The sequence below is a fragment of the Schistocerca serialis genome, chromosome 5 (assembly GCF_023864345.2).
Source record: "Schistocerca serialis cubense isolate TAMUIC-IGC-003099 chromosome 5, iqSchSeri2.2, whole genome shotgun sequence".
Lineage (NCBI taxonomy): Eukaryota > Metazoa > Arthropoda > Insecta > Orthoptera > Acrididae > Schistocerca > Schistocerca serialis.
The window spans coordinates 416,957,847-417,102,025 of NC_064642.1; the positions used below are offsets into that span (position 1 = coordinate 416,957,847).

The following is a 144,179-nucleotide window of genomic DNA, read 5'->3' on the forward strand; positions in this document are numbered from 1 at the left end:
ACTAAACATGACCTCGATACTCGCCAGTGGTGACAACTTTTGGACTGTGCACGGACTTTTCAAACGCCCTACTTATGTTCTGCTACATGGAGATTATTTGTTCCCAAACAACGGTTGAGTTTTTAAGGATAACAATGCACCTTGTCACCGGGCTGCAGTTGTTTGCGAAATGAACATCTCCTCTATAAAAATCAACATGGGTTCCGCAAACAGAGATCCTGTGAAACTCAGCTCGCTCTGTTCCTCCATGAAATCCACAGCTCGGTGTACAACTGCGCTCAGGCTGATGCCTTGTTCCTCGATTTCAGTAAGGCATTTGACACTGTCCAGCATTGCCGTTTCATGAAAAAAAATGCGATCTTACGTAGAATCGGAGCAGAGCTGCGATTAGATTCAAAACTTTCTTGCAGATAGAACTCAACACGTCGCTCTTAACGGAACTAAATCGACAGATGTAAAGGTCGTATCCGGAGTAGCACAGGGAAGGGTAATAAGACTGTTGCTTTTTACAGTATATACACTCCTGGAAATGGAAAAAAGAACACATTGACACCGGTGTGTCAGACCCACCATACTTGCTCCGGACACTGCGAGAGGGCTGTACAAGCAATGATCACACGCACGGCACAGCGGACACACCAGGAACCGCGGTGTTGGCCGTCGAATGGCGCTAGCTGCGCAGCATTTGTGCACCGCCGCCGTCAGTGTCAGCCAGTTTGCCGTGGCATACGGAGCACCATCGCAGTCTTTAACACTGGTAGCATGCCGCGACAGCGTGGACGTGAACCGTATGTGCAGTTGACGGACTTTGAGCGAGGGCGTATAGTGGGCATGCGGGAGGCCGGGTGGACGTACCGCCGAATTGCTCAACACGTGGGGCGTGAGGTCTCCACAGTAAATCGATGTTGTCGCCAGTGGTCGGCGGAAGGTGCACGTGCCCGTCGACCTGGGACCGGACCGCAGCGACGCACGGATGCACGCCAAGACCGTAGGATCCTACGCAGTGCCGTAGGGAACCGCACCGCCACTTCCCAGCAAATTAGGGACACTGTTGCTCCTGGAGTATCGGCGAGGACCATTCGCAACCGTCTCCATGAAGCTGGGCTACGGTCCCGCACACCGTTAGGCCGTCTTCCGCTCACACCCCAACGTCGTGCAGCCCGCCTCCAGTGGTGTCGCGACAGGCGTGAATGGAGGGACGAATGGAGACGTGTCGTCTTCAGCGATGAGAGTCGCTTCTGCCTTGGTGCCAATGATGGTCGAATGCGTGTTTGACGCCGTGCAGGTGAGCGCCACAATCAGGACTGCATACGACCGAGGCACACAGGGCCAACACCCGGCATCATGGTGTGGGGAGCGATCTCCTACACTGGCCGTACACCACTGGTGATCGTCGAGGGGACACTGAATAGTGCACGGTACATCCAAACCGTCATCGATCCCATCATTCTACCATTCCTAGACCGGCAAGGGAACTTGCTGTTCCAACAGGTCAATGCACGTCCGCATGTATCCCGTGCCACCCAACGTGCTCTAGAAGGTGTAAATCAACTACCCTGGCCAGCAAGATCTCCGGATCTGTCCCCCATTGAGCATGTTTGGGACTGGATGAAGCGTCGTCTCACGCGGTCTGCACGTCCAGCACGAACGCTGGTCCAACTGAGGCGCCAGGTGGAAATGGCATGGCAAGCCGTTCCACAGGACTACATCCAGCATCTCTACGATCGTCTCCATGGGAGAATAGCAGCCTGCATTGCTGCGAAAGGTGGATATACACTGTACTAGTGCCGACATTGTGCATGCTCTGTTGCCTTTGTCTATGTGCCTGTGGTTCTGTCAGTGTGATCATGTGATGTATCTGACCCCAGGAATGTGTCAATAAAGTTTCCCCTTCCTGGGACAATGAATTCACGGTGTTCATATTTCAATTTCCAGGAGTGTATAAATAATCTAGTAGAAAGGGTAGGATTCTCTTTACGGCTAACTGCAGATGATTCAATTGTTTACACCAAAGCAGCAATGCCAGAAGATACTCAAGAGTTTGTAGAACGACCTGCAGAGAACTGATTAATGGTGCAGACATTGGCAGTTGACCTTGAACTTAAATGAATGTAACATGTCGCGTATACATAGGAAAATAAATCCACTACTGTACAGCTACACTATTGATGACAAGCAGCTGGAGACAGTGCCTGCCATAAAATGTCTATGCGTAACTATCCAGACCAACCTTAAAAAATGGTTCAAATAGCTCTGAGCACTATTGGACTTAACATCAGAAATCATCAGTCCCATAGACTTAGAAATACTTAAACCTAAGTAACCTAAGGACATCACACACATACATTCCCGAGGCAGGATTAGAACCTGCGACAGTAGTAGCAGTGCGGTTCTAGATTGAAACGCCTAGAACCACTCGGCCACAACGGCCGGCGCCAGAGCGACCTTAAGTGGAATGACCACATAAAGCAGATAGTGGGAAAAGCAGACACCAGACTCAGATTCACTGGAGGAATCTTAAGGAAATGTAACTCATCCACGAAAGAAGTGGTTCATAAGGCGCTTGTTCGCCCGATTCCTGAGTATTGTTCATCTGTCTGGTAGGACTGATAGAGGAGATAGAGAAGATGCAACGAAGAGTGGCGGCTTTCGTCACTGAATCGTTTAGCTGGTGAGAGAGCGTTACGAAGATGTTAAACAAACTCCACTGGTAGACGTTACAAGAGAGGTGTTGTGCATCACGCAGAGATTTACAACTGAAATGTAGGGACTCGTTTAACTACTTTAAAAAAATACAGAATATTAAGTTACCATGAAACTCTGTAACTGAAGAGTTAACAGTATCTTCAAAATAGCTCTGGTATAGAGTGTTGTACACCAGTTAAAATGTGTACATAGCTCTTAATTCTTACAAACGCTGTACAAAACACAATCTTATGTCTCACAACAACAGAACAGCAGAAATAGCCGGAAGTTGCTTTTCAAATTGTGTGTGAATTTCTAAGGGACCAAACTGCTAAGGTCACCGATCCCTAGACTTACACACTACTTAAACTAACTTAAGCTAAGAACTCGAACCTCCAGCGGGAGGAGCCGCGCAGTCCGTGACATGGCGCCTCTAAAGGCCGGTTCCCACTCGTGGTTGCCATAGAAACGCCGTCTGCGGCGCGGCGGGCTCTGCGCTGCGGTTTGACCATGTCGAAACGCTTCCACTGCCGCGTGCCGTGCTGCAGGTCCGTGCCACCAATCACAGAAACGCTGAGCGTGACGTCAGGGACGGAACCCCGGGCCACACGAATTTTCGCCGAACCCCTGGCGCGGACGCGGCGGCAGCTATGAAGTACTTATCATCCGTTTCCAAGGAAACTATTCGGTAGAAAAATTTGATTCTCGATAAATGAGCGAATTTCTTTTCTTTATTCGTCGTGTTTACTTGCTGTATCGCACGAAATTTTAATGAGTGTGCAGAGGTAAAAACGCATTGCGTGGACTTTGTGTACAGTTCTTTTTAGGTAATTCATTATTGCGTATGAAATTTAATTAACATATCGAAATTGTTTTTCAAGCGGAGACCAGAACGATAGCTATCACAGTTCTCGAGATATTGAATGATATGTCGGCGGACGGGCTGTGCGGTGACCGCGCGCGTGTCGCTCCCGACGCGACCGATACTTCATCCTGCTCATCGTAAACCATTTGGTTGTATCAACTGCAAATTTCGTAAATGGTTCAAGATATCTAAATGTATGTTTTTTGCAAACGATAACTTGTCAAAACTCCTTTTTTCGTCGCATGATAAATATCCAAAATCTTATTTATCTACCGAGATATGAAAGAAACTACAGTTTTTCAGAAGGGATAGATGAATTTTTTTAAACGGCATGTGGAATGAGAAGTTAAACCAAAACTAATTTGCTGGTATGTCATAAGATGTAATTTGCTAAGTTTCTACAGCCATTGATTGTTTCCTTTGGTAAGTAAGAAACGTTTTTTTCTTTATCCAGTGTACTTTATTGGTTCAAGACGCGTTTCGCCTTTTACTTTAAGGCATCATCGGTGGAATCTAGAATGATTCACTTTGTTTTGATATGTGATACTTACAGATTATAAAACAGTTCACGGCCTTTTTTACGTGAATAACTGGTTACTTACAGTAAATCGAGTTTTTGGCGGACATTTGCGTTTCCCCTCACCTGGTCACATGCTGGAGGTTGAACTAAAACTTAGATTATGGAACATAAGCACATTTTCGTGTTAGCTCTTTTTTCTTCTGTCACTAGCTGTAGACATTTTACCGAAAACTCTGATTTGAAGTCGTAACTACAGTTTGCTCACCTCATGTCCCTTCCTGTTTGGTTTGTTTATGTACATGCTGCTAACCTAAAGAATTACATGCTGAAAACTAATGTTTGTTTATTTCTGTTATCCTTATATCTGTATGTGTTTGTGGCTATCCAGTGATAATTATAGAAAGTTGAAAATGAATGCAATAGTTGTCAGTGGTTGAAAGATTTGGCGTTCAGCTGATTTCAGTTTTGGTTTAAATGTTTTGTGGAGGAGTGCATGGAAGAGTAAATTCACTGCTTGCATTAGTAGATAAAATAGTAGAATAGCATTTCAAAAGATGATTATTATCAGAATACTATCACCCAATCCCTTTGTCCTCACTCTTTGATGCCTCATAATATTACCTGTCAACTGACCCCTCTTGTAGTCAAAGTTGTGCCATAATTTCCTCCTCCTCCTCCTCTATTTAATTCCATACTACTTCTTTAGTTACACGATCCTCATATCTAATCTTCAGCATTGTTATTGATCACCACGTTTTGATAGCATACATACCTCTGTAAAATAGTACCCAATCATTAGAATTTATATTCGATGTGAACAAATTTTCTTTTTCAGAACGCTTTGCTTGCTATTCACAGCCTTCATTTTATATCCTCTCTACTTCTGCCTTCTCAATTACTGCTTCCTTTTCAAGTCACTGAAGTCTTTGAAATGCAGTTTGGTTTCCGTTCAAGTTGTAGATAATCTTGTGGCCCTGTGTGTTATCGATGACATCTTCAGACCTTCAAAGAATGTTTTAATTAAGACTGTCAAAACCTTTCTCTAAACATGCAAATGCTATAAACACAGTTTTGCAGTTGTTCAGTGTGTCTACTTAGCTAAGTGGTAGGATCAGTATTGCCTTGTGTGTTCAGACATCTCACAGGAAACTTAACATTGTGCTTATGTTAGTTTGTTCAACCCCTCCTCCTCTGCTCTCTACATATTCCTTCCACTTTCTAGCCTTCTCTTATTTGTTTAGTTCCGGCTTGCCAAATGAGTTCTTGACAGTTGTTTCTCCTTTGAGTAAAGATTTCTTTGTTCTTTCCCATTTTCAATCCCCTATGTTTTCCAAGTGAAAAATCGAGTTGCAATTTTGGACTTTCTGTCAACGTTATGTTTAGACATTTCTATTTCCCATGGCCTACTTTATTTGCTGCGTTTTTATACTTTTCCCTCTTGTCAAATTTAATATATCACGTTTCATCTAACGATTTCTACTGTACCTTCTTCCCGTTCACATACTCTGCTGCATTCACCACTTCTCTCAAATATATCTATTCGTATTCTAGCGGATTCCTTCCTCTGTTTCAGTCAGTCATTCCGTTACGCTAACTTTAAGATTATCGAAAAACTGTGGGTCTTGACTTATTAAAGTTCCATTTCCTTAATTTGCTACCGTTTACTGTCTCTTTAGTTGTAAACTGCAGCTCGCAACCAATAAATTATTGTAGGTTTGCGTCTGCACTGGGAAATGTCTTATAATTTAAAATCTGGTTTCGAAAACTTTGTTCCAAGTATGTATTATTCTTTCATGATTCTTAAGCAAGTTGCTGGCGGTGATTACATTATGCTTTGTGCGAAATTCTATCAGGTGGCTTCCACTTTCATCCCTTCCCCCAAGCCTTTGTGTTCTTACTGTTTTCCTGTACCTGCTACTGTATCACATTTTAAATTTTGGTCTCGCTTAACTGTCTGAATAATCTCTTTTGTCATACATTGTTTCAATGTGTTAGGAGATAGTGATCAACCAGGAACGAGTGTCATGAAATCTGTTTATGGTGAAATGAGAAAACATGAATAATGAAATATGTGAAAGAGTACATTGTACAGAAAATGAAAAATTGGTATGTCTTCATCCAACTTCGTCTTTCCTTCATGTAGGTGTAAGATATAGTTAATCAAACGCACCGGGCGTTTCAGTGGGTCCCGCCCCGTACCTCAGTGGTTGTCCGTCATTGGCTACCGCTAGCGTCTGCCGCTTCCAGATGGGAACGCCAATTCCGCGAGCCGCCGTGTCAAAGCGGAAAATGCTTGCCGCTGCCTTTACCGCACGACGCGCTGCCGTGCTCTAGTGGGAACTCGCCTTAACCGTGCGGCCACTCCGCTTTGGTTGCTTTGACTGGCTTCTAGTATCCTAAAATCGGTCACCAGCTTGAAACATCGGCCTGAAACATCTTTTGTTCATGGGTACACTATCCTCCAGGTATTACCGGCACTTATGTGAGGGAATACAAGGTATGTCTAAGGTTATTCAGGTTCTAGTATTCTGTCAGTTCTCGAATTACTTTACTCTTTTCCTTCGTTATTTTGAAAGATAATTATTACAAATAAAAAGCACTTTCATTTTCTCGCTTCCTGTTTAAGCATTACTGATGAAAGAAATTTGGAAATTTGTGGGAAGGTCTTATGGGACCAAGATGCCGCGTTCATCGGTCCCTAAGCCTACACACTACTTAATCTATCTTAAACTAACCTACACTATGGACACACCCACGCCCGAGGGAGGACTCGAACCTCTGACGGGGGGAGTCGCACGGACCATGAAAGGCGCCCTAGACCACGTGGCATTACAGGTGATTAGGAAATGATACGGCAGTGTTGGAACGTCGTATTAACGCCATCGTCGATTTGTTAATAGACCTACTTTATGTTTTGCTTCGAAAGAAATTGGTGAAACACGAATAAGTTGCCTTCACTACCTACCACAAATATGACTTCATTTTGACGTCAAGAGGAGTATCGACAATAGTGGCTAATGGGCAAAATCCTAGCAATCAAGGAAGTAACGAGCCACTAGGATCGGGCGAGGCAGCAGGGCCAAGTACTGGTAGAAGTAACAACACCTTACTTCTAATGCATTTATTAAAACTAGCTAAAATACAATATAAAATCTGCCAAGATAATTAATATAGGGAGAATAAAACCTTACGAAACTAGTTCATCAACAGTTTAACATTGTACCACGCAACATAGTACTGCGTGTTCCTTAAGGGCTGCAATCGCAAAGAAAGCCTGAAGGGCCAATTTAGCAAGAATACATATAACGTGTTCAGTCTGAAGGGCTAGTAAATTTGCGAACCAAAATTCACTTCACTTCAAAATTTAAGATATAAAAGGGCAATACCACAGACAAAGAAAATATTCAAATATAAACGTATGAACAGAAGGTTTGAGCCTGAAGTGCCACCAAATAGTTAGACTTTAGTTAAAGAGCAGGTTTTCCAACAGTTTAGGCAAGGCAGTGAGAAACAATAAAGAGGCCTGAAGGGCCGTGCAACTTCCAAGTAAGGGGCCTTAAGGGCCAAATTAACAAGATAAGAAAATCTTAAAAATATCAACTGGAAAATAACAAGTGCTTATTAACAACTCGACCTTAAGGACCAGGTAATACATGAAATTAGTCAAACAAATTCTGCAATAAGTAAGTAATAGTCAGGAATTTATCAGTAAGCCGGCCTTAAGGGCCCCAGTACACTAACAAGGGAGGTTAAGTATTAAAACTGGATTTCAAAGCCTTAAGGGTTGTAGAGCTTCCAAAAGGACGGCCTGAAGGGCCAATTCATCAAGGTACCTAATAAACAGCTCAGCCTGAAGGGCTGGCCGATGGTTAAGGTTAGGCAAGTTCTCAAAAATAGAAGTCAAATCAACAAATTTATCAGTAATCGAGCCTTAAGGGCCACAGTACATTTAGAATCCACATTAAGCATTAAGAACGATCATACAGCGAAGCAATTTCCTAAAACTTAGCAACCTTAAATAAACCAATTGATACTATCCAGCTTAAAACCTAGGGACAACAATACATGCATATACTTCTAAAAGGTAAAATTGCATAAAATCTAAATTTAAAATGCAAACAATCACACACCAACATGGCCAACAAATTTACAAAGTTTAACCACAGTTGCTGAGTATGAAATACAAGCAGCTGCAAGGCTACCAATCAGTCATCGTGCCCCAAAATAATGATTTACAATCTTCAGATAGTACGAAACAGGAAAAATACATGGCGAGCCCCAAAGAGGAATTAAATGATGCCCTTCAATTACAAATCATTAAACCGCAGCGTAAAGCTGCCACATTTCACAAACTGGCGTAAAAGCCACCAGCTCAATCGACACTGTTCATATAGGCAAACATACAAATAAAATTCTCTAACCCTCTAAAATTCTCAGTCTAAAAGGGGGCTGATAACATACGGTCTTAAAACAATCTTTAAGATAAACACATGCACCAACAACTTTCTCTCACATACATAGAACACGTAGGCTTTGAACTGCCTACCAACTTGGTCACAAGAATCAATAGATGGCCACCAATACATCAGAACCTAATTAGACAGTCTCCTAGTGTGACATGACAGAGCAACAGTTCACATTCACAGCCTTTGATTCAACATGTTCTACTATCCTCGTTGTACAGCATCGACCATGCCCGGAGTGCCTACTGCAAATTTTAACCAAGCAATTCACGCTCACGTCAACGCCTAACCGAGGAACCGGCCCAGCAGTACAAGAACAACCTAAACACTCGAAGTCAAACTCCGGAAACGCAGTGCAGAACTAACATTCAACCTTTTCCTTCATAGGTTCAGAACCGGCGAGCTAAACCGGTGGACGGAAAACACACAATGTCTGCGGCAGCAACATAAAGGAAGTCGCAAACACCACCCTAATACAAGGCAATAGCAAGTCAAAAGCACAATGGCAATAGCGAAATATGCTCAACTTCAGTCCCGGAGGAAAACCTGCCGCCCTCAGAGCTCAAAACATTCCCGGAGCAACCGTCCTCGACGACTCGCACTATTCTTCGGAACAGCAACATCACAGCTCCTTATTTCAATTCTCTTCCGACAAGAACAAGCATAACCGGAGCTAACGGCTTCTCCAAGTCGGACACGCTATGTCATAGAACCTCACGGTGGAATGAGCCGGCCGACACCACACAAACCACCGCAAGTCAGACAAACAAGCACTTCCGGAGTCGATGGCGCCTTGCCACGCTTCACGACTCAGTCACTCCACTCCACCGACCTAGAGGGCGGGGCATGGGACGAGGAGAACAGACGGCGCCGCCACGCGGAAAAGCGCCGGCGCTAAGCCAAGGCGTAACTAGGGCGCGTGTTTAAGCGAAACGGACAGAAGCACGTCTCAAATAGCAAGATCAGCTATCGGTTTTGTGACAAGGAAGAATGCGAATGTTATTGCTCATCAGTACACTCGCAGGGATTAAAGCTGTGCCGGCCGCAGTAGCCGTGCGGTTAAAGGCGCTGCAGTCTGGAACCGCAAGACCGCTACGGTCGCAGGTTCGAATCCTGCCTCGGGCATGGATGTTTGTGATGTCCTTAGGTTAGTTAGGTTTAACTAGTTCTAAGTTCTAGGGGACTAATGACCTCAGCAGTTGAGTCCCATAGTGCTCAGAGCCATTTGAACCATTAAAGCTGCCCTCTTAGGTTCCTACCTAACCACATACTCGGAAAACACTAAATATTTACTTCATCTTTCGTTCTCAAACCAGATCGAATGTAAATAGCATGTATTGCAAATAATATAAATGGCATGATTGCAGAACATACTAGTATTACATTCATAAGGAAGTCCCAGAATTTGTTCACAACGTTCATGCGAGAAAAAAAAAAAAAAAAAAATTTCCCACGTGACGGGATGCGAACCCACAACTGTCGATTTCTGAAACCACCACGTTATCCATTATGTTAGCAGTTGCCTTTTTTAGCCAATTTGTCATCACACAAAACAGAGTATTAAGTGTACCAAAGCAGTTTAAATTTCGTAATTATATACAAAAAATGGTCGAGTGTGGTTTGCAAATATTTCCCACTGAGCGAAAGGCTAAGCTGCCAACACTATTTTCTATCCTAGAATTGCTGAAATTACCTAAAACTACAAACATAGGTAAGCTAATGCCACCGCCACATTTACCCTAAAATTTTTAATAAGAGTCCCCAAAAGAAAAGCTCCAACATTATTTCAGACGTTGGCCCCTATCAAGAAAGACTCCAGTAACTTCTAAAAACACACACACACAAAACAGGCAAGGAGAATACAAGGAATATGCCTATTGTTTTTTATTTTTCAATAGTATTCATTTACTTTTTTTTTTAAATTACGAATGAATCCATCTCCATCTTACCCGCACGTCCTCGCAAAGACTGGTCATCGCCTTCGACATCTGCAGGAAAGAAAATCCCGCGTGGTGGCGACACAGCGGTAGACCTTCGATGCACGTCTTCCCGGAAGTGTGTACGAATAGCCGTTGAGGGGACCAAATTTTCTGTCAGCTGCTGCTTACCTGGATGATCCAGCTGCGAGAGCGGTTGTGGATAGCGCTCAGGAGAAATTTCGAGAAGTACTGCTGGTACTTTGCGTTCCTGCCAACTGTGCATTGTCGGTGGTTAAGGTACTGCCAGAAATCGAGTGCTGATTTGTCACCACCACCACACAGGTATCGGACTGCGTGTCCGCTAACCCAAATCACCGAGTAGGTCTTTGCACGCGAAAAATAGTACATGTCCGGGGTAATCTTGTGGGACTCGTTACGTGTTTGCGTTATCACATCCTCGCTTGCAATCTTATGCCGCTGAAACGTTACTAAGTGTCATTTAATGATGATGGTGACATGTTTGCTATAAATTTTCAAGTGGCACACTGCAAATTACGAAACTTCCGTGTTTCATGCTTAATTTGTAAATTACTGATGATAATAACTCCCCCCTGAGAGAGCACTCTTATATAAAGGTGTTAACCGTTGATAAACCATTTGTAAATTTCATTACAGCGATAATTATGATAAATCATTCCAAGAATGACGTGTTTTTGTAAATCTCCGGTACGCGTGAGTGAAGCCTTATGAGTCGCCCGCATAGACCATGTATAACAGAGACCGCGCATGTCCGTATCTCTGCCGTGTTAACGCTTGAAACCAACATCTGAATTACGTCACTTGTGGCAGAAAGCTGAGTTCCTGTCTTTACGCGCTGTGTAACGTGGAGCCGACAGTTACAGTTTTTCCCATTTACAGCTGAAATCAAGTATTGATTTTGACAATTCAACGAACTGTAGTACTACTATTACACTTGTAGTACCGCAGTTAACGTAGTTTCTCCGAAAGTCCTGATAAATAAAGCAATGGTTATCGTTTTTACATGTGGTCAAGTTGAAACGTATCGACAGTTCTTTCTAACAAGCGACAGAATAGTAGTTGTTAGTATTTTTTTTTTTTTTTTTTTTTTTTTTTTTTTTTTTTTTTTTTTGGCGCTGTGACTTCTTGTACGTCACCACTTCCACAGGAGTGGAAGACAAAATAATAATTCCGCACGCAGCATTAGCTTTCTAACGATTCCAGAAGAATGTGTGTGAAATATTATATGCTTTTGTAAGAAAGGAAATTCGTTTACGTTAATAATGTCAGGTATTTACACAAAATAAGCCCATGTATTTTCTGACTTTTTCTCAGTTTAGTACAGATACCGAAACGAAATAAAGATAGGAAGCAAAATATATTACAAAACGTTGATTATACTTGCGTAGTGAGCTGGATGTTAACAATATGTCGACTTAAAATCTCAGTCATTCATCAAGTTTTGCATCTAAGAACCAACATCCAACCAAACTTTCAAATCATCAAAATACCTCTGTAGTATTTCGAAACAGTTCACTTTCAGAATTGAGATTTTCATCCGTTTGTGAAGCGTGCAGGAGCAAAACAAGACTTCTCTGGGTATATATTCACTAGAGAACTGTGATTCTGTTGCTTGTAAACAGAACTGTCAGTTCGTTTCATCTGGCCACACGTAAAGACGATAACCATCGCATTAATGTTAGGAATTCCGGAGAAAACAGATTAACTGCACAATTACATGTGTAATTGCAATAAGGCAAATTATTTTCTTGTTAAAATCAAAGCTTCATTTTAGTTATAAATGAAAAAAACTCTATCTACTCCATACAGGGCGTAATAACAGAAACTCGGCGTCCTGTCCCGAATTACGTGATTTAGATGTTGGTTTCAGTCTATTGACGTCACGCACAGTCAGTGTTGTCTGTGGTCTATGGTGGCCCGTATCGAACGCTAATGGTTCAGATAGCTCTGAGCACTATGAGACTTAACACCGGAGGTCATCAGTCCCCTAGGACTTCGAACTACTTAAACCTAACTAACCTAAGGACATCACAGACATCCATGCCCGAGGCAGGATTCGAACCTGCAACCGTAGCGGTCGCTCGGTTCCAGACTGAAGCGCCTAGAACCGCTTGGCCACAGCGGCCGGCCGATCGCTAATGAAAGTCAATAGCCAATCATAATGTCACCGATATTTTATGTGACGTCACAATGACGTCACGTTTGTGGGAACACTTGTGAAACTGAACGTTACCCCATCCGTGGTATAGTGTACCCAAAGATAATTTACAACTTCGGAAAACGGAATTTACGTGTTAATCGCCTCTCTTAGGAACGTGCACATAGAAACCTCATATATCTTTCTCTCTCTCTCTCTCTCTCTCTCTATATATATATATATATATAATGCTCATAAATTAAAGATAATTGCAGACACGACGTGGCACTGCACAAAACCGGCGCTAATAGCATAGGCACATAGGGAAAACACACGACACAGATCTATATGTCCACAGTATTGGTGATAAGTTGAGAAAATCGTCCCGAAACACATGTGCTACAAAACGCCACTGTTTCCTGCGCATGTACCCCGACATCAATATGGGATATGATCACCATGCACACGTACAGAGGCCGCACAATGGGTGTATGAAATCCTGCTTTAAGACATTTGCACCATCCTGTCCATGAGAAGGCTACGATGAAGAAATCGTGCAGGCATCTGAAAGCTAAAGTTCCCACTTAAAAGTACTTTACCTGCAGACTGACAGCACTTAATCTAATTACCTCTGATTGCTGAAACAAAGACATAATTAATATAATTTTCTTGTTGCAGATTTCTACAGATGTGTATGTACTGCAGGCGGCAATGTGAACTGCATGGTCAAGGCTAGTTGATACGAATACTAGACGTTCCATGTGCTATTGCCTTTATATATGGAGTGAGGGAAAATAATCTAACGGTACACCTTAGCATGTTCTCTCATCTCTTTTTATCTTCTTCTTATGGAATCTACATGATATAAACACCGGAGGCAGCAGAACTACTGCACAAGTTTTGTGCAACACCAGGTCCCCAAATTTACCCAGTAGAGTTTTCCAAGTACAGTTAACCTCCTCAGGTATCTCAGTAGCACTTTTGTATGTACTTTACTAGCCTGCTGTGATTGTAGGAGCATGTCTACTGACTTTCTTGGCTTACACCGCCATGTCTACTTAATAAGGATTCCTAACACTGGAGCAGTACTCTAGATCTGGTCGCACTAACGTTTTGTATGTAATTTCTTTTACCAATGCACCACACTTCCCTAGAAACCTCACAGGGAATTGAAGTGTACTGTTCACTTTCCCTGATGCTGATTCCGTACAGCCACTCGTTTGTAATAACACATCTTGCGAGTTAATAATGTTTTCAGTAAATCTCACACAGGGACGGTGTCACACACAATTGAAATACTGAGAGTTGAGTAAATATATTTTTTCCTAATCACCCAGCACAGCTACAGTTCCTCCAGTGACGTGCTCTCGCAGTTCCTTTGCTTTTCATCAATAAATCATTAACATGCAGTTCAGCACCATGAGGGTTGTCGAGAGTTGCAGGTATGCTGAAAAAATCTCAGACGGAGACATCTGTTACATAATGCAAAACCAAGTGAGGTCACATGGTGGTTAGCACACTGGACTCGCATTCGGGAGGATGACAGTTCAAGTCAGCGTTCGGCCATCCTGATTTAGGTTTTATGTGATTTCCCTAAATCGCTTCAGGCTTCGGGCAAATGCTGTGATGGTTCCTCTGAAAGGCCATAGCTGACTTCATTCCCCATCCTTCCCTAATCTGATAGGACCAACTAACCATAATGCAAACCTACAACCACCTGAGGGACACAAGTCTTGTGCTACCACTTCGAAACACACATGTCAAGGGCAATGTTTTAGTGGTGTGCGTCTACCTGCTTTGTGATGACACCTGCTGTCGGCGCAGAGACCACAAGGAATACGGGCCCCATGACGAACTTGTGACATCACACTATGTTTGCAGAAGATCAGCTCAGTGCAGGCCTCATGGGAAATCAACACACCAAAGAAAAGGTACCGCATAAATGTTTTAACTTTGTCACGTGCTATCGAGAGCTCGTGTCCATTTAAACACACAGTTAAGAAATTACTGAATTCGTCTGAAATGTTAAATTGGTGCGTAAATTCTCAGCGTTTTTTCGCAAGTTTAATGAGCACGGCAGATACACATAACAGAGACCTAAGTCATCAGTAGCATGTCCTTTTTCACTATTTGCAGCCGTCTGTCAACACTGGAGTGACCTCTCAATTCATCAACTGTAGAAATAACATGGCATTGTAGTGAAGAACTCACTGAAACCAGAAGCAAAACAGTCGAAAGTTATAAAAAACGCATTAGTTGGCAGAAGAGTCCAAATGAAAACAGGGAGAGCGTTATCGATGGTCTCACACATGTTTCCAATATAATACCTGTGAGAAATCACTAGCGTGAAATGAGGCTTCAGATTTACTGAATCAACTCACTAGAGATGAATCAGTATTCCTGTTGACAGTTTGGAAGGACATAATACAGAGATTTAATAGCATAAATGTGAAATTGCAAAGTGTAAGTATTGATACTGAAGAGCTCGAAGAACAGTTTTCAACTAAATGTTTCCCACGTTATTAGACAGCTGTAGGAAACTTGATTGCAGCCACACACAACATGGACACATTCCGTTTCCTGTGGAACTACTCAAGCGAACAAGATTCTCCAGCAGCAGAGCTTGTGCAAAACTACGAACCTTTCTACAGTGTAGACATCAATGAGGAGGGTCTCAGAGAAGAAATTTTGCTGTTAAAAAGGATTCATGAAGCCATTTTTGTGTCTGAGCCACTTCTATGCTTTCTCGATGCTCTTCATAAGTGCAGTTTCAGTGACGTACTGCAAAGTACAGTGACGGCCTCACGGATTGTTCTGCACTTTGCCTGTTAGCGTCGCCCAAGCAGAGTGGCCACTGAGCGTTCTTGCAAGAGTTAATAACTGTTACAGAACGACAGTGGGGCAAGAGCAGCATGTTGGATCAGCTACGATCACAACAGGATCAGAATTTGTGCACTCATTTCATTATATCTGGATTATAGAAGGTTAAGCTTCCAAAAAGGGTGGAAAGAAAGAATAGTTTAGTAAAGTATGGAATTTATGCAAACTGTGAGAGTTACAGTTTCTTAAAAAAAAAAGCCATTGACCGATCTTTTGCATTAACACTTTCTGACGTTGTCCAAATCAAGGAAGTTTGAAATAAATTTGGAGGAGGGGCCTAGCAACATTCACCCACAGCCCAGAAAGTGTAGTGCCGGCCCTGCCCGTTGGCACCTGCTGCGATATGGAATAGCTGCTTATTTTAAAAAATACAGACGAGTTATTCCGACTTAAAACCTGTTTAAAGTCAGAGAAACTGTGGAGACAGAAATAAGGGACTTGAGTAACGTAAGAGTAATTGATTGATATACATACAGTCTTCATTACACTTATTTACTCGATGTATGAATCAAAGTAAATGTAATTTTATTACCTGTACTTCCACGACTTGCGTTGCCGTCTCAGCTGTGCCATCGTGACTGATGAGTGTCGAGATTCATGTGCATCATTGTGAAATTGCTTTCATGTGCTGAAATTTGGGCCTCAGTGTTGTCTCGAATACAACTAAAATTACTTTGGTTGTTGCAGTCTTTTATGTAAAGTACAGACAAAAATAGGATAGGGGCAGGATTTCCTCTACATATTGTATGTGTCATCGTTGCTTTCTGACTAATTTACAGCATGTAGTGACTGGTTTTCATCAATATCAAAATGGATCTTTTGTGTCTTCATAAACGAAGTGTTCTACAAATGCAGTGCATACCGACAGGAGGGGAATGTGGAAGAGAGAGTGGGTAAGTCTACTGCATTATTCAGTAAAGTCAGTGTAAAGGTCCACGTTGTCTGGTAGGTGGTGGCGCGTTTTGCAAGAGCAGCGTTGCGGCTGTGTGGGAACTGTGAGGTGTGAGGTTGTGCTCTGATTGTCTTTAGTTAAATGTGGACTGACTGTATACTTCCAGATGATAGGCACATTATGTAGTGTGAATATTGCTAGTAATATCCCATTGTTATTAAACACAGGAGGTACGGTAGAGTACCATGTTTGTTGAGTGTGCACAAGTAAATTGCGTCTGATATAAGAAGCGAAAATTCTGGTGATAGAACTGATATAGCAGTGCTCTTGGTATGTTGCAAATTAGAATAGTCTGATGTAGCACCTTGTCGGCTGGTGCGAAATACTTCTCAGCGATTAGATATTATAGATCAGTTGTGTTTGTTCACAATGAGCTGTTGACTTTTGTAAAGTTTAGTCTAGAAGCGTACTTGAGACGTTTTTCTTGCACTACTCGAGGAGGGGGAAAATTAGTGAGTGACAGTAGGATTGAATTTTTGAATTGTTTATTGAAGAAGGATACAAATTATTACTGGAGAAGTTGTTTCAGTTTTTTTGCAGAGAATTTGTTGGACTGGCTGCCTCATGACAGCATCTCCATCAGTCGACTGTCTTCGTTCTCCGTGGCGAGGTCCAGCGCTGTGGCCCCACTGTCACCAGTTGTGGCCCCCTGTCGGCCCCCGCCTCTAGCAGGGCAGCCGCCACCTCTGCGCTGCCATAGCGTGCCGCCAAGTGCAGCGGCGTCCACCCATTGCCACCCCTGGCGTTGGGGTCGGCGTTCGCCCCCAGCAGCAGCCGCGCCACAGCGGCTCTGCCCCTCTCCGCAGCCACGCGCAGAGGTGGCCACTGCTGCCAGCTGCTCCTGGCGTCCACAGCCGCCCCCGCATCCACCAGGAGCCTTGCCGCCTCGACATCTCCCCTGGATGCTGCGACGTGCAGGGCGGTCCACCCCTTAGCCCCACCCCTCGCCCCCACGTCGGCCTCCATGGCGAGCAGCGCCCTCATCTCCCCCACTGCTCTCCGCTCAGTCGCCAGGATCAGCCTCCTGCCTCTCTGCTCTGCAGGGAGCCGACTGCGCAAAACACACAAATTGCCGCACTCTGCTACAAACACACATCACACATAACGAGTAAAACTGCCACACGAGACAACACAACTGCAGTGAATACAATTCTGTGTTGAAACAAACCTACCGTACTCCCTTCCTGCAATACACAACAGCGCGCAACTCTGCGTGTGTTAAGCTACAGTAAATCTGTTCTATCCCCACCATAAAAAAATCTTCATTCATCGTCAATTACAAATACCATTATACAACCTCTGAAAGAACTATGTTGTCACATTTTGTCACATTCATTCCCGGAAGTCAGCTCCTTTGATCTCAGTATGCTGTAGCTAACCAGTTGCTCACCTCTACTACAGAATAGGTTTGTTGCACCTAATACTACTACTCTGTCTGCAGCTTAACTATCATATATCACACTCAAGGAGAATCCCATCTCCTTGTTTTCGAAGAGACACTCTCCTCATGTCCCACCAAAAAAAATTCAATCCAATTATCGGTCCATTTCTTGACAAAGGCTCACCAAATACTGAAAGTTTCTGACAGACACACACACACACACACACACACACACTCACACACACACAGAGGGAGAGAGAGAGAGAGAATTGTTCAGATATAAAAAAACACCAAACTGGCAACTCCACTCCCATAAATGTGAGTGTGTATGCATGTGTGTGTGTGTGTGTGTGTGTGTGTGTGTGTGTGTGTGTGTGTGTGTAGGATTTGGTGGGTCTGATAGCAAATGCACATGTATGTAACACGTACTATCATACTCAGAACTACCCGAATGACCAGAATTGTGTTTCACTTGATTTGTATGCAATCCACATAACACAGATACTCTGCTCCCTTTTCGGTACAGTCGTTTCTTTATACCACATGGTTACTGCAAGAGAACACAAGAGACAACTGCTCTGTGTGAATACCAGTCTAGATGCAAATTAATACTACAATAATAATACCAGAACATTAGAGATTACACAACCATTACACTTGTAAACACTAATTTATTGCGATAAACGACATATCGAAGAGCAATTTTCACCTTCAAATTGTAAGAAGAAAATTTTGTTTCTGCAGTTCGCTCTCCAAATACAATCCATCAGCTATTATTCCTGTTAACAATAACATGAAATATCATAACTATGTTTTCTGTCACAAGTGAGAAAGAGTGCTCATGCACAAACTTGAAATGATAACGACAAAGTTATCTGTCGACTGGAGATTCGGACCCAGGACTTAATCAGACAGTTAAGTAAGCACAATCAAACATTAGAAATCGTCATTTTTAACCAGCAGCGAGATGATAAACTGAAATGACGAGACGAAAATGTTTTGTTTTACCAGGATTCGAACCCTGCACCCCACTACATTCACTTCTTGTCACGTGTAGACGTTACATGTTGCCTTACTTCAACAGCAGGGAAATATTTACACGTCTGAATTCTAAATAACATGACGAAAATTTCTGTGCTGACTAGGAATTGAGCATTACATATATCGTTGTTGACTACATACAAAGACACGTTGACTATCGAATTCTTTTTCACGAGGAGCTAGGAGCGGGATGAGCCTGACATGATGTGACGAAAATTTCTGTGTCTGACTTGGGAGTCTAAACCAGTACCCATCATTATTGTTGACAAAGCCCAGAGAATCATTAACAATAATTTGTCACATGTAATTTAGTGCGCACACGTTGCAACTTGTAATGACAGGCCAGGATTCGAACCCAGACATGTGTCTTGTGAAGGTTGGTTGGTTGGTTGGTTGGTTTGGGGATGGAGACCAGACAGCGTGGTCATCGGTCTCATCGGATTAGGGAAGGATGGGGAAGGAAGTCGCCCGTGCCCTTTCAGAGGAACCATCCCGGCATTTGCCTGGAGCGATTTAGGGAAATCACAGAAAACCTAAATCAGGATGGCCGGACGCGGGATTGAACCGTCGTTCTCCCGAATGCGAGTCCAGTGTCTAACCACTGCGCCACTCCGCTCTCTTGTGAAGGTCTTGTGGACTTTGCAAACATGAGGAAACAATGAAACGAAGAAAATGTATCATCTCAAAGGGATCAGACATGACGAAAAAGCAGATCTGAGTGCAGCACCAATATTTTCCATATCTCAAGCTCAAATGTAGTAAGAGTCAAGTGCCCTGTGACCTTGCACGACGACTGGCTCATTGATAAAAAAAAAAAAATTCCGCGTAAGAAAAGGTAACTGCTGACAGAGTTTCGACCTGGCATGACTTCCTCCTCTGTCAGGGCCCAATCTATACCAACTCTCCTCCAGGCTACCAGAGATGGGAGACATGCTGCTTCTGCTTGATAAAAACGATTGCCTGACGTGAGAAACGAACACAGAACTTCGGCGTAAGTAACTAGAATCATTTGAACTTCTTTAAATAATAACTTTTACCACGAATTTAAATTCATGGAAGTGACGGCATTCGAACCCACTACGTGCAGACTAAAACTGGCCACCATAATCACATTTTTCCATTTTATTTTTTAACCACTACATCACCTATTTATTTATTTATTTATCTTACAACTCGAAACATGTATTTAACATGCATGGGCAATGTTATAATAATTACATTTAGATTATTGATACACAATATAAATAGGTTACATGCTATTAAGTAAAAGATCACTTAAGTATATTTAACATAGCATTCCTGAAGCCAAATCATGTCAGCACCATACTGTATGGGCACTTCAATATAAGCCATTTTTTTAACTCGTTTTTAAAAATTCTACCAGAAAGCTGTTTCAGGTTGTTTGGCAGACAATTATAAAATATTGCTCCCTTAATGAGTGGGGTATTTGTTAGATTCAATCGTCTGCTCACCATATGAAAGTCTGATTTGTGTCTTGTAATCATGGATTTCCATATTCCTGTTTGTCACTTTTTTGTCTTTTTTCACTAATAATATTGATTGAAACATATATACTGCATAGATAGTCATAATATTAAACTTAATAAACAGGCTTTTACATGAAGTTCTGGGTCTTACTTTTGCCATAGTTCTTATTACCCTTTTCCGCAATACAAACACCCTTTTTATATTGTATTAGCTACACCCACCCCACAATACAATTCCATAAGATATATGGGGATACACCAACGCAAAATACGCTGTTTTTATTGCTTCGATATCTAAATATTGAACTAATCTCCTTAGTAAATACAGACTAGATGTTATTTTACCACAGACATGATCTATTTGCTGATTCCAGGAAAGTCTGTCATCTATATATATCCCCAGAAATTTACATTCTGAACAGGTATTTTCCTGAATGTCCTCATTTACAACAGTATTTTTTTTGAGCCACTTGTCTTAAAATAAATTAAATTAGTTTTGTTAATATTGACCCTTAGGTTTTCTTTTTCAAAATGTGTTTGGGCTTTTTCAACTAAGTCGAAACAAGCCCCCGGGAGTAGACAACATTCCATTACAACTACTGACGGCCTTGGGAGAGCCCGTCCTGACAAAACTGTACCATCTGGTGAGCAAGAAGTATGAGACAAGCGAAATACCCTCAGACTTCAAGAAGAATGTAATAATTCCAATCCCAAAGAAAGCAGGTGTTGACAGATGTGAAAATTACCTAACTATCATTGTAATAAGTCACAGCTGCAAAATACTAACGCGAATCCTTTACAGATGAATGGAAGAACTGGTAGAAGCCGACCTCGGGGAAGATCAGTTTGGAGTCCGTAGAAATGTTGGAACACGTGAGGCAATACTGACCCTACGACTTATCTTAGAAGAAAGATTAAGGAAAGGCAAACCTACGTTTCTAGCATTTGCAGACTTAGAGAAAGCATTTGACAATATTGACTGGAATACTCTCTTTCAAATTCTGAAAACAGCAAAGGACTTGGAAGAGCAGTTGAACGGAATGGACAGTGTCTTGAAAGGAGGATATAAGATGAACATCAACAATAGCAAAACGAGGCTACAGGAATGTAGTCGAATTAAGTCCGGTGATGCTGAGGGAATTAGATTAGGAAATGAGAGGCTTAAAGTAGAAAAGGAGTTTTGCTATTTGGGGAGCAAAATAACTGATGATGGTCGAAGTAGAGAGGATATAAAATGTAGACTGGCGATGGCAAGGAAAGCGTTTCTGAAGAAGAGAAATTTGTTAACATCGAGTATAGATTTAAGTGTCGGGAAGTCGTTTCTGAAAGTATTTGTATGGAATGTAGCCACCTATGGAAGTGAAACGTGGACGATAAATAGTTTAGACAAGAAGGGAATAGAAGCCTTCGAAATGTGGTGCTACAGAAGAATGCTGAAGATTAGATGGGTAGATCACATAACTAATGAGGAGGTATTGAATAGAATTGGGGAGAAGAGGAGTTTGTGACACAACTTGACTAGAAGAAGGGATCGGTTGGTAGGACATGTTCAGAGGCATCAAGGGATCACCAATTTAGTATTGGGGGGCAGCGTGGAGGGTAAAAATCGTAGAAGGAGACCAAGAGATGAATACACTAAGCAGATTCAGAAGGATGTAGGCTGCAGTAGGTCCTGGGAGATGGAGAAGCTTGTACAGGATAGAGCAGCATGGAGAGCTGCATCAAACCAGTCTCAGGACTGAATACCACCACAACAACAACAACAACATCCTTTTCTCTACACGATATCTTCCGTGCCAGAGCTTTATTTTTTCATTTTTTAGGGTGTCAGTATCAGGTAGGTGGCGATAAAGAGGGCAGCGATCAAGAATCCAGAGGCCCGTCCGCCATGCTGTCTCAGCTGTCCGCTTTCTTTGTGATGTACGGACTTTCTTGTTCAGGGAGGCGCTGATCAGCACCAGGCAGGCAGGCAGGCAGGCGGGGGCAAGGAGGCCTGGCCACCACTCCTCCCCCATACCTGTCACCGAGGCGATCCGTTATTTTCGAGCGACGGCTTGAAGTTCGTGTTCACGACGCTTTGCTTTCCGATTTATTTCGCAGTATCTTCTCAGTCGTCCAATGCATCAGTTCCCGAGACTTGTTTGGGAAGTTGGTCTTCTGCTATCTCCGAGTACTCCACTCGCTGGAAGCTGCGTGCTGCGATTCCCGATACTCGGAGTGACGACGAATGTAGCGCAGAACAGAAGAAATCGGGGCGGTCCCTTCTTCTGGTTAAAAGTAGTTCTGGCATACGGAAAAAAAGTAAAATTAAATGTAGCAAAAAGTAAAATGTCTTCTGTCGTGAGGATAATCTTTTCCTCCGAGATTCCAACACAAAATAGGGTGCTTCCGACCTACGTATTTTAGAGGCGATTTCTATTTTCTTAAAAATAAGTAAATAAATCAGTAAAAAATTACCGTTTGAGACAAAAGAGCTTAAGGACGATTCATTATGTTGTTGCTGTGTTTACGTGTTTTTCTATTCACTTTGCATACTGTTTCACGTAACAATATTAACTAAAAAAATTTCGCGAAGTTTCTCTCGCAGTTTTTCGCCTCAGCGGCGCACAGCAGGGGGCCGGCGTGCGTGCGGCGCCCCACCCAACGTCCACCCGTTTTGTTTCCTTCCGTTACGAGGTAACACGTTGTTTGTCCTTTTAGCCAGTTTACAGCATTTCTTCACTGTAAATGGACATGGCACGTCGCTAGGATTCAAAAAACTGGAAGGCAATGTATTGTGAGTAGTGTTCGTTTTAATGTGGCTAACAGCTGTCTGATAACTCGCCAGATGTCCTTCATTTCGGGGCATACAGACCTGTGTTCTTCGGTGTCTGCCATGTCACAATTCTCCCGAATTGGCCAGTCACCCAGATGCATTGCATGAAGTTTCTCTGTGGTTTCTACTTTCCTGTACCAAGTAGTTTTCACATTTGTTGGTAGGTGAAGGGTGCCGTTGTTTTTCCAAATGACCTTCCAATTGTAGTGCGAGTACTTTTGTACAATCACCTTTGTGCTTCTGCTTCCCATTAATCCCACGTACATGTTCTTAAGTTTTACCACATTCGACGGGCAAACCTCTGGTTTGAGTATAACTCAGTTCGAATCGAAATTGTTCAAAATGATAAAAGCCATTGGGGACATGCCATACATCTACGGGTGGATGCAAGATAGTGGGAGTAATTTCGCCTGCTAAATGGGACATGAGGGTCGTGGGTGTAGACAAGAGCTTTCAAATGCTCCCATAAATGAAAGTCAAGAGGGTTGAGGTCAGGAGAGCGTGGAGGCCATGGAATTGGTCCGCCTCTACCAATCCATCGGTCACCGAATCTGTTGTCGAGAAGCGTACGAACACTTCGACTGAAATGAGCAGGAGCTCCATCGTGCATGAACCACATGTTGTGTCGTACTTGTAAAGACACATGTTCTAGCAGCACAGGTCGAGTATCCCGTATGAAATCATGATAACGTGCTCCATTGAGCGTAGGTGGAAGAACATGGGGCCCAATCAAGACCTCACCAACAATGCCTGCCCAAACGTTCACAGAAAATTTGTTGATGACGTGATTGCACAATTGCGTGCGGATTCTCGTCAGCCCACACATGTTGATCGTGAAAATTTACAATTTGATCACATTGGGATGAAGCCTCATCCATAAAGAGAACATTTGCACTGAAATGAGGATTGACACATTGTTGGATGAACCATTCGCAGAAGTGTACCCGAGGAAGTACAGTACATACTGACGAAACTAAAATGAGCTCTAACATGGAAATCAAGCGTTTTCGGACACATGTCCACATAGCATCTTTTCTTTATTTGTGTGTGAGGAATGTTTCCTGAAAGTTTGGCCGCACCTTTTTGTAACTCCCTGTACTACTGGATGAGGAAAACTGTCCACGACTCCTGAAAGAAAAATTTCAATTTCCATCCACAGAAAGAAGAATGAGTTAAAAAGGGAAAAATTACGGAACATTTAAGCTAGGCGTTCATCCAGCGGAAATAGTAACTTTATTTCCTCAGAAAGACGAAGCCACATTTTCAGAAACTCACTTTGGATCATAAAAAAAGGAAGTAAGTGTAGGATTAGTGATGTTTACGCTGACCACACACCACTCCACGCAGCCATCACACTGGTTCAGCGACGGCCGAGTTCCTCCAGCTTGGACACCAGTGGGCGCCACACACACCGTCTCAAAGGAAGGCCTCGGCTCTTGTTGGCGACGTCACGTCAGCTAGGCACGGCGAACGCCAGGTCTGTTGCAGGCAGAAGCGCCTGGGCGTGCGTATCATTATAAATCTCTTATTTTTGGAGAAACCGTTTGGTATTGTTTTGGATTCTACAGTTTTATTTAGATGAAAGATTTTCTTACTATCGTAAAGCTACAAATGAAGATCATAGTTCTGTATTACTGAATCCTGTCGAAACAAACGTAGATCAATATGAGAAGATGCTTTGCCCCATTGCAAGCTTCGGAAATTTTACATTCAAGTAACTATATTTACTTGATCCATTTTGTTATAGAGACTTACCCCAAAACCCTTACAATGAACTCGTTTCTTTTATTTATTTATTTTCGTTTGACATCGTCACTGGAAATGTGAACTAATTTACATTTGTAAATGTCCAACTGTTGCCAGTCAATAGATTACAGTCGTTTTCAACGAAAGGAATTTAAACAGGAAACAAAATAGCTTCATACACCGAAAATACTGCTGAGCTTAAACTTTTTAAACATGCACATTAAAAGATAAATATTCCCCTCTTGCAACTGAAAGGAGAAACTTTATAAGATAAAAAAATTTTATTTGATGAAACAAGTATCTCTCTTTTGCCTCTTCTTCTGTCCCCCACCCCATCCCCAAACGTGCACAATCGCAAGATATTTCATTAACATTCAGTGCTCCTCACCCCATGGTCAACCAAGATACCTAAAGAAGAGCACCAATATGTTCACAGTTTCTTGTAAAAGCAACCCAGTACAAACGTAATTTCCTCAGATTTACAAATAAGGTAAAGAAGCACGAATTCTGTTGCTGCTGGACCATGAAGTTGTTTTTGTATGTCAGTCCTTAAAACAGGTGGAAATTTAAGTTCAGGAGTACACTATTTGTTTAGAAGTGTAATGAATTGCATAATTAATTGATTGCAGAAATCTCTCAGAACAATGTGTGTTGGTCAACTACCGCCAATAGTTTCACATTTTCCTGCGTCAGAGAGGGAGACACCACCATTATGAGTATGCCTGCAACAGACCTGGCGTTGGCCGTGCCTAGCTGACGTGACGTCACGAACAAGCGCCGAGGCCTTCCTTTGAGTCGGTGTTGGCGCCACACACACGCTGACGGACGTCGCGACTACTGGCCACGCTCCCAACACAGCCCAAAGTGGTTCATCCGTGGCTGTTTAAACACTGACGCTCGCGGAGAACTGGTGGGCGGGGGAGGGGAAGGGGAGGTATGACCAGACTGGAAGACTGCCGTCGAAGCCTCCCAGAGGCAGCGTATCATCAGTGAACACGAAGCTATGAGGCCGTCAATGAGCAGATTTGTCCAGTTAAATGAACAACTGTCAAATTGGCAGGGAATGGCAAATAGTTTATGTTGGTAATTTTGCCAACTGTAAATGAGCATGTGTGAATTTTACCCACTCAACTGTACGTCTTTGTGCTTGTAGTTTAGAACATCGACCTCATAACCACCTCCTACAGCTGCAGAGCAAACAGAATCTGAGGAGGAATGCTAATTCACTAATTTGCTGAGCCGTAACGGCCTAATGATAATAGACGAATCTGTCAACAGGAAAAGAACCAGAGGAACAAAGCAGCTGGAGTATCTCATTAAAATTATTGCAAACAGTCATTGGACTGCTAACTGCACACTGTATATACAAACACACACAACACGGAATTTTACTCCTTGTTTTCCACATGCGTAATTCACCCGTGAGCAAAAAATGAGAAACATAGCAAATTGTTTCTATCTCAGTGTCAGATCACTCGTTCTTCGAGACGGTCCTATGGAACTCGCAAACTTGCGACTGATGAAAGTTTTATGATTCAGTATCTCACAGATTCCAGTGATGTGTTGTGCCGCCTCTGCGACACTACTACTGTAACGCAGAACCCAGTTCACTGACTGGACGTCAGAACGTGTGGATTTATGTACTGGAGCTCAATTAGGACGGGACTTTGGCGTTTAATGCCCATTTCGCACATATTTCCAGTTCCAGATTGCTTGCTTTGGGGTATAAAGGGACCAGAATTACAGGGTCATCAGTCCCTTTTCCCTGACGCAAGCAAAGCTCATGGAACAAAAGCAGCCAACACCACACCTAAACGAAACCGAATGGAACGAACAAAAAACGGGGAAACATACACCACAAGGAAAAGTGGAAGAAGGTATTAAAACAATAGAGCATGTGGTCTGGGCTCGTTGACAACAATAATAAAAAATCATGAGCGAGCCAGTCTACAACAGATTAAAATGTCCACCCCAAAAAGACAAGGCGAGATGAACACATGCAGGGAAAAAACGACCACCAAGACAAACAAATGCAAAGAAAGTGCGACAGAGTTGAAAATAAAGTGAAAGTGTGTACTGGAATAGACAGTAGACCTGCTTCAGAGGTGCTTTTGAGATTGTGAAGAGGCTGATGGAGCCAATAAAGAATACAGGTTACAACGTCACAACTCACTACTTCTACACTTCTGGGAAATAGGCGGACACACTTCAGGAAGATTACAAGTTTATCTGTCCGCGGCTCGCGGTCTTGCGTTCTCGCTTCCCGCGCACGGGGTCCCGGGTTCGATTGCCGGCGGGGTCAGGGATTTTCTCTGCCTCGTGATGACTGGGTGTTGTGTGTCTTTCATCATCATTTCATCCTCATTCACTCGCAAGTCGCCGTAGCGGCGTTAAAGAACTTGTGGAGCGGCGGCCGAACCGCCCCGCGAGGGGTCTCCCGGCCACCAATGCCATACGCTCATTCATTCACAAGCTTCTCTCAGTTAGGACTTCCAAATCCTACAGAAAACACACACCGCAAGAACTTAAGACGACAGCGGGCAGAGAGGTGTATTCCTTCAAGTTTGCATTCGCAGATTCATCGACTAAGAAGCCTCCAGCAACAGTTGTCTCTAGCGTCACACAGGAGAAACTGAAGAAAAATTTGCTGCGAGGAATAGAAGCTGACGCAGCAAAGAAAAAAACCCACATAAACCTGTACTTGCACTAACACACTCTACAAACAGGGAGCGGAGGAGGTGGTTCTCCACTCTGCTTCATATGGCTGCAGTCAACTCTCACACAAAGTTCAAGAAGGATATGCCTCAGCCGACTGAAGGGAAATCGAAGGCCAGCGGACTACATCTGCATGAATTAGGATTGTAGCTTTTGAAACCATATGTAGAATAGCGATCCAAGGACTTGAAAGGAGTCCATTTGTTGATCATTTACGCTATAGGAGATGATACGCTTTAAGAACATAAGTAACCAGGCGGCCGGAGCTGAGACTGCAAAAACCGATTTAACGGTTCCGAGCTGTGGTTGCCATCTGTGCGAGAGAAATTAAGAATGAGCTCTTTCGTGTGGACGCGAAAAGTGTCGTCTGGAAATGACAGTATTCTCTCTGATTTGCAAGTGTTTTTCCTTCTGTTTATGAAACTTTCCGTCGCTGGCAAAAAAATATTACTCACTTATTCGATCAAATATGTATAGAACATTTGGACAGCCGATATCTTCAAGCAAGGGGTTTATGCTTCTAGTTTACACAAACTTTTATTGTCCAAGTTTTGACCACTGTTTGTAATATATGACAAGAAAGAAATGTATTAACTTACCCATTTTTTGAGAACCCTATATATTCCAAGCATTACGTTTTTAGTTATATTGTCACTGAGCACTTTCAAAGCGCGAAAAAATTTGACAGGGCGCAGAGGATGCTTCACTGAGCAATTTGTGGCAGGGAACCTCGGGTCAGAGAAGACAGCTTAAGGAGATAACAGGAATAAAATCACATTACAGAGTACTTTTTTGTTTACATTAGTTACAGTTAACAACAAATACCATCACCGACACAATGAACGTTCCGTTTGTGCTGTATCTTACAAAATGTGCTGAAACTGACTTCCATCAACCTCACTGCACGCATGACATGGACGAACAAGATTTTGACGCACCCTGCCAAATATCCCCGGTGTGTTTCGAATCATAACACAGGCAGCTACAATTCTGGCAACTAATTCCATCTCCGTTTGCACTGGAACCTCATACACTAGTCACCTCAGATATCCTGTAATCTACCCCCTCCTTCCTAGTTGCAACTATTGTCCACAATGTGCAAAATCTTTTCTGAAGGTTTGAGGAGAGCAAGTTTGCAATATGCGTTTTAGTTTACTTATCTTTTCTTGTAGGGTTCGCTCCAGTTCTTCCTGTTACTAGAGGGTCTGACTCTTAAAACTGAAAAACAGACTTCCCGCAAACTTACGCGAAAAATTACCGGAGAACAGCCTTTAATACTTTCTTTCCGTACTGAACTGAGCAATTCTGAAGATTGTAGTTGCGGAATTTTTGCTTTTACGTTACGTTATTTTGTAACATTTTAGTATATCGCAGTCTTTTAAATTTTTTACGTTAACAAAGCCGAAATTAAATTGTTTGCCCAAAACACAAAAGTACGTCCGAACATCTCAGACGCATGCTTACTAATACTTCACTCTGCGGTAATAATGCTTTGTTTTTAATCGGAAGGTGGCCCCAAATCGTGAATTTTTCTTGCACCAGCCCTGCGAGCAGTACGAAGCGGCACTCACAGCACAGCACTCTGAGAAAGTGGCTGACTAATGCCCGCATCTCGTGGTCGTGCGGTAGCGTTCTCGCTTCCCACGCCCGGGTTCCCGGGTTCCCGGGTTCGATTCCCGGCGGGGTCAGGGATTTTCTCTGCCTCGTGATGGCTGGGTGTTGTGTGCTGTCCTTAGGTTAGTTAGGTTTAAGTAGTTCTAAGTTCTAGGGGACTGATGACCATAGATGTTAAGTCCCATAGTGCTCAGAGCCATTTGGCTGACTAATGGTGCCACCAGCAGCTGTGTGCAAACCTTTCCCACGTAGCTAATAAAACACTCACGTACCGATTATCTGTTTGTAGAGCACTCCGGCGGCCTGTTTCCTGAGCCAATGCTGAAACTGCTCGCGCGCACTCAGACGAACAGTGAAGCGCAACGCACGCAGTCGGTGCCCACCCGACCGAAGCACGACGCCCAAACAGAAATGCAGCCAAAATTTTAGCTGCGGGGACGGAAAAATCCCCCCCCCCCCCCCACTACGGGGTGACTCTGAAAGAATCGAATCGCCGCTCCCTGTTTTATTGTTGGCGGTCTGCGTATCCACAGACCGTGAGGCCGGTAATGCACCATCATATTTCTTTGACAAAGAAGTATGATCAATTATTCGTCAAATTTCCTCGACAAAGATCTAAGACGTGGCGCTACGAAGCGCTGTTACACTGCCGTCATATTTTTCACGAGATTCAGGATGGCAGATGACAGCTTGTTGTTATGCGCTGCAGTTGCTAGTACCACAGTTGCATTGTGTGTGTATTTGGAATAAAAGTGGCGGAAAGAAAGGAGACGTACTTGGATTAAGCCCTACATATTGCGTCGTGATAGTGAAAGCACTCAGCAAAATTTGTTACTGGAACTGCAAGTGGAGGAAGTCAAGGCATAATATATAAATTACTTACGAATGGATGAGAGTGTATTTCAGTATTTGCTCAGTAAAGTGCCTTCTCATATTACAAAACAGAGTACTCCCTTGAGAAATGCTGTATGTGCAGAAGACAGGCAAACTGCGACATTGCAATTTCTTGATACAGGAGAGAGCTACTATAGTTTACAGCACAGTACTCGAATATCACGTTGCAAATTAACCAAAATAATTCCAGAAACGTGTGAAGTGATTTACAAAGCACTAGAGGGGGAATATGTCAAGATAAATGACTGTTTAGTGCACTATATGGGCAAGAACAACTATTTTTAATTTTGTATAATTTAAGTAATGGAATTAGTGTTCCATTAACTACAAAATTATATTAACTTTGTAGTTGTACGAAACAGATGAAGCGCGTTTTAACTTGTGCAATCCAGAGTTCAAAAATAGACAAAGTAGGATGGAATGTTAAGAAATATTTTTTTTTTATTTTAGAGTGCGGCCACATCCTCTCTTCGGTCTTGCTGAAAAGCTGCCTGGATGTTTCCAGATGTAGACATGGATGGCTGTACCTGTGATTGTGGACATGAAGTCGCCTGTAGCATGTTCCACCTGCCCATCAACACACAATTAATAGCGTGCTCTGTGATACTTGCCCACCCAGCACCCTAGTCGCAGCAAAATTATTAAAAGAGTCAAAGGTACAAACCAACTTTGAAGCCATGTTTACAAACACAATATGGATACGACAAAGGGCTGTAGCGGCGCCAGCGCTCGAAGCGGTTACATTTCACATTGCAGTGAACAGAAGACGAACGACGTTTATGATCAAATCTATGGCGAGGCCACAGATTTTATCATATTTATTTGACGACAGGCGAGATTTGACAGAGTTCCCTATTACACCATCAAATTTCTTTGACATAAATATTTCACATATCAACCTCGACAAAGAAACATGATAGTGTAATACAGGCCTAACCGACATGCCGGCTGGGTCTAAAAGCAGTCCACGCGGTGTCAACATGGCGAATGTACTGCCCATTGCGCAACGATAGACACCTTATTTAGGGAACATTTGGAGACAACCGGATTGTCGTTCGGAAAATACAAGACATCTTTACATTTTCCAAGCGTAACGCCACCTTATTTTTGTCTGAGCGGAAAATTAAATAGTCTACAGAGAGAAACAGGCGATTCACGAAGACAACACACACAGTGCAACAACACACGTCCACGCTAAATTGAAGTCCAGGCGGAGTTCAACACGCGGTGATGAATGTCAGAAATCGCTTTCTGGCGTGCATCAGTCAATACTCTGGGTCAACACACTGAGTGCTCGAGCAAGTTCCACGCATGTCAGTGCCATATCGTCTTTGAAGACTCTTTACAGAGCGACGGAAAATGTATACAATTCCACTAAAATGTAGTCACTGCCATATTCATGCAGCTACAAACGAAAGAGTCACTTTGAAACATTAACATAGAACCTAATAAATTTTTCACATAATAAATTCTGTAACCATAATGTAATTCGGTAATTTCCGTTTTACGTACCTTTTATTTTATTAATGTTGTGATTTAATTTAAATGCCAAAGAACTGATTCAAACGAAGTAATTGTGATGTAGTGAAAACTGTGTGGTGGGGAGGAGGTGACGCGGGGAGTCAACCCCGAGATCTGCGAGACACGGCCGGGTGTACTGTGTGGTCGTAAGTGGGGACAGTACACCATCATCTGGGGGCACTGACATTCCCGGATAGTACTGTGGGCCCAAACTTGTTACGGCCAGCGACATTAAGGAGCAGCCTGTTGCCACACGATGTCGACGAACAATGCTTTACATCGCACGAGCAGCAACTCATTAAAGTAAGATCCCACCAGTTTAATCTTTACCTTGTACAAGGCTCGCCAGCGTAGGAGTTTTTTTTTAACTGAATAAGAGAGTTCAGTGCAGCAACTGTTACTGCCTAATGAACTTTACCTCAATCATTTCCCTAACAGCGTCCCATCCTTTCACCATTACAGACTCCGAGATCACCACCAGTGAAAATGTAGTAAAATATTGGACCTGGTAGCTTACTTAATTTCGATAACAATGATAAACAAGAGCAATTTACAAAACAGGGTGCTATTCAAAACTGTCATTTAACATCAGTTAACTTTCTTGCTTGGCAGGGCAACTAGGTAAAGAATAATGACAAAGTTTAAGAGCAAAAACATAATTTAAACGGATGTTCATAAAATATTACCACAGAATCATACACTTTTTTTATTTGCACTCCAAATTCTACTCATATTTGCAAATTAAGTCAACAGTATTTTATTACTATTATTTTACACATCTAGTTCCCTAGGTTTAAACTGATGAGCGAATCTCCAAGGACATGCAGCGTGTCAGTACATGAAATTGCAGCATAGGAGTAATAACAGATAAAATAAAATGGTTATGAACCCCGAAAAAGACACGCCATAAGTTTATGTAAACGCATTCAACAATATAATGCATGAGTCAGCTGAAATTTTCAAGGAACTCTTCGACAGAATAGGAGTGACCCATGAGAAAACTCTTCAGTTTCAATTTGAAAGCGCGTGGGTTACTGCTAAGACGTTTGAATTCTCGTGGTAGGTCATTGAAGATAGGCGCACCAGTATACTGTGCACCTTACTGCAAATATTTCTCCTGGTTTTATGACTGACCTTGTCTCTCATGGCCTTAACCGTGTTTCGACATCTGAGCTAGGATCAGTGCTTCTGGTTCCGTTCGCGCCTGACTGCAGTCCGACGATTGGTTCGTAACTGCAGTCCAGAAACAACAGTCTGAGCGACCGCCGCTTAGATCGCGTAGACTGTGTGGCCTTAAAAAAAATTATTGTTATTTCGTCGAATTTTTACGTGTTCACGAACTGTAACACCATCTCAGCTTTCCACGCCGATTAAGGCCATGTAAGCATGGTCTTTTCAGAATGTAATTTTGACCAAAAAGCTATTCTGGAAGTTGGAGCACAGAGTTTTTCTTGATCACGCCTTTTGCGTTCTTGTGGATATATTTCCATAGCAGTTTTCATCCCCTAACAAATATTTCTTTACATCTCTCAGGGGAGCAAACTACCAATTTTCATGAATTTAGCTTTGAAACTTTTCTAATGTAACGAAATATTTTCTTAAGAATTTTCATGCTCTGTTGGACTGCCTTCAGGGCTGGATTTTCAGAAGCAATGAAACACGTATTTTTTTATTTCCTGACAGAAACGGGATTCCAGTTTTCGCAGTTCTATCTTCAAAATTGCCTTAATAGCGCATTTTTCGAAACATGCTTCATCCCCGTTTCACTCCCTTAGGGTGTAAGACCCGCACACCTCCTGGAGATTTCGAGTTCCTCCCCTGATCGGCCTGGGCTGCGTGATGATGGGTCAGACGTCAGGGCATTGCCTTTCATGTTGTTGTTGTGGTCTTCAGTCCTGAGACTGGTTTGATGCAGCTCTCCATGCTGCTCTATCCTGTGCAAGATTCTTCATCTCCCAGTACCTACTGCAGCCTACATCCTTCTGAATCTGCTTAGTGTATTCATCTCTTGGTCTCCTTCTACGATTTTTACCCTCCACGCTGCCCTCCAATACTAAATTGGTGATCCCTTAATGCCTCTGAACATGTCCCACCAACCGATCCCTTTTTCTAGTCAAGTTGTGTCACAAACTCCTCTTTTCCCCAATTCTATTCAATACCTCCTCATTAGTTATGTGATCTACCCATCTAATCTTCAGCATTCTTCTGTAGCACCACATTTCGAAAGCTTCTATTCTCTTCTTGTCTAAACTATTTATCGTCCACGTTTCACTTCCATAGGTGGCTACACTCCATACAAATACTTTCAGAAACGACTTCCTGACACTTAAATCTATACTCGATGCTAACAAATTTCTTTTCTTCAGAAACGCTTTCCTTGCCATTGCCAGTCTACGTTTTATATCCTGGTACTGGGAGATGAAGAAGCTTACACAGGGTAGAGTAGCATGGAGAGCTGGATCAAACCAGTCTGACTGAAGACCACAACAACAACAACAACACAGTTGTGCGACCGCTGTAAAAAACCGTGCGCGAAACGTGTGGCATCTGGAGCAGAGAACTTGTTTTTCAAGCATTTGTCACGAGAACACCCAGGAAGTGACGGACTGATGATCTCCAAAACGTCGTCGCACTGCTGTGGTGTTGCGGTAATGTCAGACGGAGTGAGTCACGTCGGCCCAGAAGGTGCGGCAGAGCGGCCGGCAGTGCTGAGCTTCCCGGTCGGCTGGCTCACCGTGTGAGGCAGGGCCTCGCTGTAGATTCGACCAAAGAAATCGCTTGTCGTCTGTTCACTGCAATGTGACATGTTACCACATGGAGCGCTAGCATCGCTGCAGCGTTCTGTCGTCTGCAGTGTTTTTATAAATATTGCCGGTAAATACAATTGGTGTGTGCCAACAACTAAAAAATTAATATAGATTTATGAAGCTGATGAGACGCTTTACAACGTGAGGCACCCTGAATATAAAAATAGATTAAGAAGATTGGACACCTGACCTGCCCTGCCCTGACCTAACCTAACCTAACATAACCCTCTCCTGAGCAAGGAATCGGAGTGTTACAGTGAGCCTGTCTTCTAAAGATGTAGCAGTTCTTAAGTGAATATTGTGCTTTGTGATATGAGGATACACTTCACTGAGCACATAAAGAAATGTATGCTCATCCATTCTTAAGTAATTGATGTACGACTTGACGTCTTCTACAGCTCACGTAACAAGTTTTGTTGAATGCTTTTATCGTGTCGTCGTAAAACCGACGGCTTCACCCAGATTAGATTAGTTTTTCGTTCCATAGATCCGTGCTGAGGAGATCCTCGTGGATGTGGAACATGTCATTTTTAAAAATCTGAAATAACAATACTAATAGTATGAATAAATACACTACATCATATGTTTCTATTAAAAATTTCGTCAATGGAGTAGGAGTTGGCCACTAGTAAGCCTTTCAGGCTCCTTGTAAACTGATCTTTATTTGTAACTAAACTTTTTATGTTTGCTGGCAAATTATTGAAGATGAGTGTTCCTGAGTAGTGGATCCCTTTTTGAAGTAAAGTAAGTGCTTTTAAGTCCTTGTGCAGATCATTTTTGTTCCTGGTATTGTATGCATGAACTGAGTTGTTTGTTGGAAAAAGAGATATATTATTTAGGACAAATTTCATTAAGGAGTAAATATACTGAGAGGCAGTAGTTAGTATACCCAGTTCTTTGAAGAGGTTTCTGCAGGACGTCCGTGAATTTACTCCAAAAATAATACGTATCACACGCTTTTGAACTCTGAAAACTTTTGTTTGACTTGAAGATTTACCCCAAAATATTATACTATATGACATTATGGAATTAAAACAGGCAAAGTATGCAAGCTTTTTCATATTTACGTTGCCTATGTCTGCTAACACTCGAATTGCAAATACAGATTTGTTAAGGCGTTTCTGCAGTTCTGTGGTGTGCTCCTCCCAACTGAATTTATTATCAAGTTGTAATCCCAGGAGTTTAAGAGTGTCAACCTCGTATGTATGGTTCCTTTTTTCCCCCACTTCTTTTCCGCATGTGCACACATTGCAATTGCGTCTCCCAGTGGATCAGGTCGTTGGCGTACGCGCTTTATAAACAGGCCAGCAGGTATCAAGGTCAGAAAACGAGAGCGTAGTATTTCGATTACGTGGGGCAAATTTTGTGGCAACAATATTGTCAGTCTGCTTGGTACAAAAGCAGAGAATTAAATTACATAAAACTTGCAGGTTTTGCGCAATATGAACAGTGCAAATGTCATGCCAGGTTTTACAGTTCTATCAGAATTATCACTGAAACTGGGCCAAAATTTTTGAGGTGTCACCACTACTTTTCGTCACCCTTCACCTACTCGTCTCCCTATCTGGGCTGCAAATTAGTACAACTTCCTTTGATTGATCAGAAAACCTGCACAGGAAATTTGTACAATATCTGGCATGGTCGAGCGGGGACAGGCAGACCACTCACCATTTGGTCATTCTGTGTGTGTGTGTACTTGCGTTGTCAGGAGGCCACATGACAAAGCCGTTCATTCAGTCGTAACTTTTGAGGTACAGAGTTTTTTTTTTCCTTTTAGCGATCGTCTGCCACGTATTGGTGACCACAGCAACGTCCAAGACGTCTGTCCATCGGTAAATGCCGCCTGCTCTTGTGTCCAAAGTCGATCCACTTTGCGGTAATTGTAAACAGTTCCGTCCTGTCAATATATTGTTTAGAATTGTGTTCGTCACGCAGGATGAACCGATAAAATATGTGTTTAGTGAATAGGTTTGTAGTTTCCGTTCTGTGGGCTTCAAAAATGGCTCTGAGCACTATGGGACTCAACTGCTGAGGTCATTAGTCCCCTAGAACTTAGAACTAGTTAAACCTAACTAACCTAAGGACATCACACACATCCATGCCCGAGGCAGGATTCGAACCTGCGACCGTAGCGGTCTCGCGGCTCCAGACTGCAGCGCCAGAACCGCGCGGCCACTTCGGCCGGCCTCTGTGGGCTTCGTTGTGAATATTAGTGAAACAATGGTGTGCTCCGGGGTCTTTTGTCGAGTTATCACCGAGTCAGCCGTGTTCTTCAGTTGCTGGAAATGTAAAGAACAACTCGACGGAACAGCCGCAGGCTCACCACTAATCAGTGGCGCCGAAGAATCCCGCGAGATCGTACGAGCGAAACGTGTTGTGAGCCAGTTCATCCCAGTTTGTCAGCCTCGTACTGTGTGACGAGCAGACCTCCGATTCTTTAAAGAATGCAACTTCCCTGTATAAAACAGCTTGAAACTTCTCATTACACTGCAACTGAGTTAATGTGTTAAATATTCGGCGTTTGGCATGCAGGTTTAGAAAAGATTTGAAATCATGTTCAAAGTTTACTGGAGGTCGCCAAGTATGAAATGCTGGGTGAGACAGCCAGGGGAATTTGCGCTCCATTTGAAGCGAAGACGAGTTTTTCGCGCATCTCGCTGTTTACGACATCGTACCTCGTCAGCAGTGACGTATCTGGATACTGTCTGCAAACTGTGTTGCCAACAGAGTCGGCAGTAAACGAGTAACAAATTCAAGCGTTAGGTCCGCTGCTGACGTTTCACTGATCGAACGGCGGAAATTGAGTTACCAATCAAGTTTTGTCCCTTCACAATTTCACGTGGATTGTGTGTGTGTTTGTGTGTATGCGTGCGTACGCGAGCGCCCGCGCGCGTACGCAGAGGTGTCAGTGACAAAAGAAACTTTGTGAATGTTTGACACGGAGAACCCAGCAGAGGCGGACGCCGACAGGGTGTGGGCGCGTCGGCACTATAGTCGCTCAGAGGACACCAGGCTGTACTGAAAGCGTTTACGTTTCGACAGTTGTAGTTTTACACAAGCACTGGGGGAGTACCTGAGACAAGTCTGTAAACATTTCTTGAAAACCTTTTTCAACGTCGCGAATAGCTCTTGCTATATGCGAAATGGACAAATATTTCCAATGTTTACATATTGGGATCGATAGGAATGTTCTTATTAAAGACAGACAATAAATAGAGCTAATCTTGCTGTCAAGTGTAGAATGTATTGTGCGTTTCATGAAAGGCTGGGTATCGTACCCTTCAGAACCTACATGGCATCTACCACTTTAAATCCAAAAGCTGTATTTAACAATTCATTTTACCAAACTGGACTCTTGGTTTCTTACAGGGTCAACGAACTGTAGCTAAAATTTGTTGGCTACAAATGTTTGATGTAGTTTATGAAATTTTCCGTTCGTTCTTGGGGGAATATAGACATGTTAACACACAGTAATTATGTTCCAGCATGATATTTATTTAATAGTTCGTTATGAATCTGCTTTCGGCTTCTTTGACGATCGTCAGATAACTGACGATGGCTTAAGAAGCCGAAAGCAAGTTCATAAAAGACTATTAAATAAATATTATTTAAATAAATATTATGGTGGAACATTAATACTGTGTACGAAAATATCACGTGTTTGGTCCTTCCTGAAGAGAACATAAAACAAAGTTAATTCCCATCTTCCACGTTATTTACTTAGTCCCCACTAAAGTTCTCACAAGAGCCACTACCACCCACCCACACACACACACCCACCCACACACACACACACACACACACACACACACATACATACGCTGAAGCGCCAAAGAAACAGGTATAGGCATGCGTATTCAAATACAGAGATACATAACACGCGGAATACGCCTGTATAAGACAACAAGTGTCTGGCGCAGTTGTTACTGCTGCTATAATGGGAGGTTATCAAGATTTAAGTGAGTCTGAACGTGGAGGTATAGTCGGCGCACGAGAGATGGGACACAGGATCTCTGAGGTGGCGATGAAGTGGGGATTTTCCATTACGACATTTTCAGGAGTGTGCCGTGAATATCAGGAATTCGGGAAAACATCAAATCTCCAAAATCACTGCGGCCGGAAAAATATCCTGCAAGAACGGGACCAATGGCGAATGAAGAGAATCGTTCAACGTGACAGAAGTGCAACCCTTCCGCAAATTTCTGCAGATTTCAATGCTGGGCCACCAACGAGTGTCAGTGTGCGAACGATTCAACGAAACATCATCGATACGAGATTTCGGAGCCCATGGCCCATTCCTGTATCCTTGATGACTGCACGACACAGAGCTTTACGCCTCGCCTGGGGCCGTCACACCATCATTGGACTGTTGATGACTGGAAACATGTTGCCTGGTCGGACGAGTCTCGCTTCAGATTGTATCGAGCGGACGGAAATGTATGGGTGTGGAGACAACCTCATGAATTCATGAACCCTGCATGTCACCAGGGGACTGTTTAAGCTGGTGGTGGCTCTGTAATGGTGTGGGATGTCTTTCAGTTGGAGTGATATGGGACCCCTGATACGTCTACATACGAATCTGACGGATGAAACGTATGTAAGCATCCTGTCTGATCACCTGCATCCATTCATGTCCATTTGCGTTCCGACGGACGTGGCAATTCCAGCAGCAGAATGCGACACTTCACGCATCCAGAATTGCCACAGAGTGGCTCCAGGAACACTCTTCTGAGTTTAAACACTTCTTCTGTCCGCCGAACTCCCCGGACATGAACATTATTGAGCATATCTGGGATGCCTTGCGACGTGCTGTACAGAAGAGATCTCCACTCGCTCGTACTCTTACGGATCTATGGACAGCCCTGATGTCAGTTCCCTCCAGCATTACTTCAGACATTATTCGAGTCCATGCCACGGCGTGTTGTGGCGCTTCTGTGTGCTCGCGGGGGCCCTACACTATATTAGGCAGATGTACAAGTTGGTTTGGCTCTTCATTGTATTTATTTCAGGCAAGCATACAGCCTCTGAATGTCGTCTCGAGGAATTTCTTGCCATGTCTGAAACGTGCCGTTTTTAGCTGACGCAGGCCTCTGGCTGGAGGCTGCTGTGGATGTATACGCCTACCCAGCAAATTCCACATACGGTCTGTGGGGGACGAATCAGTGATTTTCCCAGCCCTCTCATCGGATCTCGGAAACTTAACTCACAGTAACTAGGTAGCAACAAGGCTATTAATTACAGGCGGGTTAACCCTGTCTCGTAGATCAAAGCGAGGTTGGCGACCTTTACGTCAGAGTGACTTAACATGTGTAGCAGTGAAGGCTGCTTCCACGAGTGGAGTTGGCGTTGGGGGTGGGGGGGGTGCGGGAGGTCTGCAGAGACGGGCGTGTAGAGATGTGTGGGGGGGGGGGGGGGGGGAGGGGAGGGGAGAGCCGCCTCGGCAGTGCTGTCGTCTTTTCTGTCAGCGTCTCTCTGCGATCAGAGGTGTGTGCGAGTAAGGCGCACTTACTTGTTAGCTCGTACCTTGTGATGTACCAAGATGGCGAGTCATGCTGCAATCTCCAGTTCTGTATCTTAAGTGGCCAACTCTTCCTTCTCAATATTCACTGCTAAGATTATGGGTGGTCCGTAAGTGAGTGGTGATCGCTGTAATTTGACAGTTTCTGAAAATCACATCTGTATAGTACCACTTATAGCAAGGTGTTTAATTGGGCTGCATATTGAATTCACACAGGTAACAGTTTCATTTCCATTGGTTGCTCACTCATTTTTTATTTCAACAAATGGCTGGTCTTTTATTAATAACGTATCACAGTAAACAGTACATAGTATGCTATTATACTTGTGGAAAGGCGTGTGTACTTTTAGTTTGACATCTGGCACATGTATTTCCTGTCAGGATACTGTCTGTATAAATTTTTTTTTAAATAATTTTGTTCCTTGTTTAAGACCACAACACTGCATAACACTGCATACACGTTACTTTTTAATGTCCTCTATTATACTTTAATGTACCTCTAGCTCAACAAGTCATCATCACAAAAGCACGTTAGTCCTATGTAAAACTCTCCTTTAACATCTTTGTGTTCACTTCAGATTACGCTGAACAACTAAAACTATTGCACTCTTTTATGCTACCACGTACAAGTAAGTAAATCATGCTAAATAAAGAATGAATTATAAATCTGAGGCACTGTTTTGTGAAATCGGTCGCGGTTAATTTTGTCTCGTCTGCTACATTCTGTCTTTATAACTAATTACATAGTTTAGAACAGTCTACAGTGAAAGACAATCCTTTGAGAAGAATGCTTACAGACGTTACAACGAGGATTCTGCAACGACAGCCTGTTCTTTCTTCCTCCTCGCTAGATTTCTCTCAGCTGCTGAGCACAGATCTTGCTCCGGAATGGAGATGTCTGGGTTGAAACACGCCAGTATCCTCTTCTTGAGTATGGGGAGCGTCGTTCCGTTACAAATGAAAAAGACATACAGCAGTGGCCCCTGCACCATTGTAGCTATATGTACGCAGTACACAAGCTGTGCCACGCCCTGCACCTGGTGAAACCCAATTCTAATAATAATCCCAATCCCACTTAAGATTACAGTTTTAACTGACATAAAAACAAGTTCTTTCTTTGAGGCAAATTTACCCTTCCTATAAATTTTGAGTTGCTGCATTGAGTTCCGAGTTCGTAGGTACATGGTTCCCACCAGTCCGAGACAAACCAAGTTAAAAGATATCGATAGTGAAATCGCCCCAAGGAATATTATCCGACTATAGATCAGATAATACCTGGCCGCTCTTTCCAAAGCGATACACGTTGCGCATACTATACTCCAGGGTATTAGTGCATACAACACCTGGCGACGGAATATCTGGCTCGCTTCAGCAGGTGCTAGCTCGTTAGGAAGCCTCAGATGACGAACACACGCGTACATGTGGTAGCAGAATAAGTTCAGCCAGATACAGCTGAGAAACGTAAGGGCGCTATCGATCAGTACCATTACAGATAAGTCGGGGACGCCTGCCATCCGATAAACGACCTCAGAACACAGGATCTGGACTATACCCGTGATCTGAAAGGACAAGAATATCTTTCCAGGCAGATTGCGTAAATGGGGAAGGTGCATGTACAGTCCGGCAGTCAAAAAGCGGAAAAGAATATTTAACACTACAAACGATATTTCTAACGATTTCAACCTGTCGATTTTAAAATTCTTGTATTTCAAGGTGACACTGTATAAACTCTCTTTGTAACTCAGTGTCCTTTTTGTTGGCTTTACATAACCTCTGAGAGGATCTGTCCACGTTACTTCGAAGCCACTCGGGTACCGCCCAGCTCCGTAATATCTGACGGCACACAGCTCGGGAGATTTATGGAAGGAAAACTCGCGGCACTTCAGCAACAGGACAGCTCTGGAGACAGAGCAGATGGCGTCTGTGGTGTTCGATTCCAGACACGACTGGTCGTCGGGACTGTCGAAGTAGCAGCGAGCGTCGTGCACGGACTGCACGATACTGAATGGGACGTCCTGACAAACGCCGAACGAGTTGACAGCCATCCAGGCCAGCAGGCAGAGGTTGACGTTGGCCCTCTGCGTGTACGCCAGGTAGCTGGTGACGGGTACGTGGGCCGACCTCTGCACCACGTCGGCCCACAGCCGCTCGCGGCACTGTAGGCGCTGCTGGACGGCCTCCGGTGGCAGGTCTTCCAGCGGACACGTGGGGTGCTCCAGGACGTCAGCCAGCAGCTGCAGGCAGTCAGTGTCCACGTTGAGCACGGCGCTGCTTTTGTCCTCCAGCTGCCACTTCTCGTCTGGAAAAGAACGACAGCAAGCAGTTGGTGCTCGTACACTGTAGCTAGCTAAACCTTAAGTCTTCTTTGGACGATACGACACGATACGGCTGGGTGTTGTTTAGTTAAATCATCGATGATCAGTGGTTATGGTAGGCTACAACCAACAAATAACCAGGTATATATACTAAGATGGTATCTGTTCTTTCGGAAATGTCCAAAAGAGCAGATACCATCGGTGACCATGCAGCTCGTTAGAATGAAATTACAATTAAATGAACACCCTTAACTGCTTACAGGCGTTGACATACGTTAACGGGGACAGATGAAAATGTGTGCCCTGACCGGGACTCGATCCCGGGATTTCCTGTAGTGCGGGACAATACGTTGAGAATGTGGGTTTCGCGGGAGGCGTGCCAGAGATAAATTCCTGCAGTCGCGCTATCCTCTGGGTCCTCGGTGGCTCAGATGGATGCCGGCACGGTAGCTCAGCGTGTTCGGTCGGAACTTTAGCTGTCCTCCGTAGTAAAAAAACTGAGTGAATAGGTCATCAATGAACTTTAACGGGTGTCATGAAACGTCCGCCCCGAACAAATGCAACGAACAATATCGAACAAAATTAGATTAAAAAAAAAAAAAAGATGGATAGAGCGTCTGCCATGTAAGCAGCAGATCCCGGGTTCGAGTCCCGGTCGGGGCACACATTATCATCTGTCCCCGTTGACGTGTGTCAACGCCTGTAAGCAGCTAAGGGTGTTCATTTCATTGTAATTTCATTCTAACGAGCTGCAAGGTCGCCGACGGTATCTGTTCTTTCGGACATGTCCGAAAGAACAGATACCATTTTAGTATATACATATAGTTAAGGCTCACCGGCCACTTGACCATCTTCTTCTTCTGTGCGAATGCACAAACAGTGCCCGAACTCTTACAGGAATCGGCAACGCGCCGCGAGTAATGAGTATAATGGGCGGGGGCACTACGAATGTAGTGCGGGACAATACGTTGAGAATGTGGGTTTCGCAGGAGGCGTGCCAGAGATAAATCCCTGCAGTCGCGCTATCCTCTGGGTCCTCGGTGGCTGAGATTGATAGAGCGTCTGCCATGTAAGCAGGAGATCCCGGACTCGAGTCCCGGTCGGGGCACACATTATCATCTGTCCCCGTTGACGTGTGTCAACGCCTGTAAGCAGCTAAGGATGTTCATTTCATTGTAAAATTACCAGGTGTATTTGTCAGGAATGATGTGAGGCGGAAAGTGAACATAAATTTTAGTGTTCACAAAGAATGATACCAGAGATCCATTGAATGAATACTATTCAAGCTCGTATCATCTAAACGGCGTCAAAGAAGACCCCCATGTCCCCTTCGAATTTGTATAACTGACGAAATAAGTAGGTTTTATAGATGTCTCTGTTTTGAGGCTGATAAAAGGCGCTGGCATCGGTACTGTACTCTCTTGTTTCAACGTCACACTCTGTCAGTTGTGATTCAATGCCGACACAGTCGTACTGAGAAAGGAACGTTTAGTGGTGTATGTATGGGTGTATGAAAGTCCACAGATAGGGCAAACAGTGACAGAGACAACGAGAGCATTTAACATGGCCCACCTCATAAAGCAAACCTGCTTGGCTGTGAAGACTTGTTGTTCTTTTCTTTTCAGGCTGTGTCACAGACATGCTGCCTACCCGACATATGTGAGTAGAAACGTGTGCCAACGTGCCTCAGCCAACTGAGCTGAAATCCGTTGGCAAATATTGAGCTGAACATCAGGCAGCGCGCTTAGCAGTGTGCGACCACACTAAAAAGTTTGAAAATGAAAGGATATAGGCCGATGTTTGTGAATGAATTACCTGTCTATGACATGGAACAACAAGGTGCATCCTGCCTTACATTGTTGTCACAGTGTCTGCTATGTTTCCCACAGGTGCTTTACCCATTATCATTGTAAATAAATTTCCTCCACCAAGTTTTTGTGTCAGTATGTGAAGACTAAACTCACCAATTATTGCAGGGGTTAGGATAAGGTTTTCGCTAACACATAGACTGTTTCATGGGAAAAGCTTGCGTGGATAATTTACAAGTCGTCCACTTAGAGACTCTTAGAGCTACCCCCTAACAATCCGAGGCGAGTACCTAGTTTTCCAATAACTGTGCGCTGTACTGCAGTTAAGAGTTGTACTGTTTTATGGTCTAAGGAAAATCCTCATTATTTGCAAGAGCTAGAAAGAACTCGTCTTACATTATATGGTCTAGGATACCATCATGATAGCATTTCAGACCACAGATCCTTGAAGGACATATGGATGGAAACTTTTAACGTATTGCAAACGTGGTTAATATCTCAAATCGAAGGCAAGGCAATCATGGATCGTGTGTGGTTCAAGCAGGACGGAACTCCGGCACACTTTGCTATTCATGTGTGCGGGTTGCACAATGAGCATCGTCACCGTGGCGTGGGAGTGGTTCTGCAACATGTCCGGCCTCATCAAAAAGGGCACGTGTTCTGAACTTTACCACACCGATAACTCATTATGAGGAATAATTGTTTCCCATGTAGGTCAACATAACTTGTTGTCGAAACATTTTAAAACGTACCTACACAGACACTTCACAAGACGTCAAAGGGGATGTGGAGACACACAGATCTCTGTGTAAGGCGCGATGGTCCACATATTGATATGCTGAATATGTAGTTTTTATGTCTAAGTAGTCCAAATACAACTTAGTGTCCGGCCGGAGTGGCCGAGCGGCTCTAGGCGCTACAGTCTGGAACCGCGAGACCGCTACAGTCGCAGATTCGAATCCTGCCTCGGGCATGGATGTGTGTGATGTTCTTAGGTTAGTTAGGTTTAAGTGGTTCTAAGTTCTAGGGGACTGATGACCTCAGAAGTTAAGTCCCATAGTACTCAGAGCCATTTGAACCAAGTTAGTGTTTTGAGCTAGCGCTATGGACTTTTAGCTACACTGTATGAAGGATGACTCATTCTGATTTCCCGCCTTTTCAGTATACTTCAGTATAATATATTCAGCTTAGAGATATCGCGTAACCAGTTTGTTCGTTAGCGCGAGAATGTCAAGAAATAATTCAACAAACTCTAGTAGCGAAAACATGAAGGAATTCTCCAGTCCCAATGAACGGTTTATTCTTAATATTCTACGAGTATAACATCCAAACCACTTTTAGTATGTAGTTGGCTTGTGAGAGTTCCAGACACAGAGCTGCCAAGAAATCGAAAAGCTTAGAGTGGAGTGTACACCTTGCACGGCAATCACGTAAATCGAGAAGGGTTTCTGAACCTAATTCTTCAAATCAGAATGCAGTCCGAAGTCATCAGCGCACAGACCTGCAGTGGACGAACCCCAGTATCACACTCACCTATGATGTCTCTGACAGATGGGCTGTATTTAGTTCTCAGCCAGTTGATCCGATAGAAGGAGTACACCGCGTCAGCGAGACCGAACATCTCTGATGCCTTTGGCTGCTGCTGCTCGCACTGCGCGCTGAAGTCGTCGCGAAAGGAGAGGTACCACTCCTGGTAGTCCAGCAGGTGGTCATTCAGCACCGGCCGCCTGTAACACACAGACAGAGAGGTTAAAACCAGCGTTCCAAATCATGTACCACAGCGCGTGGAAGAATGTAAAAATATGCATTATGAATTTTCGCTCAGCAGCGGAGCGCGCGCTGACTTCAAACTCTCTGGAAGATCACCGCTTGTAGGACCGGGACTCGAACATGGGACAACCGCGTTTTTGAAAATAAAGTTTTTTACTGGCGCAGAATATATACAGGGTGAGTCACCTAACATTACCGCTGGATATATTTCGTAAACCACATCAAAAACTGACGAATCGATTCCACAGACCGAACGTGAGGAGAGGGGCTAGTGTAATTGGTTAATACAAACCATAAAAAAATGCACGGAAGTATGTTTTTTAACACAAACCTACGTTTTTTTAAATGGAACCCCGTTAGTTTTGTTAGCACATCTGAACATATAAACAAATACGTAATCAGTGCCGTTTGTTGCATTGTAAAATGCTAATTATATCCGGAGATATTGTAACCTAAAGTTGACGCTTGAGTACCACTCCTCCGCTGTTCGATCGTGTGTATCGGAGAGCACCGAATTACGTAGGGATCCAAAGGGAACGGTGATGGACCTTAGGTACAGAAGAGACTGGAACAGCACATTACGTCCACATGCTAACACCTTTTTATTGGTCTTTTTCACTGACGCACATGTACATTACCATGAGGGGTGAGGTACACGTACACACGTGGTTCCCGTTTTCAATTACGGAGTGGAATAGAGTGTGTCCCGAAATGTCAGGCCAATAGATGTTCAATGTGGTGGCCATCATTTGCTGCACACAATTGCAATCTCTGGCGTAATGAATGTCGTACACGCCGCAGTACATCTGGTGCAATATCGCCGTAGGCTGCCACAATACGTTGTTTCATATCCTCTGGGGTTGTAGGCACATCACGGTACACATTATCCTTTAACGTACCCCACAGAAAGAAGTCCAGAGGTGTAAGATCAGGAGAACGGGCTGGCCAATTTGTGCGTCCTCCACGTCCTATGAAACGCCCGTCGAACATCCTGTCAAGGATCAGCCTAGTGTTAATTGCGGAATGTGCAGGTGCACCATCATGCTGATACCACATACGTCGACGCGTTTCCAGTGGGACATTTTCGAGCAACGTTGGCAGATCATTCTGTAGAAACGCAATGTATGTTGCAGCTGTTTGGGCCCCTGCAATGAAGTGAGGGCCAATGAGCTGGTCGCCATACATTTACAGTCCACGTCGCTGTCGCTCTACCTGTCTGAGCCAGCGAGGATTGTCCACGGACCAGTAATGCATGTTCCGTAGATTCACTGCCCCGTGGTTTGTGAAACCCGCTTCATCGGTAAACGGGTAGAACTGCAACGCATTCTCTGTTAATGCCCGTTGACAGAGTTGCACTCGCGAAGATAGATTGAACGCTGGTAATGGAAGTGTGGTTGTACCCATAAAAATGCGATAATATATTGCTGGATTAGTAAAGGTAAAAAAAAAAAAAAATGGCTCTGAGCACTATGGGACTCAACTGCTGAGGTCATTAGTCCCCTAGAACTTAGAACTAGTTAAACCTAACTAACCTAAGGACATCACAAACATCCATGCCCGAGGCAGGATTCGAACCTGCGACCGTAGCGGTCTCGCGGTTCCAGACTGCAGCGCCTTTAACCGCACGGCCACTTCGGCCGGCTTAGTAAAGGTACCAAATTGTAAATAATTTGGGCGAGACAAGTGTTAAAGGTGGATCAAAAATTATCACCAAATGCGTTTGTACACCCCTTGGCATAGCAGCAGTAGAGGCGCAACAGTTGAGGAGAATCTTAGAGAATATTTGGCTTAAGTTTCCTGGTAATTTTATAACTGCAGAGGTAGATTTAAACTTACCTGTTTTATGCGAAAGATAGTTTGAACAGTTAAACAGAGCACTGACTCGTGAATATAACATCTTAGTTCTGTTGGTGACAAACAGACAGGAACGTTTCGACTTGTGTAGCGTAGAAGAGGGAAACAGGACGGTTATAGCATCAAGGAATACAGCTATAAGAGTGGCCGAGCGGTTCTAGGCGCTTCAGTCTGGAACCGCGCGACCGCTACGGTCGCAGGTTCGAATCCTGCCTCGGGCATGGATGTGTGTGATGTCCTTAGGTTAGTTAGGTTTAAGTAGTTCTAAGTTCTAGGGGACTGATGACCTCAGAAGTCAAGTCCCATAGTGCTCAGAGCCATTTGAACCAATACGGCTACAAATAGGAATAGAAAAAGAGGCAGGAATATCGTTGTAATTAGCAAGAGCGACAAGAAACAAGTTTAAGATTACTTGAGCAGTCAACACGAAAACTTCATCTCCAGCCCAAAAAATATTATCAACAGATAAAAGTTCAAGAACATTCCACCTTACGCTTTAGACAGATATGTGCCGAGCAAAGTTCTGAGGAAAGGAAAAGACTCGCCGTAGCTTGACAGACGTGTTAGGAAACTGCTCCGAAACAAAGAGAGCTCGACTGTAAATAAAAACGTAGCCAAGGTCTCACAAACCAAAAAGTAAAGAAAAAAAAACATGGAATGAAGCCAAAATTAGCGTTTGGAGAGTCATTCGTGAAGCGTCCAACGTGACTTGAGAGACAATGCTAAGATGTCCTGATCTTATGTTAAATCGGTAAACGGTTCGAAGTCACCTTTCGAAGCACTCTGTGACCATAACGGACGTGAAACGGTTGACGACAGAGCAAAAGCCGAAATACCAACTGCCTTTTTCCGAACCTGTTGCACAGAGGCAGGTTGCTGTGTAATACCTCTTTAAAATCACAGCACCAATGGCAAAATGACACATATCGGAGAAAGAGACCATAGGACAGAAAAACAAATGGTTCAAATGGCTCTGAGCACTATGGGACTTAACATCTGAGGTCATCAGTCCCCTAGAACTTAGAACTACGTAACCCTAACTAACCTAAGGACACCATACACATCCATGCCCGAGGCAGGATTCGAACCTGCGACCATAGCGGTCGCGCGTTTCCAGACTGAAGCGCCTAGAACCGCTCGGCCACAACTGCCGGCTGACAGAAGAACAACTGACATCATTCGACAGAGGGAACGCTGAGTATGGGAAAGGGCTGGCTCCTCATCCTGCAGCAGTGTGTCGAAAGTGTCTCGAGGAGCCAAGCGTTGCTGATGACTGGCAACCAGCACAGGTCACTCCCGTGCTGAAGAAGGGTCGTCAAACAGATGCACAGAGCCACAGGTCGCCATCGGTCGCTTGTAGAATTTTGGAACTTGTTTTATGCTCACAAATTATAATATTTCTGGAGGCCGAAAATCTCCTCTAGCAGGAACCAATATTGGGTTATCTTCTGAAACCCAGCTCGCTTTGTTCGTCCACGAGACTCAGAAAGCAGTAAATAGAGGCGCCTGGGTAGGCTCACGGTTCCTTTACTTCCGGAAGGCATTCGATATACACTGAAGAGCCAAAAAAACTGGTACTCCTGCCTAATATCGTGGATGTCCCCCGCGAGCACGCAAAAGTACGGCGTGGCTTGGACTAGACTAATGTCTGAATTAGTGCTGGAGGGAACTGACACCAATAATCATGCAGGACTTCCCATAAATCCGTAAGAGATGTCTTCTGAACAGCACGTTGCGAGGCATCGCAGATGTTTTCAATAATCTTCATGCCTTGAGAGTTTGGTGGTCAGTGTAAATGTTTTTAACCCAGACGAGAGTCCTGGAGCCACTCTGTAGCAATTCTGGTCGTGTGGGTGTCGCATTGTCCTGCGGGAAGAGTCCAAGTCCCTAGGAATGCTCAATGAACACGAATGGATACAGGCGATCAGACAAGATTGTTGCTTATATGTCACCTGTCAGAGTCGCCTCTAGTATCAGAGGTCCCATATCACTCCAACTGCATACTGCCCCAAACCATTACAGTGTCTCCACCAGCTTGAACGGTCCCCTACTGACAAGCAGGTTCCATGGACTTTCGAGGTTGTCTCCATACTCGTATACGTCCTTCAGCTGGATACTATTTGAAACGAGACTCGTCCGACCAGGCAACATGTTTCCAGTCATCAACAGTCCAATGTCGGTCTTGCCGGGCCCTGGCGAGGCGAAAGCCTCTGTGTCGTACAAGCATCAAGGGCACACGAGTGAGACTTCGGCTCCGAAAGCCCTCATCGACGACGTTTCCTTGAATGGTCTGCACGGTGATGCTTTCTGATGCCCCAGCATTGAAATGTGCAGCAATTTGAGCAAAAGTTGATCTTTCTGTCACGTTCGAAGATTCTCTTGGGTCTTCGTTGGTCCCGTTCTTCCAGGACTCTTTTTCCGCCGCAACGATGTCGGAGGTTTGATGTTTTATCGGATTCCAGATATTCACAGCATACTCGTGAAATGGTCGTACGGGAAAATCCCCACTTCTTCGCTACCTCGGAGATGCTGTCTCCGATCACTCGTTGGCCGACTATAAAACCACGCTCAAACTCACTCACATCTTGATAACCTGCCAGTGTAGTAGCAGTAACTGATCTAACAACTGCGCCACATACTTGTCTTATATAGGCGATGCCAATCGCTGCGCCGTATCGTGCCTGTTTGCATGTCTCTGTGTTTGAATACTCATGCCTACACCAGTTTGTTTGGCGCTTCAGTGTAAGGAAACGCACTGACGTTAGTCACTCACATTCACTGAGACGCCTGGCTGCCTTACTGGTGGTACCACTGTTCACTGAAACGGTCTGCTCCGCTCATCTGGTGCGGAATATGCGGCCCATTTTAAGACAAGAGACAAATGCAATTACTGAAGGCTATACGGAGTGCCAGGACTTCGTAAATGAGTTGATGCCGTAACCGTCTCCTTCACCATGATCAACAAGCCCCATTTTTACTTTATCGTGAATTAAATGATGTCAGTAATTTTTATAACAGTAAAGAATGAGACCCATGGAGATAAGTAAAGTAAATATTCCCGAATTATAAAGAGTTGGAGAATAGGTCAAATGTACAAGGCCTTTACAGTACCTAAGTATGTAACTTCCAGGCGTCTCCTTGTCTTCTTCCAGCGTATAGTTCGCTATCTGCTTTCTGATGTACTGAACATCACGTTCCCAACCCCTTAATTTCGTGTGCAGCATGTCTCTCACATGTTTCATGTCCTCAATCCATCGATCGAGCTGCTCATGACTGACGTTTTTACTCTGAAACACACAGAAAGTAGTTAAAATTACTTGTGTAATATAGACAGCGGCAGCCAATCTTAACTTACATTTGTAGGCACAGTTACTACATAACATTTAAAGTATTACACGTGGGGGACCACACATTCAGTTTTGTACAGCCAGCACAGCATTAAAGCAAATTAAGTATATAACGATGTGTTATAAGGGACAATCAAAACGTTTCTGTTCAAAGGCTGTACGGTCCAGAAACGATATGCCAATCAGGCAAAATCGATCTGAGTATCGAGGCAATCATTTCCCCGACACACGAGGCTGAAGTTAACCGTTTGGTAGATCAGCGCATTCTGTCGTGTGAAGAAGTCCGCAACTGCCTGCTGCACATCCTCAACCTACAGGAATCGCCGACCATTCGAGGCCTTTCTTAATGGACCGACCGAAGGCGAGACAGTCACACAGGGAAACATCAGGACTGTAGGGTGGGTGCTCGTGTGTCTCCCACACGAGTCATCCACAATGGATGAGGCTGGCCTCCCAGACTGACCAGCGACTCATGCCGAATTGCAGGCAGTGCGGAACTTGGCGCACCATTCCACAGCGGTGGTTTTCGACAGACGTGCTGCCCCATATTTCTCTGATAGATGTCTACTGGTGTTTGTCAGCCAAGAAAAGACTAACAAGCAGCACACTGGTCCTATTTGGTTGCATTTGGTAATAATGCTGGCGCAGTTCATTTGTCAGACTCACATCACAAAGACGCGAATGCCACACTAATCCCTTGTCTACATGTCAGTGCTTATATACTAGCACAGCAGTCGCGCTACGTTGCACAAACGTTGTAGCTACGCCACCAAAGGGAAACATTTCATCGCCCCTTATATAATTCACAAACAGTTGTCAGCCTATCACGTCAAATAAGAGACCTGTAGATATTTCGAGGTAGTTACAGCACAAATGTTTGAATGTGTAAATGCGTGCTGTTGCAGCATTGCATATGAATTAAATCCCCTAGGGCTGCGGGCAGAGTCAAGCTCCGACATTTGTAGCTGCCTAACGTGGCTGGGAGACCAAGCAAATTTCGTGCAAACTTTTCAATGGGTTTCGAAATGACGGTCCTGAGACCGTTGACTCCTGCGTCAAATTCTTGCTTGTTACCAATGCTGCGGAAAAGGTGTGTACATGTAGGGACCGTTTGCACTCTGTATCAGAAATATTATCTTATATTAGAACAAATAAGCCCTCAGTAACAAATATTAAGTCAAAATTGACCAGGTTTAGACGCTACTATGAGCGTCGTCTTCAGAATTAAACTAACTGTTCTAAAACATAATAGGTATGTAAGACGTTAATAAACTAAAGTGTGTACTGATTGGAAAGAGATGCAGCACTTACAAGTCATATTTAAAAAAAATCTAAGTCAGAAAGGCGACGTCATGAATAGTTGTAAATAAGTAAGTTTTTTTAAAATATTATCTTAATTGGTCGTGCGCATATCAAACATCATCATTTGCCTATTGTCTCGCTGCTCCCTTTCGCTGCAAATATTCGTTTCCTGTTCGTCGTTTGACGTGATCGTCTTTTTCTGAACATGTCTCGAATCTAGCAAATTTGAAGGCACGTAGCAAATTTTACGGATCTCACGAGTTTCAGATGGGGAAAAATGAGTCCATCAGAGATGGTGTAGCTGATGTTGACACAGAAGCAAAGTCGGCGAATATATGTCGAAATATCTTCGTCGCTTGTAAAGAGAATACTGTGTAATGGCGGTTTATAAACACATGGAGCAGAGAATGTTGAGCACAGACAAAGGTATGGTCAGGAGTCCCCCAGAGAGGTTTTCTAGGAGCGCCCTTGTTCTCTCTGTACATACGATGTGGTTCAAAAGTGACTGTACACACTTTGTAGGTGTAATGTATGCATCAAAAATAAGAGTAAAATATTAAATAAAGTTTCGACTGAAAATGTTTTATTTCCGAGTTAGGCAGCAGAGTAGGGATCACGACAATCAACACAAAATAAATTGTTGTCAGAAAGCAACGACACGAGGGGCCCAAAATTCAGCGCAACTAAGTACTGCATACTTACCCCAGAACGTGTGCAAACTGATGTGCATGTGACAGTGACGCGCTCGACGTCTCACCACTCTGGGACTTTTTCAGGCTACTTTCAGCTCATCCTGCATGGCTGCACAGCCGTTTTCCGTTCGCTGCTGTAGTTGTGCTACATTATCAGCTGCAACATCATACAGGAGCTCCTTGAGATGGCTCGAAAGGTAGACGTGCAGAGCGTTAACATCTGGTGATATGGCGGGCCAAGCAACCGACCCTGCACGACCTGTTCATGTGTTGGCACAACCAACACTGAGATTCTCTCTGAAATGTGCAGCTGCAGCGTAAGTTGGTTCGAGTAGTGAGTGGGCTGACATAAAGCAGATCACCCAATGCATGTTCCAAAAACTGTTGATACACTCTGACAGTCAGACCTTCTGGAATAACATGCAGTACGAGCGACTGATCATCCACTATGCCACACCAAATTTCGCTGCAAAACGATATTCATATCCTGATACTGTAGTTACACAAGCATTCTCATACAATTGAATGAGCTTTTTATGACGGTTCACGATAACCACACAGGTAAAGAAGCTCTCATCCATAAACAGTACCCTACGACCAAACAATGGATCAAGTGCATGGTGCTCGAGCAACCACTAACAGAAATCCTGGCGTCTAGGATTGTCTACAGATGTCAGCTCCTGTACCTACTGTAGGCGACATGGGTGGAATTGCCATCTCTGGAGCAGATGCAATGCCGTTGATTGAGGAATCCCTACAGTGGTACGTATACGGCGATTACTTGTGGTCGAACCCTCATCCACCATTTCCAGGACCTCCACAATACCCACTCCACCGTGTTAAGGCCAGCCTGTCTGCAGTGCACCATGAATGCCATATTCCCTGAAACGGCTGTCCACAGCTGTGAAAGTCTGATGGTTTGGTACTCTTCCGTTTGGAAACATTCCATATACCGTCATCCTGCTGATCATTCATTGTCTTCTGCTGCGCCATAAAGGAACTGCAGATCTGCGCATTCACCATTTAAGTACGAAATTGTACTGTGCACAAAGACTGCAGTTTATGAACTACCGACAGAATGAATGCACGTAGTACATCTGGTTACCACAAGCCACAAAACCATTTGAAATGATTAAGATGGATCTTCTTGGTCCATTTAATGAATTAAAGATGGAAAAGATTTCGTTTTAATGATTACTGCCACCTCTCATGATATTTGAAAATGATTAACATCTTCAATCAGAGAGCAACTATGGCGCCGAAACTGTAGTTGACAACCAGTTCCCCGAGTTTGGAGTAACTGAGACATTGTTCAACAATCAAAGGAGACCTTCCTGTCGGACTCAGTGGAACAAATATATCGTCTGCTACGCTTTAAGAAATTGCAAACTAGTCCACTGCATCCAGTAGGAATTGGTAGACTGGAGTGAGTACATCGTGCTATTGGTGGAGTGCTGAGCTGCTGTATTCACTATCACTACAGTGACTGGGATACATGTTTGTCATTCTTTGTGTGAGCGCACAATTCAAAGGTTCAAGTAGTACTGAGATATCCGATTATCAGGTAGTCTATGGAAGGAAGATGCCATTACCAATTGATATGGTTAGACTGATAAGCTTCAAGACAGAGAGGCAGTCTGCAATTTTGCAAAGATGCTGAAGAGGTGCAGAGGCATGTGCAGAAAACTAACACCAAAGCTCTGGAATGGCAAGAGGCACTTCACTGCGGTACATGATATGGGGGCAGGCAATGCGGTCTAGCCCTTATACACTGAAGAGTAAAACAAGGACGTTTGTAATGAGTTACAAATAAATTTATCATGTAGTAGAGACATCGCCAATCACCATCAAAGTTCATTTACCAGTGAGAACAGCAATTGTTCATTTCAGATTCTTTGATCATTTCAAGACATGCCAGGTGCATTACCACAAGAATCAATCATGGAGAAAAAGAAAAGGCTGAGAAGTAAGACGAAAGCTGAGTGCAAAGATGTTGCATGATTGGTACAAGAAATACATCATGGATTGAGACCGAAAGAATAGGGAATAGTTGTGTTTTCCGCATTATGTTGTGTTCAGATAATGGCATAAGGTAGCATTAAGATAAGGAAGGTTTGTTTGTCAGTGACCAACTTGGTTTTATGCAAAACGTACAAAATTAGTTCGTTTGTCACTGTTTTTGTTATTATATATAAGACTTATGTATAGTGTATGGTTAAGAAGTTTATCAGGTGACTGCATTTCTTTCGAATGGGGGTCAGCGAACAATGATGGCTCCTGTTCCCAGGTTTCTGTGTGCCAAGCTGCACCTGTTTACCCATGACAGAAGGGGGGAGGGCTGTGGTATCACTACTTACAGTGGAGTGCTCTTCACTAAACAAGAAGATGTGGTTCTCACCAGGCGTCAGTGGAATCTGATGCTAGATTTCAGTTCATGGAAAATGTGAAACCAAGTAAGGAGAGTGGGAGAGGTGTTTGCAGGGTTGCAAAAACAAATAGAGAGTAAGGACATAGCGAATGAAGAATAGGGAGAGTATGACAGACTGCAATAATTGTACATCATTTATGGGGGCAGATGCAAGAAGCAGCAGATGTGGTGCCATTCACCTTGCAGTGATACAAGAAGAGTTGGTTGGATGCTGGAGGACAGATAATAAAACTGTGTTGCAGATAAGCATGGCATCAGAGAACTAAATAGTACCATGGAAGGAGTGAGGAAGATGACAAAAGACAAGAAGACAGTGGTAGACTGAGGTGGTAAAGCGGCATACGATGCACTTGGTGGGCCTGGAGAAAGAAGTTTCGGATAATACTTCCTCCCTACAGAGGAAATGGAGTATGTGTAGTCGTCAGCTGATATCTTGCACCAAGATCTGGGAATGATGCAGTCTTATGTGAGTGCATTAGACGAAAGAGTAACAGTTGCAAGGTTGCTGGAGACATCCGCTGATAGCATTTGGGTTGCCTGAGTCGAAATGGCAAGTTCGCAGGAAGCCATTCTCCATGCAGGACATGGACAACTAAGTCCAGCATTAATAGCACCAGAACAATATATCATTCAGTTACAGAAAGGGCAAACAGCTACCACCTGAGTTGTAATCTTATAATCTTCGCAGAAACGAATGAACAGAATTTTTCTGTGTACTACCAAATAGCAACTATGGAAGTTAGTACAGACTAGACATAAGTAAATGCACTGATTAGGATCCCAGTTCCAAGTGAATGCACATCGTTTAAATATTTCACCATCCATGCTTACCCATCTTTGAGCCACAACCTTACATTCAGAAAGCAGGACTACAATGGATTTACTACATGTATGGCACCCTAACGCTGGTGGCTAATTGCTACAAGGGTGGACCCACCAGGGCAAAGAGATTGGAACTGTGTGACTGTGGGTTGCTAATTAATGGCATAGTTTGAAACATAACTGGACAGACATTTCTTCCGTCAGGCACTGTTTCAGGGGTTACCAAGTTGAACGTGACATGACTAGAACTCCACTGGCCAATGAAATCCGTAGGAGTGCTTCCAGAGCACGATCTGAAATATTTCAACAACACCCAGAAGCCAGAGCTAATCCTCTCCCTCAACCAACTCATAGCTAACCAAGAAGGACATATTCAGAGGAACAGTGTGTCAACACATTTAGCAGTAACAGTAAAGCAGCGTGATATGGTAGTGACCTTGAGTGTCACCATAGCAGGTCCTGACCCTGTTCTGTGCAGCCTTCTTCTACCTGAGGCAGAAAGTCGTCCACCCAAGTGAGCACCCAGTAGTTCAGATCTCAGGAGCCTGGTTCACTAATCATGCACAAAGCACAGAGGTTGGAAGTGTGAAATGGAAAAGTTATGTACAAATACATACAAGTAGTGTTAAGAACTGTGTATATAGTACTTAAGATGTAAACATTATTGAGCTCGACAAGTGACTCTTCATAAACTCTTAAGAAATTTAAGTCATACAAGGAGTGATGCAGAGGTGGAATGACTAACTGAAATTAAGGAAGGTTGTCGGGCAGAGGCACTGCAGTCGTGGTTCATGTGTGTTAATGAAATTTAGTACTTTATCTATGTTCAGCAACTGTAGGTATATTTTAAAAAATCAATGACCATTTGTACAAAAGAAATTTTGTTTCTACATGGGCTTCAGGCATCTAGTCCCCTTCAGAAGATTACAATTATCTCATAATTAGCGAGCATCAAAAATAGACAGGGTTATGCAATATAGTATCGTAGTCATGTATAAACATTGTATAAGGGCACCAAACAATAAGAAGTCTTGCATGTCTCCACGAGTTTTTTTATGTCCTTATATCTTATTTGTCCATAACTACAATACTATTTTGTATAACCTCCTTATTTTTGACACTTCGTAATTATGAGATAACTCTACTGAAGAAGAGCACTAGGTGCCTGAAACTGGTAAAGAAATAAAATTTCTTTTGTGCAGCTAGTTCCTAATTTTTTCACCATAAAAGTTAATGAAACGTGTTACCCTTCACATTCGTTTACTTGACCCGCCAGTAACTCACCACTCATGACAAACAGCCGCTCAATCTGAACGCTGTGAAACCATGTGTAAGGACAACTTTGTTGGACTCGTTATGTGAATTTCAAAGCAAGATTGTATCTACGGAATTGTCTATCAACACTACAAAGTTTTGGTCGTACGTGAAATTGCTTAACGCAGCAAAGTCATCTATACATCCGATCATGATGACATTTACATGGAAGATGCTGGGACAAAGGATCAAATACTTAAGTCTGTCTTCAGAAATTGCTTCACCGAAACGGTACACATTTCCTATCGCCGCAAACAAGTTAAGACGACAAGCAAATAAGCAAGCACCGGACTGAAAATCAGCTCAAGATGTCCACCAGAGGAAGGACTGCTGGACATAAAGGGGTGTGTGTTAAACTCTTTATCGAATGCCTGAAACAAAAGGACCAGTTTCTAACAACAGATTATACTATCTAGAAAAAGTTAATAGCATTTATGGCAAAAAAGATTTCTCTGCCCATTAACTTATCAATTCATTGCGCCAATTCATTTTGTTCACAAACGACCCAAGCTGACCCATTCACAACACTTCAGGGACTGAGAAACTTCCACAGACAACACAAAAAGTTGCATTAATACACGGATCATACTGCATTATTTTGCTTTACATGTATAGTAGCGTCAGAAGTCAGAGGGGCATAATGCCTAGAGCAGATTCTGCCACCTTAAAGACCACAGAGCCTGCACTCAGACTCACATGACTCACAAGTGCAAATAAGCAATATTGATGAAACTTGGCGGGTATGTAGAGGGATCAAAATAATGCAATACGTATTTTTTGAAGTGGGTAAAACACTTCTTGAAAGGTAGAATAAATAAATGTCGTGTGACTAGGGCCTCCCGTCGGGTAGACCGTTCGCTGGGTGCAAGTCTTTCGTTTTGACGCCACTTCGGTGACTTGCTCGTCGATGGGGATGAAATGATGACGATTAGGACAACACAACACGCATTCCCTGAGCGGAGAAAATCTCCGACCCAGCCGGGAATCGATCCCGGGCCCTTAGGATTGACATTCTGTCGCGTTGACCACTTTTTTTCCCCGATGGGGATGAAATGATGACGATTAGGACAACACCAACACAACACGCAGTCCCTGAGCGGAGAAAATCTCCGACCCAGCCGGGAATTGATCCCGGGCCCTTAGGATTGACATTCTGTCGCGTTGACCATTTTTTTAATTTTTTTTAAAGGGCCTCCCATCTCCCCTTCTAGCCCTTCCATTCGCTTTCCTTCATGCGCCTTCTTCGGCGAGCTTCAATGCCCCACTTTTTTTTGTTTTTTTGTTTTTTGTTTTTTTGTTTCTAGTGGGTTATGAAACTGAATTGCATCTTGAAGACAATGTTAGAAAATTGTAAATTGTAATCCGAATTGATTACGGTGAAAATAACTCTCTCTATAATACTGTTGACTGCATTAACGGAACGCAAAATATTCTTCCATTAGAATTTAAACAGAAGTGAGAGAGAAGCAAAAGTAAAAAGTAAGATAGGAAATTAAACTTCTTCAGTGATGCACGTCTTTTGCATGAGAATAGTTTTTCCCTACTATTCTTGTGCTGTGGCATGACTCCTGTTACTTCTTGAGAAAACCACTCAGCTACCAGGGGTGCAGTCTTGAAAGGTAATTTAGCATATTAAGTTTAGAGTGCATATCTCCGAAACCATGATATATAAAAACTGTATTCCATGTAAAAGTTGAAACGTAATTAACGTTCTTCAAAACTGTATCTCCAACTTTTGTAGTCACCTGAAATTTTCCAAAATACTCAAGCACTCCTATTCAGTTTAGAAAAATGGAAACTCTTGTTACAGGAAAAATTAAATAAGCCTTCAGCCCAACATCCATCCATGTGTAATAAGGCTGGTTTCAGAAATATCATTGTTGGAAAGTAAGTCTGACACAATGTACTGTCAGGGTATTTTCAACATTCCTAATTGAAACATCTAAATGTTCATTACTATTCAAGTTACACGCTCTATTTATTTAGTTTTATATTTTAATTTTTTATTTTACGTTTTTTTTTTAGATTATCGTTTCATATTCGTGAATTTCATTAAGTGAAAATAAAAAATATCTCATTCTTATGATAAAAATGATTAAAATAATGATTATCTGTAAATAAATGCTTAAAACAATGTTTTTCTACACCACGCACATAAAATGGACGAAATTTCTTCACATAATAAACACGATGGACAGCACAACAGAAAAAATTCACCTCAATTCGCAAATTGTACCAGACGATCCTTTAAATATCTTGATTTTTTTATGTGCAAAATTACTTTATGGTGTATGTTTTGCCCCTTTGTGTAGCGTAGTGTTTTGTAGTGCTGTGTAGTGTAGTGTTGTTTAGTAGTGTAGTCCAGAATAGTGTAACAGACCAGTAGCATGTGCCTTCGAGATTCCGGATGAACAGATATCAGTGTGCCACATGGGCAAATGGTAATACGTAGATTTACTTTTGCTATTATTTTTCTTTATACAGACATTCTATGTAGAATTTTTTCCCTCGTAAACAACATACTGCTTTGTTACTAATAACAAATTTGAAATTGCGTTAAAATATTATGTGCTACTTTCATGCCAATTCGTGTGGAAGATTTTGCCTGTTCTTTTATGTAGATAAGACTAGAAGAAAGTAGCTAATAAAATTAAAAGTAAAATCGTGAAATATCTTATTCTCTTAAATAAATATGTAGTCAAGATGCCAGGGCTTGTATGTAGGATCTGAAACGAAGATTCCCAAATCTGCTGAGGAAATTGTAAGAAAAATACGAAAAAAAGATACGGGCAAATTTCTTGTAGTTTTCTCAATACTCGTACATATAACACAGCTCAAAGGAGGACAAACAAAGACACTTACCAGGTATTTGAATGCGAGGGGAATGAGCAGTCGCGAGACGTGCGTCACTCCAAATGACAGCAGCTGTGCATTGTCTCTCCAGTAGTTGGAGAGCTCTTCCAGGACGACCGCTTGGAATTCTGGGTAAGAAAACAGAACAGATACTAGTGAACAATCACATGCGCCAGATGTCTGTAGAAGCACAACATTCAACCTCGACGTTCACCAGCACACAGACTGTATGAAAGTAGAATAAACGTTTAGAAACTACACTGAAGCGCCAAAGAGACTGCTATAGGCATATGTATTCGAATACAGAGATCTGTAAACAGGCAGAATTCGGCGCTGCTGTCGGCAACGCCTATAAAAGACAGCAAGTTCTCGCGCAGTCGTTAGATCAGTTACGGCTGCTACAATGGTAGGTTATCAAGATTTAAGCGAGTTTGGACGTCACGCTATGGTCGACGCACGAGCGATGGGACACAGCATGTCCGAGGTACACATCAAATCTCCGACTTCAATGAGACCGGAAAAAGATTCTGTAAGAACGGGATCAGCGACGACTGAAGACAATCGTTCAACGTGACAGAAGTGCAATTCTTCCGCAAATTGCTGAAGATATCAATGATGTGACATTAACAAGTGTCAGCATGCGAACCATTCAACGAAACATCATCCACATGGGCTTTCGGAGCTGAAGGCCCACTCGTATACCCTTGACGACTGCACGACATAAAACTTTATGCCTCGGCTGGGCCAGTCAACACCGACATTGGATGGCTGATGACTGACAACATGTTGCCTGTTTGGACGAGTTTTGTTTCAAATTGCATCGAGCGGATTGAGGTGTACGGGTATGGAGCCAACCTCATGAATCCATGGACCCTGCATGTCAGCGGGGGACTATTCGAGCTCTGCAGTGGTGTGGGCCGTGTGCAGTTGGAGTGGTTGGCTCTGACAGGTGACACGTACGTAAATGTCCTGTCTGATCAATGCATCCATTCATGTCCATCGAGCATTCCAATGGACTTGGGCAATTTCAGCAGGACAATGCGACACCCCACACGTCGCGACTAGCTACAGAATGGCTATAGGAACACTCTTCTGAGTTTAAACACTTACGCTAGCCACCAAACTACCCATACATGAACATTACTGAGCATATCTCGGATGCCTTGCAGCGTGCTGTTCAGAAGAGATCTCCATCCCCTCGTACTCTTACTGCTTTATGGACAGCTCTGCAGGATTCATGGTGAAAATTCCCTCCAGCACTATTTCAGACATGTCACGTTGTGTGGCAGTTCTGTGTGCTCGTGGTGGCCCTAAACGATACTAGTCAGGTCTACCAGATTCTTTGGTTCTTCAGCATAGATCAATATACAATGGCTACAGTTAGAGGATGGACACCTTTATCGAACGTTATCAAATTCACGCTTCATTATTTGTATGCCTGTTCGATATGCTGACCGAACCTTATGTGAACATACTTCTGGGAAAAAAAAATTAAAAAAAGTTCATTCTTAGAGATGCAGAGTGGTGTGAATGTATAATGGCTACTGTGTGTGTGTGTAACGCTACTGCAAATGTTCAGGGGCAGATCGCAAGAGAGCATACCCAGTAGAGGTGCACGTGGAGTTTATTGTTGTGTTTCTGACTTTGTGGAAGGCCGAATAATCGGCATGAGGGACCTGAGAACATCACAGCGACGGACCGCACACACAGCCATCTGCAGCGGAATGACTGAAGAACGTGTGGTGGCGAGATGGATTCTGTCGAAGAGTGTGGCTAGGAGACCACTGACCGTCGGGAACAGGTAAGTTGAAGCTGGGCTGACATCTGGAGTGTGTCGTTCACCACTGGTACCACGCCACAGACAATGGAGACCGGCTTGGTTCATGGCCAGACTGAACTGGCACACTGAGTGGCGTTATGTGGCGATTCGAATCGGTTCTGTTTGTAGCTGACTGGTCGGCGCTGTTTTGTTTGTAGACGACATGCTGGCCACCCTCAGAGAGCAGTGATTCTCTATACGCACATCTCTCCAACTCAGGGAGTCATGGTTTGGCGAGCTGTCAGATATGCCAGCAGGACTGAGTTTGGGTATATTGAAGGAAGGCTGAATGCTCTCCAGGATATGGCAAAAATCTTAATCCCTTTTGTAATGCACTGAGGTGACAAAAATCATAGGACAGCGATACACACACATACAGATGGCGTTAGCATCGCGCCAGTCGGTGTGGCCGAGCGGTTCTAGGCGCTTCAGTCTGGAACCGCGCGACCGCTACGGTCGCAGGTTCAAATCGTGCCTTGGGCATGGATGTGTGTGATGTCCATAAGTTAGTTAGGTTTAAGTAGTTCCGCGTTCTAAGGGACTGATGATCCCAATGTTAAGTCCCGTAGTTTGAACCATCTGAGCTTGTACCGGATACACAGGGTATAAAAGAGCAGTCCATTGGCAGAGCTGTCAGGTGATTCACGTGGAAAGGTGTTCGATGCGACTATGGCCGCAGCATGGGAAACTCTGAACGTGGAATAGTAGTTGGAGCTAGAAGCATGGGACATTCACTTGAACAGTCCACGGGTGTACTGCCGGTCCATAGTGTCCAACAGACACAATATTACGGCGATCAGATATGTCGCCATCGTCAGGTGCGCTGACGAACTGAGCTCCTGAGGGTTTTTTTTTTTTTTTTTCCGGGGATGTGCGGGCTGTTTGAGGGCTTGCATTGCTCTTTTCAGCCATTTGCTGTACATTACACGTACATTCATTTATTTATTAGTTCAATATTTCTTGCAAAAGTGCATTTGATCATATTGAGTATACAAAAATATAATATATATAAAGATGCAGAAATATAAAATAATACAATAATACAAAATAAACAAAATATAAAGTAGGTACAAGGATATTAAATAGGTACAAAAGTATTACATAAAATGAGGTTAGAGGTTGAGGTTTAAGTATTAAAGATTTTAAGTCATGTTGTGATATAGTGTTTGTTTATAAATTATATAGTATTTTCCGTTATGATTATTCTCTTTATTTTCTTTGAATACTTTAGTGTGTATGGAGGTTGTAGCATACGATAGTAGTACCGTAGTTTTGGTGTGTATGCTACTTTTAATGTTTAATTTGTTATTTCTACACTACTTTTTAGATGTAGCTTAGGTCTACAGTTCTTTTGTATGATTTGTGTGTGTGCGTGTGCGCTCAGGCGCGTGCGCGTTTGTGTGTATATTCTGGGGTCAGTTTCTGTGTCTTTGGGTCAGGTGTGGGGGAAGTTGGATGCCTTGTGTTAGTGGTTCCATGGTGGGGGCGAGATCTGGGTATTCTTGGCTGGTGTTTTGTGCTACTGTACGCGCTGGTTGGGTATACTTAAATTTTGATCGTCTGTTCACTTGTGGTCTTGTTGTCAAAGTGTCTTCCATGTCTGGGCGTTTCGTTAATATGTGTCTACCGTAGTTCGCTCTGAGTTTGGTCAGTCTGTTTTGTAGCGGCTCCACGCCTGTGATGTCATATACGTCGTCACTGGGCGTGAGCCTTGGCAGTCTACAGATGCTGCGTAAAAGTCGTCTTTCGGTCGAGTAAAGTTGTTCGGCTACCGGTTTGTGCAAGCCTTCCAAGGGGACTGCTGCATATTCTATCACTGGTCTGATGTACGTCTTGTAGGTGTGGATCGCCGTGTGGTCGTCACATCCATGGAATCGTCCTTGTACTTGTCTGATTAGGCATTGTCTTTTCCTCGTCTTGTTTGGCAGGTAAGTGAGATGTGTCTTCCAGTTTAAGTACTTGTCTAGGTACACTCCTAGGTACCTGGCAGTGTCGTTAAGTCTTAGTGGTGTGTCCCACAGCGTCAGTTGTATGTCATTTGTGTTTTGTTGTCGTTTTTTCGTCAGGTGTCCGTGTCTAAATAAAACCATTTGGGTTTTGGTTGGGTTTGGTCGGATTCTCCATGTCGTCATCCAGTTTTCTAATCTTTGTAGGTAGGTCTGTGTTTTTTGTTGTATGGTTGTCGTCTTCAAGTCTGTGCACCAGTAGGCGGTATCGTCAGCATACAGTCCTACCGTTTCTTTGGGGGTTGTTGTCGTTGGTACGTCAGCCGTGTAAAGCGCGTACAGCAGCGGGGATAGGATACCTCCTTGTGGCACTCCTGCTTGGGGTGTGAATTCTTGGGAGTAGGCTCCGACGACATGTACCTTGCACTTCCTGTTTGTGATGTACGTCCGTATTAGTCGTATAACCTTGGTCGGGAGGCCCAATTTGCTCAGTTTGTAGAGCAGTCCTGTATGCCAGAGCTTGTCGAAGGCACGCTCTATGTCTAAGAAGACTACAAGCGTGCAGTGTCCTCTGTTGAAGCCTTGTGTCATTCCGTTGGTCAGTCTGATTAACGGGTCGTTAGTGGAGTGATTTTGTCGGAAGCCTGATTGTGTCAAAGGGAGGATGTCGTTGCGTTCTACAGACGTTTTTATGCGGTCAGTTAGTATCCTTTCGTAAGTTTTCCCTATGACGTCGAGTAGAGATATTGGTCTGTAAGATCTTGGGTCAGTCCTTGGTTTGTCAGGTTTTGGTATCATTATTGTTTTACTAGTCTTCCAAGTGGCGGGTAGCGTTTCATTTGTGAGACAATAGTTGTAGATGAGGTAGAGGATGGGGGTCAGGAGGTGGGCTGGGGCTTTCTGAAGGTGTATACGTCTTATGTCATTTTGTCCTGGAGCTGTGTTACGTCCTGAGTATATGGCATTAATTATTTCTGCGTTAGTGATCTCTGCTGTCAGCGTGTTTTCGTCTTCTGTTGCTGTCGTTGGGGTGTTTAGGATTATAGTCAGCTGTTGCTCGGCGTGTTGTCTGAAGTTGTCGTCAAATTTTGCGTCTTGTGGGAAGGAGTAAACTTGCTGCAGTACTTGTCGAAATGCATCGGCTTGTTCTGCTTTGTCTGTTGGTTCGTTATCCACTAGTAATGTAGTTTGTTGTCTGTCGTTGCCCCGTGAGCGTTTTAAAGCGTTGCCAGAATTTCCCCTCTTCCCTGTAGGTAAGTCTTCTGCATGTGTCGTCCCATTGTCTTTGTCGGTGTTCAGATATGATTCTTTTAATTCTGGCATTCAATCTATTCCATTGTCTTTTTAGGTCTGGGTTGTTGTCGCGTCTGATTTGTCTATAAAGTTGTTTTTTGTGTCGAATTAGGTTCAGGGCTTCCTGGGGTATGGCTTGTTTCCAATTTTCGATTACTATGGTGGGTATGGCTTCGTGTATTGTTTGATGTATGGCAGTCTCTATTCTATCTGTGGCTTGTTGGAGGTCGTCGTCGTCTGTTATCGTCAGTGGTATTGATAGTTGTTCCGTGAGTACTTCTTTATATTTGTACCAGTCCGCATTTGCGTATTTGCGGATTGTTCGTCTTGTGGGTATATGGTCTGGGGGCAGGGTGGCGCTGGTTGAAAAAAGGATTGGCAGGTGGTCGCTCGTTATCGAGGTGCCCACGACAGCATCTGACATTGTGTCGCTAATGTTGTGTCCATATAGTACGTGATCTGGTGTCGAGTGGCCTCGGTGTCCTATGAAAGTCGGTTGGTTAACTGGTAGCCGTTCCATCGGTTCTGTCGTCAGGAAGTCGAATAGACTTCGTCCGTTTCCGTTATCGGCTGTGTCCCCTAGCATATGGTGTCGTGCATTAAAGTCTCCTAGTATTATGTATCTATTGTAAGTCATCATGTGTCGTAGGAAGTGCAGTGGCAGGGGCGTTCCAAATGGGTTGTACAGGCATGCTATCGTAAGAGTGCGTCTGTTCTTGTCTCTTATCTGTACTATGACTGCTTCTACGTTATTGAGTGGTGCCGGGAGAGGAATCTCTTTTGCTGCAATCGTGTTCTGCACGAGTATAGCTACTCCTCCTCTTCCGTCCTGCCTGTCTTTTCGGAATGTATTGAACCTGGGGATGTTAAAGGCGTGTGTGTTCCTTAGCCATGTTTCGGTGATGCCTGCAATATGGACACCTTCCTGTTGTATGGTGTGCGTTAGTAGTGGGCGTTTCGGTTTGACGCCTTGGGCGTTTACCGATAGGAGACGTAGTGTGTTGGCCGTCGCGGAGGTGCCTGGGAGGGAGGGGGTTGGAGTTAGGGTGTGGGTACCTGTTTAATTCGTGTCCTGTTGTGTGTGTTGCGGTGTGTGCTGGGGTGTGTTGTGGTGTGTGTCTGAAGCGTGTTTCTGGATGCCAGTGGTCACTTATTGTGATATGTATTTTGTTTCCTGTTTGCGTCACCTCAAAGTCTTTTTCTAGAATCTGTTTAGTGGCTTGTTTCAGTGACTTTTTGATGGCTTCCCTGCAATCCTGGAACAAGTCCAGCAGAGTTGCAGCAAGGACTCGCACCAGGGCGGGCAGCCATCTTAAATCCCCTCCCCCTGGAAGACGTTCTCTCCGCCGTCCGCGCCCGCGCATCTTCGGTCGCTGAGACGCTGGCGTCGGCGTCTGTGGCGGCGTCGGCGTAATTGCCTCGTCTGCTGCGGACGCCCGTTCGTTTTCTTTGCTGAGCGTCTTTTTAATTAGACTCAATGCTGATTCCCATGCCTGTCTGCGGTTATAGCCTCAATCTCGGTTGATGAGTCCGTCCCTGGTACGAATTTCGATAGCCACTCTAGGCTTTTGCTTTTGGTACAGACCGTCTGGAATGTAGTCGAATTAAATCAGGTGATGCTGAGGGAATTAGATTAGGAAATGAGACAGCTAAAGTAGTACATGAGTTTTGCTATTTGGGAAGCAAAATAAATGATGATGGTCGAAGCAGAGAGGACACAAAATGGAGACTGGCAATGGCAAGGAAGCCGTTTCTGAAGAAGAGAAATTTGTCACGATCGAATATAGAATTAAGTGTTAGGAACTCTTCTGAAAGCAGTTGTATGAAGGGTAGTAATGTGAGGCAGTGAAACATGGACGATAAATAGTTTAGACAAGAAGAGAATAGAAGCCTTCGAAATGTGGTGCTACAGAAGAATGCTGAAGATTAGATGGGTAGATCACGTAACTAATGAAGTATTGAACTGAGGAGAAGAGGAATCTGTGGCGCAAGTTGATTAGACGAAGGGATCGGTTGGTAGGACACGTTCTAAGGCATTAAAGGTCATCAATTTAGTACCGGAGGGGAGCGTGGAGGGTAGAAATCGTAGAAGGATACCAAGAGATGAATACGCTAAGCAGATTAAGAACGATATAGGCGGTAGTAGTTCTTGGAGATGAAGAGGCTTGCTCAGGATAAGGTAGCATCAAACCAGTCTCCGGCTGGAGATCACAACAACAGAGACCAGTTCAAAAGTTCTGCTCTAATAGAGTCTTCTCCACTAGCTTTATAATAAGATTTTAATATACTCTTCAATTTCTTGATAGCTGGGAGAAATCTTCTTCTAGATTTTCATGAGTGTTCAAGAATTCGAACTTACGGAGTGGTTATGGACATTTAACAAGCTGATGAAAATATTTTGCAATGATTTCGAAATTTTCATTCGAGTCTGTGTGCTAGAACTCTAGGCCACGGCGGCATTACAACAGCTACTCAAAAAACCCCTCATACCCTACGCTCGCACAATCCGCCAAACGCAGTTTCAAAGAAAAAAAAAAAATACTGTCCTGACGCTGTGACCAACGTTGCGCTTGCAGTTCTGGAAGGGACGACGTCACATCAGACCACGTGAAATCGGAAACAGCCAATGAGTCCCTTTCACAGTTGATCATAGTGTGGCTGATCATCATTTACATCCCTCGACACCTATTTCTAGTAATCGCAGAGAGGGCACTGTAAAAACTGTTTTCGTCTGTTTCATTTGCATACCAGCTCTCATTCTAAGGGAAATGGGTAATTTTATTGTGATTAGAGGCCTGTATTCGAAGAGAAATGGTGCAATTTTAGTGTGATTTCAGCTCGCATTCAAGGAGAAACGGCATAATTTTAGGGTGATATTTATAGTGTGCTGTGGCACATTAGCACACGGTAACTGGTCATCACTGGTTATAACTACGTACTTCTCATGTGCTTGCATGTTATAATGTTGACATATTAGCAAGGGACATCTCTGACCTGGAACGCTCCGAACCACATGGAATATAACTTAGAACAACACTCGATCATAAAAAGAAACTAGTGGTCTGTGTCTTTCCGAGTGACATTTAAATAGTGGTAAACAATGTAACAAGATATCAGTACCATAGGAGGGACATTTTACGTAATTCAGTGACGTCAGAATATCATCACATTTTCAATGAATAGTGCCAAAAATCCTCTGCTTGAAGTGATTATAATAGCGCAAAACACATATCCTACAGTCCTAATAGCGCTTTATTAGTCCTCATAGTACAGATGTGGGATTTTGATGAAGTAGTTAAAACAAATCGGAATAGAACAATGTGCACATCTCACTAAAGCCACGTTTTTACATTCGAAATCACTTTCGCTTTCAAGCAATCCAGTATCAAAAACCACACTAATTACATTTTCAGATGATCACATGAGTATGTAAATGTCATAGACTGCCTTTCGTCAAGAATTTTGCAACACAGGCGGATACTTTTGTGCAGAAAGGTAATTATAAATTACATAGCGAAGTCAGATGGTGAAATAACCATCACATATCTTCACTTGTGGTTTGGCTTATTGTAGTCTGAAAAAATCAGCAGTCCTTCTGATATAGGACTTATATTGCCGAAAGAAGTAAACATTAAAGGGGGTTGACAATATTTATTTGTTTTCGATGGCAATCTCTTCAGCATAACAGATTTGTTTGGAAAACTTGCATCTAGAAATGTACGACCTGTATGGGCAGACCAGTGGATTCTTTTCACTTGTTACGTGTTCGCCAAGGAATAACATCAGAAAACGTTACATGTGTTCTTCAGTCGTTTTTCCACTTTTTCTTGCCGCCACATGCGTGTTTCGTGGGCAGTTTTTTTTCAGGTATCCTTGAAATATTTGGGCCGAAAGGGCCTTGTGCCTCTTGAAGACAGATGTACAACTTGTTTGATAGTCTGCCTGTCATTGATAACACCACATCAATTGTGTAGTTTTGGGTAGAGCCATTTACAGACTGCAACACACTAAGGTGAGACAGTGTTGATGATGAAGACGTTTCATACTGGAACTGACTCTGCTCACTGTTCCAAACATTTCCTTTCTCCACACCCTGGTGTCTCACAATGAATTCCTCCACAAAGTGTTGTACCTTATGATGTGTACTATTACCGTCTTCTGTGACAAAAGTAATATACCTCAATGAAATGCCATATTCAGTTTTAAGATTGTTGAAGAAAGAAATCGAAACCTTGTTTTAATTTTTTTTAATAAGAGGTGGAGCCCCTCCACTTACACTCGGGCATGATGGCCGGCACAAAAGATCTACTGCGATCTCTGTATAAGGGTTAGTTTCGCTAAAGTGAGGTCTCGCAGGCTGTGAGTACCGGGATGTTCGCATACGCCTGGTTAAGGTTAACTACTAATGCGCGCTCATTTGGAGTTAGTTTCGGTCGATAGTTGAACGAAGGGTAGCGGTTTGAAGGGCAGAGGAAAGAAAGTGCCAAGGCAAGAGCCAAGGGGAAGAGACCTCTGCGATAGTTTGGTAAGGTTGTAAGAGCAATAGCGTTTTTCTTGCTGCCTGCGACAGGACATGCAAGGGTGGGCTCTGTTAGTAGTGGGTATCATCCAGGTCGATACCTTTGACGTCGTGCGGTGCCGTTACTCGGCGGCTGCCGATGGGTGCCAGTTTTGATTTCTTGGTCAGCGTCAGCATACCTGTAACAGAGAGGTTCATCATCGTTTTGTGTCCGATAGGTCATACATCAGATTCACAGTGAAGGCGGTTTGTTTGTATGTCAGTGTGCGAGCTCGTCGGTTTCCCTGCTGTAGCCTGTCGGTCGGCCTTAGTAGCAGCCTAGCACATCCAGCCAACGTTGCTGATATGCAGGGGCTTGCCGATGTTGTCGCTTGTGGGTGTATGTTAGCTTGCCATAGGTGGTTATGCCCCAGCTAGTAGAGTCTTTGGCCGCTTATGCTTCCACCTATGGTTGTGATCATAGTTTCCCAAAGTAAGGGAGAAAGGACTGTTCGAGGGTCTCGAGTTCCTGTACAGTTGTGTGGCGTTTTTTTTTTTTTTTAATACTTAATGGAGGGTTTGAAGGTGGTATTCTTTGTGAAGATCCACAGTGCGTGTGTAGAGCGCTGAGCGTTGCTAGTGATGCGTAGCACTTTGTTCTGTATGATCTGCGGTCGGCGCAGGCGTGTAGGAGCTGCGTATCCCCAGACGGGAGCTGCGTACGTCATCAGAGGTCTAATCAGTCTCATGTACATGGACCTCGGCACCCTCCTATTCAGTGTACTTTCCCTGTTGAGCATTGGGTAGAGTTGTCTGAGCCACACGCGCGCTCAGTTGGCAACGTGTTCTATGTGGGCCCCGCATGTAAGTTTCCGGTCCAGCCAGACACCGACATATCTGACTTTCTCTCGGAAACGTATGGAGCCAGTATGTAGTGTTACCTGTTGACAGCGTTGATGTTTGCGCAGTAGCTTCGGTCTGCGTGTGAACAGAACTGCTTCGCACTTGTCGACAGTCACTTTAATACGTCATCGTTCCATCCAAGTCTCGGCAGTTCTGAGTACCGTCTGTATTCGTGAATTTATGTTTGACGGTTTCCAATCTTGGCTGTGTCATCCGCGTAGACGCCTAACGTCGTGTTTTGTGTTACTGGAAAGTCATTAATGTACAGGTTCAACAAGATCGGCTCCAGAATGCTTTCCTAGGGTACGCCAGTTTGGATACTGTGTTGTGTCGATTGTTTTCCCTGCACGTCGGTGTTAAAACATCTATTCGTGAGATATGAGTGTATGAGACGTATGATTCCGTCCGGGAAACCAGCATCGCTTAGTTTGCGCATAAAGCCGTTGCTCCGTTCTTAGGGTGTCATTGGCGATGCAGTGCCTAGTGATGCGTTCAAGTATTACCTTCTCAACAATCTTGCTGAGCGAGCACAGCAGACTGACGGGTCGGTGATTCTGTGGGAGGGAGTGGTCTTTCCCTGGCTTCCTGAACATCAGGAGCTTGGCCGCCTTCCAAAAGTCATTGAAACTGTTCAAGCTAACCGTTTCGTAAGCTTCCAGGGCCCACATTTGCGGACTCCAATAGTGGACTGAAGATCCATACTACCTCTTTCCCTCAGACTGCGACATTACAAGCTCATTCATAGTTTGTAATTGCGACAGTCTGTTTGCTTCGAAACGGTGTCCTACTCACGTTTTGATAGACACTTAATTTACATTTAATCTCCAATTTTACTTACTTTTAATGCATCTATAACGCCTCACTAGTTTGCTATAGGAAATGAAGCCAAATGTTCTCTACGAGGTTGTCGCCAATATCTTGTAATACACTTTCCCTCGACTGTTCGGGTGGAATCAGTTCGTACTCACTTTGACTGGACTGTTCCTGATCCTCTGGAGCTGAACATCGCCTACTGTTTGGGGGGACTGATGACCTTCGCTGTTTAGTCCCCCTTAAACATCCCAACAACCACCACCACCTACTGTTTCGAGAGCCACCTTCAGATTCAGGCTCTTCCTGCGCTTCAAAATCAGTATATCTATCACGCATAGCCTTCTGTATTTCTGCGTCATCCCTATTATATGTCTAAATTATTCAGCTATATAATATAGAGGAGAACCAAAGAAACTGGTACACCTATCTAATATCGTGTAGGGCTCCGCGAGAAGGCAGAAATGCCGCAACACGACGTGGCATGGACTCGACTAACGTCTGAAGTAGTGCTGGAAGGAATTGACATCATGAATCCTGCAAGGCTATCCATGCTATCCATAAGAGTACGAGGGATGGAGATCTCTTCTGAACAGCATGTTGCAAGGCATCACAGATATGCTCAATAATGTTCATATCTGAGGAGTTTTGTGGCCAGCGGAAGTGTTTAGACTCAGAAGAGTGTTGCTACAGCCACTCAGTAGCAATTCTCAACATGTGGGGAGTCGAATTGTCCTGCTGGAGCTGCCCGACTCCGTCGAAATGCTGAATGGACATGAATGGATGCAGGTGATCAGACAGGATGCTTACGTACGTGTCACCTGTCAGAGTCGTATCAAGACTTATCAGGGGTCCCATATCACTCCAACTGCACACGCCCCACAGCGTAACAGAGCCTCCAAAAACTCCCTGATGACATGCAGCGTCCATGGATTCATGAGGTTGTCTCCAAACCCGTAGACGTCCATCCGCTCGATACAATTTGAAACGGGACTCGTCCTACCAAGCAACATATTTCCAGTTATTAGCAGTCCAAAGTCGGTGTTAATGAGCCCAGGCGAGAGTCGAGCAGTCAGGGTATACGAGTAGGCTTTCGGCTGCAAAAGCTAATATCGATTATGTTTCGTAGAATCGTTCGCACGCTGACATTTGTTAATAGCCCAGCACTGAAATCTGCACCAGCTTGCGGAAGGGTTTCACTTACTTAGCAGTAACTGATCTAACGACTGCGCGAGGCACTTCATGTCTTATACAGGCGTTGCCGAACGCAGCGCCGCATTCTGCCCGTTTATATATCTTTGTATTTGAACACGCATGCCTCTACCACTTTCTTTGGCGCATCAGTGTATATTGGCATTTCAAAGGTTCTCAGACATGTCACGTAAACATTTATGATATGCTTGTTTCGGGACCACGCAGTGTTCTTTATCGTGGGCCACAGTGTCTCTCGGCTTACTGCTTACAGCTCGTAGCCTCTACACCGTGTGTGTGCCAGGAGGTCCCGATAACCTTGTAGACTGGCCACTCAGGCAGCAGATGGACTCAAAGCTCCAGAAATTTCGGTGTTACCATACATCACCTTTCTGCGTTTTCACTGTTATCAGAACGACAATGGGAGAAAGTCATAGAATGCCATGTGTCGGAGCTTGGCACAGAAGTTTTGTGTACGTCCAGCGTAGACTGCATAACATCGCGTGGTAATTGTGAATTCCAGACTTGTTCCACGCCTGAGTGCCGAGTGTGCTGAGGACATTCACGTCTTCCAAGTCAACGGCCGTGTTCACAGGGGCGTGTGGACGCGTTCCTGGCTTGACTTCCATTTAGACGTCCTATCGCATTTCGACTGGGCCGGTAAGTTATCCGATTTTAGTCTCGTAGATAACGTCCGGTCTAAAGGGTCTATACAAGGGCGACGTAGTTGAGGGCAATATTATGGAAATGTAAAAGGAGGTAAGTGAAGATGAAATGGGCGATATGATACTGAGTGAAGAGTTTGAAAGAGCACTGAAACACGTAAGATGAAACAAGGCCCTGGAAGTACACAACATTCCATTATAACTACTGATAGCCTTGGGAGAGCCAGCCCTGACAAAACTGTACCATCTGGTGAGCAAGATGTATGAGACAGGCGAAATACCCTCAGATTTAAAGAAGAATATAATAATTCCAATCCCAAAGACAGCAGGTGTTGACAGCTGTGAAAATTACCGAACAATCAGTTTAATAAGTCACGGCTGCAAAATACTAACACGAATTCTTTACAGACGAATGGAAAAACTGGTAGAAGCCGACCTCGGGGAAGATCAGTTTCGATTCCGTAGAATGAGGCAATACTGACCCTACGACTTATCTTAGAAGATAGCTTACGAAAAGGCAAACCTATGTTTCTAGCGTTTATAGACTTAGAGAAGGCTTTTGGCAGTGTTGACTGGAATAAACTCTTTCAAATTCAAATACAGGGAGCGAAAAGCTATTTACAATTTGTACAGAAACCAGATGACAGTTATAAGAGTCGAGGGGCATGAAAGGGAAGCAGTGGTTGGGAAGGGAGTGATATAGGGTTGTAGCCAATCCCCGATGTTATTCAATCTGTATATTGAGCAAGCAGTAAAGGAAACAAAAGAAAAATTTGGAGTAGGAATGAAATTCGTGGAGACGAAATAAAAAATTTTGAGGCGTGCCGATGACATTGTAATTCTGTCAGAGATATTATGAAACGTCCCCTTAGAAAAATTATACATGACTGTGCTTAAACTGACACAATATTTGTAGCGCAACGCAATCTGACTTTCAAAAATCCCTACAAAAGAATGGCCCTGACTAACATTAACCTATACGTTTCACAAATCACTTACCTCGCAAAAATCTTCGTTACTCGAACTACTGCAATACAGCGAGCACCACTATTGCCAGCTAAATAAAAGATTCAAACTACTGAAGGCACTAGCTGCTGAGAGGCATAATTAGCAAATGAAAGATTTTGATAGAGAACAAACAATGTATTTACCTTAATAGTGTTCAAAAGTCATAATATATACAGCAGTTCATGACATCCAGTCTTACAAATTTACTGTCTCTGACGGACACACGTCCAGATCATCCGTTCTCAAAATTCCGCCATTTCTCTCCCCACATCCACCATTACTGGCGGCTCACCTCCAACTGCGCAACGCTACGCGCTGTTAACATCCAGCTGCCCAACACTACAATAGCCAACAACAACGCAAACCAGCCACAGACTGCACACAGCACAGCCAGTGATTTTCATACACAGCGCTACGTGGCGTTACCAATAAAAAAAACCTGAACAGCCTACTTACAACATCAAAGGACCTGAACATCAACAAAAGGGAAACGAGGATAATGGAATGTAGTCGAATTAAAAAGGGTGATGCTGAGGGTATTAGATTAGGAAATGAGACACTTAAAGTAGTAAATGAGTTTTGCTATTTGGGGAGCAAAATAACTGATGATGGTCGAAGTAGAGAGGATATAAAATGTAGACTGGCAATGGCAAGGAAAGCGTTTCTGAAGAAGAGAAATTTGTTAACATCGATTATAGATTGAAGTATCAGGAAGTCTTTTCTGAAGGTATTTGTATGGAGTGTAGCCATGAATGTACGTGAAACATGGACGATAAATAGTTTAGACAAGAGAATGGAAGCTTTCGAAGTGTGGTGCTACAGAAGAAGATTGGACGGCTAGATTACGTGACTAATGAGGAGGTACTGAATAGAATTGCGGCGAAGAGGAATTTGTGGCACAAATTGTTTAGAAGAAGGGATCGCTTGGTAGGACATGTTCTGAGGCATCGGGGGATCACGAATGTAGTATTGGAGGGCAGTGTGGAGGGTAAAAATCGTAGAGGTCGACCAAGAGATGAATACAGTAAGCAGATTCAGAAGGCTGTAGGTTGCAGTAGGTACTTGGAGATGAAGAAGCTTGCACAGGATAGAGTAGGATGGAGAGCTGCATCAGGCCAATCTCTGGAATGAAGACCAGAACAACAGCTATCGTCCAGGCCGGTATGTGAAACGTGCGAGTCGATATCGCCGCAATCTGGCAGGTCCGTGGGACCTGGCGAGTGGCTTCGGCTGGACGTGCCCTGTCTGGAGAGACTTCTGGACTCCGACTCCAGACTCAGACCACTGTCGGGCCCAGCAGACGTGTACTGTACTGCGGCTTCAGCGCCAGGACTGGTTTTTTTTTTTTTTTTTTTTTTCCTGGTGTGTTTATCTGAGATCAATTGAAATCCGTCCCCAGCGTTTTGATAATTCTGAGTGATAGCTTGGGTGCTATCTGATTCTCTTTTTTCTTCCCAAGTGGGTATTATTTAATTCTTGTTGTTATCTACGTACACTGATCACGACGGATTTGTCAGTTCCTGCATTGCCTTCTCATCTACTTGTTCACTGCCCTGAACGAAATTTTTCTTGGTAGCATACCTTAACGAGAATATTAAAGCTTCAGTCAACAATAACACACATACAAATAAGATACTCACCAGGTTGCTTGGAAGACAGCTCGGGCAAGTTGACTGGATGTCGGAGATAACACATATCCCTGGCAGTCGTCGCCCCTGTGATGCGCTGAACGGCCTCCAGTGACTCCCAGATGATAGGATCCCACAGAGTGTACGTTTCCAGCGTCGTCAGGTTCCATTGTGTGTCGTTCGATCTAACAAAATGAAACGGGAGTCACACGATGTGACAAATGATATCCCGGAACTGGACTGTATTTTCTAGGGCAGCACTGTGGAAGCTAAAGTCAACTAGCCTGACTGGAGTAAACTCTTTCAAATTCAAATACAGGGAGCGAAGAGCTATTTACAATTTGTACATAAACCAGATGGCAGTTATAAGAGTCGAGGGGCACGAAAGGGAAGCAGTGGTTGGGAAGGGAGTGAGACATCGAGTAAAACTGAAGTGATATCAGGTGTTCCCCAGGGAAGCGTCCTGGGACCTCTGCTGTTCCTGATCTATATAAATGACCTGGGTGACAATGTGAGCAGTTCTCTTAGGTTGTTCGCAGATGATGCTGTAATATACCGTCTAGTAAGGTCATCCGAAGACCAGTATCAGTTGCAAAGCGATTTAGAAAAGATTGCTGTATGGTGTGGCAGGTGGCAGTTGACGCTAAGTAACGAAAAGTGTGGGGTGATCCAAATGAGTTCTAAAAGAAATCCGTTGGAATTCGATTACTCGATAAATAGTACAATTCTCAAGGCTGTCAATTCAACTAAGTACCTCGGTGTAAAAATTACGGACAACTTCAGTTGGAAAAACCACATAGATAATATTGTGGGGAAGGCGAGCCAAAGGTTGCGTTTCATTGGCAGGGCACTTGGAAGATGCAACAAGTCCACTAAAGAGACAGCTTACACTACACTCGTTCGTCCCCTGTTAGAATATTGCTGCGCGGTGTGGGATCCTTACCAGGTGGAATTGACGGAGGACATCGAAAGGGTGCAAAAAAGGGCAGCTCGTTTTGTATTATCACGTAATAGGGGAGAAAGTGTGGCAGATATGATACGCGAGTTGGGATGGAAGTCATTAAAGGAAAGACGTTTTTCGTCGCGGCGAGATCTGTTTACGAAATTTCAGTCACCAACTTTCTCTTCCGAATGCGAAAATATTTTGTTGAGCCCAACCTACATAGGTAGGAATGATCATCAAAATAAAATAAGAGAAATCAGAGCTCGAACAGAAAGGTTTAGGTGTTCGTTTTTCCCGCGCGCTGTTCGGGAGTGGGATGGTAGGGAGATAGTATGATTGTGGTTCGATGAACCGTCTGCCAAGCACTTACATGTGAATTGCAGAGTAATCATGTAGATGTAGCCCTTTCCTCAGTTTTTACGTTTTCCTTTGATAGACGTGTGTAAGTCTTCCATTTGAATCAAGATATCAGACTGCCTCATTCCGCAATAAATTTGAGTGTCATGCGAGTCTGCCGACGCATTCGGTTGAAACACAACAAAGCCTGCGCACACATTCGTCCACAACTGTCAGAACAAGGATACGATCTCGCACAGGAGGGCCACTAATACCGCATGACTTCACAGGACACACAGACGCAGGCGCACAGTGTAGTGACGGGTTAACTTTGAGATTTGCCAACCAGAGCGCGTCACACGCTGTCTCTTCACGCAAGTCCTTCGGACCACCTATAAGGGGAACAACGCACTGAACCACAGAATGCCGCGGTTCCGCGCGTAGCGTGCCAGCCCTTAACTCTCCCAGTCGCTTCGCTCAGAATATGCGGACGGGCGCAATGTGTTTATTCAGGCTGCTGGAAACAATAAATGTAAGTGTCTGCAGAGGGTGCTGTGGCTATTTGGCTCTTTGTACGCCATTTGAAGAAGGAAAGGCGCCGCAGAAGCAGAGAACACATACACTCGGTGCAGCCTTTCCTGGATAAGAGAAATGCGAATGGAGACCGTACAAGGAGTTAAGGGTATAAGAGGATAAATTTTTTAACTACACCAGAATTCCAGGATCTTGCTTCGACGAATTACTTTCGGAACTTTCTTTAGTAACTGGAGCGACAGCAAAAATGCGATCATATATAACCCTGAACGAAAGCTAGTTGTAACGATCAGGTACGCTTGTTCGTATCCTATTTAAATAATTTAATATTCAGCCTTCAATTGGTTGTCCTTCGCGTTCAACACCGCAAATCACGAGGCGCACAGGACGACTCCCGCCAAATTAGTCAAAAGGAACATCAGAATGTTGTTGTGGTCTTCAGTCCAGAGACTGGTTGATGCAGCTCTCCATGCTACTCTATCCTGTGCAAGCTTCTTCATCTCCCAGTACTTACTGCAACCTACATCCTTCTGAATCTGCTTAGTGTATTTATCTCTTGGTCTCCCTCTACGATTTTTACCCTCCATGCTGCCCTCTAATGTTAAATTTGTGAACCCTTGATGCCTCAGAACACGCCCTACCAACCGGTCCCTTGTTCTTGTCAAGTTGTGCCACAAACTCCTTTTCTCCCCTATTCTATTCAATACCTCCTCATTAGTTACGTGATCTACCTATCTAATCTTCAGCATTCTTCTGTAGCATCACATTTTGAAAGCTTCTGTTCTCTTCTTATCCAAACTACTTATCGTCGATGTTTCACTTCCATACATGGCTACACTCCATACAAATACTTTCACAAACGACTTCCTGACACATAAATCTATACTCGATGTTAACAAATTTCTCTTCTTCAGAAACGCTTTCCTTGCCATTGCCAGTCTACATTTTGTATCGTCTCTACTTCGACCATCAACAGTTATTTTGCTCCCCAAATAGCAAAACTCCTTTACTACTTTAAGTGTCCCATTTCCTAATCTAATTCCCTCAGCATCACCCGACTTAATTCGATTACATTCCATGATCCTCGTTTTGCTTTTGTTGATGTTCATCTCATATCCTCCTTTCAAGACACTGTCCATTCCGTTCAACTGCTCTTCCAAGTCCTTTGCTGAATAGAATAGGGAAAGGTATAGTAAAGCCAGGCGGGTGGATGGGTTGGAAGTAGGGGACAGAGTATTTTTGAAAAACTTCCACAGGCAAGGTCAGGGCAGCGGAGGGATTGCAGAGAAGTTGTTGCAGAGATTTGTGGGACCATACCTGGTTTTGAAGAAGCTGTCACCGGTGAACTTCCTACTGACGAATGTAAAACCAGGGCACATCTCAGCCAGATTAAGGCACCCGGGGTAGGTGACACACACAAGGGATCCAGTCACGAGAATGAAAATTGCTCCCCTCCAGTTCCGAATTAAAGAGGGGGGGGGGGGGGGGGGGTGGCAACGTGGCAGGATACTTTCTCTGTCCAGGTGACGCGTTTTGCGGCGTGCTGCTTGTCCAGCGCCCTCTGCTTAGCACGGCCGCCGCTCGCTTGGCTCAGCAAACTCGGTCGGCGGCAGTGAGAGAGGGAAGCACCCCGAGTAGTCAGTAGGCGCTCGGTGTACTGAGGGGACGGCGAGCGGAACTGGGCTGCGGAGGCAGTCGCCGCTCAACACAGGCTCTGAGGTGTGGTGTTGATCTGTTATTCTGCGCAACGGATTAATCTGAGATGTGTGGCTCCTACAAGATGCAATTTCCACCCCCACACTACTACAGAAGTCAGACAGAAGCTCCTAACGTTCTAAAGAGAAATGCCTGAAAAACTTTCAGCAATAAATATCTTATGGAGTCGTCCGCTGTAAGGAAATGACACAAAAATTCACAAAATTTCTTACGTAACTAGTGGGATACTTGGGTACTGGAGTAGTGCTAGTAAGTGTAAGAAAAACATGAAACTAACGAAAGTTATTATTTATTTTGCAAAAATCCTGAGAAATCACAATGGCACTTTTCGTTATGAATTGAACAAGTTATATCCTGGTTCTTTTCGGAATGTGAGGGTACCTCTCAAAGGTAGGATTCGCTAATGAAATTTCTATACAAAGTCTAAAATGGTTGTTGACTTGGCAGAATGGCAGAGAGGCGCGCCTACTCAACTCGAATAATTATCCTTTAGAATATTGCTAGGTACGGTCGAGGCTGTCGCGTGTGAAATGCAGTGAAGTGTACTGTTGTGGAGGAAATACGGGGCTCGCAATAGCTGTAGCGCACAATACCGTAAGCTGCGATGCCTGCTGTCTGCGCCGCTCGCTGCTGACAAATAACATAACTCTCGTTCTATCTGGATTGACCTTCGCCAATCAAACTCTCCCTATACCTTGATGAAGTCAAGGATTCCTATTCGCCCCTAGTCTAACTATTGGCGTGGTACACCCGTCAGATAACCAGTCCACTGCGATGCCACTCAAAATTCGCTCGCAGGTGTTTAACACTCTGTCCGTTCACACCGCACAATAAGTGTGTCGGCCAAAACAGAGAACAACGCTTAATCGCAAGGACTCAATATAGACTAGCACTTCGATTCGCTCTCGACAGAGCTGCTCTCCCAGAGAAGTACTGAGGAGAGACTTGTCCCTCGCTCCAAGAGCGACGACAGAACGCCGCCTCTCCACTCCAGATGTGAAGGAGTATATCTGTCGGTCTCTTCCATTATTCCTTCAGCTCAAGGCGTCAGAAATATCGTCTGCCAATCAGCATTACCCTTCTAAAACAGGAGAATGACGTTTCGTTTAAGGTGACCAATCCGGAAACCTATAGCATTGACGATTGGCGTTTGCTGTCTCCCTGTGAAAATCTCTGAAACTGCATGCTATGTGTAAAGAATGCGTAGGCTGGCCACTCGCACACAATGTAGCGGAATTTGCTTTTAAGCCAAACACGGGATTGTTCCCCCCTTTCACTCGGGCCCACGCTGTCCGCTACACGGGCGGTCACTGGCCGACATAGGCTGGGTTGTCCTCTGAAGGGATCGGCGTCCCGTTGTGAGGTTTCTTTCCCAAACTAAAAGCTTCTGTGACCGTCATGTCTAGAATGTATGTGTGTACGCCAGCCTCGAGTATTTCAACTACGGTGCGTTTACATGTTAATTGCATATCGTTTACATGAATTCATACAACATTGACTTTATCTTATCGAGTTTGGGTTCAAATGAAGTGTCTTGATGTGCAGAATATAATTGTGAGGGCGGAATATGTAAGCAATGAAGGTCAGGAGACCACGACGTCGTACAAGGCTCTATTTAACACATTACCAAATACCATCGGGTTTCATATAACTAAATACAAGGACCAGTAATACACACATTTTCATTGTAGCTTAATACTAATGGCCTACATTATTACGAATGTTAGACAGTTCATAATGGTCAACTCATGTGAATGATGTGATGTGTGTGATGAAGTTTCCGGAGATGTCACGTCTGGCACATTTTCATATGTATTTGTACAGCTTGTGCATGGCTGGATGCTACTAATGAAATTGCTGTTCCATGAATGGATCCGGGGTGACAGGTTGAGTTGACAAGAAGCATCTGTGATGGCTTTCATAATAATTTTGGTTACTGCCTCCAGACTGTCAGGTGCTTTTCTTAAATGGTTGACCAAAAACAAAGTAACCGTCTGGATCATCATCATTTTTTGCCGGAATTTCTTTCAATACCCATACAAGCTATAGTTCACTGTTCTCAGTTCCTTTGTCATTACCCTTTGTCTTCTTCAGCCTCAAGGGCTTTAATATCCGAGTCTCAATTTGGTTCTTCAGTACGCTCAATTCTTGGGCTTACTGCGTTATTTCATCTGAATTCAGACTATCATACAAGAAACAGAAGCTGCTCGAAGTAGATATAACTGAATTTTCGTGTAGCACCTGAGTAGCTTTTCGAACTGCAGACTTTTCGATACTCTTTCAAAAGTCCATATGTCAGATATTTCCATTTCTTTTGCAACATCAGACCTACAAAGATACGTATGTAGTGTTTTAACTATCTGGCTTCTGGACGCTCTTTCGCTGGTATTCACCGTGGCTCTCGGCTGGGAACAGCTGCAGTCAGCGAAACTGTGCAAAGAGTTTGCAGAGCAATGTGGCCGAGCGGTTCTGGGTGCTACAGTCTGGAACCGCGCGACCGCTACGGTCGCAGGTTCGAATCCTGCCTCGGGCATGGATGTGTGTGATGTCTTTAGGTTAGTTACGTTTTAGTAGTTCTAAGTTCTAGTGGTCTGATGACCACAGCAGTTAAGTCCCATAGTGCTCAGAGCCATTTGAACCATTGTTTGCAGAGCGATGCCTTCCGCAAGCGACGGCAGAGGCTTCAAACTTTCGTCATCTTGTTGGAGCTACAGATGCAAAACATACCTGTGTATAAAATCACGCATCAGAGTATCACTTTATTACACTTACAGAAATATTTTCATTACTTTTGATGGCACTGCGTGACAGCAACTATAAATTACATATACAGCCGTTGAGGCATATGGAAAATGTAGCGATTTGTCGATTTTGAAAGATTCGTTCTTGTACACACACTTGACACATGGGAATTTAGCAGTATTTAATGTAGAGGAAATAAAATGTATTCAAGGCAAAATTCCATATTTCAATATTGGTGCTGAAGCATTCAGCCTACCTGATCGTGTTTAGCTGCTACACCACGAAGATGACGTGATACAGACGCGAAATTTAACCGACAGAAAGAAGATGCTGTGATATGCACATGATTAGCTTTTCAGAGCATTCACACAAGGTTGGCGCCGGTGGCGACACCTACAACGTGCTGATATGAGGAAAGTTTCCAACCGATTTCTCTTACACAAACAGCAGTTGACCGGCGTTGCCTGGTAAAACGTTGTTGTGATGCCTCGTGTAAGGATTGTAGCCAATCGCGATTGCGGTTTATCGTATCGCGATATTGCTGCTAGCGTTGGTCGAGATCCGATGACTGTTAGCAGAATATGGAATCGGTGGGTTCAGGAGGGTAATACGGAACGCCGTATTGGATCCCAACGGCCTCGTATCACTAGCAGTCGAGATGACAGGCATCTTATCCGCATGGCTGTAACGGATCGTGCAGCCACGTCTCGATCCCTGAGTCAACAGATGGGGACATTTGCAAGACAACAACCATCTCCACGAACAGTTCGACGACGTTTGCAGCAGCACGGACTATCAGCTCGGAGACCATGGCTGTGGTTTCCCTCGACGCTGCATCACAGACAGGAGCGCCTGCAATGGTGTACTCAACGACGAATCTGGGTGCACGAATGGCGAAACGTCATTTTTTCTAATGAATCCAGGTTCTGTTTACAGAATGACGATGGTCACATCCGTGTTTCGCGACATCGCGGTGAACGCACATTGGAAGCATGACGGTATGGGGTGTCATTGGTTACAAGTCTCGGTCATCCCTTGTTCGCGTTGACGGCACTTTGAACAGTGGACGTTAAATTTCAGATGTGTTACGACCCGTGGCTCTACCCTTCATTCGATCCCTGCGAAACCCTACATTTCAGCAGGATAATGCACGACCGCATGTTCAGGCCATGTTCGGGCCTTTCTGGATACAGAAAACTTCGACTGCTGCCCTGGCCAGCACATTCTCCATATCTCTCACCAATTGAAAACGTCTGTTCAATGGTGGCCGAGCAACTGGCTGGTCACAATACGCCAGTCACTACTCTTGATGAACTGTGCTATCGTGTTGATGCTGCATGGGCAGCTGTACCTCTTCACACAATCGGATCTCTGTTTGACTCAATGCCCAGGCGTATCATGGCCGTTATTACGGCGAGAGGTAGTTGTTCTGGGTACTGATTTCTCAGGATCTATGCACCCAAATTGCGTGAAAATGTAATCACATGTCAGTACTAGTAAAATATATTTGTCCAATGAATACCCGTTTATGATCTGCATTTCTTCTTCGAGTAGCAATTTTAATGGCCGGTAGTGTATGAACAATTTCCAATAATTCCACGACAGTGTGAACGTCTAGGGTATAAGGAAAAGTACAGGCATTCAAGAGAGGACAAAAGCTGGTGCTTGCACTTGTAAGGTGTCAGGCAAATCCAACACCTTCCATGAAAACCCTGACATGATAAGCAAATCCAGTAGTATGTCACATAGCTCCGATTAAATCGTTACATTAAATTAACCAAAGTAATACGAGTAACGAGTGAGCAAATGGAATACCACAGACTAACACAAGAATGCCTAAATGCATGTCATACCTTCCCACCATGAGACAGACGCAGTTCCGAGGGGAGAAACGAGAACAGAAGCCGAGAGCAGAATCGTGTTAAGCTGGAAGGCCCTACGATAAGGGACGGACACCCACGTCGCCAGCTAACCGCTAGGACCACACCCCAGCCGCAAGTTTTAGCGTGAGACTTTTTCGTGTCTCTGTTACGTCAGGACCACCCCCCAGCCCAGGTTAAAAGCTAGAGCCCTCCAGAAGAACAGTATAGATCTTACGATAACACAAAAAGGGCCACCCCAGCTGCAAGTTTTAGCGTGAGACTTTTTCGCGACTCTGTTACGTCAGGACCAACCCCCAGCCCACGTTAAAAGATAGAGCACTCCAGAAGAACAGTATAGATCTTACGATAACGCTAAAAGGACCACACCAGCTGCAAGTTTTAGTGCGAGACTTTTTCGCGTCTCTGTTACGTTGCAAACTTTAAAAACATTGCCCCACCACGAAAAGTATAACGTTTCTCATTGGATAGACAGAATTTTTGTAGGCGGAGCTTAAGGTTAACATTGAGACCCTGATTGGTCAGATGGAAACACAGCCAGATAGTTTTTTTAAACCAACTTCGGTAAATTGTAGTAAGGAGAAGTTAGGAGAGAGTTGCTTCCGAGACGGCGAGGTGAGAGGAGCTGTACTGCCCGCCGCCCCCTGACGAACACCGACAAGGTAATGAACGCACGCGATGCCGCATAACAGTGCATAAAGCTTCACTCAGAACTGCAGAAGTCTCATCTGTTACACGCCCTTTTTGCGTAATACTAGTGTCGATCGTCAATTAAAGCTCATGGTGTTTACATTTGCCACTTGAAGTAAAAGTCTGAAACGCGATGATTTTTCTGTTATATAGTTATTGAGAAGCCACATCAGCCACTGTAATTTACGACAAGTTAGATAAGTAATTAAAGATAATTGAGGGTCACTGTAGACCATTTTGATAGTTTTCTCTGTTGTGAAACTTAATTTAAACCTAGATTATAGATGTGATATGGCATAGGTCATCCTTCGATCCATTGTAGAACTTGGAAACCCATTCAGGGAATATTCGTCCACATTTTTGTTGAACGCAGTTGGTTTTTACCATCCTGTATTAAAACATTTCCTTTTATCAATAGTGCAATTTATAAACAATGTTTTGTGAGTAGAATAAAATTTCCAATGGTAAACTTAACTGCTTTTTCGACGTTATTTTACCAGCTAACTAAAAATAGGAAAGCCTTGAACCCCTTCCACTAAATTTAGTTAGTATTAAGATTCTTTTACAGGGAGTGCAGTGGAGCTGACGATGAAATCATTAAGTATTTGGTTATATCATCGCTAGTCTCACTGAACTCTTCTGCATTCTAAATGTCATGTGTGGTCTGGCGTCTCCTTACCAGCAACAGGTCCCAGGTTCAAACTAGTCCATTCCCTAAAAAACACGCTCAGAGCGTCGTTGCGCGAAAGTGGTAGGGAGACACGATATAGAACAAACAGACACCACGCAGAATGTTAGACACTTTTCAGGGATGCTAGGTGCGATTTACAAGATGTGCGTGATGCTGACCTACTACATTACGCACATCAAATTGCGTGCGACATATATTACAGTGATCCCAATGGAAGCAGTGGGCGTTTGTCTACATTGAAAAAGTGCCACAGAACTGGAACCAGGAGACAGCGAAATTTCAGGCAAAGCGTCAATTTCATGATGCAGAAGGAACAGTAGAATCGTCATTTACAATTCAGATGAACAAACTTATCCGATCGTTCAATATGTTTTCAGCTCCGACCAATCTGGATTTGAATAGAAAATGCGTATGAAACAAACCTTGGAAATTGGAGGTAGCAAGGGAGCTGTATGAAGATCAACTAACGTCAATGTCTTAACGCGTCCGTATACCATTATGCAGACTGTTAATCTGGATGGTAAATTGTCTGGAAAGCTATTTATTGTGCTCTAAGATGCTGGAGGTCCTCTGCTCCCCCTTTCATGTGTGTATGATCTTATAAGGGCAGAAGGGAATATTTACGTCACAACAAACAAGTGTGGTAAAATGGGCATAAGCGAACTACAACCACGGTATGAGCACTGCTTCTGGTTAATATCTGGTGAAAATAACTTGATTCCCGGTCTCCAGACAAAAATCATACACCTTTAGAGCAAACTGCCCCTCCTGAGAAGTGTGTGACGTTGCTATTCATACAACCTGGAACCGCTGGACAATTCATCCTCTGGATGTTTATTTTTTCGGTGATTATAAAACATATTATCTCACTACCTGCAGCTATGTGTTAAAGGATAGCCAGTTTCATGACAAGCTACAAGACAGCATGCATTTGTGTGCATGCGATTCACATTCCATATTACTCTGTACACATTCTTTAAGGGTGGGTACCTAGCTGAAGTCCTGCACGCCTTCGATCTCGATGGGACGAACCTTTGTGATCACTGCGGCGCGCCATTTTTCATTCGGTGTTCATGGTCCAAATTAATGGTTTCTTTTGAACATTTCTCGAATGTCAACAATGTCCATGTTTTGAAGTGTAATACATACATCCCACACATAGCTGATATCTGCACCTCCCAGGGACTCATTTTCGATGACCCTCCTGATGCACATGGCGAGTCATTAGCAGCTAATATTTTTGCTGTCATAATTGTTAACACAACACTTTCAAATGAGCCTTACGAAAGATTGAACTTGTGACCTCGCTCTCAAGGGGTTCCTTGTCAGAGAGAACTGCATGGATTGGAGGTTTGTAGTCAGGTATGTTGCAAAAGGCTGTTGCTCGCAGCGGTAGGTAGAGCTGCACATGTTCATTAGGCCAGACAACACAGAAACTGGACAGCAGTTCATTGAGGGGCGCCAACAAGTGTCGATTTTGCTTCTTTGTAAATCTTCCGACGGTGCAGTGAGGCATTTGGCATGCATTGTGTACGTGGTGTAGTTCAGGCCAGAGATGGTTCTGAGTTGTTATGAGGGTGTTTTTGGTACAACGTCTTGGTTCCACTCATTCGGGCTTCCATGCATCTGAACCAGGACGCTCATTTCAAGATGATCAATGAGTGTTTCCCTATCATCTCCCTTTTTGTGACAAGTATGCTGTTTACATTTCCATCTCACAAGATAACAAAAGCCGTGTTCACATGGTTCTACAGATAAACTGAGGTGGTGTATCACTTCTGGATTGGTCCGCTAAACCTATATAAACTATGTGGGAGTCATTTGCGAGTATGTGAGACTTGGCAGTCAATATTCTCGCAGGCTGGTAGCTCTACAGGATCTATTCATCAATGAATGACTTAAAAAAAATGGTTCAAATGGCTCTAAGCACTAGGGGACTTAACTTCTGAGGCCATCAGTCCCTTAGACTTAGACCTACTTAAACCTAACTAACCTAAGGACATCACACACATCCATGCCCGAGGCAGGATTCGAACCTGCGACCATAGCAGCAGCGCGGTTGCGGACTGAAGTGCCTAGAACCGCTCGGCCACAATGGCCAGCTTCATGACTTCAGCTATGCAGGCCATACCTCAAGAAAGTAATAGACTATCGGCTCGTATAGCTGAGGCCATTATACAGGGTGTTACAAAAAGGTACGGCCAAACTTTCAGAAAACACTCCTCACACACAAATAAAGAAAATATGTTATGTGGACATGTGTCCGGATACGCTTAATTTCCATGTTAGAGCTCATTTTAGTTTCGTCAGCTTGTACTGTACTTCCTCGATTCACCGCCAGTTGGCCCAATTGAAGGAAGCTAATGTTGACTTCGGTGCTTGTGTTGACATGCGACTCATTGTCTACAGTACTAGCATCAAGCACATCAGTACGTAGCGTCAACAGGTTAGTGTTCATCTCGAACGTGGTTTTGCAGTCAGTGCAATGTTTAGAAATGCGGACTTGGCAGATGCCCATTTGATGTATGGATTAGCACGGGGCAATAGCCATGGCGCGGTACGTTTGTATCGAGACAGATTTCCAGAACGAAGGTGTCCTGACAGGAAGACGTTCGAAGCAATTGATCGGCGTCTTAGGGAGCACGGAACATTCCAGCCTATGACTCGCAACTGGGGAAGACCTAGAACGACGAGGACACCTGCAATGGACGAGGCAATTCTTCGTGCAGTTGACGATAACCCTAATGTCAGAGAAGTTGCTGCTGTACAAGGTAACGTTGACAACGTCACTGTATGGAGAGTGCTACGGGAGAACCAGTTGTTTCCGTACCATGTACAGCGTGTGCAGGCACTATCAGCAGCTGATTGGCCTCCACGGGTACACTTCTGCGAATGGTTCATTCAACAATGTGTCAATCCTCATTTCAGTGCAAATGTTCTCTTTACAGATGAGGCTTCATTCCAACGTGATCAAATTGTAAATTTTCACAATCAACATGTGTGGGCTGACGAGAATCCTCACGCAATTGTGCAATCACGTCATCAACACAGATTTTCTGTGAACGTTTTGGCAGGCATTGTTGGTGATGTCTTGATTGGGCCCCATGTTCTTCCACCTACGCTCAATGGAGCACGTTATCATGATTTCATACGGGATACTCTACCTGTGCTTCTAGAACATGTGCCTTTACAAGTACGACATAACATGTGGTTCATGCACAATGGAGCTCCTGCACATTTCAGTCGAAGTGTTCGTACGCTTCTCAACAACAGATTCGGTGACCGATGGATTGGTAGAGGCGGACCAATTCCATGGCCTCCACGCTCTCCTGACCTCAACCTTCTTGACTTTCATTTATGGGGGCATTTGAAAGCTCTTGTCTACGTAACCCCGGTACCAAATGTAGAGACTCTTCGTGCTCGTATTGTGGACGGCTGTGATACAATATGCCATTGTCCAGGGCTGCATCAGCGCATCAGGGATTCAATGCGACGGAGAGTGGATGCATGTATCCTCGCTAACAGAGGACATTTTGGCTCTGAGCACTATGGCACTTAACTTCTTTGGTCATCAGTCCCCTAGAACTTAGAACTACTTAAACCTAACTAACCTTAGGACATCACACACATCCATGCCCGAGGCAGGATTCGAACCTGCGACCGTAGCGGTCTCGCGGTTCCTGACTGTAGCGCCTAGAACCGCTCGGCCACCCCGGCCGGCGAGGACATTTTGAACATTTCCTATTACAAAGTGTTTGAAGTCACACTGGTACTTTCTGTTGCTGTGTGTTTCCATTCCATGATTAATGTGTTTTGAAGAGAAGTAATAAAATGAGCTCTAACATGGAAAGTAAGTGTTTCCGGACACATGTCCACATAACATATTTTCTTTCTTTGTGTGTGAGGAATGTTTTCTGAAAGTCTGGCCGTACGTTTTTGTAACGCCCTGTATAATGGACTCTCCTGGTTATCTAGTTGAGGTCATTATTAAGATCAGAATAGGTTCTGAAGGTGCTAGCATACTGTCTCCTAGGGGCTGACCAATGTGGTGTTCAGTGTGGTTACTGATGGACATTAGTCTCACACAAAACGAAAAGTAGAAGATAATATACGGAACAAATTTAAGAATAGGAGGAGAGGATTAGACGTACGATTAGTGGTCGCGGCCTTCGGTGGCGTACATACCCCTGTACAGAGTAGGAGTTGATGCAGTTGGCAGCGATGTGGCAACTCAGCTCCCTGGAGAGTTGCACGGCAGCGTCCACCGTCAGGCCACGGATCTTCTCTGTGACGAAGCCGCACTTCAGCTCGTCTGCATGCCGGAAAGGTTTCATGTCCCAGGTGGTCGGTACCAGGCGTCCGACAGCTGGCAACGTGGGGGACGACTGGTCGAGGTTGTCGCACGTTTCGTACAGCTGGTAATCATCTGCAAAACGCGTTTCAGTCACCCTGTGGTCTGCAAACTGACTGCTCGGAGACGCTGTCATCAGCTTTCAATCTGCATCAGCACTGCTCACCATTGAAATTGCAAGACCGTGAAAGCAGTAACCAAGCAATGACACATGACACGGTGTGTGCTACACTCTTACACAGAGAAATGATTAACATTTGAGGTGGTTGTTAACACCATTGTTGCGGCTTTCATTGAAGCCGACAGTGGTGTAGTTGATGACAACATCGGACACACGAGTTGCATCGCATCATCTTTTCAGACGAGTCCCAGTTCTGATCATAGCGTCACTGTGGACGCGTCAAGGTATGGAGGCTCCAAGAAGAGCAAAGGTTGCATTCATCGTGCCCAGGCGACAGTTGCCGTCATCGTGTCGACTGTCATTTGGTACGCAGTGTACAGTCGGTAACGTGGACCCCGGCCATTACATTCCTCAGTTCTTAAGACTGGTGTGTCTGTTGTGTTTTCAGGATCTCTGTGGCGCTATCTTTCAACAGAATAACTCGAGGTTGCACGTTGTCCATCGTGCCATGATCTACACCAAGATGCAGGGCCGTTACCCTGAGCAGAAGTTCCTCCAAATCTCTCACTCAGTAAGCATCTGGTCAGTGGTTGCCTCCACTCAGCACCCACAGAACCCCGGCACAGGGGTGACGCAGCAGCAGGCGGCATTCCCGTGTCCTGTCATCCTAGTGCAATGTGACCCGATGCCCAGCCAGATAAGAAATGTTCTTGGTGATACAGGTGGCAGCACTATGTACTAAATTTTGCATCCTGTATACCCCAACCAACTGTGAATGTAAGAGTCGCGTTCTGCCTACCATATTGTATACATGCTACAAATTTCGATAGCTCCTGTCTTTTCTGGTGTTACAATTACTGTAACGGTCAGGAGTGTACTTCTAAATCCACAATATAGCAATCACTGTGAACTGCTTGGGAGGGGTACTTTCCATTGTACTATACACTAGGGTGTCTTCCCAACATTTTAGCACATTGTGCACAGATGTAAGGAAAGAATGTCTCCTAAAGCCGTCGGCACACGGACCGTGCTGTCGAACGTCAACGTTGAGCGTGCCAAGTTCAACGTGCTGCTGAACGCTCAGGAACGATGCGACTTGTGCACACGGTACGTGGGCCCCAACGTGGTATACGCGATCGCAACGCACTGCAGCGGCAGTTGAGTGATGACTGCAGCGGCAGTTGAGTGATGTTCCTAGTTCGTAAGTCACACTGTTTACTCAAAGGGCGCGCGTAAAATTCCCACATTAGCTCTATTAAAACGCAAATTTCCTCCATCGTCCACGAAAAGGAAAGTACCATGTCCAATCAATAAGGACACAGGCTTATAAAAGTTCCATTACAAACAGTGCAGTACAAAGTTGGAATACTTCTCCGCATAAGATAAACATTATTTCATCATTCCCACATTTTAGTAAAACCCCAAGGTCAGTCTTACTTGATCAGTGTTCCTACCCAGTAGCAGAATCTTTGCAACATGTGAATTACGAAGCGTAAAAGAAAAATGAGCAAAATATCTTTATACAAGTAGCGCAAGCTGTCCTGTAGATTAAGCCAATCGAACAAAGTCGTCCCTCAAAAAAGGCGAACTTATATTTACATAACATCAAATATTATAGTATATACTTATATTAAACTAATAATAAAGTATCAGAATCCAATAAAAGCGCGAATGTTAGGAAAAAAATTGGAAGTGGCAAGACGCAAACCACCGCCCCATCAAATTTTCCTAATCTGGGCAGTGACGCTAGTCAATACGCTACACCAGTAACAGACAGCGAACGTCTAATCACAGTATGTTAGCTCTTACAGAAAACCTTACTGGTAGATATGTTACTAATTGAAATTTAATTATAACAAATTGTACCAAGAACAATGCGTTTTGGGTGGATCTTCAGTGTGTCGCTGGCTTCAAATAGCCTACTCTCATAATACGCAAGTTACAATAATTCTTTTGCCACGAATATGATGTTTCTCATTATTTTATTGCAACGAATGACACAGTTAACAACGGGTTTTCGAGTGATTCTCAATTTGTTGGTGCTCAGAAACGGCATATATACATATAAGCTTGAAATGAAAGCCAATATGGCGCCTCACAACTCTGTACTGAAGGGGGACAGCGTGCGTGTGACGTAGGTGGCGTTGTGCCACCTCATTGGTCAACGCTCAGACACACGCTCAGAATATCTGACAGGCCAGATATTGCTCTGCACGTTCGGAAAGACTTCCGAACGTGCTATTTCACGCTATGACGTCAGAAACTCGGCACGCTCAACACTCAACGTTCGGATGCACGGTCCGTGTGCCGACGGCTTAAGGTTACTCTGTGCATGCAGCAGTTGGTCGAACCTTGTCTCCAAGGTGTCCCAGGAACCGATATGTAAGTAGCTGCAGTACAAGCGTTGATTCCTCGCTTAATACCCGTTCTTGATACTTTGTAGGCTCTCAGAGGATAGCTAACGTATGCTTCCTGCTAGGTTTTAAAACTTCCCTGTGACCTTCTATGAGACTGAGGAAAGCCTGTGACCATTCTTGTCACCCTCTTTGTATGTGTATTTGTACATTCGATATTCCCTCTTAGTCCTACTTAATATGGACAGCATGCATTTGGCCAATATTGTGGAAGGGGTCACACAGGCATGTCTTATTTCCCCAGTATTCTACCACGTGCTCCTCCTCTCATTCAGCCTATGTGATCGTTCGATTTACAAATAGTTACACCAGATATTTCTACGATCTGACTAATCCAATTTGTGAAATGCACGATTTTTTGTTTCTTAACATTTGAAGTAAGATGACATTCTTTGGACTATATAGAGATTGCATCAGTATCTGTCCGGATATTTGTGCAGCTTTTTCGACTTAACACTCCATTACAGATGAAACAATCACTGGAGGTCATTATTAAAATTTTCTACTGTATATCTGACATACGTCACTAACAGTAAGGGTCCCAACTTACTTCCCTGTGGTTACCTGTACGTCTATGAGACGACAACCTTTCCATGCCATGTCATCTCTACCAGAATCAAGCCACGAATTTCATTTGATAATCCATTTAGTAAGCATTGGCCTGATAATTAGTCAAATTCTATTACAAAACCATTTAAAAAACTCTACCTGATTGCCTTCAACGTGGCCTTTGGTATAACACGTGTCAAAAGTGTAAGTCTGTGTTTTGCAGAATCTAAGATGGGTGGCGTGTAAGAGTGTTCAAGGTACTTCGAGTTTCCAACACAATATGCAACAAATATGAGACAGACAAAAAATGGTTCAAATGGCTCTGAGCACGATAGGACTTAACATCTGAGGTCATCAGTCCCCTAGACTTACAACTAGTTAAACCTAATTAACCTAAGGACATCACACACATCCATGCCCGAGGCAGGATTCGAACCTGCGACCGTAGCATCAGCTCGCCTCTGGACTGGAGCGCCTACAACCGCTCGGCCACAGCGGGCGGCGGAGACAGACAGATAATTGGAACATTAAACACTGTTGTTACTAAATGGGATCGCACAGACCGTGGGCAGTTCGGCGAGCAATCCATAGAACCATAAGTAACTCAGCATCATTAAGTTGTGGAATTCATCATTGCGCAAACACGTCCTACCATAGCAACGTGGAATGTACTCGGCTAGTCACAGAGAGGTTTTTCAAGTAAAAAATGCACTTCTAAAATGATTTCATTGGTGAGATCGAGTACGTGAGCTTACCAATCAGATGCATGAACACGCCTAAGTAAAAACATTGCAGTCTGCTAGGGGAGAGACACTGTTACGTTCGTGTGGGAGACGTCACTGCGACACTTCACGAGAGACGCTTGCTTCGATGTGAGGCAGTTTTGAGCTGCTGCTCGCAGGTGGCCCGAGACCCGCTTCTCAGTGCAGTGACAGTCAGTGAGTCTCTACTGCTGAGGCCGCGGCTCCAGTAGACATCCAACAGCGGCCAGCGACTCCTCACGTGCCTCCACACCGACTGTCATCTTCTGGAATGACACATACTTTATCTCCCTCATCATTGCCTGCCAATGTTTTTCTCAGAGTTATAACCTCATTAAAGGGGGCAGGAGGTCACAGGGGTCGAACTGGAGAGCAAGAGAGGCACCACAGGACATTTTAATTTCCACTGTCTATACTTTTGCAAATAAAATCATAAAAGGAAGGATTCAGGATTCACACTCATAGCAGTGGAAGTTCAACAACATAACAAAATAATTTTTTTACATGTAAAAATTTCATCATTTTTTCACTTACTATTGGCTGCAGTTGTTGGTATAAGTCAACTTTTCTTCATAATTAAGAGAGGTTCTCCGACGAATTTTGCACAGCTTTGCCGCAGAGGTAGCACCGGTTCCCGTTGGATCACCGAAGTAAAGGGCTGTCGGGCTGGGCTAGCACTTGGATGGGTGACCACTCGGTCTGCCGAGCGCTGTTGGCAAGAGGGACGCACTCAGCCCTTGTAAGGCAAACTGAGGAGCTACTTGACTGAGAAGTAGCGGCTCCGGTCTCAGAAACTGACATACGGCCGTGAGAGCGGTGTGCTGACCACATGCCCCTCCATACCCGCATACGGTGATGACTATGGGCTGAGGATGACACGGCGGCCGGTCGCTGCCGACGGGCTTTCATGGCCTGTTCGGGCGGAGTAGTATATAAACCATACTTACAGGTGTATGAAACTCTAGATTTTATTTAATTTATGGGAAAATGAATGAGCTGTTACATTTTAAACTCCATGTTTAGAAAAAACTCAAACTTTATAATGAATTAACTCAATTTTACGACAGTTTTTAATAAATTTGGAAAATTGTAGAGTTTCATACACCTGTAAGTATGGTTTGCATGCTGTGCAAAATTCATCGAAGAATCTCTCTTACTTATGAAGAAAAGTGTACCTATAGCAACAAATACAGCCATTAGTAAGTGAAGAAATGATGAAATTTCACATGTAAAAAATATTTTGTTATGTTTTTGAACATCCACTACTATGGGTGTGAATCCTGAATCCTTCCTGGTCATGCTGACAAAGTTTTATCAATTTATTTGTAAAAGTATAGGCAGTGGAAATGAAAATGTCCTGTGGTACCTCTTCTGCTCCAAGTCGCCCCGTTTGGCGTCGTACCTTCGTTAATATAACGAACACACATCGTTTTCTTTCCTCAATATATGTAATTTCGGATGACTTCGTGCCTTCTCGTATATTCTTGTAGGCTGTGTCCCTGACATTTGTTTGCCTAAACTTTAACTGAATTGGAATAGTGTCACAGTTGGGGCCAGTGGCTGAGAAACTTTGTCTGTCCTTTTTTTATCACCAAAATGAAATGTTGTTACTAATATTTGTGGTTTTGTTATGACTGTAAGGCGCCCCTCCTCCAGGTACGTGACTGGCTGCAGGGTCACGGTGTCTCCTCGTGAAGCGATCCTCTCCCACAACACCGACCTGTTGCAAGAACCTCACTGTACGGCATTTCAAAATGAGTACAACGATTACGAAAGGCTACAGCTATTTAACTCATAACAATTCAGCGATAAGAGCTGAAGAGAACACGAAAGAAAGTTAAAAACAAGTTTACGTACGTAACAGGTGTTCTATGGGACTCCTCTCGGTCAAACGGACAACATCTAAACCAGAGGTCGGCAATGAGACAGCCCCATTCCGCAGCCAGCTGCATGAGCCGAGCAGCCGAGACCAGCTAATATAATAATACTATCTAATACGAGGCGTGTTTTTTTTTAAGTAAGTGCCGTTTTGAAATTAGAAAAAGACGTGCTAAGATATCTCGATAATTTTATTTTTACATGAAAGCCTGTACCTTAATCTACGCACCATCTGATTCTTCCTTGTTTACGTTGTGTACTGAGTGTTTAAGATGCCTCCGAAAGTCGTGAGTCCCGCCGACTGTGAAATACGGGCTGTTATAAGATTTCTCAGTGCTAAAGGCCTAAAAGCGATCGATATTCATCGTGAGATCTGTGCAGTTTACGGAGAAAACATTATGAGTGATGGAATGGTAAGAAAGTGGGTGAGAGCATTTAAAGATGGCCGCACAAATGTGCATGATGAACAACGGAGTGGACGTCCTTCGGTCGCTAATGAAAGTTTGGTGCAGGAAGTGCACAATAAGGTGTGAGAAAACAGACGCTTTTCGATTTCCTCCTTGCGGGATGACTTTCCTAATGTTTCTCGTAGTGTTTTGTATGGCATTGTGACCGAGTCCTCGAATTACCGAAAATTGTGCGCACGTTGGGTACCGAAAATGTTGACGGATGTGCGCAAAACCAAACGTTTAGACAGTGCATTGACTTTCCTTGAGCGGTACCACAACGACGGTGATGATTTCTTAAGCCAAATTGTTACGGGCGATGAAGCATGGGTGACCTACGTCACACCAGAATCAAAGCAACAGTCCGTGGAAGTTGAGCAAGGGCATCGTTTTGCTGCAAGACAATGCCCGTCCGCATGTGGCGAATCAGACCAAAGATCTCATCACATCTTTTCGATGGGAAACTCTAGATCATCCTCCGTACAGCCCCGGTCTTGCGCCCAGTGACTATATCTGTTCCTGCACTTAGGCGGTCAGCGTCTTCAAGACGATGACGAAGTCAAAACAGTGGTGATGCAGTGGTTAACAAGTCAGGCGGCAGACTTCCATGAGGAGGGTATTCAAAAACTGGTACAACGTTATGACAAGTGCCTCAATATTGACGGCTATTATGTAGAAAAGTAGATTAAGGTACAGGCTTCCATGTAAAAATAAAATTATTGAGATATCTTACCAAGTCTTTTTTAATTTCAAAACGGTACTTACTTACAGAAACACGTGCTGTAAAGACTACATGGCATTATGCGCAGTAAAGGCGTAAGAGTAGCCACAGAAACGAACCTTGCTGAATATAATACGTTATGGTACAATGCATTGTGGAGTTGAAATGGCTAGTCAAAGCATTGCGGTAAAGTGGCCTTCTACTCCGAAGCGCCAAAGCAACTGGTATTGGCAAGCGTATTCAAATACAGATATACAAAGAGGCAAAATACGGCGCTGCGGTCGGCAACGCTTGTGTAAGACAAGTGCCTGGCGCAGTTGTTAGGTCGGTTACTGCTGCTACAATGGCAGGTTATCAAGATTTAGGTGAGTTTGAACGTGGCGCATGACCGATAGGACCAGTATCTCCGAGGTGGCGATGAAGTGGGGATTTTCCCGAACAACTATTTTACGAGTGTGTCGTGAATATCGGGAATCCGGTAAAACATCAAGTCTCCCACATCGCCGCGGTCGGAGAAAGATCCTGCAAGAACGGGACCAACGACGACTGAAGAGAATCGTTGAATGTGACAGAAGTGCGACCCTTCCACAAACTGCTACAGATATAAATGCTGGGCCATCAACAAGTGTCAACGTACGAACCATTCGACAAAACACCATCGATATGGACTTTCGCAGCCGAAGGCCCACCCGTATTCCGTTAATGACTGCACGACACAAAGGTTTACGCCCTCCTGGGCCCGTCAACACCGACATAGGACTGTTGATGACTGGAAACATGTCGCCTGGTCGGACGAGTGTCGTTTCAAATAGTATCGAGCGGATGGACGTGTACGAGTATGAATCCACTAACCCTGTATGTCAGTTCAGGACTGTTCAAGATGGTGGAGGCTCTGCAATGGTGTGGGGCGTGTGCAGTTGGAGTGATATGGGAGCCCTGATACGTCTTGATACGACTGACAGGTGAAACGTACGTAAGCATCCTGTCTGATCACCTGCATCTATTCATGTCCGCTGTGCATTCTGACGGACTCGGGCAATTCCAGTAGAACAATGCGATACCCCAAACGTCTGGAATTGCTGCAGTGGTTCCAGGAACACTCTTCCAAGTTTAAACACATCCGCTGGCCACCAAACTCGCCAGACAAGAGCATCATTTTGCATACCTGAGCTGCCTTGCAACGTGCTGTTCAGAAGAGATCTCCACCCCCTCGTATTCTTACGCATTTATTGACACCCCTGCAGGATTCGTGGTTCCATTTCCCTCCAGCACGACTTCAGACATTAGTCGAGTCGATGCTACGTCGTGCTGCGGCACTTCTGCGTGCTCGCGGGGGCCCTACACGATATTAGGCAGGTGCAGCAGTTTCTTTGGCTCTTCAGTGTATTTCACAGTTCAATAGTTGGGAGTGTGATTAGTTGTTCACCGAAAGCGCAGGAGGAGCACAATGTTTAGTATGTGATAAAATATTAGGCATAAAAAGTACAATTTAGAATGTCGCTACATAAAACACCATTTCGACCTGTACGGAAGAGTAGAGGGTGAAATACAGTTCTCAGTAATCTACGCGAGAAAGGGACTAAAGTAGAGGTATGTATTATACTGTTGTACCTACGTACGGTATAAGTGAATAACGGCACCTAATAAACCAAAGTTTCGTTTTAAGTGAAAAATCCGCTAATTTCTTCCACAGGAATGTATACAGGGTGTTACAAAAAGGTACGGCCAAACCTTTCAGGAAACATTCCTCACACACAAATAAAGAAAAGATGTTATGTGGACATGTGTCCGGAAACGCTTAATTTCCATGTCAGAGCTCATTTTAGTTTCGTCAGTATGTACTGTACTTCCTCGATTCACCGCCAGTTGGCCCAATGAAGGAAGGTAATGTTGACTTCGGTGCCTGTGTTGACATGCGACTCATTGCTCTACATCAAGCACATCAGTACGTAGCATCAACAGGTTTGTGTTTATCACGAACGTGGCTTTGCAGTCACTGCAATGTTAACAAATGCGGAGTTGGCAGATGCCCATTTGATGTATGGATTAGCCCGGGGCAATACCCGTGGCGCGGTACGTTTGTATCGAGACAGATAGTGCTACGGGAGAACCAGTTGTTTCCGTATCATGTACAGCGTGTGCAGGCACTATCAGCAGCTGAGTGGCCTCCACGGGTACACTTCTGCGAATGGTTCGTCCAACAATGTGTCAATCCTCGTTTCAGTGCTAATGTTCTCTTTACAGATGAGGCTTCATTCCAACGTGATCAAATTGCAAATTTTCACGATCAACATGTGTGGGCTGACGAGAATCCGCACGCAATTTTGCAATCAGGTCATGAACACAGATTTTATGTGAACGTTTCGGGATCCATTGTTGGTGATGTCTTGATTGTGCCCCATGTTCTTCCACCTACGCTCAAAGGAGCACGTTATCATGATTTCATACGGGATACTCTACCTGTGCTGCTAGAACATGTGCCTTTACAAGTACGACATAACATGTGGTTCATGCACGATGGAGCTCCTGCACATTTCAGTCGAAGTGTTCGTACGCTTCTCAACAACAGATTCGGTGACCGATGGATTGGTAGAGACGGACCAATTCCATGGCCTCCACGCTCTCCTGACCTCAACCCTCTTAACTTTCATTTATGGGGGCATTTGAAAGCTCTTGTCTACGCAACCCCGGTACCAAATGTAGAGACTCTTCGTGCTCATATTGTGGACGGCTGTGATACAATACGCCATTGTCCAGGGCTGCATCGGCGCATCATGGATCCATGCGACGGAGGGTGGATGCATGTATCCTCGCTAACGGAGGACATTTTGAACATTTCCTGTAACAAAGTGTTTGAAGTCACGCTGCTACGTTCTGTTGCTGTGTGTTTCCAGTCCATGATTAATGTGATTTGAAGAAAAGTAATGAAATGAGCTTAACATGGAAAGTAAGCGTTTCCGGACACATGTCCACATAACATATTTTCTTTCTTTGTGTGTGAGGAATGTTTCCTGAAAGTTTGGCCTACCTTTTTGTAACACCCTGTATACCTCCTCTGGCAGTGCAGCTGTTCGTGCTAGTTACAGAATAGCTTTGCTGATCGCCCTTTCTTCCCAACCATTTTGTGAAGCACAGTTTGGAAGTCGTAGCAGACGAACAGTGTCCACAATTATCACGTTCTTTAGCAAGTTTGAAGCTGTCGCGTCGTATCGGAGTTCGTCAGCTGATACTGTGGAACAGTTGCAGGATGTTACTTCGAATGTCTTGGTATTTCCTATTGCCTTAGATGAGAGAACCGACTTATCGGACACAGCCCAGCTGGACATATTTATTGGCGGTGTCGATACAAACTTAGCAGTAAGGGAGGAAGCCCTTAATTCACGTCCTCTCAAAGACACCATGACAGGTGATGTACCGCAGTGCGTGGAAGATGTGTTTATCAGGTTTGGTCTGCCGTGGGGAGAGCTCGTTTCGGTCGCCACTGACGGAGCACCCTGCATGCACGGCTGTAGAGCAGGGCTCATAAGTCGTCTGAGAGGCAAACTACTGCAACACGAGGTGAGGGTCGTACCTGTGCATTGCTTGATTCATCAGCAAAACCCGTGCGCAAAACACGTCACAACGGCAAATATAATAATCGTAGTAGTGACAGCAGTTAATTTTATTAAGAGTCATGGACTGAACCATAGAGCCGGGCGGAGTGGCCGAGCGGTTCTAGGCGCTACAGTCTGGAACCGCGCGACCACTACGGTCGCAGGTTCGAATCCTGCCTTGGGCATGGATGTGTGTGGTGTCCTTAGGTTAGTTAGGTTTAAGTAGTTCCAAGTTCTAGGGGACTGATGACCTGAGAAGTAAGTCCCATAGTGCTCAGAGCCATTTGAACCATTTTGAACTGAACCATAGATAATTTAAAAGTTTCAATTTGATGATATTGGGCAATTTTGTGAAGTTCGTTGGTTCAGTAGAGGTAATATGTTGTTGGGCGTTTTTGATTTATTGGGCGAAATAGTTTTATTCATGGAAAAGAAGGGTCCTCCTGTCCATGAATTCACTGATCCTAAATGGATTAATGAGGTAGCATTTGTCACCGACATCACATCCCACGTGAATAAACTTAATCTCAAGTTGCAGGGAAGAAATACACTTAATACTCATTCTGTAGACAGTTTTACTGATTTCAAGTAAATGGTGGAGCTTCGTCAGCGTCAGATATTGTAAGGTGAGTTAGGCCACTTTCCTAACTGTCAGTGGCTAATTTACATTCTTTTGAAACTGTGCCACGTGATATCTCCTCGGTCGAAAAAGGGCTGAAAAAGTCCACTGACCTAAAAGGTTGAAAATTAAGTACATTTTTCCGAAATAAGGATACACTTCCACTGCGAGGTTGAGAACGCATTACCTTTCTTGACAACATTATGTGCAAAGCAAGCCAGCTCTCAGGTGTTCAGAACCGTACAGCGCTTAATGTCGTGCAGATCCGTGATGTACGAAGAGGTACTCACCGCGATGTATGCAGTACGTACTCCAGATCTCTGACAAACCAATGCTGACTGAGACTCTACCCGCTTGTTCTCCGGCGAATTTGATTTGTTTACAGACACAATCGAGCAACTCGTTGTCATTTGCTACCAGCAAAATCACCAACGATGCAACTACGCCTCCTGAATTCATGATTAGCTGTTGGGACTGAGAACACAGAAAACACACAGTGCGTATCGCTCAGAGCACGGGCCTCATATATAGCGACACGCGTGGCGAAGTCTTTCCGCAGGACGTGCAGACCGCAGCGAGTCACAGCCGTCCACAGACATCCGTCACAGAACCTTATTCGTTCGATTTACGAGTGCGTTTACAGCTACATCTATATAGAGACAGCGGAAGCCACCGTACGGTGCGTGGCTGAGGGTACCGTCTACCACTACTTTGACACTGTACCACACAAGCGGCTAGTAGTGAAATTGCGTGCTTATAGAATATCGTCTCAGTTATGTGACTGGATTTCTGATTTCCAGTCAGAGAGGTCACAGTTCGTAGTCACTGACGGAAAGTCACCGAGTAAAACAGAAGTGATTTCTGGCGTTCCCCAAGGTAGTGTTATAGGCCCTTTGCTGTTCCTAATCTGTATAAACGATTTGGGAGACAATCTGAGCAGCCGTCTTCGGTTGTTTGCAGATGACGCTGTCGTTTATCGACGAATAAAGTCATCAGAAGATCAAAACAAACTGCAAAACTATTTAGAAAAGATATCTAAATGGTGCGAGAAGTGGCAGTTGACCCTAAATAACGAAAAGTGTGAGGTGATCCACATGAGTGCTAAAAGGAACTCGTTAAACTTCGGTTACACGATAAATCAGTCTAATTTTAAATTCAACTAAATGCCTAGGTGTAACACTTACGGCCAACTTAAGTTGGAAGGAACACACAGAAAATGTTGTGGGGAAGGCTAACCAAAGACTGCAGGACACTTAGGAAATTTAACAGACCTACTAAGGAGACTGCCTACACTACACTTGTCCGTCCTCTTTTAGAATACTGCTGCGCGGTATGGGATCCTTACCAGATACGACTGACGGAATACATCGAAAAAGTTCAAAGAAAGGCAGCACCTTTTGTATTATCGCGAAATATGGGAGAGAGTGTCACAGAAATGATACAGGATTTGGGCTGAACTCATTAAAAGAAAGGCGTTTTTCATTGCGACGGAATCTTCTCACGAAATTCCGATCACCAACTTTCTCCTCCGATTGCGAAAATATTTTTCTGACACCGACCTACATAGAGAGGAACGATCACCACGATAAAATAAGGGAAATCAGAGCTCGTACGGAATGATACAGGTGTTCATTGTTTCCGCGCGCTATACGAGATTAGAATAATAGAGAATTGTGAAGGTGGTCCTTTGAACCCTCTGCCAGTCACTTAAATGTGATTTCCAGCGTATCCATGTAGATGTAGATGTAGATACTTGTCATTCCGTTTCCTTTTCCACTCGCAAACAGAACCAGGGAAAAACAACCGTATGTATTCCTCGTACCTTCGTGGTTCTTACGCGCAACGTATGTTGGCGGCGGTCAGCTTTAAATACCGTTTCTCTAAATTACCTCAACAGTGTTTCTCGAAAAGAACGTCGTCTTACCATCTGAGTTCCCGAAGCGTCTCCGTAATACTTGCGTGCTCCTCGAACCTACCGGTAAACAAATCTATCAGCCCGCCTCTGAATTGGTTTGATGTCTCCCTTCAATCCGAGGTGGTACGGATCGCAAACTCTCTTTTAGTGCTCAAGAACAGGTCACACCAGCGTCTCCTTTACAGGTGAACAACTCCTTCCTAAAATTCTCCCAATAAACCAATATCGACCATTCGCCTTCGCTACTATAGTTGTCACATGCTCATTCAGTTTCATTGTAAGGTGTCAGGCAAATCCAACACCTTCCATGAAAACCCTGACATGATAGCAAATCCGGTAGTATGTCACATAGCTCCGAATGAATCCTGACATTAAATTAACCAAAGTAATACGATCAACGAGTGAGCAAATGGAATACCACAGACTAAAACAAGAACGCCTAAATGCATGTCATACCTTCCCACCGTGAAACAGACGCAGTTCCGAGGGGAGAAACGAGAACAGAAGCCGAGAGCAGAACCGTGTTAAGCTAGAAGGCCCTACAATAAGAGACGGACACTCACATCGCCGACCCACCGCCAAGACCACCCCCCAGCCCATGTTAAAAGATAGAGCCCTCCAGAAGAACAGTATAGATCTTACGATAACACTAAAAGGGCCACACCAGCTGCAAGTTTTAGCGTGAGACTTTTCCGCGTCTCTGTTACGTAGCAAACATTAAAAACATTGCCCCACCAAGAAAAGTATAACGTTTCTCATTGTATAGTAGATTTTTGTAGGCGGAACTTAAGGTTAACATTGAGACCGAGATTGGTCAGTTGAAAACACAGCCAGATAGCTTTTCTTAAACCAACTTCGGTAAATTGTAGTAAGGAGAAGTTAGAGAAGAGTTGCTTCCGAGGCGGCGAGGTGTGTGGAGCTGCTCCGCCCGCCGTCCCCTGACGCTGACTAACCACCGACAGGGTAATGAATGCACGCGATGCCACATAAGAGTCATAAGGCTTCACTCAGAACTGCAGAAGTCTCATCTGTTACATCCCCTTTTTGCGTAATACTAGTGTCGATCGTCAATTAAAGCTCATGGTATTCACATTTGCTATTAGAAGTTAAAAATCTGAAACGCGATGATTTTTCTGTTATATAATTATTGAAAAGCCACGTGAGCCAATGTAATTTACGACAATTTAAATAAGTAATTAAATATAATTGAGCGTCACTGCAGACCATTTTTGATAGTTTTCTCTTATAGAAGTTGGAAACCCCACCGAGCGAGGTGGCGCAGTGGTTAGCACACTGTACTCGCATTCGGGACGACGACGGTTCAATCCCGTCTCCGGCCATCCTGATTTAGGTTTTCCGTGATTTCCCTAAATCGGTTCAGGCAAATGCCGCAATGGTTCCTTTGAAAGGGCACGGCCGATTTCCTTCCCAATCCTTCCCTAACCCGAGCTTGCGCTCCGTCTCTAATGACCTCGTTGTCGACGGGACGTTAAACACTAACCACCACCACCACTTGGAAACCCATTCAGGGAATATTCGTTCACATTTTTGTTGAACGCAGTTGGTTTTTATCATTCTGTATTAAAATATTTCCTTTTATCAATAGTGCAATTTATAGACAATGTTTTGGGAGTAGAATAAAAATTCCAATAGTAAACTTAACTACTTTCTCGACGTTATTTTACCAGCTAACTAAAATTAGGAAAGCCTTGAACCCCTTCCACTAAATTTAGTTAGTATTAAGATTCTCTTACAGGGAGTGCAGTGCAGCTGACGCTGAAATCATTAAGTATTTGATTATATCATCGCTAGTCTCACTGAACTCTTCTGAACTCTACATGTCATGTGTGGTCTCCTTACCAGCAACAGGTCCCAGGTTCAAACTAGTCAATTTTCTAAAAAACACGCTCAGAGCGTCGTTGCACGAAAGTGGTAGGGAGATACGACTTACAAGGACAAGGGGAGGCCGCCAATTGTGAAATTCAGATTCGATTCATAGTGAGCATAACAAAAGCTCATGGCCAGAGGTGTAATGTGGCAAAGCGCCAAGATGCACTTCTCAACCGTTGTCGAGAAATTCGACAGTTAAAAGAAACCGTTGCGGTGAAATACTCTCTACGATTAACGATTTTCTACAGCGTCATAGCGCAGCGGTAAGCGCTGGGGTTCGTAATCCGAAGGTCGCCGGATCGAATCTCGCGCCAAGCAATATTTTTTTATTATTAGTTTTTTGCAATTCAAATATATATATATAAACTATTAATGAATTGCTTATGCATGTTGGTGAAGGCGGATCGCTCTCCAATTGTACCGCCTCCATTTTTCCGTTTGTTTAACAGGGTGTACCAAAGCTGTCCCGTCCGCACTGATTTTCGACGATGTTATAAGTTGCGCTAGGGACCGCACCTACCTTCTTTCGAAGTTAGCAGGCAACTACGCTATTATGGGGCGGCTCGTTTCGGCCCATTCAACATCTGTCCTTCAAGTGTAACGAGCGAGTAACGGAGTTTATATTTCATACCTGCCACAGCAAGTTTGTGTTCGTGGGGTCTCTATTCTAATTCGAACGTTTGACTTACGCTATACGTATTCGTTTCTACGTATTCCGTTAACTATACGTGCTTAACATTATGAAGACAATTAATAACATTTGTGAAATACAACTTTGTTTGCGGAAAACGTAATGATGTTCGAAGTCGCCAGTTTTTCCACGACAAACGACTTTCAACAACTTATTATATGCATAATTGTTGCAACTGATTCCCGGGAATTATTTATATATATATATATATATATATATATATATATATATATATATATATATATATATATATAAGTTACAAAAAACAAGTACTAAAAAAAAAAAAGGTTGCATGGCGCGAGATTCGATCCGGCGACCTTCGGATTACGAACCCGAGCGCTTACCGCTGCACCACCACGCTGTAGAAAATTACTAATCGTAGAGAGTATTTCACCGCAACGGTTTCTTTTAACTGTCGATTTTCTCGACAACGGCTGAGAAGTGCATCTTGGTGCTTTGCCACATTACACCTCTGGCCATGAGCTTTTATTATGCGCAGTATGAATCGAATCTGAATTTCACAATTGGCGGCCTCCCCTTGTCAGAACAAACAGACACCACGCAGAATGTTAGATCATATGGCGTTGTATTGTTTCACCCAGGTATTTAAACAACCTGACTGAGTCTAAAAGGACTTGGCTGTGGTGGCCGAGCGGTTCTAGGCGCTACAATCTGGAACCGAGCGACCGCTACGGTCGCAGGTTCGAATCCTGCCTCGGGCATGGATGTGTGTGATGTCCTTAGGTTAGTTAGGTTTAAGTAGTTCTAAGTTCTAGGGGACTGATGACCTCAGAAGTTAAGACCCGTAGTGCTCAGAGCCATTTGAACCATTTGAAATTGGCTGTGTCCGAACAGTACATGTTTGATGTTCCTATTCATCTCCATCAATTTACGGTTTTCCGAATTTGGGGCTGCTACCATTCAAGACACCAACTGCACATTCTGTCGAAGTCGTATTGTATCTTCCTACAGCCACTCAACTCCGACACCTTACCCTACACCACGGCATCATCAGCAGAAAGCTGATATTTGCTGTACACCCTGTCTGCCAAATCATTAATGTATACAGAGAACAACAGTGGTCTTATCACACTCCCCTGGGGCACTCATGACGACACGCTTGTCTCTGATGAACACTCGCCACATGTGTTTAGGGCGACAGCAAGTTTTAAAAGACTTGTAGAAGATGTCTACAAATGATGGACAAACAAAAAAAAAAAAAAAGAAAAAAAGTTGCCAGACTTGCCCTTCCCCAGTACTGAAGTGGGAACTGAGACAGACTGTAGGTAACTGCGCTTATTGTAAAGATAAATTTGTTGATCACAATGACTGATGCTGCACACATTATGTAGATATACTCCGTTCATCATAAGAATAAACCTCATGTAAACATTACACTATGTATTCTTCCGCGTTTGCTGGAACCTGATTAGATTTCGTTCCACGTGGAGCACAAGCCAATCTGTCTCGAGTACAGTCAAGTACTGTGATGAGGATACGTTTCACGCTGTACGTTACGCGTTCGTCGACTCAGCGATAGTACGGGGCAACAGGTTTACCAGCGCGTTAAAGTTGGACAGCACTGGCGAGCCACCTTGTCCAACTACCCTGCAGTGATGTGAACAGTTGCAGTAAAGGCGTAAAGAGAGACGAGCAGAGCACCATATAGTCGCGAATGTCATTTTATTTTTGAACAGAAGGAAAGAATAGTAAAACTGAGGCGATACGCTTCTTAGGTGATCTGAAGGACAACATGCTCTCGATCTTAGCTAACGTAGTATTGTGATAAAAACGAGAGCGATGAAAATTCCTGACTTTAACAAGGCTAACTTTCCTGCGGGAGCTATGAGCGGCGTAAAAGCGGACTGCTGTGATCTCACCGTGTAGTTAAACATTGAAGCCACTGAAGGTATTACAGCCAGTCGTCTTGTAATCTCTGATCTGCTTCCATAACGGACTCAGAAGAATGCGGTACGTTTCAGTACTGCCGCGCTGATACCGAGGCGATCAACGACAGAGTCCCAAGCCAACAAAAAGTCCACATTTCCTCTTCCTCCTCTTTTGTGACGTCCTGTTTCGCTTTTCACCACCTTACGGCAGTGTCGTGTCAGAAAGCTTCGTGCATTAGTTCCAGTATGTTTTGCAGCTTAAATGTCTTGTTCTTTCTTGCGACAAATCACTTAACTCGGATGCAGAACAATTGTATTGGGTTCAGATAGCAGAGGCGCGGCTACAACTGTAAAAATGCGACATTTGTACAGAGTGCTCGACGCCGTGAAAATTGTTTTCCGTGTTTCTGCGACGTTTATCGCTCTGGCTCGTGTGACACCACATCTGTCCTATAAAACAGGGGGCATTCTCAAACAAAGAGTATTTGATTTTTCGTTTTGCTCCTAAAAATTTAACTGTGTAATGTTTTCGTAAGTTCAAAATCTGTAACAATCTTTTATAACATATCGATAATTAAGAATGTGTATTTGCAACGAAAACCAAAATTCTCCGTGTGCTATGTAATTAGAAACCAGAAGACGTGCATTTTTCGTGAAAAACATCGTGGTTAAGTATGAATTAATCACCACATATTGACAAATTTTGTATTTAAATCATTTACGTAATCAAACGGAACAAAAAAATTGTTGATCACAACGGGCTTCGGCCACCGCCTACTAACCCGCCCGATTATCAAACAACGACATGACCGATTAACCCAGGATCACTGTTACTTCTGCCTCCCTTATTTCTATTACATCGTATCTGTCAATAAACGCCAAAGCTCATTTTTCTCTGTAATGTTGTGAAACACATTAAAAATCATTTGTTTCTAGCCGCTAAAGGTGTTCTGAGCGCGTGTTTCACTACGAAGCTGGAAGGAGCGTCATCCATTTTCGCGGTACATACACTATGACATCAAAAGTATCCGGACACATGGCTGAGAATAACGTACAAGTTCGTGGCGCCCTCCATCGGTAATGCTGGAATTCAATATGGTGTTGGCCTACCCTTAGCCTTGATGACAGCTTCCAGTCTCGCAGGTATACGTTCAATCAGCTGCTAGAAGGTTTCTTGGGGTATGACAGCCCATTCCTCAAGGAGTGGTACACTGAGGAGAGGTATCGATGTCGGAAGGTGAGGCCTGGCACGAAGTCGGCGTTCCAAAATATCCCAAAGGTGTTCTATAGGACTCAGGTCAGGACTCTGTGCAGGCCGGACCATTACAGGGATGTTATTGTCGTGTAACCACTCCACCACAGGCCGTGCATTATGAACAGGTGCCAGATCGTGTTGAAAGATGCAGTCGCCATCCCCTAATTGCTCTTCAACAGTGGGATGCAACAAGGTGCACAAAACATCAATGTAGGCCCGTGATGTGATCGCGCCACGCAAAACAACAAGGGCTGCAAGCCCCCTCCATGAAAAACACAACCACACTATAACACCATCGCCTCCGAATTTTACTGGAGGCACTACACACGCTGGCAGATGACATTCACCCGGCATTTGCCAGACCCACACCCTGCCGTCGGATCGCCACATTGTGTACCGTGATTCGACACTCCGCACAACGTTTTTCAATTGTTCAATCGTCCAATATTTACGCTCCTCACACCAAGCGAGGCGTCGTTTGTCATTTACCGGCGAGATGTGAGACTCGACAGTGAAATCCAAGTTTTCTCACCTCCCGCCCAACTGTGACAGTACTGGCAGTGGATCCTGATGCAGTTTGGAATTCCTGTGTGATGGTCAGGATAGACGTCTGCCTATTACACATTCCGACCCTGTCAGTCAACAGAGCCTGTGCGCTTTTGTGCTGTAAGTGTCCCTTCACGTTTCCACTTCACTATCACCTAGGGATGTTTAGGAGAGTGGAAATCTCGCGTACAGACGTATGACACACGTGACACCCTATCACCTGACCAGGTTCGAAGTCGGTGACTTCTGCAGAGCGCCCCATTGTGCTCTCTCACGATGTCTAATGAGTACTGAGGTCGCTGATATGAAGTAGCTGGCAGTAGGTGGCAGTACAATGCACCTAATATGAAAAAGTATGTTTTTGGGGGTGTCCGGATACTTTTGATCACTTAGTGTACATACACTGAAATTACACATTTATTTTCAGTAAGAACGGAAGAAAAATAAACACTGGAAATTACGACTTATTAACATCTGGACACAAACATGCGCACCCATTTGAAATACACATTCGTTTGTGCTACAACAGTCAACAAACGGCTGTTGGTGATTACAACGTTCAGTCTACATTATCTCGCACGTTATTTGTACTAGACTCCCACCATAAGCACCACTGATGACCTAATTTAGTCTACTTTCATTGCGGTACTGTACCTTTTTTTTAAAAGAGACAGATCTTAAACTCATAACAGCCAGTTTGTAGCCGGCACAGGCGGCCCCCGCCTACCGCTCCAGTCTGTGACATGCACGTGTCAGTCTGCGACATGCACCTGTCAGTCTGCGACATGCATGAGTCAGTCTGCGACATGCAAGTGTCAGTCTGCGATATGCACGTGTCAGTCTGTGACATGCACGTGTCAGTCTGCGACATGCACGTGTCACACTGGACATGCACGTGTCAGTCTGGATATGCACGTGTCAGTCTGTGACATGCATGTTTCAGTCTGCGACATGCATGTGACAATCTGTGACATGCATGGGTCACTCTGCACCATGCACATGTCACTCTGCGCCATGCACGTGTCAGTCTGCGACATGCAAGTGTCAGTCTGCGACATGCACGTCTCAGTCTGCCACATGGACGTGTCAGTCTGCCACATGGACGTGTCAGTCTGGGACATGTACGTGTCAGTCTGTGACATGCACATTTCAGTTTGCGACAGGCATGGGTCAGTCTGAGACATGAACATGTCAGTCTGTGACATGCACGTGTCAGTCTGCAGCATGCACGTGTTAGTCTGTGACATGCACATGTCAGTCTGCAACATGCACATGCCAATCCGGGAGATGCACATGTCAGTCTGGGACATGCATGTGTCAGTCTAGGACATGCACGTGTCAGTCTGGAACATGCACATATCAGTCAGCGACTTGCACATATCAGTCTGGGACATGCACGTGTCAGTCTGGGACATGAACGTGTCAATGTGTCAGTCTGTGACATGCACATGTCAGACTGTGACGTGCACGTGTCACTCTGTGACATGCACGTGTCAGTCTGGGAAATGCACGTATCAGTCTGCAACGTGCATGTGCCAGTCTGCGACATGCACGTGTCAGTCTGGGACATGCACGTGTCAATGTGTCAGTCTGTGACATGCACATGTCAGACTGTGATGTGCACGTGTCTGTGACATGCATGTGTCAGTCTGGGAAATGCACATGTCAGTCTGGGAAATGCACATGTCAGTCTGCGACATGCACGTGTCAGTCTGCGACATGCACATGTCAGTCTGGGAGATGCACGTGTCAGTCTGGAACATGCACGTGTCAGTCTGTGACAAGAATGTGTCAGTCTGTGATATGCACGTGTCAGTCTGCGACATGCTCGTGGCAGTCTGCGACATCCATGTGTCAATCTGCGACATGCACGTGTCAGTCTGCGACATGCACGTGTCAGTCTGCGACATGCACGTGTCAGCCTGCCACATGCACGTGTCAGTCTGCCACATGCACGTGTCAGTCTGCAACATGCACCTGTCAGTTTGCAACAGGCACGGGTCAGTCTGAGACATGCACATGTCAGTGTGTGTCATGCACGTGTCAGTCTGTGACATGCACGTGTCATTCCGCAACATGCACATGCCAATCTTTTTGATGCACATGTCAGTCTGGGACATGCACGTGTCAGTCTGGGACATGTACGTGTCAGTCTGCGACATGCACGTGTCAGTTTGCAACAGGCACGGGTCAGTCGGAGACATGCACGTGTCAGTCTGAGACATGCACTTGTCAGTCTGCGACATGCATGTGTCAGGCTGCGATATGCACATATCAGTCTGGGACAAAATGGTTCAAATGGCTCTGAGCACTATGGGACTTAACAGCTATGGGCATCAGTCCCCTAGAACTTAGAACTACTTAAACCTAACTAACCTAAGGACAGCACACAAAACCCGGCCATCAGGAGGCAGAGAAAATCCCTGACCCCGCCGGGAATCGAAACCGGGAACCCGGGCGTGGGAAGCGAGAACGCTACCATATGACCACGAGATGCGGGCAGTCTGGGACATGCACGTGTCAGTCTGGGACATGCACGTGTCAATGTGTCAGTCTGTGACATGCACATGTCAGTCTGTGACGTGCACTTGTTAGTCTGTGACATGCACGTGTCAGTCTGGGAAATGCACGTGTCAGTCTGCGACATGCACGTGCCAATGTGTCAGTCTGTGACTTGCACGTGTCAGTCTGTGACGTGCACGTATCAGTCTGCGACATGCACATATCAGTCTGCGACATGCACGTATCAGTCTGCAATGTGCACATGCTAGTCTGCGACATGCATGTGTCAGTCTGCGACATGCACGCGTCAGTCTGCAATATGCACATGTCATTCGGGGACATGCACGTGTCAGTCTGCGACATGCATGTGTCAGTCTGCGACATGCATGTGTCCATCTGGGACGTGCACGTGTCAGTCTGTCACAGGCATGTGTCAGTCCGCGACAGGCACGTGTCAGTCTGTGACGTGCATGTGTCAGTCTGGGACGTGCACGTGTCAGTCTGGGATGTGCACGTGTCAGTCTGTGACGTGCACGTGTCAATATGTCAGTCTGTGACATGTACGTGTCAATATGTCAGTCTGCAGCATGCATGTGTCAGTCTGCGACATGCATGTGTCAGTCTGCGACATTCACGTGTCAGTCTGCGACATGCACGTGTCAGTCTGCGACATGCACGTGTCAGTCTGCGACATGCACATGTCAGTCTGCGACATGCACGTGTCAGTCTGCGACATGCACATGTCAGTCTGCGACATGCACGTGTCAGTCTGCGACATGCACGTGTCAGTCTGCGAATGGCACGTGTCAGTCTGCGACATCCACGTGTCAGTCTGCGACATGCATGCGTCAGTCTGCGACATGCATGTGGCAGTCCGCGACAGGCACGGGTCAGTCTGAGACATGCACGTGTCAGGCTGTGACATGCACATGTCAGTCTGGGACATGCACGTGTCAGTATGTGACATGCACGTGTCAATGTGGCAGTCTGTGACATGCATGTGTCAGTCTGTGACATGCACGTGTCAGTCTGTGACATGCACGTGTCAGTCTGTGACATGCACGTGTCAGTCTGTGACATGCACGTGTGAGTCTGTGACATGCATGTGTCAGCCGGTGACATGCACGTGTCAGCCTGTGACATGCACGTGTCGGCCTGTGACATGCACATTTCAGTCTGAGACTTGCACGTGTCAGTCTGAGACATGCACGTGGCAGTCTGCGACATGCACCGGTCAGTCTGCGACATGCACGTGTGAGTCTGAGTCATGCAAGTTTCAGTCTGTGATATGCACGTGTCAGTCTGTGACATGCACGTGTCAGCGGCGCCTCTTCTTGTAGAAGCACTTGCGGCACAATTGTCTGGTGGTCCAGCTCGTGGACGCCCACTCTGCTCGCCGTCAGCCCCCACTCGGCCCTCTCATGTCCCTGCACACGTCACTCCTTTGTTGGGGGCGCGCGCCTGCCGCCTCTGTACATCGTGCCGTCGATGTTGTCGGCATCCAACTCTCTCCTGCGTTCTTTTTTTTAATTTTTTTTTTTTAGTCTTCACTCTTGTGAGTCGTTTGATGCTACCCGCCACGAACTCCTCTCCCATTCCAACCCCTTCACCTCAGAGCAAAATTTGGAACTACGTCCTCACTTACTTGCTGGGTGTACTCTGATCTCTGTCTTCCTCTACAGTTTTTGCCCTGTACAGCTCCCTCTATACTCTGTTCATCGTAAGAATGAACCTGATGTAAAGATTGCGTCATGTATTCCTCCGTGTTCGCTTGAATCTCATTGGATTTCGTTCCACGTGGAGCGGATGCCAAGCTGTTGCCGATGCAGTCAAGTACGATCATAAGGATACGTTTTACGCTACGTTACACGCACACAGACAGGGGCCGAACTAGCCTGCAATGATGTGTGCAGTTCAAGTTCTGGCGTAAAAAGAGATGGACAAAGAAAAAATACAGCTTCGAATGACATGTAATTTTTAAAGAGAATGAAATAATATTCGGCAAAACTCCAGCACTACCGCGCGCTTCTTAGGTGACAAGACGGAAAGCATAAAATGATCTCGTCCTCACCTGCCATCATGTTCTAATTACAAACAGGAGTGATGAAAAACCTAACTTAAACACAGGGTATTTTTTGTGAGCGGGCTATGCTTGACGGAAGACCATACTGCATGCACTTCCCCGTACTGTTGAATACCGAAGGCACTGAAAGTACTAATTACAGTCAGTCATCTGGTAATCTCTCAGCCTTTCCTTACCCGAAACCAAGAAAACCATTTCAGCTCCTGAACTGCCATCTGCGACGTAGATACCGATTTGATCAACAACAGAATGCACGAAGCCACGCAGTGCCGCATTTTCTCCTCTTCTTTTATGACGTGCCGTTAAATGTCCCGCCAGTGCTCGGCTGTGACGTGTGAAAAAGCTACGTACGTTAGTTCCAGTACGTATGGCAGCTTAACAGCCTCGTTATTTGTCGGCTCAAATCCTGTAACTTGGCTCCACATCAGTTCTGCTGGGTCCACATTGTAATGGTACAGCGGCAAATGCAAAAAAAATGCAGCATTTGTATGATGTGCTCGATGCCGTGAAAATGATTGTTTTCCGCGTTTCTACGACACATGTCTACATCTGTGGTATAAAACAATGGACATAGCCAAAATAAATATTGCTTTTTCATTTTTGCTTAAAAATTAAATTGTTATATTTTCTTAATTTAAGCAACCACTATTGACAGTCTTTCACTATATATTGATAACTGAGAATTTATATTTGAAATGAAAACAGGAATTTCGCATGCAATATGCAATTAAAAACAAGACGACGTGCATTATTCATAAAACATTATGATGAATTTTACAGTTACGAGGCGTATTTCAAATTGAATGAGAAGAAAAAACTAAATCACGCGAGACTTGAACCAGCGAACCATGGATTGCATTCAGTTTTCAAGCTGTTACGCTACTGATTTTGCTATACATTAGAGTGCAGTTGTGTTTCAACTGTATGTAATACAGTCCCGCGGGAAACTTCAAGGCCGCTTATCTCGGTAAATTTATGAAAAACATTAACAACAAGCTATTTGTCGGCACTTTTCAACCGTGTTCCACTCACGTGTTTTACTGCGGATCAGGAAGCATCCAAAGCCATTTTCATACTGCGTATTAACAGCACGACAATCAGAGCACAACAGTACAGAGACTGTAACTGTACACGATCTTTGAAATAAAAAGCACATAGCTAAATCGTGCTTAACAAAAACGTTGATGGATGTTAATACATTTGAATATCTTAATGTTTCATTCAACGTAACTTAGTAATGATATATGTAATACACAAGTACGACCTTCTTGCAAGAGAGTAACAACACCAGTGTACGTGTTCTCCGGCTTCTGACCAATCATTGCGTTTGTGTTATTTGTGTATCAGGTTTATTCTTATGATGAACGGCGTATAGTGCTATCAAGGTTATACCCTGATGTCTTTAACAGATATCGTATCATGCTATCCCTTCTCCTTGTCAGTGTTTTCGACATATTTCCTCCCTATCCGATTCTGCAGAAAACCTCCTCATTCCTTATCTTATCAGTCCATACAATGCAGCGCTCCATGCGTAGATTCTCAGAAATTTTCTTCCTGAAATTAAGGCCTGTGTTTGATAGTAGTAGACGTAGTCTGCCGCGAGGGCCCTTATGGCCATTGCTAGTCTGCTGTTCATGTCCTCTTTGTTCGGTCCGTCGTTGGTTATTTCGCTGCCTAGATAGCAGAATTCCTTAACTTCATCTACTTACCGATCATGAATCCTGATGTTAAGTTTCTCGCTGTTCTACATCTACATGACTAATCTGCAATTCAAATTTAAGTGCTTGGCAGAGGGTTAATCGAACCACAATCATACTATCTCTCTACCATTCCACTCCCGAACAGCGCGCGGGAAAAACGAACACCTAAACCCTTCTGTTCGAGCTCTGATTTCTCTTATTTTATTTTGATGATCATTCCTACTTATGTAGGTTGGGCTCAACAAAATATTTTCGCATTCGAAAGAGAAAGTTGGTGACTGAAAGTTCGTAAATAGATCTCGCCGCGGCGAAAAACGTCTTTGCTTTAATGACTTCCATCCCAACTCGCGTATCACATCTGGCACACTCTCTCCCCTATTACATGATAATACAAAACGAGCTGCCCTTTTTTGCACCATTTCGATGTCCTCCGTCAATCCTACCTGGTAAGGATCCCACACCGCGCAGCAATATTCTAACAGAGGACGAACGAGTGTAATGTAAGCTGTCTCTTTAGTGGACTTTGTTGCATCTTCTAAGTGTCCTGCCAATGAAACGCAACCTTTGGCTCGCCTTCCGTACAATATTGTCTATATGGTCTTTCCAACTGAAGTTGTTCGTAATTTTTACACCCAGGTACTTAGTTGAATTGACAGCCTTAGGAATTGTACTATTTATCGAGTAATCGAATTCAAACGGATTTCTTTTAGAACTCATGTGGATCACCTCACACTTTTCGTTATTTAGCGTCAACTGCCACCTGCCACACCATACAGCAATCTTTTCTAAATCGCTTTGCATCTGATACTGGTCTTCGGATGACCTTACTAGACGGTAAATTACAGCATCATCTGCGAACAACCTAAGAAAACTGCTCAGATTGTCACCCAGGTCATTTATATAGATCAGGAACAGCAGAAGTCTCAGGACGCTTCCCTGGGGAACACTTGATATCACTACAGTTTTACTCGATGATTTGCCGTTACTACGAACTGCGACTTTCCTGACAGGAAATTGCGAATCGATTCGCACAACTGAGACGATACCCTATAGGCCCGCTGCTACTTCTCATTAGTTTCGTTCACTCTCAGTCCCCATTCTGTACTCATTCCATTCAGCAGATCATGTAATTCTTCTTCACTTTTACTCAGGATGCCAATGTCATTAGCGAATCGTATCACTGATATCCTTTCACCAATTTCAATTCCACTCCTGAACCTTTCTTTTATTTCCATCATTGCTTCTTCGATGAACAGACTGAACAGTAGGGGCGAAAGACTACATTCCTCTCTTACTCCTGTTTCAATCCGAGCTCTTCGTTCTTGCTCACACACTCTTATTAATCCCTCCTGGCTCTTGCACATTTTGTATACAAGCCGTCTCTCCCCAAGTTTACCGCTATTTTTCTCAGAATTTCGAACATCTCGCACCATTTTACATTGTCTAACGTCAATTTTAATTGAAGCAAGACTGAAGAACACTCAATCGCAACGTGAGAGGTGGAGTTAAGACACTCAAAACGAAAAACGGTCGAATACCTACGCTTGCACGCACAGTGGTAAGAAGATGGACTTTTTTTATTGAAACACAAAGCGGCCTTCGCGAACCGACATTTTCTGCTGCTTCGTGAGAAACTCGTGATCACTTGGATACTGCGGAAAGCGAGGTCAAGCTTCTCGAGCCAGAACAGGACAGACAGAAAGAAGGAAGTTCCTCGAAAATGTTATTACTGTTTATTGTGGAGTTTGGCCCTCGATTTTTTCCTTGTAGCCTGTTTACGGGAAGGAAACCACGTAGTCCACACTGACGCTGCAGTGACAGTGGGCCATCACACAGCTCTTAAAAAGGCCAAACCGGCGCGTCCCTGCAGCGACGGAGAGTACGTTAAACAGGCTTTTACTGCTGCCGCGATAGAGTTGCGTGTAGCGACTCTTTCACATTTCGAAACGCTTTCCCTTTCAAGGGAACAGTTAGCAGATGCATCGAAAACACGGCAAACGACGTGGAAAACTGACTGAAAGATAAGACTAAAGATTTGTTTTTTTGTCTTTGGCTTTGTTTGAAAGCACGGATGCGCTGCATTTGTGAGAAATGTTGACGCTCAGTTCATGTTGAGGGAGGAACTCTTTGATTTAATGCCAGTGCACGATATGACTACCGCCGACAGCATACGAGGCCTGTTCAAAAAAATTCCGGAACATTCCTAATTTCGCCCCAGTGGTGTGTTAGAGCGAAATGCGGCTGGCATCCCTGCACACGCCTATGTCTAATGCTTCGTTGTTGTACGTCTGTACTGAGTAGAACGTTGTGTCGCACAGTTCGCGAGTTTCGAGATGGCATAGTTAGAGGGACGATGCGCCTGCTTTAAATTTTGAGTTAAACCCAAGGAAACCTTTACAGTGACACACCAAATGATGCAGGAAGCCTACGGTGATGCGTGCGTAAGCCGTACTCGGTGTTACGAATGGTTCACACGGTTTAAAACCGGCTGGACGGAAGTCATGACCCTCGTTCAGGACGCCCTTGGACGTCTGCCGACGACGCTCATGACAGGAACGTCGACGAAATTGCGCTTGCCAGTCCAAGAGTGACTGTCCGAGAGATTTCAGAAGAATGTAACATTTCAGTTGGATCATCTCATGAAATCGCGACACAGCATTTTGGAACTTATCCTGTAGCCGGCAAGATGGTCGTCCGCCTCGTGGTTCAAGACCAGAAAGACCTTCGCCTCGAAATCTGTGAAGAGATTTTGGGTCGCGCGAATGAGAACGAGATGTTCCTTAAGGGAATCATAATTAGCGATGAGACATGTGTCTACGGTTATGATGTTGAGACCGAGGTTCTAAATTCACAGTGGGTCGGGAAAGGTTCACCAAGACCAAGAAAAGGTCGTCACGTCAGGTCAGGTCAAATTTCAAAGCCGTGCTGATAGTTTTCTTTGACTTTGAAGGATGAGTCCATCACGAATTCGTGCCACAGCGAGAAACTGTTACTCGGTGGTACTATCGGTATGTGTTGCGACGCCTGCGAGAAAATGTGAGAAGGAGACGATCTGAAATGGGGCGAGACAGTTCGTGGCTCTTGCATTACGGTAACGCACCCGCATATTCGTCGCTTTTGGAGCGTGACTCTTGCACAACAAGCAAAATCTCTGTGCTGCCTCATCCTCCGTACTCTCCAAAACCTGGCCCCTGAAGACTCTTTTTTATTTAAAAAATTGAAAATACAGTTGAAAGGACGAAGATTTTGAGCGATGGACGAAATAAAAGAAAATTCACAGACGGCGCTTCGCGCGATCCAGCAATAGTCGTGCCAAGTATCAACTGTGGATGAGAGTATTTCGGAGGAGGCCGTGCACAACAAGTGGAAGGTAAGCGTAGAAAAACTTTGTGGGCGAAATTCCAGAATTTTTTGAACAGACCTCGTATTTTCTTGCTTAGGAAACATTGTTGAGAAATATGATATTTGTTGGGAGAAACTTTGGTTGATCGCAAGACGTGGAATTACTGGAATCACTGGTCAAAAATATAGCATCATTACTTTGGCAGCGAATAGAGTGAAAGAAATTGGTATCCAGTTGGAAATACCAGCGACAGAGTCCCTGCTACATCGCGTTTATCTGCTGGCAAAATAAGGGGCGTCACGTCGGTATGGAGCTCTGAACATGGTCTGGCATTTTATGTGATTGATTTTACCGACGTGACAAATCCTTCATTTTAGGGGCCTAGCAGCGCGGGGTAGCCGCGCGGTCTTGGGCGCCTTGCCAAGGTTCGCGCGGCTCCCCCTGTCGGAGGTTCGACTCCTCCCTTGTGCATGGGTGTGTGTGTTGTCCTTAGCGTAAGTTAGTTTAGGTTAGATTAAGCAGTGTGTAAGCCTAGCGACCGATGACCTCAGCAGTTTGGTCCCACAGGAACTTAACCACCACCTTAGGGGCCTCAACTTTTACTCACGGATCTTCAGAGGGTTGTCGACATATTTCATGTGGAATATTAGATCGCTTTACTGACTGACTGTCCGCTAATGTGAAGTTCGTTTCTTGTCCTGCTAAGAAGACCGTTTAAACCTGTTGTAACCATGTTAAGGTTAACTGAATACCACCATCTATTTTAACTGGTTAGCTACCTTGTTCGCCTGCTATTGTGTAACCGTTGATGAAGTGCAGCCATATACAAAATATAGACTTTGGTACATTTCACTTTGTTTCTGATTGCTGTCAGCCTATGCCGTCTATTAGTTTGCAGTACTAATTACGGAATTACGCAGTGCGAAAGATAATTCTTTATTTCTTCCTTTGATGCTGTGTTGCGCCTCTGTCTAGTTGCACACCGTACGCCGATTTTCCATCTGCTGTCCTCATCTCGACGTGTGTACTTGCGTTCAGTTTTTCGAAAGAAACTGAAACGACACATTCTCGCTCAGGAGAAAGTTGAACCTAAGAGCTGGACGGACAGCGGGAAAAAAGTCAAAAAAATACAAAATTTCAACCGCTGACAAGCATAGGAAAAAAGGCGAGTGTTTTAAAACTTCATAGTTGACAGCTGAAACCTTATGTGACGAGATGACGCGTAAAAGCAGGCCCACTAGCGTAGATTCATTTGGTTTTCTTCATCACAGCAGTTATAAGCTGATTATTACTACTTTTTCATTCGCACGCACTTTTACGTAACAATAGATTGGTCTTTAACATTATACTTCCGCAAATACAACGCCATTGCTACGCTGTGTGGCAATACAGACTTGAGTGTGAGTTGTTGATCGCGTATTGTCGGCCGTCTTCCGCCCTGTTAACGAGGAAGACAACGAGAGCTGTCGTCAACGTGCAACTTTCGATAATACGAGCGTATACCGAAGAAATGCATGAAAAGAATTCGCAGTTGCGAATATGGACATCCGTCAACTATTTGATGGAATGACGAAAATGAATATATGCGCCGGACCGGGTCTCGAATCCGCACTTGCCGCTTATCGCGAGCGGTCGCCTTCACTGCTTCGGCCATCCGAGCACGCTCCCCCAACTTCCGTATGTCGTCAGCCATGTGTCTACAGCCTGTACTCGTACATCCATTATGTACATTCCTGTACAGCGGAGACATTTTACTCGTACTTGAAAGTCGCTTGTCTGGTGTCGGCGGATAAATGCGATCTTAAAGTGCCGGTCTTGTTCAGAAGTACGATGCGATGTTCCTTTGCTCACGCGTGCTTGTATACCTGTATCCATGTCCGAGGAAACATGGCATCGAACTTCTGAACAACGCAGACGCTGAAATAGCGTATTGTTCAAAGAAAAACTCTCGTGCAGCGCAAAAGTTTCCAGCATTAACTTTAGTCATACTCTTTGGTTTACTTACGTCCTGTGAAACACGTTCGAGTTGCCTGAGGAAAGATGGGAGGAAGGTAGATTGGGCTTAACCGTCCCATCGACATTCGAGGTCATTAGAAACGGAAGACAAGCTCGGATTCTGTCACGGATGGGGAAGGAAATCGTCCGTGTCTTTTCAAAGGAGCCAAATCGGCATTTGCGGGGACCGATTTAGGGAAATCACGCAAAACCTGAATCTCGATGGGCGGGCGATTGTCGTCTGAGGGAAACTTTGTGCAGTCCTTTGTAGTGAACAGAAGTGGAAAACATGAACCATGTTTTGCAAAGTGACTTCCGCACCAGCAGTGGCCCTATGGGTGCTAATACACGTGGGTAATGGCCTCTGGTGGTAGTGGTTTCAGGTTGTATCTCGTGACGTATACCAGTTTTCACCTTTTCTGTTAGAGTGTAAAGCCGAGCGCCGGCTCGCCAGTCGGAAACGAGAGAGCAGAGAGGGCTGTGAAGAAGACGTCAGCCCACTGCTCGCTGAACGACCCCTCTCCAGGATGACAACGCGACAGCAGCAGCCTGTAAGCGAAGAGGACATAAGCGCCACGCTGACTGGTCGGGGCCCAGTTCTGCAGCAGCATCAAGATTAGGCACTGCAAGACCAGCTACGTAGGAATTATATACACTGAAGAACACTTTGTCTGTCGCCCTTTGCTTGCGACACATCTATAAATACAAAGTATTGTCATCATTTCTTTTTATAGTAAAATTAATTCGTACGATTTGCTTGAATTCTTGTATAACGATCCGAGAAGCAGGTTTTCTAGACACCCCATCTTTGACAACTAGGCAGGATTCAACATTTCCCACATTTTCTGTACTGCCACACGCTTCATTACGTTACCTGAGTAACGATTCCTTGATAACTCAGGCTCCATCCTGTCAACCGATTCCTTATATTGGTCAAACTGTGCAAAATTGTTTTTCGTCTGTTTGACGGAGTATCCCATCATTAAGTACGCAATCTGCCCTGTCTTATACTCACCAGTAGTCTTTATCACGTTTCACAAGGTGCACTCGTTGGGAGCATAACAGTTGTATTCCCCACGCCCCCCCCCCCCCCCCTTACCGCGCTTTCATCCGTCCAGAACACTAACATGGGAAGGGCATGTAGGCTAATGTAGCAACTCCAGTCGTTCTGTCAGTCTTCTGCACTGCTCCGCTCTGACCCCAGAAAACGCTGCTGCCCCTCTTCGGGGACTGCATGTTGGTCTGGGCTACCCACAGTCTCTGATCAAGTGTTGCTGCATCAACGAAACGGCTGTCTGCATCCCTCAGGCACGTACTGTTATGTCCACCCACTGCGACAAGGCCTTGGTGCTGAACAGTGGAGGCCAAGATGAGATTGGAGTATTTCAGTTTACAGTGAATAATGTTTTCACGAAGTGCACAAATGATGTGAGGGTATCACAGTTTCTCAGGATTGTTTCTTGCACTGATAATAGCCAGGTAAAACTGGCTACTCTAATATTTATACGTCTATTGAATCCTTTTCTGCTCATTATTTCTGCCTCTTCTTGAACAGAAGTTTTAAGGTACGTAGTTGTGTCTGTGGATGTATAGGGCAATTACCGAGCAGGACTCGGGTAAGCGCGCCGGCCGCGTATGGAATCCGCCTGGTAGATTAATGACGAGGGCCGGTATGCCGGCCAGCCTAGATGTGGTTTTTAGGCGGTTTTCCATATCCCACTAGGGGAATATCCACGTCCAGCCTCAGTTGCACGACTCGTAGACATCTGAATATGTTCGCACTATGGCTTACACTAGACGCAGACTGGCCTCCCTCTGACACTAACATAAAATCCATAGTAACAAGGCCGACCCTGCGTTGAAGTTGGGCAAAGGCCCTAAGCCAATAATGACGATGATATGTACATCTACATCTACATGATTACTCTGCAATTCACATTTAAGTGCTTGACAGAGGGTTCATCGAACCACAATCATACTATCTCTACCATTCCACTCCCGAGCAGCGCGCGGGAAAAACGAACACCTAAACCTTTCTGTTCGAGCTCTGATTTCTCTTATTTTATTTTGATGATCATTCCTACCTATGTAGGTTGGGCTCAACAAAATATTTTCGCATTCGGAAGAGAAAGTTGGTGACTGAAATTTCGTAAATAGATCTCGCCGCGACGAAAAAGGTCTTTGCTTTAATGACTTCCATCCCATATCGCGTATGATATCTGCCACACTCTCTCCCCTATTACGTGATAATACAAAACGAGCTGCCCTTTTTTGCACCCTTTCGATGTCCTCCGTCAATCCCACCTGGTAAGGATCCCACACCGCGCAGCAATATTCTAACAGAGGACGAACGAGTGTAGTGTAAGCTGTCTCTTTAGTGGACTTGTTGCATCTTCTAAGTGTCCTGCCAATGAAATATGTACAGGGCAATTAAACTCGAATGAATGGCGGTAGCTATTCGATGCAGAGGAAATGTATTTTAGATTGTGTGCAGGTATTTTGCATGAAAGCCATAGTGACGCACACAACATGTAAGCGACACATTTCGAAATTTGGAAATTTGTAGTAAGATCTTATGGGACCAAATTGCTGAGGTCATCGATCCCTAGGCTTACACACTACTTAATCTAACTTAAACCAACTTACGCTAAGGACAGCGCACACACCCACGCCCAGACCGCGCGGCTAAACACTTAGAAGCGCATGTGGAGTTAGCGAGGCGAGTGCATCAGAAGTGTGCGATTTGTGTTCTGGGACAGTTTTCGGCAAAGGAGGCGCATACACGAGGTCTTTCGCATAACCCCACGAAGATGACGCCTCGAGTGCCAGGCCCAGAGATGAAGGCGGCAGGGAACGCAGCGGGCCGGCCGGAGTGGCCGTGCGGTTCTAGGCGCTACAGTCTGGAACCGAGCGACCGCTACGGTCGCAGGTTCGAATCCTGCCTCGGGCATGGATGTGTGTGATGTCCTTAGGTTAGTTAGGTTTAAGTAGTTCTAAGTTCTAGGCGACTGATGACCTGAGAAGGTAAGTCGCATAGAGCTCAGAGCCATTTGAACCAGAACGCAGCGTCGTCACGGACGGTACGAGGGATTAGACGCTTTGGGAGACGTCCATTCACTGGTCTTGTCCAACAATGGAAATTCTGAACTTTCATTTAAGGGGATACGGAATCGGATTTTGGGTTAAAAAATCGAATTTTTTTTATTGGCGTATTATATTCTGCCATGTTTCCTCTTTAAAATGACGTATCATACATAGCTCTACTACAATTATAACTATTTTATTTTTATATATTTGTGAGATCGGGTATTGCGCTTTAGTTATACACGTCTCTCGTGGCTGACCATGAACTTTTTGGCAGTACCTTTAAAGTGACATGAATTCAAATATCCCGGTTTCCAGCGACTATTTATACACTAGTTGCCCGAAAATGTTTCTCTCTGGTTTCCTCAAGTTACTCTTTGACTTTGTGGCGGGACTGTTTTGTAAACAGTGTGATATAAGAAAGTAGTTGTTGTTGAGTTATTTCGTATTTAGTGCTTCATTTTTCGCAGTGAAAATGCCTAGAGCTAAAGCAAAAGTATTTAAAAAGCGTGTGAACTGGCAAAAGAAAAGAAATAATGATTCATTAGCAAAGCAAAGCAGTTCATCATCATCACTGTTGGAAAATGTGAATCCACTTATTACTGATTTGCCGAACGAACTTACACCAAATGAAAACAGTGCTTCTCATAAAAAACTAAGAGATTTGGAAGAGAAATATAATTTACTTGATAGAGGGAATGAAGTTTTTGAACTCATTGATACGAATATATTGTGTGAAGCTCTTGAAAACAGTTTGTGCTGCAAAAAATGTCATGGAAACGTTTCTCTGAAAGTAGAATCCCATGTTGGCCTGGCTGCCCAGTTTAATTTAATATGCAGTGTTTGTAAATACAGCTGTAAGTTTCCAAGTTCGGTTTCAGTAACTGTAAATAATGGATACAAGAAAACTGAACTTTATAGTGTAAATATTAGGTTAGTTTATGGATTGCGAGCAATTGGTAAGGGCAAAGCAGCTGGTGATATGCTATGTGGTGTTCTAAATCTTCCAAGTGCACCTTCAAAGTTTGAAGCTTACAGTTATGTACTAGGATCTGCAGTTGAAGATGTAGCACAGAAGTCAATGCAGGTTGCTGTGGAAGAAGCAGTGGAAGAAAATGACGGCAGTCGTGACCTCACAGTGGCGTTTGATGGCACGTGGCAGAAAAGGGGCCACACCTCCAACAATGGTGTTGTAACAGCAACTAGTGTTGATACTGGCAAGGTTATTGATGTTGCAATAATGTCTAAATACTGTAGGTGCACAGGCAGGCTGAAAAATGAACACAGTGATGACTGTATTGCTAATTATTATGGTAGTAGTGGTGGCATGGAGGTTGCTGGGGTGAAGAAAATTTTTCATCGCTCTTCACAGTGGTATAATGTTCGCTATGTCAAATATCTGGGAGATGGTGACTCTAAAGCATTCAAAGAAGTTTTGGAAAGCAAACCATATGGGAACAGTGTAAATATAAGCAAACTTGAATGTATAGGACATGTGCAGAAGAGAATGGGTGCCAGGCTGAGAAGGTTAAAATCAGTTATGAAAGGGAAAAAACTAGATGATGGGAAAACCTTGGATGGCAGAGGAAGATTGACTGATTCCATAATAGACCACATTCAGAACTGCTATGGCCTTGCAATCAGGCAAAATACAGGCAATCTTGAAGAAATGAGGAGAGCTATATGGGCTTTATATTTCCACACCGCATCCACGGATGAGCATCCACAACATGGTTTGTGCCCCAAAGGTGAAAACAGCTGGTGTAAATACAATAGGGGACTAACAACAGGAGAGAAATACATTCACCACCACAGTCTACCATCAGCCATCATGGCAGAAATAAAGCCCATTTTCAGAGATCTGGCTGACAGAAGTCTTCTGATGAAATGTCTTCACGGAAAAACGCAGAACCCCAACGAGTGCTTGAATAGTGTGATATGGCATCGTCTCCCAAAAACAGTGTTTGTCGGAATTAATACACTACGTTTTGGTGTGTATGATGCTGTGGCAACCTTCAATCTTGGAAATATAACTAAATGCCAGGTCCTTCAAAAGTTGGGTATGTGTGTTGGTTCCCGTACGGTACGTGCTATGTTCTTTTTAGATCAGCACAGACTAAGGCATGCTGACAATATAATCAAGACATTAGTGAAAAAAGCAAGACAGGTGCAGAGGGGTGCCAAAAGAAGACTTGAAGATGATTATGAAGACTGTGAAGGGGGTATTAGCTACGGATCAGGAATGTTTTAATCTTCTTTCTCCGTTTCCCGTAAGTTTACTTTTTACTTCATCTAGGAACATTATCTCAGGTACTGGTCAACCTAGAAGTCTGAAATTTTTATGACGTAGTGACATAGGTCCCTATTACATACTGAAACAACGATTTTTTAATTACTTGATTTACAAAAGACTTAGGGGTGATAGTCTAGTAAAAAGCGATGGAAAAAATTTACTTAAAAATAAATGTACAATATCTCTGTAAGAAAATACTTTGACAATAAACTGTTGTTTCAGTATTGTTGTAACATATGAATGCACATACAGTAAAATTTTTACCTCTCTGTCTCCAGTAGTTTGTGAGAAAATGTTCCCTATAGTAGGCATATATTAACATTGCGGGGATAGGTGATTCCGTATCCCCTTAAGTTCTCTGCAACGCTTACTGATGTACCGGTAAGCGTCAGCTGCAGCCACGTGTGGTTGTGGGTCGGCCCGTACGGTGGTCCCACAGCCGGGCTGGCGGCAGCGGGAAGCGGCTCCAGGGTCAGCGGACAGTTTGTCGGCTGGCCGCTGACCGCTTCCCGGCTGGATATGACGCCAGCACTTGCGGCCGCTCTTCCCACACTCACGTAAACACGTGGAGTATTCCTGTCGCACATCCGCAGTGGTGCAGTTCCGCAAATACCACTTGGAGGCGAGAAACCGCGACGCTGCGACAGTAGATTCTCTCTAAACACCGAACACGTCCTAACACGGCCGGTACATCGATACTGGATGGACACCTCTCTGTCACGGTCTGGTGACGTAGTTGTCGCCCGCGTGATCTACGCAAACCGAACTCCCATTCAATTCCACCAAACGGCCGCGTTTATCGGTTCAGTACCACAACATGCGACGGATACTCGTTAGTAACACGTGTACCCAAAGCCACCTGTCATAAACTCTCAATACTACTCGACATTCAGAGCGAAAATACATTTTCGCATCGACCCCCGGACAGAGACGCTGTGTATTCTGTAAGGTTCGAGGAAAACTTGAGCCTCACTTCAGACAGGTCCCCAACTCTCACAATCACTCGAGGACTGGTCGGAAAGTAAGGTGCGATTGGGCGTAAAACTGGTAGCGGCAGTGAGAATCCGATGAAGCTTGAAATGAGACTCGACCGACCAGGCAACATGTTTCCAGTCATTAACAGTGGAATATCGGTCTTGACAGGCCCAGGCGAGGCGTAAAGCTTTGTGTCGTGCAGTCATTTACGTACATTGTAAGAGGTCCATGATTAAGCAGTTTGTTGCTAGCGCACTCGAGCAGATGTAATTTCGATGGATTGCTCACGCGCTGCCTGCGATATGTAACCTATAAGAGAATCTCAGACCAGAGAGCAGTGTTGACTGCAGTAGGAACTGTGTAGCAGTAGAAGTAAGTAGTAGCTAGCAGTCTGGTGTATCGTGTTGGCTGGGCCGGTCGTGGGGAGCTATGGCGGAGCCTGAGCGATATAATATAAGGTAAAAGCAGCCTCGCGCATATGTACTATTGTTATGTCAAGTCCCACGTAAATGTTTTTAAAAAATCTCTTAATAATAATCTTTCTTATAAAAAATTAACTTTTGATAATCATTCATCTCAATTTAAAGAACTTACTAATTTCTCCAATCCATGGTCATCCCGGTTATTGAAAATAAAAATCAGTTGTTTCTTTTTATACGTGACAAACCTATCGGCCAGCATTGCACAGGGCTGTGCCAGAAAAATTTCTTATAGGAGCAGATATATACGCGTTATCCGGCGACCTTGTTGAGGTAAGAATTTTCAATTTATTCTGAATGATCTTTCAGGGCTATGACGCAGCGCTGCTTACGTCCAAAATTCACCAGTTTAAATTCACAGTCATTATTGAAAGGTTATAAGTGAGCGACAATTTTATTGAGAAGTTAGTTACATTGTACTGTATTATTGGTAGGTTACGAAAATTTTACTGTTGGGAGGTTATGGAGTGTATCTGTTGGAAGGTTACGCTGAATGTGAATTATATACTTATATTTTTTACTGTTGGGAGGTTATTAGACATATTTATCTGTGGGGAGGTTACAACATGAATTGGCCTTCCGCTCCGAAAGCCCATATCGATGACGTTCCGGTGACTGGTTTGCGCGCTGACACTTGTTGATGGCCCAGCATTGAAATCTGCAGCGATTTGCGGAAGGTTGCACATCTGTCACGTTGAACGACTCTCTTCAGTCGTCGTTAGTCCCGATCTTGCAGGATCTTTTTCCGGCCGCAGCGATGTCGGAGATTTCACGTCTTACCGGATTCCTGATATTCACCGTACACTCGTGAAATGGTATTACGGGAAAATCGCCACTTTATCGCTACCGCGGAGATGATGTGTCCCGTTGCTCGTGCGCCGACTGTAACACACCGTTCAAACTCTTTAAATCTTAATAACCTGCCACTGTAGCACCAGTAACCGATCTGAGAACAGAATCAATACAGCGTCAATATGCGAAACCGAAGACGGTTTCACGATTCTGTGTAACGCGTCCTTTCGTTCGAGTGACGTGGCGGAACACTGGTCGACGACCCGTTTCCAAGTCATTGAGTGATATACGTGTAACGGACGTCAAAAAAAGGAGTAACTTCAGCAGTACTGATTGAGCGAGGCTGGCCATCGAGTACCGTCACATATGCCGGATATGACGTGACAAGAGCGAGTGTTAACCGCATTCTCAGGAGTTCAGTACTTGGTGTTTATCAATATGGAACGTACTTCAAAACCACAAAATGATGGACTGCTGTGGTATCGACTTCCACTTTTAAAATGCAATAACAAATCCGGCATCTGAAAACGCACTTCGATAATCGACTCGGAAGTGCTCACATGACGAACCAGAAATCGTACTCACACACCGCCTTATGAGAAACACTTTTGCTAGCCATATGTAGTACTGTTGAAGTACGTTTCTTGTTACGTTTGGTACAATTAAAGCGAATATTAACGTGCCGTTAATCTTCATCTTTAGACGTGCAAACAATGACTGTACTAGAACTGTTATTTTAATTATAAAGAAAAAGAAAAGAAAATTTAACTCCGTGTCAAAACTGCTTGAGAATTCACAAGATAACACCTTTCCGAAGTCATTTACCGATTTCAAACGTCTGAAGTGACGTGGTATTCCGACAGACAGATTCTGACAATCACTCTATCTTACAGCGTACATGAACTTTGACGGTAATTAAATTTGCTAGCCGACCTGTTCGAACGGAAGACTCGTCTGTTCTGCAACCTCTTACTACTAAGGTAATGATGAAGCTGTCAAAAATCAAATTTCATTTATCGTACTTGTAGTGTGCAATGGATGATGGTATCTTATCACTTTTCATAAAAATTTTATTCGGCCAAGGTCTGCAGGGAACTTTCCAGATGGAAGTATCATACTGAAGGTTTCTCAAAACGTAAAAGACAGTATGCAGAAGAGGTCCCTTCCATCCATTCGGCATAAGAATGGCGAGCAGTGGAAACCACTATATCTAAGTGTGTCGTCTCTTCTTCCGTATATCTTTTCGCCCACAGCCCGGCTGACCCTTCTGCTATGTCCTCCCCGTTACTGCGGATTCAAACCTCACACACCTCGAAGAAACAAATCCTCAAAAATACGCAAATAATAAATCGGCAGTTCTCACTGGGTTATCAGACGTATTGGGAAGATATTGGAAACACTTTTACATAAAATGTGAATGACGTTATTGCTGGTAACCGGATTCAAAATTTCTGGGAGGGGATGATTATACTCTACCAAAGGAAACATGTAGTCAGTGAGTGGTCCACAAATCAATAAATGGCACTTCAATAGAAACAACGAGAGTAACGGTCACAGCATATGCTGATGCTGTGGGTCTCTCTCTAAAAGACGAATCTGACTTTTAACCTAGTACAGACTTTACTGTCTATATCAACAGGCAACAGGCACAACGATAAACTGGAGCAACAAGTTTCCACTGCCCACTGCGTCCTGTACTCCGTACTGCCAATTGTCTTGGAGATGCGCCGCCAACACACTTAAAGTGCTCGCAGTGCAGACAACATCTCGCCACAGCCGCCTACAGAGGCTACCACTGCTGCCAACTTTGTAAAAAAAAAAAAAAATCTCACGAGCGCTCTCGCGCGACCAGTAACCACCAAAATCGCCCTTTAAATTGAACGCTAGGCTAGATGGGTGAATCAATGTTTCTGTTTTTTGTTTTTTTTACAGGTAAGGAATCGGGGAAAGGGCATGAGGAATTTACATTTATTGTCTTTAATACAGCACAAAGTCACCAACTACTTTCATTTTACAGTTTCCATTCATTACTTTGACCGAAAAACGAGATACTGGTCAGCATTCAACTTCTTCTTTCTTCTCGTGGATAGTGCAAAGTGCTCGTCCGGAACCAAAATACCATACGGCACCTTAGCAAGTATCCCAGAAGTCTCCGTTATATTCCAAGTCTTCCAGGCAAGAATACTGGCAGCAGGGAAAGCTTCAAGGCCACCGCAGTCTGCAAGGTTACCCCAAACAACAGCAGGAGTAAACGATGTACCATCTCCAAACACAGCAGAAACCTCACAGGTGAACTGCATTTTCAGTCCTCGAGCATACGAAAGTGTCGCACAATTTGATGTGATAAAACAATAAAAATTACGTTAGAGAAAAGTTAAATAATCAACATAGAAGAAACCTCCATTCAGATTGATTTTGTTGTGTGAATTCGGAGGACTATAAACTACTTAAAACAACTCACTGGAGACCTTGATGTATAGATTCCGTGTACTCTACTCCTCCTGTTTTTGTGGGCACTACTCTCCCACACGTCACTGAGCTGCATTTCCGCTCTCACACAGCACCGGCAGATGGTCTTTCTTCACTGTGATGCAGCTCAGGTCGCCTCCAAACACTACGTTTTTGTGGTTCCCTGCGATAAGGCTGCAGATTTCTAGCCTAAATAACGTTGTTCGCGCTGGTTTGTTTTAGGTTCCCCAGGGAGCATAGGGAAAACTACCCAGTTATGTGCATCCTTTAAATTATGGAAAATGACCTGTACTATTACTACAGGAAATGGAAATACTACCCTTGTAAAAATATTTGTAGTTTCTCACTCTGCATTAGGAGAACAAATAATTTAAATGTGTAATTTTTACTTCTAGAAAATATGGTTCCTAATTTCGTGTTTGGAAAGAAACACCAAGATTTAATGAATTAATAACACAGCCTTTATTCGCACCAGATGTTAGTCTGAGAGGTAAAGGCTGCTGTTTAATGGATGGCTACTGAAGTACAACGTCTCATGATTTTACGAGTCTAAAAAGTAATTACAAAGTCGGTCAGTAATAGCATGCCAAGTAGATTGACTGGTGGGGCGGGAGGAAGAGGGGGGGGGGGGGGGGGAGCAGACGGTAGGGGTGGTTTCACTTGAAAGAAAGAATAGCTGGTTGAGCCAACAGGAAAACCACATATTGGTTTCAAGTGAAAACAAAGAATGAGTAATTCAGACAATATGCACAAGTACAGCGGTTGCTCCTACCAACTGGTTTCGCTCAAAAGAATGAACGAAAATTTCGACCGCCACCTCGCATAGTAGGCTTTTATAAGTATAGAGGGCGGTTAAAAGAATACCCGTGTACGGCCAATTCATAAATTCGTCAACTTCGGTCAATATCAAATCACCTTAAGGGCAGACGGAAGGCAAGTGGGCTTCAAAAATCTGATTTTTAGATTTTAGCATATTTGAAATGCCTGGTCTTTCCTGAGTGAAACAGTTCTTGTTTTATACAAATACGACGATTTTTTCGTGATATATGATGGTTTTCCTGTGCAATGCGGCATTTAAATGCCACACCTTCCTCTTTGCGCCGTGCAGAGATAATGCACAGCATTCTTTTCCTCCTTGTGTATTATTTCACGCTTCTGTTGTTTCATCGCTTCAGTGTTTCCTACCCTGTATCCACTATCGATCTACTTGTTTGTCAGCACTCACAAGTTTGCGCAACCGTCGCTGCTCTCGATCGTTGACCTGCCTCTCAAGCAGTGCCTGCAACTTGGTATCCTCAGCTCCGCCATAAGAAGAAAAGCAGGGAACTTGGAAAACGTGAAAGAAGCTGTATGGGCTATCTTTTTCCATAAGCTTTCCACAAATGAAAATCCAGAGCACGGTCTTTGCCCGAATGACCCTTGGTGCAAGTACGGGACAAGTGGCAGATACGACCACAAACATTCTTTACCTCCATCAGTAAAACCCATCTTTAGAGACCTTTGTAAAAATACCTTGTTCAAGAAATGTCTTCATGGGAAAACCCAAAATTTAAATGAATCTCTGAATTCCATCATTTGGAACCGGTTACCGAAAACTGTAATTGTTTAGCTTACAACCCTCAAATTTGGTGTTTATGACGCTATTTTATGCTTCAATGATGGTGTAACTAGAAAACTGGATATTTTGGAATTATTGGGCACAAAATCTAGTGGAAATACTACAAAATCCTCGGTGCAAATAGATAAAGAGGGAATCCGCAAATCAGATATTGCTAATTTAAAATGCACAAAAGAAGCCAGACGGAAAAGAAGAGGGACCGAGAGAAGAAAAGAAGTCAGTATGAATCAGGTGATGCTCAGTATGGTGCAGGAAAATATTAGTGGTAAGTGATTTGACCAATAACTATACTAGAATTGCAATATTAAACCTTAAATGTATTTCTCTCGAAACTACATTTTTTTTTTTTTTTTTACTTCCAGGTACCATTATTCGATAAACTAATGGGGTTAGAAACCTGAAATTTGGTCAATTTGTACTTCAGATGATAATAAGTTGTTATAAGTAAATTGAGAACCACCAAACAATCAGAAACTGTTTTATAATAATTAATGTACAAAAAGGTTAAATTTTACTAGTGAAATAATAAAATTCTTTTTTCTTCAAAACCATAAGAGGTACTATGTTCATTTTTCTTTTAAATTGAGGCACATATGGCATATATATATGCTGGAAAATATTTCATTGTTTTATCACTTATAGTTCTTATGAAAAGTGTACCTATTCAAAGGCAGAACAGGGATAAAAATTGCCTCCCGTCACCCCTTAACTGCTCTCTCTCTCTCTGTTGCAGTTTTTGTTCTCAGGCACCGTCACGCCAGTCCGTCCGCAGCGATGGCGGCGACTCTGCTCTCGGCCGGCTGCACGTATTGTAGAGGAGCGCAGCCGGAGGGCAGCAGCTGCGCGCTGGCGAGCGGCCGCCACACGTAGTACGGCCTGCCGCCGTGGGAGGGCGGGCGCGAGGTGCGGAGCGGAGTCCTCGCGGCTCGCATGTTGTTGTTGTCTTCAGTCCTGAGACTGGTTGGATGCAGCTCTCCATTCTACTCTATCCTGTGCAAGCTTCTTCATCTGCCAGTGCTTACTGCAGCCTACATCCTTCTGAATCTGCTTAGTGTATTCATCTCTTGGTCTCCATCTACGATTTTTACCCTCCACGCTGCCCTCCAATGCTAAATTTGTGATCCCTTGATGCCTCAGAACATGTCCTACCAACCGATTCCTTCTTCTAGTCAAGTTGTGCCACAAACTCCTCTTCTCCCCAATTCTATTCAATACCTCCTCATTAGTTATGTGATCTACTGATCTAATCTTCAGCATTCTTCTGTAGCACCACATTTCGAAAACTTCTGTTCTCTTCTTGTCCAAACTATTTATCGTCCATGTTTCACTTCCATACATGACTACACTCCATACAAATACTTTCAGAAACGACTTCCTGACACTTAAATCTATACTCGATGTTAACAAATTTCTCTTCTTCAGAAACGTTTTCCTTGCCATTGCCAGTCTTCGACCATAATCACTTATTTTGCTCCCCAAATAGCAAAACTCCTTTACTACTTTAAGTGTCTCATTTCCTAATCTAATTCCCTCAGCATCACCCGACTTAATTCGACTACATTCCATTATCCTCGTTTTGTTTTTGTTGATGTTCATCTTATATCCTCCTTTCAAGACACTGTCCATTCCGTTCAACTGCTCTTCCAAGTCCTTTGCTGTCTCTGACAGAATTACAATGTCATCGGCGAACCTCAAAGTTTTTATTTCTTCTCCGTGGACTTTAATACCTACTCCGAATTTTTCTTTTGTTTCCTTTACTGCTTGCTCAATATACAGATTAAATAACATCGGGGACAGGCTACAACCCTGTCTCACTCCCTTCCCAACCACTGCTTCCCTTTCATGTCCCTCGACCCTTATAACTGCCATCTGGTTTCTGTACAAATTGTAAATAGCCTTTCGCTCCCTGTATTTTACCCCTGCCACCTTTAGAATTTGAAAGAGAGTATTCCAGTCAACATTGTCAAAAGCTTTCTCTAAGTCCGAAAATGCTAGAAATGTAGGTTTGCCTTTCCTTAATCTATTTTCTAAGATAAGTTGTAGGGTCAGTATTGCCTCACGTGTTCCAATATTTCTGCGGAATCCAAACTGATCTCCACCGAGGTCGGCTTCTACCAGCTTTTCCATTCGTCTGTAAAGAATTCGCATTAGTATTTTGCAGCTGTGACTTATTAAACTGATAGTTCGGTAATTTTCACATCTGTCAACACCTGCTTTCTTTGGGATTGGAATTATTATATTCTTCTTGAAGTCTGAGGGTATTTCGCCTGTCTCATACATCTTGCTCACCAGATGGTAGAGTTTTGTCAGGACTGGCTCTCCCAAGGCCGTCAGTAGTTTCAATGGAATGTTGTCTACTCCCGGGGCCTTGTTTCGACAGTCCTCGCAGCCTCCTGCGAAATCTCGTTAATCTTTGTGCTGTGGTTGCTCGACGACCTACATAAACACATGTGAGGAAACAAACAATTTTTTGTGAAACATAAATATATGCAACACAAGTGAAGGGGATGAAGCAATAAAACCTGCAAAGCGCGCCATATTCATAAAATTGTCCGTCTTTTTCTACTTGGCTTAACTTCAACAATTCGCACTAGTGTATTACGCGAAAATTTCTATAGTACTGCCATTATCGCAAAACCGTGGGAAAAATATATATACTCGGCTAAGTAGTTACAGGGTATTTTCTGTCACCCGTGAGGTCGCAGAGATCTGTGTAGTGTACAGACGGTGTATTCACAGAATTCCCTCCTTCTCAGGAATTAGGCTATCATCAGCTGGAGGCAGTTGTGAGTGCGAAACAACGCTGTGAGGATGCATTAAAATAGTGCACCTGGCCAGCGACTAGCAGTGTGATTCACATGTGTGGATGGACACGAATCTCGTAAATAGCGGATACGCGAGGTTCTACTGTGAGTAGATCTTAAAAAGCTATCCCGTCTCCATTTATGTCTCAATACCGCTGTAACTCGCGAGAGAGCTGAACTGCCAACATTTCGGAGCTCAAGCAGCAACAAAATCGATAAGGCAGTGACAAAGCATGGCCGCAGGAAGCAGAGAACTAATGGAGAAATAAATTCGGCTTGTGCAGTACTAGGATCTGCATTTGCAATCGAATGTGGTCAAAATTATTACAATGTCATCGTGCGAATCGGACGCTGGATCGGTGATCGAGTGTGTCGCGAAGTGGAGAACACAGCCCTGAATGACTGCTGGTCGGATCGTCCGCCTGTGTGTGTGTGTGTGTGTGTAACGCACGTAGAAGGAAAAGGCGTAACGCAAGCAGTGCTGGTTGAAGGAGCTGTGCCACTCTCTGCACCGTTGTATGTGGCTGACGTGATGTGACAGAGAAACGTGCTGAAAACGGCATAATCCGGTGGCACACAGTAGGTACGTCAAAGGAAATGAGGAACGTGTGACGATGGCGCTACGACAGAAGATGTAAAAGATATTTCTTGATAACAAAAAGCCGTCTAGTAAAGTATTAGATATAAAATAATCGTGACAAAGGTACGTGTCACGCTATTATAGGGCATCATGCGAGACCCTACGGAATCGGTTAAGGACTATGCATCGTTTATCAACTGCCAAACTGTTCAAAATGAAAGAAAGCTTTTAACTGCCTTGGTCACATTGGTCCCATCATCGTGAGTAAAGACGAAATATTTTCATAGGGTCTCTGATTTGTAAGTGATGACACAGAGACTGCTAAATTCGGTGATATTAACTCAACTTTGTATCTCTATATACCTACAATACGTAGACAATAATCTATGGAACCAACTCGTTTCTTTTCCCGACCAGAGGCAAACACTATTCTACTATTAACAGTTTTTACTACACTGAAAGGTGGTAAATTTTATTCCTCAAGGTCTGCATCAAGGTGGGCTTCTAGAATTTAATACTTTTTGCGAGTTTCTGTGTATTTACTGAGCATGCGAGGTGAGCAGTACTACAGACATGACGTTTACACGAGACATAACACTCAGATGACGAAAATCGTTTTTCTCTAGTCCTGTTTAAATGTTGAACGATACTCGTTTTTGTTACTCCTACGGACGTCCATGTCACGAGATTCAAAATTTCTCCACGCACGGTCTCTGCAGGGCAACTGTCCTTGGTGCGAACTTAACAGTGTTTTCCTAACGTGAGGAGCAGACATTAACAAACAACGGAGAGTGTGGATATCCTATGGACGCCAGTGAAATAGGAAGGTGGATGATGATGATGCTGATGAGATTGCACGTAAAGGGATGTTCAAAAGTAGTATCCACGTCGATTAAAGCGCTCGAAGCGGCTTTGCTGAGTTACCGAATTTACTCTCGTTGTGGCGTCAAAAGTGAGGCACTCACTGGTGTAAGAGTATTCCACCCAAAAGTTTACGCGTTTAAGGGTAACCAGAATACTTGTGATCGAGTACAGACACATTGGTACGGCTGTGCACAGATTTAGGGGAAGTCCCGCCACCGGGCACTGGCGGTGTGCGGCAGCCTCTGCCGCCAGGTGAGTGGGCGGCTGTCGTCACAGCTTCCAGTTTCCTGAACTTTTCCTCAGACACCGACACAGCTGCACTACACACCGGGGTGTTACACGTCACAACTCGGAGCCCTCCAGCCGCAGAGGGCTACAAACATGTGGAGTCGAAGAATAAAGACGTTCCCAGAATGAGATTTTCACCCTGCAGCGGAGTTCGAGTCTCGGTGCGGCACACAGTTTTTGTCTGCCAGGAAGTTTCAATAAAGACGTTGAATGTTAATAGTTTTATAAATTTTAACAACATCCAAACAAAAGAAAAAATTGCAGCCATTGCTTTACAGCAGGCCCTCGTAGATGAAACTGAGTCAGAGTGTCAAAAATACGGAGATATGAAGTCCTCTTGGTATTTTCTTATATACCTACGGCACAAGGATAATAATATACGGGAGCAAAGAGCCTCATGTATTTCTCCTGGTCAGAGTCTAACTTGATAACACATACTTAAAATTTTAACTATATTGCCTCACGTCCTCCGTGTAGGTCAACTGTCGGGATTTCGTAGGCTACCCGCTGCATGTTCCCGTGTTCTTATTGAGCACCTGCAACGGCAGTACAATAAACACGGCGTTTACATGTGGCGCAAAACTGGCAACATGAAAATTTGGAAAAACCTGTTTCGCAGCGCTGATTACATGTTAGACCCGTATCGATGTTGTCATAACGGTGTTTCGAGCGCCAGTCAGTTTTACACACTTGCAAAACTGCTGCCCTGGGTGAAACGAACTTAGCAGTACTTGTATAATATTTTTTTAGAGCGGGAGAGCATGATTTCCTGTTGGACGACAGTGGAAATTGCGGGGGCGGAGCAGACAGCACAAGAAGGGGTGTCGAAACTCAAAAATATATCAGTCGAAGCGTTCGGAGCTGTTTTACAACCGCCCACCCTGATTACAACCGTTCTATGAATAAGCGAACTGATCGCTGGTGGAAGACGATGCGACGCGACGTTTCTGAGTCTACATTTATACTCCCCAAGCCACCCAACGGTGTGTGGCGGAGGGCACTTTACGTGCCACTGTCATTACCTCCCTTTTCTGTTCCAGTCGCGTATGGTTCGCGGGAAGAACGACTTACGGAAAGCCCCCGTGCGCGCTCGAATCTCTCTAATTTTACATTCGTGACATCTTCGGGAGGTATAAGTAGGGGGAAGCAATATATTCGATACCTCATCCAGAAACGGACCCTCTCGAAACCTGGACAGCAAGCTACACCGCGATGCAGAGCGCCTCTCTTGCAGAGTCTGCCACTTGAGTTTGCTAAACATCTCCGTAACGCTATCACGGTTACCAAATAACCCTGTGACCAAACACGCCGCTCTTCTTTGGATCTTCTCTATCTCCTCCATCAACCCGATCTGGTACAGATCCCACACTGATGAGCAATACCCAAGTATAGGTCGAACGAGTGTTTCGTATGCCACCTCCTTTGTTGATGGACTACATTTTCTAAGGACTCCCCCAATGAATCTCAACCTGATACCCGCCTTACCAACAATTAATTTTATATGATCATTCCACTTCAAATCGTTCCGTCCAGGAATGACTGCAAAACCTCCGACTGGGAAAAGCCACACTAACACCCCTGTACACTAGGCTGGCATTCACGATGCGGCCAGCCGCCGCCGCCGGCTGTGCACGGCAGCCTCTGCCACTGTGTCAGTCAGACGGTGGGCGTGGCCGCGGCAGTTCAGAGGTGACACACGGCTCCCGCGTCAGCAAAAATATAGTGGTTCCAGTATCTTCCACGTTACAAATAAATTAACTGCAATATTTTCAGTTAAATGCAATAAGTAACTTCCCGCCCATTGCAGCAGTCATATATATACCTTCACACCGCATGAAATAACTTTCTCCACATGAATCAACATTTCTGGAGGCAAGGGGGGACGTGCAACGTCAGCACAGTTTGTAAACGGTAGATGTCTACGTGGGAGCGAATGTCGATTGTGGAGGTGGAAGTCCTTCATCGGTAACTGCTTTTCGAGAATCGATATAACAGTGCTTACATCACCAGCCAGAAGCTGTTTTGTGAGACAGGTTTATGGAATCCGCCTCGTAGGACGCACTAAGCAAACCGTACTACGCGTCACTCACAGAAGCGATCTGTGGATTAAATACGCTTATGTAGGTTTCTGTATTGCTGAGACGTCAAGGACTGTGATGGAAAACAATTATTTTAGCAAAAGAGACGTGTGTGGGCCTTTCTCGACCACGGTTTTGAAGTAAGAGCAGACATAGGCTGCACACCTCTTCCTGTTACGGCTTTGTGCTGTCGACTGTTCAAACACTATGCAGAATGGACAGTATACCTGACAAGAGGTTACAATAGTGATAACTTCGCTTGTTTCCAATTGTCAATAAGGCGAGTAGGAACCTGTTTTTATTCAAAACAATGGTTCAAATGGCTCTGAGCACTATGGCACTTAACTTTTGAGGTCATCAGTTCCCTAGAACTTAGAACTACTTAAACCTAACTAACCTATGGATATCACACACATCCATGCCCGAGGCAGGATTCGAACCTGCGACCGTAGCGGTCGCGCGGTTCCAGACTGTAGCGCCTAGAACCGCTCGGCCACCACGGCCGGCTCCTGTTTTTATTCTTCTACCGGAATGTGCAGGAGACCACAGCATCATTCGGGAAATAAGATGTCACAGCGATGTAAACATGTCGTCTACACGGCTCGCGCGATCCTTTCGCTGAATCGCAGGATAAAATGATTAATACTTATATACCTGGCAGCTATAACCAGGAGAGCTAAAACCGATCGTAAAAGCGTCCCCCGTTTACGTTTTCAAAGTGTGTTAGGCCTATATCAGAACAAAAATGGGATTTACTGATACGTAAAAATAGGAAAAACGTTTCTTCATAAACGCACGAAACTTTCAGAATAGTCATTGTATTACTTTAAGAAGAAGAATGTCAGGCCAGACACATCCCATTACAGGGGTATCATGTGCGGCAGTGCGGGATCGTTCGTTATGAATGAGTGGCGAGTGGCGATGTTATGATGTCACCATAGTGTATCAGTAAGACGCGCCCACCAAACCTGAATATATGTAACGCAACTGAAGCGACGGGAACAGCTAATTCTGGGAAGCGCGCCATATTTCTAACATTTTCCGTCATTTTCCACTTGGCTTAACTAAGTATAATATTTCAAACTAGTGTTTTACGTGAAAATATTGACTGAACTGTTATCAACGCAAAACCGAGTGATTTAGATATTTTCCTATATCATGATAAGTCTTTACATTTTGTGTCGATCAGATTTCGCAACAATAGTTTCAACCAGGACAACGGCTGCTGTCTTAGCGTCGAGCGACCACAGAGCAATTGGGGAATTTATTTCGTCTCTATGTGGGGAAACAGTGTCGCAGACATCGACACCTTCTCTGGCAGCAAGACTGCAGTGATACGGTCCTGAAACGAAACTGCGACGGATATTTTCAAAATAACCTAGAATTCTTACTCAAGTTCAACTCGCCAAGAATACGGACAGCGTCTGACGCAAGAATGCCGTCGCTACCAACGTTTGTAACGGAATTTTCGGCCCACAGCTGTTTACGCGGAAATTTACGAACTACGAGTCATGTTAATTGCTCATGTATCTCATACTGACGAATTACAGAGCTCTGATGCAGAGAGAAATGTGATTACTGATGACGATGATGAGATGGAGGCCTTTAGTTAGCTGTACTTTAATCGGAAGAACATAACATTTCTTATTGTATTTTCTGTGGATTAAGGGAGACAACACTATGCAATTTCAGTCTGTTCCCCTAAGCAATGAAAGTAAAAAGCAGAACATTTAAACGAGCCAGTCAGATCATTTCATCACCTCATGAGTGAGGGCAATCTGGTTTGATAGCGTCTCTGGTTTGGAAACTGAGGTTCAGTCCTGGGCGAAAGTCTGCTGCTCCCACTAACTAGAGACGCTTCGTTACCCAGATACAGCAGTGCGCACAGCGAGAGCTGAATAAGATACACAATAATAAATGAGACCGAGTCACAATAAAGATATCATAGGTGTTTTTCCTGCTCTGAATGTATATCCGCGGCACAAAGAGTAACAAAACATGTGTGGACGTGCGGTTAAACATATTATGTCGAAACAAATGGGTGCTATCAATTTCTTATGGCCTGACATCAAAGTAGCTTCATTCGTTACTAGTATTGACTAAGCAGGAAGCTAGTGAATATTGCCTCCAGATCCGTATGTGGATAATCTCCAAAATAGCAGCTGCAAGTTTCGATTTTTACACCGAAGCATCGGTCTGAACGAAACAAAAGCAGTATGCGTCCTTCACAGAAATGTTGTGACTACCGGAGACGGTTTCCTACGTAAAGCCAGTGTATTAAAGAGAAATTAAAGACGCCAACATTACACGGCAGTATTAGCTTAGTAACTGTGTTTGCCCTAATTGGGACGTGGTTTCCAAAGATTAGCTACATATACGATTCGCGAAAATTTTTAATACAGCCTCAGACAGGTCGGATAGCGGATACTAAATTCCGTACGAGCAGCTACTAATGACAAATTTCTTCTCTGTCATTATCAAGGCAACTACGATACCAATTTGATACGTGGCCGGAATGTGTAAGAAATCACAGCACCACTTCACGGAGGAGGAAGGAGCTACAACGTTGACACTTGGGCAACAGAGGCTGCGCGATTCGATTGCGGGGGCAGAGAATAAGGCGTTTGGCGAGGTTCAGCTATGAGAAAATTTTAAATATTACGTCGCTGCCAAGCACGGATACACTCTTACTTCGGTGTCGAACTCTTGCATGTATATTTGTTTACCGTTTTCATTTACTTAATACAACAGCCATTACTCTCGGGAGAGTTTAAAATTCCAACTTTCCTCAGCGCTAGCGGCAAAATCGTTCGCTGAGGTAGCGACAAAGCTCTGTGGGCTGCAGGAGACGGAGAATTAACGGAAAAGGCAATTCAACTTCTGCGTTTCTACTACCTGAATTTGTGACCAATGTCTAAATGTGCTCACAATCGGTAATGTGCCACTATGCAAATATGGTGCTGGTTTCGTGATTTTATGTATCGCGTGCAGGCTTTCAGTGACGTGGCGGAATATAGGCGGACGACCGGGTTGGGAGTCATTCAGTGATAATGGGTAACATACCTAAAAAATGAATAATTTAAGCAGTGCTGGTTGAGCGAGGTTTGCTATCCAGCAGCATTATAAAGGGTGCGGAAAAAGAGTTTGACAATATGTGTAAGGTGGCTGGACAGGATGAAACATAGGAATTTGAGTGTAGCAACTGCGGGGTCGTAACAGCGTATTTTCGGCGCTACAGGAGCGCAATCGAAAATGTGGACGTCTGTACTCAAAATGAACTACCCAAGGATGTCGGAAAGTTGCTCCGAGGAAACATTGTGGAATTTGCACAACGTGATCCGGCGGTGAAATGGTTCAAATGGCTCTGAGCACTATGGGACTCAACTGCTGTGGTCATAAGTCCCCTAGAACTTAGAACTACTTAAACCTAATTAACCTAAGGACAGCACACAACACCCAGCCATCACGAGGCAGAGAAAATCCCTAACCCCGCCGGGAATCGAACCCGGGAACCCGGGCGTGGGAAGCGAGAACGCTACCGCACGACCACGAGATGCGGGCTCCGGCGGTGAACCCATGCAAACTATTTACAATATCGAATGTGCTTCGAAACCGCAAAATGGTGAACTGCCGTGGTATCGGTTTTCACTTTTAAAATATAGTAGGAAGTCCTGCACCTGAAACCGCATTTCGAGAATCGATACAAAAGTATTCGCATGAGTAACCAGAAGTGGTATTCGGAGATCGGTTTATGAAAAATAGATTTGGTAGCCATGTGTAGTACTGTTGAAGTACGTTTCATACTGTTTTTGGCGCAATTACAGTGAATATTGGCATATCATTCCTCTTCCAGAACGGAAAGACAGAAAAAAATTATTTTTACACTTCACATTTCTCCTCCGATATTTACAATTGTTTTCGAAAACGTATCATAAATCCTATTTCCGGTATTATATACAACGTCATTCATGGTTGTGTGTCACGATGGCGCCCGCTAGACGTCCTACTCTTTTTTTCACAGTTTATTTCTTTTACACTTGCAGTAAAACAGAACATCCGTACGTCGAAATCTGTTGTGGGCGATGAGGGAAAGCAGTGGCCTGTTAGCATGAAAGACGGTAACGTGAAATAACTGTGAGCGGACCAAACCGCCACGTCAGAGAGACAGGTGGCTGTGGTCAGGGGTGGATCCAAGGGGAGGGGGGGCAATGGGGGCAATTGCCCCCCCCCTGGTGCGTGACCCCCCCCCCCCCCCCTGGTGCGTGACCGATCTTTTTTTTCCGACTGCTTTAGGGGCTGATTACGTCGGCCTATCTAGTATGTTTTACTTGAAGTCGAAGATGTAAACAATGGCACGCAGTTTGATGTGTAACAATTCAAAAAGAGACCTTGAAACCTCTTCCATTTAGCGAATAAACTACCGAAGAAACAACTATACTTATGAATAAAATGATAATATTCGCTATGGCGTGAGCGATCTGTGTCCCTTTTTTAGCACTTTCCCCGCAGTGCGTATGTAAGATTTTGTTTCTAGTGGCAATTTGCAAAGAGATGGTGCTGATAATTAAGCGATGAACACCGAAGGAATACTTGAAAATATTCTCATTAGTTGCAAATAGTGAGAACCTTACGGCAGTCCCTTTTATTCTGCAATTCCACGTTTTCGATTTGGATGAACGCTTCTCCCCCATTTTGGCTTTCTTCTCACTTTTGATGCGGAATGTGTGTTATATCCTAGCCAGTAATGCCACCCGAGCCCGCTGCCAAAAGGTTGGCAGCATCAAAGTCCGGACGCC

General features: G+C 44.2%; 1 protein-coding gene across 1 annotated transcript; it reads right to left on the reverse strand.

The window, feature by feature from the left end:
* Positions 1 to 40,233: 40,233 nt before the first annotated feature.
* Positions 40,234 to 101,735, reverse strand: LOC126481563 (uncharacterized). Its single transcript, XM_050105408.1, has 8 exons — positions 101,541 to 101,735; positions 89,983 to 90,223; positions 76,278 to 76,450; positions 70,183 to 70,260; positions 60,514 to 60,632; positions 50,858 to 51,033; positions 45,656 to 45,849; positions 40,234 to 42,298 (listed from the first exon to the last, which is right to left on the reverse strand). Exons 1-8 carry the CDS (start codon positions 101,707 to 101,709, stop codon positions 40,800 to 40,802), a joined length of 2,649 nt encoding a protein of 882 aa, XP_049961365.1. The 5' UTR covers positions 101,710 to 101,735; the 3' UTR covers positions 40,234 to 40,799.
* Positions 101,736 to 144,179: the final 42,444 nt, after the last annotated feature.

Bases quoted from the DNA above. Each gene is read 5' to 3' on its own strand.
- LOC126481563 (XM_050105408.1), bottom strand. From the start codon at position 101,709: ATGAATTCAGGAGGCGTAGTTGCATCGTTGGTGATTTTGCTGGTAGCA. The intron at 76,451-89,982 runs GTATGTACGCCA...TCATTTTGTTAG, and splicing joins AACTCCTACTCTGTACAGGG to ATCGAACGACACACAATGGA. The intron at 60,633-70,182 runs GTATCGACCTGG...TTTCTTACCCAG, and splicing joins GGCACCGCACGACGTCAAAG to AATTCCAAGCGGTCGTCCTG.